The sequence below is a fragment of the Triticum aestivum genome, chromosome 4A (genome assembly GCF_018294505.1).
Source record: "Triticum aestivum cultivar Chinese Spring chromosome 4A, IWGSC CS RefSeq v2.1, whole genome shotgun sequence".
Taxonomy (NCBI): domain Eukaryota; kingdom Viridiplantae; phylum Streptophyta; class Magnoliopsida; order Poales; family Poaceae; genus Triticum; species Triticum aestivum.
Genome location: NC_057803.1, coordinates 511,323,399 through 511,467,577, shown reverse-complemented (window position 1 = coordinate 511,467,577; position 144,179 = coordinate 511,323,399).

Genomic DNA, 144,179 nt, shown 5'->3' with positions numbered 1-144,179 from the left:
TGATGATTATGCTTGTATTCTGTTATGTTTACGTTTGAGTACTTATCCCACTGCTAGTAGTTCTTCGCTAAGGAATTTCCTCACCGGCAAATTCCTTAGTGAAGAATTTTATAAAAATTGCCTATTCACCCCCCTCTAGTCGATATAACGCACTTTCAATTGGTATCAGAGCAAGGTACTCCCTTGTTCTATGTGATTTTGGTTTAACCGCCTGGAGTTTTAGTTATGTCGACCGCAGGTATGATCAAGGTCTCTGCTGGGTGTCCTACCTTCGATGGGACGGACTACCCCTACTGGAAGAATAAGATGCGAATGCATCTTGAGGCAATTGATAACGATCTCTGGTATGTTGTGGAAAATGGTGTTCCCTCAGTCACACCTTCTCTGAATGCTGCTGATGTGAAGAGATTCAAGCAACTCGACTCTCAAGCGAAGAATATCATATGTGGCCATCTGAGCAAAGGACAATATGGCAGAGTGAGTGCTTTGGAGACAGCGAAGCTTATCTGGGACAGGTTGTCCAAAGTGAATGAAGGAGTCTCAACTCAGCGTGACTCTCGAGTTGATGTTCTTCGCAATCTCTTCAACCGCTTCAAAAGACTCGACAATGAAAATGTTCAACAAACCTTCGATCGCCTCACTGACATCTCAAATGAGCTTCAAGCACTTGGTGCCACTGACATCACCGACCATGAGGTGGTGAAGAAATTGCTGAGATCGCTTGATTCCTCATTTGACACTCTGGCATTGATGATACAAGAACGCGCTGATTACAAGTCACTTGATCCCGCTGATATTCTCGAGAGGCTAAATACTCATGAGTTCCAACTTGCTGAAAAAAGAGATCTTTATGGTTCAAGCTATGGCAGATCACGTGCACTAAAGGCCAAGGCAGTATCTGAGTCCGAAGATGAAGACTCTGGTAGCAGCCTTGGTGATCCTGAAGAACTAAGCCATGATCTGGCTCTGCTGGTGAAGAAGTTCCAAAAGTTCTCAAGACGTGGTCGCCTTGGAAGACCCTCAAGGAGCAGTGATTCCTCATCCAGTGACTACAAGAGGAGGCTCTGTCACAAATGCAAGAAACCTGGACATTACATTCAAGATTGTCCTCAATGGGAAAAGGAATCAAAGAAGAAGAATACAAGGATTACAGTTCTGATGATGTGAAGAAAAAGAAGAAATCCACAAAATCTTCATCACCAAAATCCTTAAAGCCTTCATATCACAAGAAGAGCAGCTCCAAGAAGGCCAGGGCATTCATTGGCAAGGAAATGGACTCTGAGGCTGAATCTGAAGAAAATGAGGAAGAGGAGTCATCTGAGGAGTCCGAATCCGGAGTGGCGAGCCTAGCTCTCGCTACTGCATTAGTCAGCAAGTCTGTCTTCAACACTGAAGAAAATGACCTCACCATAAGGCTGATGAAGGCGATGATGACTACCCTCCCACCTATTGTTTCATGGCAAAGGGTGCCAAGGTACTCAAATATACCTCCTCTGAATCAAGTGAGAATGAATCTGATGAAAACCTTAAGCCCAGCTATTCTAAACTTGCTAAGATTGCTGTAAAACAACAAAGGGCTCTTGAAAAGGTTCAAAACATGCTAGACAAAAGTGATGATATGTTGGGTGAAGAAATGGATTGCACTGAAACTTTGACTGAAAATCTTCAGAGACTTTTGTCCAAGCTTGACAATCTTCAAAGTCATCATAACACTCTCTTATCGGATCATGAGAAGCTCTCTTATGAATTTCTTCAAAGAAAGCAAGACCTTGAGAAGCTAAGGGTGAGTTATGAAGATCTTCAGAAGGAGCGCGATTCATTACTTGCTTAACAAATCAGCGCTTCTCAGGAAGAATTTTTTCCTCCATGTCTGAAATGCATTGAACGTGAATCTGCTAATTCTTCACCTGAATGTTCAAATGCTGCTAATGTTTCAAATTCTTCACATGCCTTTGCTATCACTAATTCCTCATCTGAGGACATTGCTAGTATCACTGACGATGCAGGGCTGAAGGAATTGTACATGACAGGCATGTACAAAAGCCTCAAAGGGCATCAGACTCTTTGTGATGTGCTTAAAAAGCAGATCCTCAATAGGAACCCTAGGAAAGAGGGTATTGCCTTTGAGAGGAAACTCAACGCTGATGGTACATATTGGAAGCCTGAGCAGTACCCCAAAACTACATGGGTTGCTGCAAAGGGACCTCCAGTTGATCCATCTAACCTATCTGGATATGCATGTGAATCTCCTCATTCTGATGATGAGTCATTTGACTCCAACTATAAACTGTTCAAAAATCAGAATGGTGAAGTATTTGCTAGATATGTTGGCACTAACTGCAGGAACGGTTCCCCTATGAAGAAAATCTGGGTTCCCAAAAGATGCCTTGAAAATCTTCAGGTGAATGTCATCATGACGTCACCTGTGAAGAATAGGAACCCCAGATCAAATTCTTCATATGGACCAAATTCTTCATATGGATCAAAGTCCTCATATGAACATCATCGTGCTAACCCGTCTGTTTCACAGGGAAGATCTAAGGATTATGGATATGTGCATTATTCTTCAAATCATTATGTCCATAAGTCCTTGAAGAATTTCTCTGCTTACTCTTATGCTTATTCTAACCCTCTTATGTGAAACGAAATGGACTGGCTTCTATGCCATCCTTCTTGTATGGAGCTCGCAGAATGATGAACTCTTTGCCACCCCTTTAGATGTGGGTGGTGAAGAAAAAGAACTAATCTCTTCTGCAGGGTCAGGTCTCTAGACGTATGTAATCGTCTGAAGAATTTGCTGGAGACCTGAGCATGCCTGATAGGACGCAGGCTAATCATGAAGAAATGAGCTCTCATTTCTCATGTCCTCACACTGCTTTATCTGTTCTATTGTTTAATGAAATTGATCTGATGAATTGATGTCATATTCTTCACTGATGAAGTATATGAGTTTGTAAGCTGCACTAATTCATCTCCAGGATGATCAACCCAAAGCCACTGAGTGGGTTCTCGACAGTGGATGTACAAATCACATGACTGGTGACAAGAATCTATTGATGGATGCTCCATTATCTCCGTCACATCTGAAGCATATCATCTTTGCTGACAAAGGCAAAAGTCAGGTATTGGGTCTAGGTAAGGTTGCGATCACAAATGATCAACACATGGACAAAGTCATGCTTGTTGAGTCCCTAGGATACAACCTTATGTCTGTCTCAATGCTTTGTGATCTTGATATGGTTGTTGTCTTTGGCAAGTACCGTTGTGTTGTGCTTATGGAAACTGACAATTTCAAAGTCTTCGAAGGCTTTAGGAGAGGAGAATTGTATATTGTTGATTTTTCTACAGGACCACAACAAGCCATGTGTCTACTTACAAAAGCTTCAGAAGGCTGGCTCTGGCATCGACGACTTGGTCATGCAGGCATGAGGAATTTGCACACGCTTGCGAAGAAGAAGCATGTCATTGGCATCGAGAATGTCAAATTCCTCAAGGATCACCTATGCGGAGCCTGTGAAGCTGGAAAGATGACAAAGGCCAAGCATCCAGTGAAGACTATCATGACCACTACTCGTCCATTTGAATTGCTTCACATGGATCTCTTTGGTCCTAATCATTATTCTGCTGTTTCAAATGAAGCATCTCAATATGGCTTTGTTATTGTTGATGATTACTCTCGTTATACATGGGTACACCTTGTTACTTACAAACATGAAGTGCAGGAAGTCTTCAAACGATTTTCCTCGAGGGCTTCAACCAACTTTGGTGTGAAGATCAAGCACATCAGAAGTGACAATGGCACTGAGTTCAAGAATTCTGGTCTCGATGACTATCTTGATGAACTTGGTATTACTCATGAGTTATCTGCTCCTTATACTCCTCAGCAGAACGGCGTCGTGGAGCGCAAGAACAGGACTCTTGCTGAGATGGCTCGCACTATGCTTGATGAATACAAAACGCCTCATCGTTTCTGGACTGAGGCAATTGATACCGTGTGCCACATCATCAACAGAGTATATCTTCACAAATTCTTCAAGAAGACTGCCTATGAACTCCTCACTGATAAGAAACCCAATGTAAGTTATTTCAAAGTCTTCGGTGCTAAATGTTGGATTAGAGATCCTCATCACAACTCAAAATTTGCACCGAAAGCACATGAAGGGTTTATGCTTGGTTACGGAAAGGACTCGCACACCTACAGAGTCTTCAACAAAGTTCTTCACAAGGTTGTTGAAACTGTAGATTGTGCGGTTCGATGAAACTAATGGCTCGCAAAAAGAGCACCTACCTACTGTGATAGATGAACCAGCACCTGAGGAAACTATCAAGTTCAAGGCTACTAAGGATGCCATTCCTATTGAAGAATCTGCTGAAGAATTCATTCCAGAGCATGAAGAACGTCGAGCTAATGCACCTGAAGAAAATACTGAAGAAAATGGTGCTGAAGAAAATGCTGATCAAATTTTTCAATGACAACCAGCTCATCCTCGCATTGCAAAAGAAGTGCAAGTTGAAAAGATAATCAATGACATCAAAGCGCCAGGTCCTCTCACACGCTCAAAAGCTTCACATTTATCTAACTTTTGTGGGCACTATGCTTTTGTCTCTATTACAGAGCCCACTAAGGTGGATGAAGCATTTCTGGAGCCTGAGTGGATTCAGGCCATGCAAGAAGAATTACATCAGTTCGAGCTCAACAATGTCTGGGAACTGGTCAAACGTCCAGATCCTCGCAAGCACAATATCATTGGCACAAAGTGGATCTACCGCAACAAGCAAGATGAAAATGGCCTTGTGGTAAGGAATAAGGCACGACTTGTAGCTCAAGGCTACACATAGGTTGAAGGAATTGATTTCGATGAAACTTTTGCTCCTGTTGCTAGACTTGAGGCTATTCGCATATTACTTGCTTATGCTAACCATCATGATATCACTTTATATCAAATGGATGTGAAAAGTGCATTCCTCAATGGTAAGCTTGAGGAAGAAGTATATGTTGCTCAACCCCCAGGTTTTGAAGATCCAAAGAATCCTGACAAAGTCTTCAGACTCAACAAGGCCCTCTATGGCCTCAAGCAGGCCCCACGGGCGTGGTATGATACCTTGAAGGAATTCCTCATGACGAAAGGCTTCTAACCCGGTTCACTCGACCCTACTCTTTTCACTAAATATTATGATGGTGAATTGTTTGTGTGCCAAATATATGTTGATGATATTATCTTTGGCTGTACTGACCAACGTTATAATGATGAATTTGCCTATATGATGAGTGAAGAATATCAAATGTCTATGATGGGAGAGTTGAAATTCTTCTTAGGTCTTCAAATTCGTCAACAACGCAATGGCATATTCATATCTCAGGAGAAATACCTCAAGGATGTGCTGAGGAAATTAGGCATGCAAGATTGCAAAGGAGTCAAAATTCCTATGCCCACAAATGGCCATCTGTGCACTGATGAAAATGGTATTGACTTTGATCATAAGGTATACCGCTCCATGATTGGCTCTTTATTGTAATTATGTGCATCTAGGCCAGATATAATGTTTAGTGTTTGCATGTGTGCCCGATTTCAAGCTACACCGAAGGAATCACACCATAAGGCTGTGAAGCATATTCTTCGATATCTAGCTCACACACCAACACTTGGATTATGGTACCCCAAGGGCTCGGCTTTTGATCTCATTGGATACTCTGACTTTGACTATGCTGGTGATCGTGTGGACCGCAAGTCAACATCTGGTACATGTCATTTCCTTGGACGATCTTTGGTCTGTTGGTCCTCGAAGAAACATAACTGCATATCACTATCTACTGCTGAAGCTGAGTACATTGCCGCTGGTTCTTGTTGTGCTCAATTGCTATGGATGAAGCAAACTCTCAAGGACTACGGCGTCAACATGAAGAATGTGCCTCTCTTCTGTGACAATGAGAGTGCCATCAAGATTGCTCACAACCTAGTTCAACACTCGAAGATAAAGCACATTCAGATTCGTCATCATTTTCTTCGTGATCATGTGTTGAAGGGCGGCATTTCTATTGAGCATGTGAAGACTGAAGAACAGCTAGCTGATATCTTCACAAAGCTCTTGGATGAGAAGAGATTTAGCAAGTTGCGGTGTGAGCTAAATATCCTAGAATCTTCGAATGTTCTTTGAAAAGGACACTCATCCTAACACTTATGCAAAATTGATGACTTAGATGTACAACACATGAAGAAACGTTTTTCTTCAATCAATGAAGAATAACACTCTTAGTGTGAAGAAATTAATGAAGAATTTGATTCTCAGAACCCTACGATAATTGTACGCGGTGTCTGAAATCATCATTCTTATACGGTGGGTCACGCCACCACCAAAAGTTGAAATTCCGCAATTGATCATATTCTTCAACTTTGCATTGTCTTCACATTCACTTATTGCTAATTCTTCAAGTTGGTTCTTCTGCTAAGTGAATGTGATCGGACCCTTCCCCCTCTATGCTATACTCAACCTAATCTGTTCACAAATTCTTCATGTGCGTTCTATTTGAAACTCATTCAAAATCTTCACTGTGCCCTTGTCAGCTGAAGAAATTGCGAACGGAACTTTAAAACCTATCTTATCTAAATTTTCGGCTTTGCCGCTCAAACCATTTCGCATCCCACGATACACTTATCCATTCACCCAAGATCACACATGATCTCCACCTCTCAGTACGTAGGTGAAACATGTCATGCAAATGAGAAGGGTCAGGGGCACGTTCGTCCAATTTCTTCGGGCGAGCAATTTTTCACCGTGGCTATAAATACCCCTCTTTCCCTTCCTCACTTCTTTTACTCCGCTCGACCTCTCTCTCTCTCTCTCCAGCTCGAGCTTCTCAAACCCTAGCACCGCCGCTACTTCATCATCACCGATGAGGAAGAGTTTCACTGCCTCGACCTCGTCGCCGACGTACTCACGCCGACCGCGGAAATCTTCACTCCGCCGCCGCCGTAGCCGTCTTCCTCCGCCGAGTTAGGGCGTGGAAGATCTACACGGACGAACTTCATCTCTACACCTCAATGTTCATCGTGTTCTTCGTCCAGGGTAATTAAAAGTTACTTTTACTGCCCTCGTTGATTCGAATGATTATCTACAAAATCTTCAAAGGTGTTTTTCTTCATATCTTCACACACTAAACACCTCACAAGTCATCTGTTCTTGATTCGTTTCTCTAAGCATCATTTTTCTTCAAGATTCCTTAATTGTGTGGATCTTCAACCTATACAACTCTGGAACCTAAGACAAAGAACGTTTAGTGAAATTCTTCAAGACTCATTTGGTCAAATTCCTCAAACTTGTTCTTTTTTGAAAAATCCTCTAAGAACGCATATGACCTCTCCAAATTCCTCGCAACTATACTCTGTTCACAGGTACTCATGTTAGCTGCTGAATCACTAGATTCTCATCAACTTAACTCATTTGCAGTGTTCCTCGAAGAAAAGTTGCATACTTCTTCAGAGAATTCAATTGTCCAAATTCCTCAATTGAAGAAAATGGCTGACGGTAAGAAGCCACAAAAGGGAGGAAAAAGGCCTGAGGTCAATACAACGTTTGAGATCCCTAATGAAATATATGTTGGGTACTGCACACCTACTGAGGAAACCAAGAATGTGCACAAGGTGCGCATTCAGAAGATAGAGAGGAGATGGGCCAGAGAGTGGAGGGTGTACAGATATGTCACTCCTAAGTATATGAAGAAATTCACACTCAATCCTCCATGCCCAAGACCTCCATTGGCACCTGGCCAAATCGCTGATCCCACCAGCCTCAAGCGCGGTGAGGACTATCCTGACGAATGGGCCAAGCGCCAAGCCAAGTTGGCTAAGCAAGCCAGAGAAGCAGTGAGGAAATTCAATGAAGACTCTGCTGCTGCTGCTGCCTCTGCTGAGGCCTCTGCTGTCAAGCCAAAGAAGGCTATGTCAAAGAAGCCTGCGCGCAAGCCAAGTGCTTCACCAACAATGCCCTCAAGGCCAAGTTCCTTAGCAATGCCCTCACGGCCAGAATCCTCAAAGCCCTCATGGCCAATTCCTCATGCTGCTCCTGTTCCTCAAAAGTCCTCAGCTCCTCCGCCAAAGTCTTCGGCAGCTCCGACAAAGTCCTCAGCACCTGTGCATCTTGCCTCGTGCCAAAGGACTGCAAGCATGTCTATTGCTTCAGGTGTCTCAGCTAGTTCCTCAGCTACACCAAGTTCCTCAGCTGGCCCCTCACTGTTGAAGACAAAAGTCAACTGCTGGACGCGGTCCTTGACCAAGTCCTCAAAAGAAGCAAGTCGCTTTCCAAGTGCCGTCTGAAGAAGACGAAGCTGATGATGATGAACTTGCAGAAATCATCAGAGACAGGCAAGCCAGGGCCGCTAGAGCCAAGGGAACAAATGTGCCACTGCTTTTGGATCCCAAGTTGATCCTCGAATACATTGATGTTTGGCACAAGGACCCCAACACTCCCATGCCTGATTTCAAGCTGACTCCTGGTCAAAGTCACATGTTAACTCACTTCATACAAGAAGAGAAATGGAAATTTGAATAGGGGAGGAGAGTGAAGAAAGCGCAGTACAAGAAAGAGCGCTTTCTGAAGCAAAACGTTCTGAAGCTTTCACCTAAAGAACTTGTTGCTCTCCAATCTGAAATCAAGAAACTGAGTGATGAATTTGATCGCTATTATGCTGACTGGCTGGGAGCCAAACTCAGATTTGTAAAGATCACAGAATAGTTCACCTCCACTGTTGCAGCCCCAACGCAATAGGACATTCCTCAGGCTGAAGCATCTGCTCGGCCTACTGAAGAACATGCCAGCATCGCTGATGAAAATCCAGCTACTGAAGAAAATGTGAGTTCCAGGGCTAATGACTGCATTCCAGCCGCTGAAGAAATTGCCAGGGCATCCACTAGTGGTGCGCCTGAAGAAACTAAAGAAACCAGGGCAACCGCATCAGTTGTGCCTGAAGAAAATCAACCAAATTCCTCAGCTGCTCCTGCGCCAACTTCAACTCCAATCCTTCCATCTGCATCAGATGTGAAGAAGACCATGGCTGCAGAGCATGCTGCAGTGAAGAAAAGGAAAGCATCAGCTGCTTCAGATTCTTCAGCTCTGAAGAAGATGAAGCCCTTGACAAGTTCATTTGCTAATCCGATTGATGTTGTTCCCATCTCAACCAGGCCATCAAAGGACCTTGTTTCTTTTGATGAACAATATGTGATCCCCAGCGGATCTGATGAAGAAACTCCTCCTGCTGCTTCGTCTGAGCAGTTGGATGAAGAAATTGAAGTGGATGTGATCCCTTCAACACCTGTCATCTCCTCGCCCATGCCTCAGTTCACAGTTGAAGAGGCTGGCGTTGAAGAAATGGAAGATGAAGATGTGGACGTTGGCTGCTCCACACCCGTAATCAGTGATGAATTCTGGGAAAGTCAGCATCCAAACTCTCCAATGTTCACACTGTTGCAGCAAATACCTCAGTCACCTGCACAAACTGTTCAAATGGGCTCTGAAGAAACTCACCCCACTTCATCTGTGCGTGAAGAAATTCCAGCCACTAGCGCTAAAGAAAATGCTGCTGCTGAACATCTGAAGACGCAGACTGCCACTGAAGAGGAACCAGAAATTCCTCAGCCTGAAGAACCTGCGATTGAGATTCCTGAGGTCGTGATGCAACTCACTGACACTCCTCTACCGAAGCCAAAGGATCCATTCTCACACAAGCAAAAGTTCAAGGCTGATGATTTCTTCGGTGAGCACGTATTCTTCGAAGATTACAACCCATATAACTCTGCTTGCATTAGGAAGAGGCGTTTTTGGACTGCTAGTCAAGCTAATTTCTATTCCTAAGTGTTGTTCAACAAGGAGAAAATCTTCTACATGAGCATATTCCTCACGTGGATATGGAATCTCTGCCGTGCTTTGCACCAGTCCTTAGTGTTCTTCACGACGCTGGACTATTAAACTTTTGCTCTGACATCTGCGATTGGAATGAAGAACTGATTCTTCAATTCTATGCAACGCTGCACATCACAGGAGATTCTGAAGATGTGAATTCATGGGTGCTGGACTGGATGTCTGAAAATACTCACTACACTGCACCAGCCTCTGAATTGCTTCGTGCCTTACCACTCAGTCCTCCCCTTGAAGAAGCTCGTTGTATCTACAGTGAACCTGAGCTTACAAATCATTACATTCAGGTGCTGATGAAACCTTTGAAGCCAGGTCAAGCACCAAGAACCAAATTCCTTGTGAAGGAATTGCTTTACGTGCCTAGAACTGTCTATCGTATTCTTACGAGGACAATGAGTCCTATCAAAGGCCACGACTCATCTGATGAGGAAATTGTTGGCATCATGAAGAATCTGGTATTCAACATCGTTCATGGCATTCCTGTCAATTATCACGATTTCTTCATGAGGACTCTGGCAAATGTTGCACTATCTCCATTTGAGCTAAAGCCTTATGCACCTAGGATTATGAGATTCCTCAGGAAAAGGTCTTCACTCAACTACAAAGCTGATTTTTAGAATCACCTTAGCTACTTGCCCCCAATTGAAGTCCTCAAGCATACTTATTCCTCAGTTGATGGAAAGGGCAAGGCACCAGCTATTATAGATGAAGGCATTCGTCCATTGGATGGTCAGTTTCGCAAAGCTGCTTCTTATTCCACCAATGATGGCTCTGCCACACATGAATCTGCCAATGCACCCAAGTCCACTCCTCAAGCCACTACTCCGCGCGTGATGACTGACCGTGAACTTCTGCTTAGTCTTCACCAGAAGGTGGATCGAAATCATAAATGGGTTAAGCGTCAGTTTGGTTCACTTCTTCACAACATGACTGCTACACACAATGCAGTGAATAAAAACCATTACTACCTCCATCAAGTCTTCGGTCGCACCTGGGCAATCCTGTCACATCTATATGGTGAAGAAGATCTGAAGAAAATGGATCTCAATGAAGATTTTGATTGGTCTGCACCTCCACCGAAGAAATTCAAGAAGGTCAAGATTCCTTCTCTGGTGGCCAGCTCATATTCTTCATCGTGCGACACTGATGAAAATGAAGACTTGGACGACACTGCGGCAGGCCCTTCCACGACAAACGACCCCAACAATGCTGGTGCTTCTTCATCAACTTGATATTCTTCAGGGGCGTTAGTCCTCATATTCGATCCTTTTGGTCATTTGATGATAAAGGGGGAGAATTTTGAGTTAGTCTTCAAGCGGGTCTTTCTATATGGGCGTTTTTTGTTTAAGTTACAACTCTCGTTCTTCTGAGACTTTTATTGGATCGAGATGTAAACTTAAACCCGATGGTGCTCTGATACTCTTGATGCGTTTTTCTGCATGCTTATTCCTCGTTAATATTAATGCACGCATGCTGAATTACATCAGTCACCATATTTCATCATGCATTTCAAATTCTTCATTGTGATATGTCAAATGCGTGTATGAATTACAAGATATAGGGGGAGATCTCCATGATTCTACTCTTCAAGTGTGCAATGCTTCAAAAGCAAATACCTCACTATGCACATATTCACGGGGAGTTCTTCTATATCTTGTAATCAAATTCCTCAATATCAGTATTTACAATTCATATGTTTATCCCCGTTGAAAACTTAACTTATATTGTCATCAATCACCAAAAAGGGGGAGATTGTAAGTGCATCTAGTGCCCCTTAGTGATTTTGGTGTATGGAAGACTTATAGGTTAAGGGACTAATGCATTTGTGAGTGTACACAGGTCTATAAGTATATGAGGAGTTTGATATTTACAAAGAAAGTCGACCCCTAAAAATGAAGTTCTTCGACTGAAGACTTTGGATTTCTGAAGACTTTTTGAAGACTTTGAAAGTGAAGAAATTGGTGTGACCTTGAAGACTTGGTATTCATTCGATGAACATGAAGCATGAAGAATTTTGTTTTCGTAGTTTCATTTTCTCTTTCTTGAGTCATAGGAAACACCATACTGTTAAAGGAGGTCGAGGAAATACTAAGGAAAAATTTCCATGTGATGCTCAACTCAAAATCCTACACCTACCAATCCCTTCGAGTGAAGCCATTGGAAATCTCATACAGTCCAGTCATATTCTTCAATGACAGAGACGAAGTTCTTCTGGTCTGTGAGGAATTTGTTCTGACTGAAGAGTTATGAATTCGCCAGTGCGGATTACCTACACAGTGAGGAACGTGATAGCCCTGAGGATTTTGCTACTCAAAATTCCGACCGTTGTTGTGCTATGAGCCAGCTATCCCAAAATATCTATCCACCTAACGGTCATATCATTGAAGGGCATTTATGTCTTATCATGTCGGGCTGCTCCCTAGGCTATAAATAGCCGCCCCCTACAACCACTAGCTGGTTGGCTGCTCCGAGAGAAACTGACACTTGTCATTTGAGAACAACCCATCCTCCAAGGACTTTGAGTGAAAATCATCAAGTGAGGAAAAACCCAAACCCAAACACCTACAAACCCCAAGTGATTGAGCATCACTGAAGAGATTGATCCTGCATGGATCCGACGCTTGTTACCTTTGAAGATTGTGCTTCTTCCAGACGGTTAGGCGTCATGGTCTAGAGCATCCAAGAGGAATTGTGGATCGCCGAGTGACCGAGTTTGTGAAGGTTTGGAAGTCGCCTGAAGACTTACCACGAGTGATAGGACGAGGTCTGTGTGACCTTAGTTCAAGGAGAATACGGGGAGGACTGGGTGTCCTGAGCTGCATGTTCAGGAATGGGTGTCCGGGACTTTGTGTCCTCGAGTTTAAATACTCAGCCGCTCCAACCAGACGTACAACTGAGACAACAGTTGGAACTGGTCTACCAAATCATTGTCTTCACCAAGCTTACTGGTTCTATTTCCTCAACTCTTTCTTTTCCTCATAACTGTGTTGTGTGCTTGTTCATATCTGTGTTTGAAGACTTTGACTGAAGACTTTCTCAATTTCCTCAGTTCAATTTCTTCAGTCTGTTTGTCTTCATCCTGTGTTATCTTGTGCTTACGCTTCCTGTACTCTATGTCTGTCTTCATTTCATCATGATGACTATGCTTGTATTCTGTTATGTTTACGTTTGAGTACTTATCCCGCTGCTAGTAGTTCTTCGCTAAGGAATTTCCTCACCGGCAAATTCCTTAGTGAAGAATTTCATAAAAATCGCCTATTCACCCCCCTCTAGTCGATATAACGCACTTTCAAGAATTTTGCTTCCCACCCGCCACCCACTTCATAGCCACTGTCGAGGACTTAACCGACAGGCCCGCTTCTGGCTCCGACAACATTGACGGTATAGACGACGATGCCAATAAGGAGCAAGGCCAAGACCCGCCAGCCATCAGGCGTGAGACGACCACCCCTTCATATGACGTGTACATGATCGATACACTTAAAAAGCCTCGCGGCAAAGACAAGGGAGATCCAGTTAAAACTCCTAAGACACAGTCTAAGTTCCGGCGCCCCAAACGCCGCCCCAAGTCACGCCGCAGCAACGATGGCACTGGAGAAAATTGATGCGGGCATGACACCATTCATCGATAATCCTACTGAACCTGAGCCATTTAATGAGTCAAGTCATGAAAAAGTTGCGAAAAATAATGAAAAGTATGTGACCAAATTATGTCAAGGAAACGATGGTCGTGTGCGTCAGTTTTGTCGACCAAAAATTGCTCCTGTATTTGAGAAGGAATTAGTACATGTTGATTCTCATCATACCGTGCATGTACCAAGAAGAATATACAACAAAAGATTCAGATCGTATGCTAATGAGGTACCGAGGCCAGAAGATGTAATTCCTACAGTTCGTACACCTCCAGAGAAGATCAGGATCAACAGCTTCCTTTTTAAACTCCATGCAAGCCAATATATTTGATGCACTACAAAAAAATACACTTCCGTGATGATACATGTTTGTCACAGTAGGTCGCGTTTTCTGTCATGCATGTACATCCATGACAAATTTATGACAGAATCAAGATAGTCATACATGTGCTATCGTAGAAGTGTTCCATGACATTGCCAAAATTATCATCATGGAAGTGTCCACTTCCATGACGATAAATCGCGCATCACAGAAGTGCTTTCGTCAAGGGTGACCGACACGTGGCATCCGCCGTAACGGAACGCCGTTAAGCTATCGGGTTGGATTTTGGATCCGATAACCCATTAACAGCCACGACCAGTGCCGATTTTCCACGTGTAAAATTCTCATTGGCTGACGGATCCAACGGGCGAGATGGGCCTATGATATGTTGACACGTGGACCGGCCCAAAAGTGGCCCATAAAGATTAAATGGACCGGCCCAACCGAAGGCCCATAAGATTTAGCAGACAATAATTGGCCGGCCCAGCTAAAGGCCCACAAAATTTAGCGGACCATAATGGGTCGTCCTAGCTAAAGGCCCACACGATTTTGCAGACCATAATGGGCCGGCCTAGCTAAAGGCCCACAAGATTTTGCGGACCATAATGGGCTGGGCCAGCTAAAGGCCCACAAGATTCTACCGACCATAATGGGCCGACCCAGCTAAAGGCCCAACATTCTCTATCAAATCGGCCCCTCAACGGCCTGTCCTAAACTTGTCATCAACGCGGCCCATGGTCACTTCTGGCCCGTTAACAGTCCGCTAAGTAATTGGGCCGAATTACAGCCCGGTGTATTTCCGGCCTGTTAAAGGTCCGGCTTCATTTGGGCCCATTTACAGGCCATCAAAACTTTCAGCCCATAAATGACCGTGAAGGATTTGGGTCATATTCGGCCATGTCTGACATTCGGCCTGTTAGAGGCCCACTATAGCTTTGGGCCACTTTCGGTCTGTTGTCATTTTCGGCCTGTTAAAGCCGGACGTAAACCATGGGCCATATGTGGCCCAACGTCATGTCGGACCCATTAACGGCCCATATAGAAATGACGATAATCTAGCCCGACCGAAGTTCCGGCCTGTTAAAGGCCCGTGTATTAGGTCGACGCATTTACGGCCCGTTCGAATTTCGGCCTGTTAAAGTCCAGTGGGTTATTTGGCACAATCAGGGCCCAATCTCACTTTCGGTCTATTAAAGGCCCATGTATTTTATGGGCTCGAGATATTTACACCTGTAAACAGCCTATTTTTACTTGAGGGCCCAGATTATGTTTAGGCATGTTAAAGGCCCACTATGGGCACAGGCCTACCAAAAATATATGAAAACTTATGCTAATTTAGGCCCAGATATTTTTAGTGGGCTACATGCCAATTTCAGCCCGTAATCGTTTTTAGCCCAATTGGAATGGGCCCGACGAATGTTGGCTTGTTGGGCTCCTACGAAGCTTTCGGCCGATTACATTACTAAGATAAACCTACACTATACAAAAATAGTGTCGTAATTGCTGCAGCCTGAGGCAGCATCATAAATGTTGTATCACAACAAAATAAATTCCAACATACAACAAAAGGCATGTTGGCATAAAGTTTACAGTCCTTCCAGATAAAAGCACCATCAGATGTATAGAAGCACAAATCATTTGACCTGAGTGCTAATGTTTCAGGCTATAGAATCTGATGGAGCAGCACGATCTCCACCTTTTTCCGCCATTGCTCTTGAACAACGAAGCGAATGTATGATAGTCTAGTTTCAAAACAATTCATATCTTGACGACATTTCTCAACCACTATTCTTGTTTCCGAAACAACATCCATTAGGGATTGGACTTGTGTCTGGAGCACAGATATATCACTCTGTCTAGCAGGAAGATTTTGTTCAATAGGAGATTTGGACGAGGTTACCTTGACAACCAACCCAGAATTACGCAGGAAGGTGCTTTTTGCACTGTTAGTGGAGAGATACTGACGCACTGCAGCAAGAGGTGACATTGTGCCTGTAGTAGCCTCGTCACCTTCAGGTGGTTGTGGCTGTTCAATCATTTGTTCCATAGCTTCCTAAAAGTTTGAACTTGTAGATTAGTGTACCAGATAAGTTACTAATGAGATAAAAACAAACAAAGTAGGTTAAACGTTTATACATAACTTATTTTGGTGAACTACTGTAATACATTAGCATGTATTGTAGTGCCAACTACATAATAAAATCACTTTCGGAACATATGTCCATGTAGCATGCCTACTGTATTGTCTATTTCCTCATATTCGTTGACATCTAAGGATAAAGAGACATGGTTTAAAGTAGGATGAACATAGTATGACATCATTCATATCATGGGCAAACAGATATAAAACAAACAGGCTATTTTATCATTGTGTGCGCACGTGAACATAACAACTAGATTATAGATCAAGACCAAAAGAATATCCTTCATCTCTTTTAAACCATGTAAGGTGAAATGATACGTTAAGACAACTATGAATAAAAGTGAACAAAGTAACTGACATTGGCTGCAAACCAAGTAGTTAAATGAACACATCACAATACCAATCAGTTCAAGGCAACAGGAGTAAGGACTTACAACAGCGGCTTGAACTGGTGTGCTCATGCCCTTCATCTTGCTGGTGTGGCAATCCTTGAAGATTTGCACTGCATTCGGTTCAGGTTCTTTTTGGTCCGCACGGGATTTCCTCTGTATTTGGAACAAGTCAATATAGATACGATAATATGGCACAAAAAAGAAGGAAGTAGCAGCTATTTACAAGAGCCTCGTAGTGTGCAATATAGCTACGAGATCATGTGGTCTGTTGGAATTTCACTTTAGAACGGTTGGTTTTGTTATTCAAACAGTTAGCCTAGAAGAAGATACACTTGTAAGGCACATACATAAATACAAGTTCAATATGTGGTCTGATCAAATACATATAGCCTACCTGATACTTTGGATCAGACCAGTGTTTAACGAGGGCTGTCCAGTCTTCATCTGTAATATATTCCACTGGAGATGTTTGGGCGATTTCATTGTTAGCCTTGCCTTCAAAGTGAGATTTTCTAAGGTGGTACCGATACTGTCGCAGAGCAGACTGAAAAACATGAGTGCATGCTTGTCTAGTTGCATCATCTTTCGGATCCAACTTGAACCTCATCTGTTGAAAAAAGAATGTGAGTCTTATTAGGAGGAAGCTAGAAAGTATGGGACAGAGCAAGACAATATTACTAATTGCGATGAATAACATTACTTACGGATAAATGGTCAAGGAAGGTGTTAAACTGGGTATTGTCTTTCTCATTCCTGTACTGGATCCACGTTGGGAGGATACGTGCATGACACCTAACGGCAACGGCTGCCTCTGATACTAACTTGGCTGACTCTGTAGCATCACGTGGCCTTTTTAAACCTGCCTCAAAATGGATCTCCATTCTTCCTCCTTTAGATTTTGTTAATCTGTCAAGCATTATCCCTGATGTCTGTTTCCGCTTGCGCCGTGGTGCTAGTTCAACAACGAATATGGAAAGTGTTAGTGTACATCAAACTGTGAGAGTACATATAAAGGAGCATGCAACTGCAACTTGACTTGGTCAGGTACCGTCTTGGTGTTGATGCTCATGAGGTTCATATGATCTTGCCAAGTCCTGTTGTGTCAGCAGTGCTTCGGAAGTAGTGTTAGGTGTGAAGGCAGCTTGGGAACTGGCCAGTTCCGGAGCAAACGAACGAGTAACTGGTTGAGATGCTGGTACAGTTGAAGCGGATGCTGCAGCTGGTGGAGCAGGTGATACTGTGTTTGTAGATTTAGCCGGTGGACTTGGACCTTCTATTGCACTATAAGTACCAGCAGAATCTCGACGGTAGAACCTTTTCCGTTTCACCGGACGAGTAACAGCACTCCCTACTATATTATTTTCCTTGCTCTTTTTTGACTTTGCCATGTCAAGCTGTACCCACAACACAAAAGAATAAAATCACTCTTCAGAACTCATTGATGCATGATACAGACAAGCAATACTTTGATGTAAGACAACCGTATGAGGATGGAATATGTAAGAAAAACAGGACGACATGACATATTCACAGCTACGATGTGCAAACTAAGCAGAAGGATTTTCAAGAAAATAGAAGTAATGCAAGCTAGACACCATATGAAAGATGCAACCAATATTACTCTGCCAAGTTAAAAGTGTCTTGTCATAAGTGGCAATTCGAAAAATTAGAAGCAGTACAACGTAGAAATCAATGCAAGATGCAACCACTATCAAACTGCCATGTTAAAAGCGTCCAATCATGAGTGACTGATGCGGGATACACAACATCAGTACTTTGATGTAAGAACATGGTATTATAGATAGACGCAGTGTATTCTAGACATAGAAAGCCATGTCATATGCACATGTATAACGTATAAACTCAGCAGGTGCAATTTAATCAAAATAGAAGAAATACAGGCTAGACAACATATGCAACATGAAACCAATTATCACACTGTCAACTTAGAGCAAGCACCTGCGATGGTGGAGTACGGGAGATGAACTCATCATGTAGACTTGGGACTTCAACTTCATTAGCAGTAGCAGTGGCAAATCTAGAGAGTCTCTGTTTGCGTCGGTGCGGAGGACCACCAACATCCCCTAACTTACTCTTTTCCTTCCTATTTTCTGATATTGCCTTATGAAGTCAAAACCACAAGAAGATGAATAAAATTAGCTCAGCATAACTGGTTGATGCATGATACAGACGAACACTACTTTGATGTAAGGCAAGCGCAGGATAGGAGGATGGAATATATACAAAAAAAGACAGCGTTTCGATAGTGAGGATTGGAATTGTATGAAAAAGCAGTAAGGCGGAAAGGGCATTTAACAAATTTAGAAGAAATGAAGCTAGCACCAATATGAACATGCAACCAATTATCACTCTATCAGGTAAAAAGTGTCTCATCGTAAGATTGCCATTTCAAGAAATTAGAAGCAGTACAAGCTGGAAGACAATTGCCAAAGATGCAACCTACCATTCACAGTCCCCAAGTTAAATGTGGTCCTTATGGGTAAGTGAATCGGTTGCGGGTATTAAGTTGGTAAGCTAGGCAGCATGCAATTCAACATAATCAGAAGCAATACAAACTAGACATCATACGGAAAACGCCAACCACGTATAACTGTTCCAAGTAAGAGCAAGCACCTGTGATTGTGGAGTAGGGAGATGTGCTCATCATGTACACGTATGTTCTAGAAACAGGAACACGTGTCATATTCATAGGCATTATGTGTAAAGTAAGCAGATGCCATTCAAGTTAGAAGCAATACAAGCCTAGACATCATTACGCAACAAGCAACCACATATAATAGTGTCAGGTAGAGCAAGCACCTATGATGGTGGAGTAGGGGATGGCTCATCATCTTACAACAGCTACGTTGACTGTCCAGCCTTGTGTTGTCTGTGAATCTTGTTGGGAGGATGGCGAGTAGAATCTGTAGAGACCCCTGTTTGAGTTGCTCCGAAGGACCACCATCATCCACTGCAGAATAATTCCTTCAGCTGTAATGATTTTGCATTGTGAGTCAAACCGATAAGAAAAATGAATAAAATTTACTCTTCAGAACTCATTCATGCATGATACTGACGAACACTACTCGGATGAAAGGCAAACACGTGATGCGAGGATGGAATATGTATGAAAAACAGGATGGTGTGACATATTCACACCTATGATGTGGTAACTAAGCAGAAGGCATTTCAACAAATTAGAAGCACTGCAAGCTAGACACCATATGAAAGATGCAACCAATATCACTCTGCCAAGTTCAAACTATATGGCGTTTCAACAAATTAGAAGCAGTACATGCTAGAAATCATATGCCAGACACAACCAATATCACACTGGCGACTTAAAGGTGCCTTATCATAAGATATAGTATGTACCAAAAACAGGAAAGCGTGTCATATTCACATGTATCATGTGTAAGCTAAGCAGATGCAGTTTACACTAATTAGGAGCAATACAAGCTAGACCCCAATATGCAACATGCAACCAGATATCACACTGCAAGTTAGAGCAAGCACCTTGGATGGTGGAGTAGGGGAGCGGAGACTTGGACCTTGTAATGCACTATCCGTACAAGGAGAATCGGTACAGATGCTCCGTTTACGTTGCTGCAGAGGACCACCATCATCGCCTTCCTTACTCTTTTCCTTCCTCTTTCTTGATTTTGCCTTGTCAAGTCAAACCCACAAGAAAAAGGAATAAAATTTGCTCTTCAGAACTCATTGATGCATGATACTGACGAACACTACTTTCATGTAAGGCAGCCGCATGATAGGAGGATGGAATATGTATGAAAAACAGAACGGCGTGACATATTGACATGTATGATGTATAAAGTGTAAACTAAGCACAAGGTGCTTGAACTTGTTAGAATCGATGCAAGCTAGAAACCATATGAAAGATGAAACCAATATCACTCTGCCAAATTAAAAGGGTGCCCTAACAAATGTATTTGACCAAATTAGAAGCAATACATGGCAACAGGCTAGAAATAATATGCAATATGCAACGAATAAAGGTGACTCATCGTAAGTGATTGATGCAGGATACAGAAGAGAGGTAGTTTCATGTAAGAACAAGGTTAACACATAGATGTAGTGTGTACCAAAAATAGGAAGGCATGTCATATTCACAGGTATAGTGTGTAAACTAAGCAGATGCAATTTACCCTAATTAGAAGCATTACAAGCTAGACACCGTATGCAACATGCAACCACATATCACACTGCCAAGTAAGAGCAAGCACCTGCGATGGTGGTGTGGGGGAATTGCGGTGATCAACTAGAGAGCTACGTTGACTATCTTCATTTAGCCTTGCTGTTTCTTGAGAATCATGTGGGGAGGATGACACTGCACTCTTTAAACGAGTATGGGGTCTCACAGTAACCCACCCGGGTGACTGTCTCATCATAAGTGATTGACGAAGGATACAAAAGAGCATTAGTTTGATGTACGAACATGGTTAATAGACATATGTAGTATGTATTGAAAACAGGAAGGCATGTCATTATCAAAGGTATAATGTGTAAAGTAAGCAGATGCAATTTAACCAAATTGGAAGCAATACAAGCTAGACACCATATGCAACATGCAACCACATTTGACAGTGCGAAGTTAAAGCAAGCACCTGGGATGGTTGTGTGTGGCAATTGAGATCATCAACTGCAGAGCTACGTTTACTGTCTCCAACTGCTGACATTGCACCCGTTACAGCGCTGGAACGCTTAGTGCTTATCTTCGAATTACACTGGAGCGACTTCTGTCTTTTCTTTTCTGCATTCATCAACACTGCGTCAGAGTCTGAAATACCCATGCATAAAAAAACAATAGTGTGAGTATGGGTGAAGTGTGTGCACAATTAGTACAGTGTAAAGGTAGCAGATAGCAGGTCGGTGAGAAATAAATGACGGGAGACATATGATAGCTCTACAACATGCATGGCACACTAAATTACTACAGGATTCTATGAAAATAACAGTCGACTGAAAGCAAATAGGTCAGTCCATTTTTTCTGCACCGTCCGATGTACAAAGAATGGGCAGATCGCCTTCATCTACCTCCAGCCAGTCAGTGTTGACGATCTTCCTCGAAACGCCAGCGACCACCGGCCCAGTATTCCTCCCCTGCCTGCGCCCTCCCCTCGACCTCACCGCACCGCCGTGCTTGGCACCGCCCCCCGGCCATCCATTCAAGCCCCGCCGACCTCCAGATCGGGCGCAAGCAGCTCCTGCGCCCCACACCCCGCTTCCCCGGGGAGCAGGCGGACTAGGTGCTCCGCGCGCCTAAGCGGGTGCTGCTTCTTTTAATTGCGGTTCGACTGACCCTGAATTGAAATCCAGGCAGGCTACTGACCTCTAGCAAAGGTGAAATAGTAAAAGGGAGGAAACCTTGTGCATTTAGTATCATGAAGAAGATGCAGTAAGAAGCGCTCAACTAGTTTCTTTCGTGGGATGAATATGGTGTGAGCGGAGACGTAAGATTTGCACGAATATGGGAAGAGGAGTACCTCTTTCTGCTGGCAGTGCTGTGTCCTCCTTCTGTTTTTCCGACGATCTTCTTGTTGTTCGCCGGAAACCAGAAGTTGTGGAGGACAGTGCAGCCTTGGACGAACCCATGGCCAAGTTGTTTAGTGTGGTGCGGTGGCCGTCTGTCGGCGGCGGGGAAGCATATCCGAGGTGGCGAACGACGGCGTCACGGGAACAGCTCCAGTGCGGTGGACGGTTGCGACAGTGGAGCCGCAACAGTGAGGCGCAGGACGGCATGGTCAGAGTAGTTCTGGTATGGCGCACGTCGGCGTCGGCGTCGTGGAGGCAGCTCTGCCTCGGCTTCAGCTGCTAAGTCCTTGAGGGCGTTGCAGTTGCGATTGCATTGGACGACGATGTTGGGGTACCGTCTCCAGCGTGATGGAGGAGGGCGGCGGTGGATTGGCCGCTATGGGGTGGAGGATGGAGGAGCTGGGGTTTCGTGGCTTGTGGAGAGGGCGTTTTCGTGCCCATGGAGTATGAATGGGGAAACGGAGGGAGGCGGGGAACTAAGGGGGAACAATGTTTCGGTTTGAGACGCGCTTGTTTGAAATTTGGGGAAAGTTACAAACCTTCCCCCCATCTAAAATTTCGGACATATTGCGGGTTGGGGTAGGACAGTCATGTCAGGTGTCCCAAATGTGGGCGGGATAGATTTCGGCCGAGCGCATGGGTAGGCGCCCACGGCGTATGAATGCTTCTCTGGCGTCTTGGTGAAGTTACAACCTACCCCGGTTTAGACCTTTGGACATCGGGCCGATAGGCTACACGGGCCAGAGTCAGGACAGTAATTTCATACCACCAAAACATTAGTCTTGCGCGGTTTCGGGTGACCAGAGGCCTATTTGGCGCTTCGTTCAATATTTGGGAGCAGAAGCATTAGGCCTCCTTTGGTTTGTAGGATTTTTGTTGGAATTCTATGGGATAGGATTTGCAAAGGAAAAATTCCTTTGAAGCCCTTTGGTTTGTAGGAATGGATTCCTATTCCTATGTAGGATAGGAATCAATCCTTCATGTTTTGGAGGAAAAAAACATTAGCCTAGACTCAATGGAAAAAATCCTATCCTATGCACCAAATGACATCTCTTTCTCTATAGGAATTGACACGCATGTCATCTCACTTCCTATGATTTTCCTATTCCTATAAAATTCCTATCCTATGAACCAAAGAAGGCCTTAACGTTTTCGATTCTCTTGAATTGAACTTTCAGGATTTGTCAAACTTCACAAATCTTTACTCTTGAAAATCCTAAAGCTACGATTATTTTGGAATGGAGGGGGTACATTTGAATATACATTGTACACGAGTATATATTGAAAAATATGCAACTTACCTCACTTCATGCATGGTTCTAGATATAATCTCCTTGGTTGCAAAAAAAAAAGGTAGATATGCGTATGAATATATATAGCATGTTCAAACTCACAACAAAGATTGATGCCCCCTTTTACATCTGATTTACAAATGCCATTATCTCGGGTTCAAATAGATGAATGCACTTCCTATGAATTCGAATCTTCGAAACCCCCTTTATGTTGAATTCGACATGTATTCTATTTCGTAGCTAGCAATTTGGAATGTATCCATGCAAGTGACAAATGTATAAAGTTCTTCACACTAACAACATGGAGTGCACTAATTAATGTTTATATATGAATTGCAAAAGCATCCATTGCCTGTATTTCAAACCGCTCTCACTCTATGGATCGATAATATGAAATAAACACATGCACATGCTAGAATTCAATTGCAGTTGAAGAAAGAGCCTACTCCTGGTACTGTATATTAGTGATAGGGGTGTGTACAAAGTACACGTGAATACCAGGCATTGTGCGTGTGTGGATACTATCGACGAACTAGCCCTCGAGCTTGTATAACATACTAAGGGCCTAGGGTTACAAACCATATATAGTCGGCTTATCACCAGTGGGGATAGAGTCCTCCGTGACTCTGGTAGCTTCGTGTTGTACGCCGAGTCCTCCACATGGGTCTTCGTATAACACGTCTCGGTCCAACCTATATGTGGCGCAGGATAGAACCGACCCATGAGTCTTCATGTTGACCCACCACAACTAGAAATGATGTGCCCACCACACCACACACACAATCAGCCACTAAGAGAATAAGCAAATACAATAGTACAACGGTATCTAGCTCACGATACATCTCCATATTTTGTTGATGACACTGACGGACTTTGCATTTGATGCGTGCTCCGTATTTTGTTGACGACACTTACGGTCATTGTATTTGAAGGGAAAGCACGATATGGTCACCGGACTTCAGAATAAGCTCATCACGGTCACCGCATACATTTTGTCGTGCTAACCAACATGTGGTTGGATTGTTAGAGGACGGTGGTTTCTCAAGCCCACCAAGGTTAAAGTCCCGGTGCTCGCATTTATCTTGTGTTAATTTCAGTATTTTCCGGCGACGTACGTTCAGTGGGAGGAGACGTTCCACTCGACTATGAGGCACCTATGGTGACTTCGTAAAATCTCAAGATCATATATGCTGGCCCACTCTTTCGAAGGTGCTCATAGGGGTCGGGTTTGCGTGTGTGCGCTTATAGCGGTGAGTGCTTGCGCGTATATATGAGCCCTTGTGTCTGTACCGTGTTAAATAAATACATATCATGATTATACGGTCACTGGCTCACCTGTACAACTCCGTATTTTGTTGATGACACAATCAATTGACCAGTCAAACGTTCCACGCGGCGCAACTAGTGTTGCACCATCGGGGCGCGTAACCGTGGGGCCCACCTGTCAGCCCGTATATGAAAGAAAGAAATGGTAGTTTGAGTCTGTACTGTGTTAATAAAATAGGAGTACATTTTAGGGTGATCGTACGGTCACTGGCTCACCATACAACTCCGTAATTTGTTGATAGCATGATCAATTGACCAGTCAAACGGTCCACACTCAGTAGCGCACATTACCATAGGGCCCACCCGCCAGTGCGTATATGAAGGACAGAAATGGTAATAAATTAGTGGTCGGCGGGTATTCGAAGTCGTGAGACCTCTGGTTGGCAGTCACCGGCGGTTGGGGGCGTTCATTGGGCGGTGGGGTGGGGATCCCCGGAGAAAAAGGTCAGCAGGGGGGGGGGGCTAGAGGGATGGCCGGTGCGGCGGCGGACCGGCAGTGGGGAGTGGTTTCGGGGAGGGCGGGCCAGCCGTAGGTGGCGGGGGCTGGCGGTTCGGCCGATGGTGGCTGGCGGCTCTGGGGGGGTGGAGTTTGATGATAAACTGGAGGCCCTTGATTTCATATCCAACAGCTGGAAAATCTAATGACCAGAGATGAAAAAGTCAGTCGACTGACGTGTAGCCTCACCCCGCACGTACACATTCACGCACGCAAGACACGCACGCATGTAGGCATGCAACACTGACACGTACACACGCACGCATGCTGGCGTGCAACACTAACACATACACATGCACTCACGAACACACGCACGTATGCACCCATGCATGCAACACTGAAACGTACCCTTGCACGCACGCAACACTCGCACGCCTGCATGCACACATCACACGACGCAAGACACACGTTCAACCTATACATGCATGCACCCTTTGTTAAGGACATGGATTGTTATGGGTATTAATCAATCTTATCTGTGATAAGCAGAACATTGATGTTTGCAGTGGTATTTATGAATCACAATGTATCGAACGGGCTATCAACATAGTAGGCTTATCTACATGAAAAAGATGACGTCACACTCAATGAACAATCATCGGTTTATGAAATGCCCGCTTCTGACCGCCCTGGCCCACCAAAGGTTCCTCTATTGTGCGCTGCCTGCATTGGGTCACTGACATGCAGGCCATGCACCCAAAGAGCCCACATGTCAGTGGAAGAACGGCGCAGTGTCCTAGGTCAGAGTCGAGGGCGCCACTCATGGCACGCCCGGCTGAACACGCCTCCGTGCCGCATTCAAATGCCTCCATGAAACCCGCCCGTGTGGAAGCCGAGAAACCCACTCTGGACACACGTCCGTTCATGACCGGGCCGTCGTTAAACGCAACACCGGCCGAGCTCCTCCCGTCCGCCGTCTATTTAATATCCTATTTAAACGAGGCCAAACGCCGGCCAAGAATCGCACACCTCCGCCGCTCCCCTATCTCCTCCACCATTTTGTCCACTCTTACAATGGCTTACGAAGAGTAGTTATTCCGCATCCAAGCCGGCTGGGTAGCCCGCCGGATACGAGCTATGCAGCTCGCTGATCCACCTCCCTCCCCTCGCCTGACGGAGCCAGTTGCCGCCCCAAGCCGGCGCGCAGTTCAGCAACTCGCCGCTCCAGGCCAGCTCGATGAGGAGCGGTGCACGGGCGTCGTTGCTGCCGTCCACGCCGCCGCCTCGTACCGCGTCTCCCATTTCTGTGGCCGAGACTCCCATGCCGGCGGCCGCGCCATGCAAGCAACGACAGAATCCAGGTGCGTGGAGAGCGGCGAGTCGGTGGCCAGCGCCTCCGCGTCCGCCGCCATCATCGAGGAGAAGTAGAACACGGGAGGCCACCGCCGCTTGGGTCCCATGAAGGCGACCGCGGAGGCGACGCCGGCGTACACAGCAAGTGTCTTGCCGAATCCTTTTGTTGTGAGGACCTTCGTCGACCCCGCATGGGCTCCATAGAAGAGGGCAATGTTAGGATGAACTCGAGCTGGTGCCGGCCATGGCGAAGTAGTCGCCAATATTTTGGCTACCCCGGGCAAGATCCAAACAGCCCCTCCCAACAGATTCAAATCCCTCGTTCGCCGTGGAATTTTGCCATGTGTTGTTTTCATGGACTAGCAAGATGCCCGTGCATTGCACGGAACATCAAGATGCATTTTTTTACAAACTACCGCATGCATGCAATGGGATAATTAATGTCCTCCTTTGCTAGTACCACGAGGCAAACACCATTAATATTGCATCGATTAGTGTTAGTGGCCTTGTATATCTGCAAATTGTAATTTTGATAGTGGCCCCTTGTATATAAAAATGGAGGGAGAAAGATGAGAGATAAGGCGAGGAGGAGTGGGGCGTGGTGGTGACTGGTGGTTGGACTGGGCGGAGGCATGGGGATGGACGGTGCATTATGTCTAGGTTTGTATCTCTCTCTCTCACACACACCCACGTAGGTGGGGGACGTGCACGAAGAGAAGAGGTGCACGCACGGCGCATGTACTCCCGTCTCTTTCCCAACCACACCCGCACGGGTACACGGTGGAGCTCATTTCTGTACGAAAAAGGCAGCCCACATGGTAATTTGGCACATGTACTGGTTGTCCACTTGGTGGAGGAAGGATCGTCTACCACGGGTGAACAAAGAAATTGCGACTTGACGCGTTATGTTAAATTAAAAAAAGAGGCAAACCATGTGGGGCCTACCTTAGAGGCAAGGCTTTATACACTGGAGTACTTTTGATGTGTCCCGTCAACTTGCAGAACGAGGAGAAGCTTGCTTAGTACACCGTCTCCCCCGCCCACGAGCGCGGTGGCTCGCAGGATGAGGTGAAGCTTGCTTACCACACCTTACGCCCGCTCCCTCGCCCACGCGCGCGGTGGCTCATAGCCCAAGGAGAAAATTTTACTACTCCCTCCGTTTACTCCTTGTCCCTACTACGTACTTTGGTTAGTACTCCCTCCATTTACTTATACAAGGCCACTACAAAAAAATACATTTTGCATCTATACAAGGCCACAAATAGTAATCGAGACAAAAGTTACTACTCCCTCCTTTCCAGTTTATGGCTCAATTTCAAAATCTCTCCAACCAAGGTAGACGGTGAGTGGTCGAATTAATTTCGTAGTTTGCACAAGTAATCAGTACGCTCGTTTTTCTCAAGAAGTTGTGTTTACCGAGGCATTAATTAGAACGAATGCATGAATGACCACTAAATTTCCATGAACTTGTACATGCATTGGTTAGTTTCCTCTTGACACTGCTTGCGTTGGGTGATCTAACGCACCTCGAAATCCAACATGTAATGGTACTACTACTAGTATAGTACTCCCTCTGTCCCAGAATATAAGAACGTTTTTGATACTATGTTAGTGTTAAAAACATTCTTATATTTTGGGACGGAGGGAGTAGAATTGAGACTTATCAAACGGAAAAACGAATGTTTTTTAGATGAGCCCTATAAACCCTAGTGGGTACGTACTCCGTAAAAACAGATTTTTCCAAAACTAAGTCGCTCCCTTTCATGAATTCTGTAGTAGTATACTCCTCCATCGACGCTCCCTTTCATGAATTATGTACTTCCTGTCACCAACATGTGGGACATATAGCAACCGGGTCGACGTGTCAAGCACCAAATAACAGTGCAGAACAGCAGGGGGGACGCACCCCACTCGTACTGGCCCAGTAGTAGTAATGAGGAATGAGACGTCAAATCACAATGCCGCACTTTCCCAGACGGACAAAGCAACCCTTATTTCACACTTCGGTTCGCCATCATCTCAAACCACGTACTAGTATCGCTTCTGCCTCAAGAGGGACATGCGCATCGCCTTGGTACATCATGACACGTGGGACCACATGATAGGCCATGCTCCCCCGCCGATCACTTGGTAAAATCACCTCATTTTTACTATACTTCCTCCGTATCGGTTTACTACATGTCATGGACGTCGTTCTAGGTTAAGAATTTAACTGGCTATATATGTGATGAACAGTACCCTAGCCTTTTAAAAATGTATACTTTTGTACAGTAGTACTATCGATGGATTGCGCCATGGAGCAAAACTTGAAATTAAAAAAAAGATGGTACATATAGAGAGCGCTCGTCGCCAAATTATGCATATAGTACTATTAAAAAAGTTAGTACATGCTTAATTGGGGTGCTAAATTCAATTAAAGAAATACTAGTAGTATGTACATACTGAAGAGTTAAAATAACGAGAAGAAACATAACATAGTTCTACTGGGGGCTCAGCACAACACACCCCTCAAATTAAACTAAGCACACCTGAAATTAAACTATGCAACTAATCCGATAGACACTGCATTAGAAGTTTAGAACCACCATGAGCAACGACACTGCCACCTTACTCGGAGTCCTTGTCCACATCCTCGACTTCGTCCTTGTCCCTATTCCTCTTGGCCGATACTTCTTTGCTTGAACCGCACACTTGGCTGTTGCTCTTCATCCAACCCTTGTAGATATTGAAGCAAAGGTAGCCATCCATTACAGCGTAGTGGATGTGGTCTATATCTAGTACATTCCGCTGCCATGCATGACGATGAAACGTGTATGGAGGTTTCACCAGTTTACCGTACGAAGGATGAACCATGGCTCCTGCCAGGGTCAGCATTGAAGACTGACGAGAGGGCACCAGCCGATTCTTCTGGAGGTCGAAGGGGTTGCCTACAACGAGGCCTATCCGACCCAGGATTTCTTTGTCGTTACCAAAGTCTATAGTAATGAATTTGACTAGGTTGCTCCCGAGGAAGTCCTTAAAATCCTGGCACTCAACGTCGGCATGGCATATGTGGTAGACCAAGCATAAGTCATGCACGCAAACCTGGATCACGGCGGGCTTCTTCCTCTCTTCGTCCTTTAAATCCTTCTCTCATCCCAGGACTGTGGTGTACTCAACATCTAGCCCAGCGACCCACTCATCATATGAGTTTTCGAACATGCGTCTGAAGCGAGAAAGGCATCCTTTCACCGTCGCGGAAGAACGGGTGTAGATGACGTCGAACTCATCGCCGGTGATGGTTCTAACCTTGTACTCACCGCCGATCATGGAGATTTGGGACGCCATGGATTTGGGAGGAGGGTTAGGATTAGTGGAACTACCGTAATGTGAATGGACGGGACGACTAGGAGCGAACCACCATAGTATTGAAGGACGTGCGGGGACGAGTAGGAGCGAACTGCCAGCGTGCGAATGGCAGGGTAGTGGCTTTCCATTCTCCCATGATACGGGCTTCCGAGAGCCCTTGGATCTAAGATCGAACGGTTGCATGGCGTGATTCTAGACCTATGGGTGAATATCCTATCCTGGAGGGTTATTCTGCAAATTTTCAGCAACTTAGCATGCGACCATTTGATCTCAGATCCAAGGGCTGCCAGCAGCCCGTATCATGGTCGCACCTACCACGACCATCGCGTCGCTCGCGCGGTCGCGCCCTTGGAGATTTAACACGGTGCGTTAGGCTATCTGATGTTGGCATGTCATACATAGTCATCACTTAGTCACTCATGCTACAACAAGGTTGGCTATAAGTGTATTTTTTGTTACTCCTCTCTATCTCTTTCTTCGTACTCAAGGAAGAAACGGTGCTAGTAAGCGCGTGTATTTATTGCATTTGCCAAGGAGTGACCTCTTCCAATGAAATGGTGTTGCTAAGTTTGCTTCATTTAATTAGCTATAGACTCAAAATTGCCTTTTCACCTAGGTACACGCGCTTAGCACCGTTTCTTCCTTGGGTCACCAAACTAGTCTCTCTCTTCTTGATTAACTTGCCACATCAGACTTTATGCCTATGTGGCAAGCTTAAGCACCTGTAGGAGCAAGTAAAAGTAAGTACAATAGTGCGCTTTACATGGCATTTTTGCATATGTGGAGGAAAGAGAGGCAAGGAAAAAGTGGAGAAGTGGGCTCTCATGCAAGAGCCAACCTATACTACATGGTGGAGCATTGAGAGAGGCACCTGTATGGAGGTGGTCAGGAATCTGGGAGACTCACGCCGGTCGTAGCGCCGCAGTTAAAATGATAATGGCAAGTCAAATCACGGGGCCCACCTGCCAGTAGTAACTCGCTATCAAATCACACAACCCTACGTTTGCAGCAGCTACTCCCTCGTCTTCTCGCGTCTCTGTCGAACCGACTAGGCGGAACTGCCCCGCCGCCTACCGCGCAGGAAAAGCCCCGCCCTCGACTTTTAAATACAACTACATCCGCTTAAGAATCCAATGATATACTTTTTGTGACATAGTAACTCCTATTTAGTTAGTCAAATGGATGACCTAGAACTACGTGCAGGCCCTATAAACCGAGACGCCTAAAAATAAAAAAAACCGAGACGGAGAGGGTAGTTCAGCACGTATCTTTTTAGATTAATATAGTTGGGATTCACCAAGGAGAAAAACCAAGTGGTAGGCTGCTCCTGTCGTGTTGGCGTAGCAACTCAAGCAGGGTCAGTCTGCACACGAAATGGCGACACACTTAATAGGACCCCTTTGGCCGACATGTGGCTCATCCACCGTCTTGTTCCACGTGCGATGCACCAAATTACAGTTCAGAGCAGCGGTTGGAATTGGAGGCACCCCGGTCGTAGCGCCGCAGTAGTAGAAAATGAGTGACGAGGGGTCAAATCACAAAGCCCCACCTTTCCCGCATTAAGCTGGACGGACGAAGCAACCATCATTTCACTCTAGGGCGCAACAACATAAAGAAAAGAGAAAACAATGATGCGTGCGGCAGCTACCTAGGGCACCCTAGGGTAGGGGTCTCCACTGCAGATCCTTTTTTTGAAAGCGCCTCCACTACAAATCGGCTTCTCCCTCGTCCTCTTGAAGAAAACCGATGATGAGTGCGGCGGTAGGGTTTGTAGGAGTACCACGACGTGCGAGGCCACATCGTAGTAAACGGGTTCGAGCCGACGCCTTAAATATGTGTGGGCCGCTTGGTTTTACGGGAACGAGGCAGCATTTTGGGTTCGGGGATCAGTGGAGATATAGTACGTACAAAAAATTGTGGACGTAGGTTCGACCGAAAGGCAATGATGCATGGGCCCTGCATTTTGATATACCCGGGGCCGCGTGAAATTTGCTACTCTACTCAAAACTACTAGTAAGGTACTCCCTCCGTCCATGAATAAGTGTACTTCTAGCTTTTGTCTTAGGTCAAAGTTTTAAAACATTGACCAAATTTATAGGGAAAAGTAGCAGCATTTATGACACTAAATTAGTATCACTAGATTCGTTTTGAATTGTAATTTCATAATATATCAATTTTATGTCATATATGTTACTACTCTTTTGTATATATTTGGTCAAAATTTTAAAACTTTGACTTAGAACAAAGGCTAGAAGTACACTTATTCGCGGACGAAGGGAGTACACATGTATTGAACGCATGAGATTTCAAAACCAAATTATGAATAAATACACACTATAGCATGTAAAGCTTTGAGTCATATATGCATGTTGTAGATGTTCTTTAGTTCTTATAGTTCATCTCATTCAAAATCAATAAGTTTTATAAAAATGTTAAGATTCATGGGGTTGTGCATTGTACTCCCTCCGTTCCAAAATAGATGACCCAACTTTGCACTAACTTTGAGTTAGTGCAAAGTTAGGTCATCTATTTTGGAACGGAGGGAGTAAATCATAAAGTAAAAAACAAATAATGGCAATTCATTTAGAAAAAATAATCAATTATGATACAGAAGATTCTAGAACAAAGGAGAAGTGCTTGTGTTTTGAGGTTTGTGCATTATGCTTAAGTTCAACCATGGAGTCTTCTAAATTGTACATGTGGCAGATCTGGTGGAATGTTGATGATATCCAACGGCCAGTAGTGCTCGGATTTGCCTATCTCTGCACTGTCGGGTTAGCTTCATCCAACGACCATCTTTCAAAGTTATTGGCACACTATATAGTTCTTGTGCCATAGTTGCATGTTTTGGAAAAAGCTACTAGTGGGTTGTACTATCTATTTAGGAATAGAAGATGTATACATGGAAGTTTTAGGGAAAGAGATGACATGGAGCATCTCAATTCCTATGAGTAGGGATTGGAAAAGAGATGTCATTTGGTTCACATCATAGGAACTTTTCTATTGAATCTGGAGATGACATGTATCTCAATTCCTATGAGGAGGGATTAGAAAAGAGATGTAATTTGGTTCATATCATAGGAACTTTTCTATTGAATATACGCTAATGTTTATTTTCCTTTGAAATTAAGGGAGTATAGGAATCCATTCATATGAACCAAGTGGCTCTAAAGCTATGGAAATGATATCATGTTTATTTCCTTTGAAATGTGGAGTATATGAATAAATTCCTATGAACCAATTGGCTCTAAAGGAAAAAAATCCTATAAAAATCATATCATATAGAGTTCCTATGATATTCCTCAACACTAAGGGCTTGTTCGGTTAATCCTCTCCCCAAGAGGATTGGAGGGGATTGGCTTGTATTTTGACTTACAAGAGGTTTAAATCCCCTTCAAACCCCTTCAATCCACTCGGATTCGCACCCAACCGAACAAGGCCTAAAGGATGCTTGAAATTGCTGCGGGTGATACGATGGTCTTTCTTTGTAGACTCCTCACCCAACTTTATAGTTACCTCTCGAAGATGAATGAAATGACATATACATGGTATTCTACATGTGCAATTTGGTACATGAAAACTCGGTAAAAGTTTGCGAGGTTTGAATTTTCAATAAAGCTATATGCACTGCATTTCGGAACGGATGGAGCATACGGCAGTTGCTAACACTCACGTGGAAGATTTGTGTGTAGGAGGAGTGGCTGTTTTGTTAAATGACATGGCAAAACTGACACTGTCCGATGCCGATCTAACGATTCTTACGGCGTTCGTCAGGAAAAGGCTTGTGGCGAACATTTGTCGGATAATGATTTACGGACACATGCATTGCATTTATACGTGCCCCCCTCTCTCTCACGCACACGCACCCTCACGAGTCACGACTCTCCCGAGTCCTCTCGCAGACTCGCATGTCGCACCCACCGTCTATCTGCAGGTAGACGTCACGCACATATGTGCTCTTCACACCCTACCCTCAGAACTTCTAAAAAATAAAAGACGACGCACACATTTTATTTTAGCTCACACGTCACACACTTGTACTATTACTCTTGCGGCGAACGTTCTTTGGGCATAGTATATTGTACTCTCACGAAGAGAAGCGGTGCACGCACGCACTAGTTCTCTCACACCCACTCGCGGGTACATGTAGGAGCGCATTTTTTTGAAGCTGGTACAACAAAATCACTCCACTATATATAAAAGCAGGAGCCTTAGCGCTTGCTTTACTAGGGTTCCTCTCGTTCACTCTCTCATGCTCTCCAGATCTAAGCAACACATAGGTGGCCACACTCTCTCTCAGCTCACGGCTGGTCACAAATCCGGCCGGACAACCTCGACCGGGGCAGGGGTGTAGGTGCATCGTTCATGCTGTCGTCGGTGGCGAGGGAGGAGACCAACGGCTGCCCGCGCGTCCCGATCGGTGGCCGTGCTGTTCTCTTCAAGAGAGCGCCGACTCAGGAGGGCTGTCGGTGTCAAAACCGGCGGACCTCGGGTAGGGGGTCCCAAACTGTGCGTCTAAGCTGGATGGTAACAGGAGGAAAGGGACACGAAGTTTTACCCAGGTTCGGGCCCTCTCGATGGAGGTAAAACCCTACGTCCTGCTTGATTAATATTGATGATATGGGTAGTACAAGAGTAGATCTACCACGAGATCAGAGAGGCTAAACCCTAGAAGCTAGCCTATGGTATGATTGTTGATGTGTATGTTGTCCTACGGACTAAAACCCTCTGGTTTATATAGACACCGTAGAGGGTTAGGGTTACATAGAGTCGGTTACAATGGTAGGAGATCTGAATATCCGTATCGCCAAGCTTGCCTTCCACGCCAAGGAAAGTCCCTTCCAGACACGGGACGAAGTCTTCAATCTTGTATCTGCATAGTCCAGGAGTCCGACTAAAGGTATAGTCCGGCCATCTGAACACCCCCTAATCCAGGACTCCCTCAGTAGCCCCCGAACCAGACTTCAGTGATGATGAGTCCGACGCGCAGATTGTCTTCGGCATTGCAAGGCGGGTGCTCCTCCAAATTCTGTGTACCTGTTTGAATAAAGTCCGGTTTCTTGTAGATGTTGCGCTCCTTGGCTTCTACGCCCAATAATAGCCGTTTCCCACGTGTCAAACGAATATGAAAAGTCTAAGTGTTTTTACATTCACACCCCTAGCCGCGTAAATGAGCTGCCTTATTTAAGGGGACAAGGATTTAGATCCAGTCCACACCTTCTCCCCTCCATGAGTGTTCATCAGAGCGCATCCGACAAAGGTCCATTCCACCATGGCCAGCCGCCGCAACTCCTTCGCTCGCCCTTCCAGCCCTAAGCCTGGATATTGGGAGAGATGTTCTACCCTGCATAGCGAGTTAGTGATGCTTCAGACCAAGGGATTTCTCCCCCCGGACTATATGGTCCCGGCTCGAGCCGGCCTTGCCGTTTATAACGGCGGAGAGCAAGCAGAGAAGGCCCCCTAATCCATCCAAAGGAGAGCGGGTGTGCCTTGTCCCTTACTTAATAAGGGGGCTCGGATTTCCCATCCACCCATTTCTCCGGGGGCTGCTGGAGTTCTACGGCCTCCAGCTACATCATCTCATGCCCGCCTCAGTATTGCATATCGCGGGCTTTGTAGCCCTCTGCGAGCTGTTCTTGGGTGTAGAAGCTCATTTCGGACTGTGGAAGGAGCTATTTTGCCTCGTGCCCCGCTCCAAGAAAGGGTCCATGTATCAAGTGGGCGGAGCCGAAGTATGGCGCATCGCCGGGACCGGATATCTGTCCGGAACCCCAAAGAAGGCGTCCGAAGATTGGCCCTCGGAATGGTTCTATATAGAAGACGTCCCGCTGCCGGACCCTGTCTGGATCGGCCTCCCAGAATTCGATAATGCTCCCTTAAAGAAGCGCCTAAGCTGGCGTCCACGGAGCCCTCAAAGGGAAAGTGACAGGGACATCGTTTACTTGATGGGCCGAATAAGATTGTTGGCCCATTCCGGACTAACCATGATCGGAGTTATGGCCGAATGCATCATGCGGGGGGTGCAGCCGCTTCAGTATAGAAGCCACTCCATGTGGGATTTCAACGGGGAGGACGACACCACCCGCTACGGCCGTAAAGGGCCAGATTCAGTTGCCGCTCTATTAAAGATCTTGTCCACTTTGTACAAGAGAGAAGAGGAGGAATTTCTCCGCGTCAACCCACAGGGTGGATTCTCTATGCACAATCCCCCAAGCTGGGTAAGTGGTCGCATTTACTTGCTCATCCGTTTCGTGTTCCCATTGTTAAATATTTAGTCTGATGACTTCAATGCAGGAACTGCACCGGGTTGTTAAGGAAATAAACAACCCGCCTCCACAACCCGAGGACCCAGGACGGTCTCTCGACCCGGCCTCTCAAGAGGACCCGGACATATCTGTGGAGCTGATTGATGGAGTGTTCCATCAATTGAGCGAGGACAACGCCTTGGTGGCCATTACGGCCGATTACCCAGGGCTAATCCCGACGCCCCAGGTACCTGAGATCAAAGTCCCAGTACCCCGGATAGGGGTCCGTCCACTCGTGTTCAATTTCCTGATTGCAACCGAACTTTGCAGGGGAGGTTTTTGAGGCGGAAGGCCGCGCCTCCACCAGCCAGGCTCCAAAGCCTGGTCCGAGGGCGGAGGCGAACGCAAGGCGCGTGCTAGACGTTCCTCCGACGGAGGATGCGGACGGGTTGTCTGCCACCAACTCTGAGGTGGAAAGTGCCATGAACCACAGGCGTCGCCGGACAATTCTTTGCGATGCTTGCTTCTCCCAAGAGGCGTTAGATGCCTTCAATTCGGGAGGTGCGCACCTCCGTGCTGCTCAAGATGGTCTAGCCAGAGCCACGGAGAAATATGTAAAAGACATATGGGTAAGAAAATTTTGGTAAATATATATGTAGCACTAGCCCCCGAGACTTGAAACAGTTAGAATAACTGATTTAAGGATCATTTGATATGCAGGTTCTTACAGAAAAGAATTGCCTACTGTCCAAGGAGCTGGAAGGGTGCAAAGCCCAACTAGAGGCCGCACTAGCTGCGGCAGAGGAGCCTAAGGAGACCCCCTCTGGTAATATACATTTCGAAAGATAAGTATTTTGCGAGGCACGACTTTGGTGCGAATCTGACAAATAAAATTGCAGATGGCGCCGGATTGAATCCGGAAAAGCAACACCTCCTACGCCAGCTAAAGGCTGGTGAGAGGGTGCTATTAAAGGTGATGGGGGAGAAGAATGTTCTTCAAGATGCCAACACCCGGCTGGGCGTCGAGCTGAAAGATGTTCGTGCCCAGCTGTCAGACTCTGTGAAGGAGAATCAACGGCTTCGGCGCAACATATTTAGTAAGTGCTTGAGCGAACCTTTTGAAAGAAAGTTCATCGGGGAAGTCGACTAACAGAGTAATGTCTGTAGGTGTGTTAATGGGTCGACCTGTAGAGGAGATGCCCGGTTCTACGGGTAACCTTCTTCCCGAGCTCTTGCAACTGCTCGATCGAGTTTGGCAGGCAATGCAAGGCGTCGCCCAGGCCCTGTGGCCATCCGTCTCCATGCCCGAAGGTCTTGGAGAGCTTGCGGAGAAGCTAAAGGGAGCACGACGGCGCTTCCAATTGTGGAAGATATCGGCCTGCCATCAAGGCGCTAGGGAGGCCTGGGCCATGGTGAAGATGCGGTACTCAAAGGCTGACCCCAACCACATGGCCGAGGTCGGTCCTATAGGGCCCGATGGGAAGGAGATCCCTGTAAGCTTAGTGTACGGCCAAGTAGAGTTGGCCGCAAAGCATTCCCAGCAGGACTGTAAATTAGACAGCCTGTTAGATGGTATTGAAGAGGAATATAATCAGTTAAAATGACTATGTAATTGAATTGACATTCATAATGCCTTCTAGCCGGATTGTAGATCATTTGTCATGGCCAACCTTTTCGCTTCAACCTCGGGACCTGACGGTCCGGAGTGTGTCCGAATTCCCGTGCGGTTATATAGGAACCGGGGAATGTGTGGAGACTAGGCGTAGGGTCATTAGTGCGTGAACAGACAAGTGCCCGACTAGTTATGTTATATTACATGGTTAGTAAGAAACATCTTCCAGGGAGAATAGTTCCGTTAGGGGTTCCTTTCCCTGGGGGGCATGCCCTAAAGTGCATGTCCATGCTGCAAAAAGAAACGCAGGAAAAACACTTGGGAGCACATAGATAAAGAATAAGATCATCTTTAGTTCACCGACTGAATATTCTCTTAAGAGCGCTAGCTTTCGGCTTCACCCAGTCTGAGGTACACGTTCGGCTGACCCGGCAGTAACAATCGTAGAGGTGCTCCCTTTACCACCTAGCCGAACAATCAGGAACGTAGGGGGAAGCACAGGAGCCAGGCAACCCAGCTTGGCCAAAACTTAAGTCATATCGATGCATATAATGGTGAATAAAAGGTACATGCGGAAGTTTGACACATGTGTTGGGCATGAAGCCCGTATTAAATAAGCTTCTGTTTAAAGAAGCCCCCAGGTTTACTGAGCGTGGATAGCGCGTCAATTTATGAGCCTTTAAAGGTTATAAGAGAGAGAAAAAGAGAGAAGGAGAGAAATGTAAGACGGAAAGTATAAAAAATGGGCAGAGTGAGGAGACAAACACAAGATCCGGCGCTAGGCATAGAATCTTCGGAGACGGGCTGCGTTCCATGGGTTCGGCTCAAGTCGGTTATCCGATGCATTTCGCACGCGGTATGCTCCACCAGTCAGGACTTGGTCAATTATGAAGGGACCTTCCCACTTGGGCTTGAGTTTGTCCTTTTTCTTTTCCGGCAGGCGTAGAACTAATTCGCCAACATTGTAATTTTTGGCCCGTACTTCTCTGCTTTGGTATCTTCGAGCTTGTTGTTGATAGAACGCGGAACGGGCTTTCGCCACGTCACGCTCCTCCTCTAATGCGTCCAAACTGTCCTGCCGATCGAGCTCGGCTTCTCTTTCCTCCTACATGCGCACTCGAGGTGAGTCATGGATTATGCCGCAAGGCAAAACTGCCTCTGCACCGTACACCATAAAGAATGGTGTGTATCCGATGGTGCGATTCGGCGTGGTCCGCAGCCCCCAGAGTACAGAGTCGAGCTCCTCTATCCAGTGCATGTTAGATTCCTTGAGGGACCGCACTAATCTGGGTTTAAGGCCGCTCATGATAAGACCGTTTGCGCGTTCGACCTGGCCGTTAGTTTGTGGGTGATAGACGGAAGCATAATCAAGCTTTATGCCCATGTTTTTGCACCAGAGTTTTACCTCGTCGGCCGTAAAGTTCGTGTCATTATCATATGCTGTGGGGGACGACGTAACAGTGTACAACCCCGGATATGAAGTCTATCACAGGTCCGGATTCGGCCGTCTTAACAGGCTTGGCTTCTATCCATTTGGTGAACTTATCCACCATGACCAGTAAGTATTTGTGTTTGTGGGTTCCGCCTTTAAGGGGTCCAACCATATCAAGCCCCTAGACCGCAAAGGGCCAAGTGATGGGGATAGTTTGGAGGGCGGTGGGTGGCATATGGCTTTGGTTTGCAAAGAGCTGGCAACCAGTGCATCATTGGACTAAGTCCTGAGCGTCTGCCCGGGCCGTCGGCCAATAAAAGCCTGTACAGAAGGCCTTGCTTACCAGGGACCAGGCTGCAGCATGATGACCGCCGAGTCCGGCATGGATCTCAGCCAGGATATTCCGCCCCTCCTCTTTGGAGATGCACCTTTGAAGGACTCCGATAGTGCTTTTCTTATAAAGCTCTCCCTCGTGGACTCTGTAGGCTTTGGATCGCCGCACTATGCAGCGTGCCTCATTTTGGTCCTCGGGGAGTTCCTGCCTAGTAAGATAGGCGAGGAATGGTTCTGTCCACGGGGTGATGACGGCCATTATTACGTGGGCTGAAGGTGTTATTTCAATGGCAGAGCCTCCGATTGTGTCAGAATGTTCGGTGTCGGGCAGTGCGGTGGGGTCCGGGCTGTTATTGTTCGGCTCCCCTTCCCATGCCACGGATGGCTTGAACAGCCTTTCCAAGAAGATGTGGGGGGGGGGGGGCTACATCGCGTTTTGCGCCGATGCGTGCCAGGACATCTGCCGCCTGATTATTTTCCCGGGCTATATGGTGAAATTCAAGCCCCTCGAACCGAGCTGACATTTTTAGGACGGCGTTGCGGTAAGCTGCCATTTTTGGATCCTTGGCATCAAAGTCTCCATTTATTTGGGAGATTGCGAGGTTCGAGTCCCCACGCACCTCTAGGCGTTGGATGCCCATGGATACTGCCATCCGGAGACCATGTAGAAGGGCCTCATATTCGGCTGCATTGTTGGAGTCCGTGTACATAATCTGTAGTATGTATTAAACTGTGTCTCCTGTGGGGGACGTCAAAACGACGCCAGCCCCCAGTCCGGCCAACATTTTGGAGCCGTCGAAATGCATGATCCAATTTGAATATGTGCCGTACTCTTTAGGGAGTTCGGCCTCTGTCCATTCTGCGACAAAGTCGGCCAAAACTTGTGACTTGATGGCTCGTCGTGGCTTATAAGTTATGTCGAACGGGAGGAGCTCGATGGCCCATTTCGCAATCCGGCCCGTTGCGTCACGGTTGTTTGTAATATCGTTAAGTGGTACTTCCGAGGCTACTATTATTGAACACTCTTGAAAGTAGTGTCGTAGCTTCCGAGATGCCATGAATACCGCGTACGCAATCTTTTGATAATGTGGGTACTGTGATTTGCAGGGAGTGAGAACAGTGGACACATAATAGACCAGCTTTTGAAGGGGGAATTTGTGTCCGTCCGCTTCTCGTTCGACGACGAGCACTGCGCTTACAACCTGATGTGTTGCTGGATGTACAATAGCATTGGTTCGCCAGTGTTTGGTGCGGCCAGGACCGGGTTTGTTGCCGGTATGGCTTTTATTTCGTCGAGTCCAGCCGTGGCTGCGTCCGTCCATTTGAAGTGTTCGGTGCGTCGAAGGAGGCGGTAAAGGGGAAGGGCCTTTTCTCCCAAGCGGGAGATAAAGCAGCTTAGAGCCGCCACACATCCGGTTAACTTTTGTATTTGTTTGAGGTCCTTTGGGATATCTAGTTGCGATAGAGCTCGGATCTTGGCTGGATTTTCTTCAATTCCTCTACTGGATACAATGAAGCCCAAGAGCTTTGCGGCTGGAATGCCAAAAATGCATTTTTCTGGGTTGAGCTTGATGTCATATGTTCAGAGATTATCAAATGTGAGCCTCAAGTCGTCTACTAGAGATTCAACATGTCTTGTTTTGACGACCACATCATCTACGTATGCCTCCACTGTTTTGCCGATCTGGCTTGCCAGACATGTCTGAATCATGCGCTGATATGTTGCGCCGGCGTTTCTGAGCCCGAAGGGCATCATGTTGAAGCAGAATGGCCCGTATGATGTGATAAATGTCGTTGCGGCTTGGTCTGGTTCTGCCATCTTGATTTGATGGTAGCCAGAATATGCGTCGAGGAAACACAACGAATCGTGTCCTACTGTAGCATCGATAATTTGATCGATGCGGGGGAGGGGGAAGGGATCATTTGGGCAAGCCTTGTTAAGGTCTTTAAAATCAACACACAGGCGCCAGGATTTGTCCTTCTTTCGTACCATCACCAGGTTTGCTAGCCAGTCCGGATGTTTTATATCTCTGATGAATCCGGCCTCCAATAGCTTTGCTAGCTCCTCTCCCATAGCCTGTCTCTTAGGTTCAGAAAAACGCCGAAGAGCCTATTTGATAGGTTTGAATCCTGTTTGGATATTTAAGCTGTGCTCGGCCAACCTGCGCGGGATTCCTGGCATGTCTGAAGGGTGCCAGGCGAAGATGTCCCAGTTCTCTCGTAGGGACTCTCGCAATGCGGCGTCGACATCAGGGTTTAACTATGCCCCGATGGAAGCTGTTTTATTGGGGTCCGTCGGATGGACTTGGAATTTGACTATTTCGTCCGCCGGTTTAAAGGAGGTGGACTTGGATCTTTTGTCGAGTACCACATCATCCCTATTCACCGTAGAGTGCAGCGCAGTCAGCTCCTCAGCCGCTAGGGCTTCGGATAGTGCCTCGAGGGCCAGTGCGGCTGTTTTGTTTTCGGCGCGGAGTGCTATGTCCGGATCACTAGCAAGAGTGATGATCCCGTTGGGCCCGGGCATCTTGAGCTTCATGTACCTGTAATAGGGTATTGCTTGGAAGATTGTAAATGCTTCCCGCCCTAGCAAAGCGTGATAACCACTGCTGAACGGGGCCACATGGAACGTGACCTCTTCGGACCTGTAATTGTCCGGCATGCTGAACACCACATCTAGTGTGATTTTTCCTGTATAGCGCGCTTCCCGACTGGGGATTATTCCTCTAAAGGTTGTGCTGCTTCGCATGATGCGTTTCCAGTCTATTTCCATTTTTTGAAGAGTTTCCTCATAGATGAGGTTCAATCCGCTGCTGCCGTCCATGAGTACCTTGGTAAGACGAAAGCCGTCCACTATTGGACTGAGGACCAATGCAGCTGGTGCTCGGGCTGTTCGGAATTTAGGTTCATCACTGGCGTTAAAGGTAATAGCCGTGTCACTCCATGGGTTTATTGTTGCTACTTGGTAGACTTCGGCAAGGCTGCGGAGTGACCTTTTTCGCATATTATTTGATGCGAAGGTCTCGAAGACTGTTAATACCGTATTGGTGTCTCTGGGGTGGTTTTCTGTGGCCTCCGGAATTAGGAAGTTTTCGCCAATTTTGGCCACCTGCCGGAGTATCCAACATGCTCTAAGGCTGTGAGTTGGTGTGGCGTCCTCTGTACTATGAATTTTATAGGGTCCATTAAGCCATCCTTCCAATACGGTTCCATGCCCTGTAGAGGGTTTTTGCCTTTTGGTTTTTGACCCGGGTGTTTGGCGATGATGCACCCTTTTATTTTGGACTGGGTTTGCCCTAAGGGCCGGATTGTCCCAAAATGTTGTTTCGGTTTTCCGGGCGCTTTCCATCGCACAGTACTTTCATACTATGGATGCCAAGTCAGCGAAGCGTGTAATATCACGGCGACTTATGGCATTGAGTATTCCCTTGTCCGTGCAATTATTGCAGAAGAATGAAATTGCGTCTTCCTCGCGGCAGCCCTTTATCCTGTTCATAACCAGGAGGAATCTAGCCCAGTAATGATGTATTGTTTCTTCGGGCTCTTGCCTGATTTGGGATAAATCGCTAATGTTCGGGTGGGTGGGTGGAATTAAATCCGAAGCCTCACCCCATCTGAGGCTCAGAGGCCGAGGAATTTCCGAACTCGAAAATTTGGATTCTTGGATGTCGTCCAATAAATCCAGTCCGTCGCCTGATTCTAGGTTCAGGTCTTGAGTGATATTCTCCCCTCCGCAGGCATCCGGCTTGGAGGGATCGGGAATCCGGACGTAGCGAGTCCTTAAGATAGATGAGGGGTCGCCGCACTGTCCCTCTACCACGACAACATGATGGGTGGCTTGGGGAGAGTTAATCTCTCTCAGATCGATTTTAGGCCCAATCTGGTCGTAATCCGTAGCGACTCCCAGGGCGGCGAAGCGATCCAAGAGCTCGTTTATGGAGGAAAGCTCTATTGGATCTAACTGCTCGGCAAGTTCCGAGTTGACATGAAGATTGTTTTCGATGGCTCGAGAGGTCATCGTCGGCGCAGAGGCCGAACAGGCAGTCATAAGAAAGCCACCTAACCGGAGGGTTTGGCCGACAGCCAAAGCTCCCTTAGCAATGGTGCCGTCTTTAAAGACGGGGAGAGGCATCCTTCCTGATGGCAACTACACAGAGGAACTCTCAATGAAAGCACCAATGTCGGTGTCAAAACCGGCGGATCTCGGGTAGGGGGTCCCGAACTGTGCGTCTAGGCCGGATGGTAACAGGAGGCAAGGGACACGAAGTTTTACCCAGGTTTGGGCCCTCTCGATGGAGGTAAAACCCTACGTCCTGCTTGATTAATATTGATGATATGGGTAGTACAAGAGTAGATCTACCACGAGATCAGAGAGGCTAAACCCTAGAAGCTAGCCTATGGTATGATTGTTGATGTGTATGTTGTCCTACGGACTAAAACCCTCCGGTTTATATAGACACTGGAGAGGGTTAGGGTTACATAGAGTCGGTTACAATGGTAGGAGATCTGAATATCCGTATCGCCAAGCTTGCCTTCCACGCCAAGGAAAGTCCCTTCCGGACACGGGACGAAGTCTTCAATCTTGTATCTTCATAGTCCAGGAGTCCGGCTGAAGGTATAGTCCGGCTATCCGAACACCCCCTAATCCAGGACTCCCTCAAGGGCCTCCGACCCCTTCTTCCTCCCTGCGGTATTGTGGCCAAGATGCGGCCTCCTGACACCGTCTTTGCGACATGCCGACGACCCTCAGGTATATATTCCTTCGAAACCTGCCTTGCTCTACTGCCCCAGCTCCCTTCGTGTGGATCCTTTTCTACTTCCGTCCGCTGTTCCAAAGCCACCTAGACTTCTACTATTATTAGAAGTAAAGCTATTTCATACAGTCGACTCAAAGCATTGGTTCAAACAGGGAAGAAAGTGGGAAAGCTGTAGCATGAATCTAGGACTTGGTTCTAAGAGGAAACGGGGGAAAGTAGTAATATCTGTCACTGTTTAAATAACCGTAGTTCTTATTTGCGCAAACAGGGATGTCTGTCTCCATATCGTTTCGGGATGTCTGTCTCTATATCGTTTCTATCCGCGCAATCAAAAGCACACACCTCAGTTTTAGTACAACTGCGCAAAATGAGATGGCTATCCCTCGTTGCCGTCGTCTAACCTCCCGTCTTCAAGGTATCCCTACATTGGTAGTAACTAAGGTAGAATGGCCAACGCAATCTAAAAGAAGCTGATTCATACGTTTTACTTCCTGATTGCAGTGCAGGGACGAGTGAAAACAACTACATCCTAGTCCGGAATGCACTTTCTACCAGTTCATCCATGGACCGAGGACTAGCTGGCACGGCTGCACGGCAGGTTTTTGGACACGTGCGCGGACAAGAGGCATTGTGGTCTACTTATTTCTACAAATAGCAGTGCTTAAATTTAGTGGAATGCACAAGAATTTCACCTGGTTAGTACACTGCATGGTTCAGTTCAGCATTCCAGCTGAGACCACAATTATAATTGGTTATTCTGGAATGAGAGAACCTAACCCTGAATGGTGGCAACAAGAAAAAACCAGAGTGAACTCCAGGAAATTTAAGCCTGCCGGGAGGCCCTTTGCTTAGAGAGAAGCCTTGCTTGTTTTTCCTGATTTGTAAACCTTCTCACAACTTTGTCTTTTGCTGTGAACTAGTATATGTTTCATATGTTCTATGAATCATTGACATGTATAAAATTGCTGAACTTATGCTTTTCAAGTTTTTTATGAAGACGAGTTTAATGTGAGTGTTCCACATGAGCGCTGGACTAGCGTGTGAACGTTTGGAATTTATTACATTGTGGCCTCAATTAACTGCATGAACCACTATAACAAGATACATAATTGCTTATATGTGAGACAGCAGATTGTTGATTGTTAGCTGGTCGATAGCCTAGTGTTGAAGCGAGCTGAGCCAATGTGCCGTGTTTTGCACAACTGCTTACAAGTGGGGTAGCACCAATAGTGTTTACAAGTACTTATGTATACGTCGGTGCATGGTTCTCGAACGAGTGCTCTATTTCATCAAAACACACACTGCTCGTATGATAAACCATGACAACTTATGTCTTACCATGCCATATTCATGAAAAAACTAGTGAGGACGCATCTGTTTCGGTAACAATTACGATGGTTCTCACATGATTCACGAGCACACAAAAGTAGCAGCAGTTCCCATAGATGGATTCAAACAGAGTACTAGCCCCAGAGGGGTCGATAACATGCAAGGTTCGGATAATTAGACACAATCCAAACTACTATTAAACACTAGCTGGGGCAACTATTTCATGCCTCGATCTAATTTGGGCTGGACACAAGACGGACCTTGCCATGAACATCATCGAGGACGTCCTGCAGTAGCTCAATCCTGTGAACCTTCATGAAGACAACCTTGTGGCCTTGCCACTGATAAACTTGTTTGTGGAGGCATGCCACATCATCTTCCTGCGTAAGCTTGACAAGAACAGTATTCCTCACAAACGAAGGAGTAGCTTTGAACTTCTTGTGCTTCAGTACACCCTGGACAACACGCCTGACAACAGTGAGGCTGGAATACAACTCTTCATTGGTATAACCGCAAATGGCTTCCAGGATCCAACAGCCTAAGAACTCTATTTTCCCAGTGCGTACATTCAGGTCGTCCGCCTCATAGCGAGTGACATGTACAACCACACAATCCTTGTCTGCATCAGGGCTCTAATTGAAACAGAAACAAATTCTGAATTACTTTTCAGTATAAGAAACACAAGTTATTTAAACCACTATGTATACCATGGCATCGAAGCTAATAAAATTTTGCATTATTAATCACCACATACTTCCTTTTCTAAAAAAATCACCACATACTTAGATGAAAAACCACAATCGAGATCGGCAAAGAAGGAAATCACCTTGGGCAGCTCAGCGGGGGGGGGGGGGACACATCCTCGAAGGGGGAAAACTGCTCCTGAAGTGCCACGGGGGCTGTAACCTCAAATGGGGCGTTGACCATCTCAGTATCTGGGTTCGCCTCGGTGGTTGCCTCCATCTTCTTGGAGCTCTCTGTCTCGTGGGGATCAGCCTCCCGCGTCTGCTCCAATATCGGCAGATCTTTGCCTGGTTCTCCTTGGTCCATCATGAAACTGACGAATACTAGGAGACCACTGAAAGGAAAACACAATCGCAATGATAATGAAACAAAAAAGAGAGTGATGATCGGTTACTGCTTTGCAAAAGTTCTTTTTTTCCTCTGAATGAAAATATACCAACATCACGGATCCGCTTACCTTCCCTTCGTTCGGAGAGAAGAACAGTGGCAGATGCAAGTGTTGCCTTTCTTGAAGACGGTGAGGGAAAAGGAGATTTTGCGAAGAGTGAAATGATGGTTGCTTCGTCCGTCAAACTTAGACTGCGGGGAGGTGGGGTTTTGTGATACGACGGCTCGTTACTGTCGCGCTACGACCGGGGTGACTCTCCGCCTGCATACTGCCTTCTAATTTGGTGGATGGCATTTGGGCCCGCGTGCTGCATGGCCCGCATGTCAGTGAACAAAAGTATAACGACATTCAATAGAGGGAGACGTTTCAATGACCTAGGAGGAGCCAGAAGCGGTAGAGTGTCTCCACTGTACTAGTAGTAATTGTTTTTCTGGGTAGCTGTAGAGTGTCTCCACTGTACTAGTAGTAATTGTTTCTCGGGTCCCAAGATAAAACAGCCCATCCACACTAGTAAATAGTAAAATCAATTCAAAAGCCCATATATTTACAGAATGAGATGCGCTACCCACACCCAGCACACACCCCCCAAAACCTGGGTGCTCTTCTTCCTCCTCGCTCCTACAGAAAACCCCAGCTCCCCTTCTTCCTCACTCCTACAGAAAACCCCCCAACTCCCCTTCTTCTTCGCTCGCACTACAACTAGGCTTGTCATTCGTTACTCTGCTCAAATCCATGAGCACAACGCGAAGCCCTCAAGGAAAATGGAGTTGGCTGACCCCAGTGCCAAGAAGATGAGGCTCTCGCCAGCGGCGACGCCTGTTGTAGATACCGCACCCGGCAGCGCGGGGAGAAGCGGCGACCCCGCCCCCATCGGATCCCAAGAACCCGTAGAATCTCGGGTGGACCGCATCAGCGATCTCCCGGACGCCATCCTTGGGGAGATCATCTCGCTTCTCCCCACCAAGGATTGCTGTCGCACCCAAATCCTCTCAATTCGGTGGCGCCCTCTATGGCGCGCCGTTCCCCTTAATCTCGACTGTCTTCAGCTATCTCTCTTCAATGATTTTGAAATCCCCAGAGCCATCATCTCCTCCCACCAGGGCTCCGTTCAAAGCCTCTGCATCCCGTCATGCTACCCGAGCAAGCATACCATGCCCTGCACGGTGGACGCCTGGCTGGAATCCCCTGAATTCACAGAACTACAGCTGCTTGAGTTCTACTATTCCCCTGGAAATCACATACCACATACCGAACGCCATGAACTTGTGCCCTCAGCACCGATGTCCATCTCGGGGTTTTCGTCCTCTCTCCACACCGCCACCTTTGCGCAGTGCTACCTACCAGACAATCTGGTACTAAACCTTCGACTCCCATTTCTCAAGAAACTTTCACTTGTGCGGGTTCGTATATCGGAGGCCTCATTGCACAACATCATCCACTCCAGTTGCCCTGCGCTGGAGTGCTTGGTGCTTGTTTTCACAGTTAGAATCGGTTGTCTCCAAATAAAGTCGCCTAACCTTGTAAGAATTGGAATTTCTTTTGACGGAAGGCAGCTCATCATCCAAGATGCCCCTTCACTTCAAAGGTTGATCCTTGATTCTAGTTATTCACCGTTGCAAATAACCGTCCTCTCTGCGCCTAAACTGGAGACCTTGGGTGTAATACATGATCTCTGTGCTCATTTCAATATGGTGTTTGGCTCCACAGTTCTTCAGGTACTTTATATTATCATCTACACTTGTAACCATAAGCTGCATTTTAAATTTCTGCGCATAATTTATATATCATCTTGGAGTACACATTTTGTACTAATATTATGTTCTATGCTCAATGAAGAGTTTCTCCATGGATGGCCTATCAATGGTGCTGGATTCTGTCAAGATCTTATATATCCAAATGAATAGTTTTGATCTGAACAAGATTATTGGCTTGCTGCAATGCTTTCCATGTCTGGAGAAGTTGTATATAAAGGTGATAATTTCACGCACATTGGAAGCCCGCATATAGTGTACTAGAATTAACCGTTCAGCTGTTGCTCTTTCGACACTCTTCTTTTAGACCTTAACTGTTTTCAATCTTCATGTCTATTTAGGCAACAGGACGGGTAAGAAAGTTATAACCAATCGGTGGATTCGTAAGCATCGGGATTTTCTCACTTCTCATGAGATTTGATTGAAGACAATAACGCTAGAACGATATGTAGCCAACCGTGCAAACACAAGATTTGTCACATTCTTCCTGCTGAATGCGAGGTTACTATTGTCCATCAGGCTTAAGTTTATCAGCAGCATGGTTTTGACGGATGGGTATGTCGAAGAGCAAAAAAAGGAGTTTCAGGTGGGCAAAAGAGCTTCTGAACGTGTCGGGCTTCTATTTACAACATATTGTGGTCATAATCCAGTAAATTTTACGACCCAGGATGTTCATTCTATGGACCTGACCGATCCATTTGACTGTGACTGCCGAAAACAGTGCTGGAGTTAGATGTTGTTGCCCTTTTCAATCTGGTTTTTTTGTAAACCTGATGAACAATTAACCCTCGTGCTTTTGTACAGTTTGTAAGCTGGAGTTAGATGTTCCTGCCCTTTTCAACTCGGCTGTGACTGTCATATTTTCTTTGAAACAAGGCAAATGGCTTGCCATTCGTTTAATTTAGAGTGAAATATTGTAACAAATCCAAACCAAGGGAAATAACATCACTCTCGCCGGCTGCTTGAGCTCACTGTGCATTACAGAAGCCAAGTGATTAGCCCCCACCAGCACCCACAAACTTATTTCGAACTAGCACATCAAATGGGCTCTAAATTTTCATAGGGAAGGTGGACATCTGGGGCTCACGCCATTGTCAATGTAGTCAATAAACGAGAGAATTACACTACGAGCGGCTGACACCAGGGACCCAGCAAGTCGCGCAGTTTTTTTTGAGGAACAAGCAATTGTTATTTATACTAGTTTTAGCGACGAATCAGGGTAACAACGGGGCTGTGCGGGGGCTGTGGCCCGTCTAGCCAGGGTTTTATTTATGTTTACCACATCATGAGCCCAGTTGTGTTTTTTTCTTGCTGAAAATGGCTAGCCAGTTCTATTTTTTTAAAGAAATACCAAAACAAGGCCTACTTGCTTTATCGGCCCTGCTGGGCTGCAAATCTTTCAAGACGAGGAGAGTTTCATTCGGTTTGCCCAGAAATGGGCTGTACATTTTTAAAACACATCAAACCGGGAATTAGTTTCAATTTTTTTCATTACAAGATCTTAAATTCCATTGATTTTTATGCATGGACAATTATTTGGATTTTATATTTATATAAATTATTTTTCAAAATAGTTTGAATGTGAATCGATATTTCTGGATTAAAAATAGTTGACCACACCGAAATATGCAAAATTTCATATACTTTTTAACCGTGGCCACAATATGGGGTGTGATGCTAACAAAAAGAAGATGGGCTCCAAAAAAATTCTTAAGAATTAGCAAATGGGTTGTACATTATTAGAAATAATGGCAGATGGGTTGTATGCTGTATTCCACAGATTCGAGGCTGACTTGTGCGCCTACTACAGGTTGACGCGTATGCTTTCATAAAAAAAAGGTTGACGCACATGCAACGCCCTGTCAACTTATCAACACACGAGAGCAGTGACTGTTGGATGTCCATCCAACGGCTGTCGTGCTTCTTCAATCTCTGCTCTTCATGCTCAAGCCGCTCAAACAAGCGCCGGCGGGACTGCCTGCTCCCTCCTCCGCGTGGCCGGCTGTGCTGTCGCGCAGGCCTCACCGCCCGACCATACTCCCATCGCTGGCCTAGCCATCCCTCTACTCACCCACACCTACTGTTATTCTCCGGCGACGGCAGACGAACCAGTAAACCCTCGTACAGTCGTACTCCCCTCCGCGTGGGAAACAACTGCCAAGTATTCCCTGACTCCGTGTCGTTCCCTTCCTAGGCCTCGCTGTCGTCCACCGCCCTAGTGCTCTCGGCGCGGCTTGGTCAACGTGGTCAATGAACGACATCCATCGGAAGTGGAATGTACGTGGAGAGGCTGACAGCTGGGTCCACGACCGCACGCAAGGAAATGCCTCCTTATTAGGCACAAAATAATGATTCCTCCACCTGACATCTAGGACCCATAGGAAGGGCCTCTGTATTTCGCGAAAAAAACGTTCCGCCCACTGACAGGTCGGACCCACCAGCTATATCTTCGCACGCAAGGAAGTGCCTCCTTATTATGCCCAAAAAAATGAATACCCCCTGCTAGCTGGGACCCACCATATTGTTGGGCTGACTTGTGGGCCTACTAAGTTGACAGGGACAGAGAGCTTTGTCAACTTATTCAATACTCCAGTGACCGTATGATGTCCATCCAACGGCCATAGTACTTCTTCAACCTCTGGTCTTCTTGCTCCAGCTGCCCAAAGCAGCGCCGGTCGTGCCACCTGCTCCTGCCTCCCGTGGCCGGCTGTGCTACCGCGGAGGCCTCACCGCCCCATACTACTCCCACCACTGGCCAGGCCATCCCCCCACTCACCCACACGCCCTGTTATTCTGCAGCGACGGCAGCCTCACACCGCAGCCGAACCAGTGAATGCTCGTACTTCTCTCTGCATGGGCATCCACTGCCGCGTCTTGCACGGCTCCGCGTCGTCCCCTTCCTAGGCCTCGCCGTCGTCCACCGCCGTGGTGCTCTCGGCGCGGCATGGTCAATGTGGTCAACGACCGACTTCCATCGGAAGAGTACTGTACATGGAGAAGCTGACAGCCGGGTCCACGGCAGCCGCAAGGAAGTGCCTCCTTATTACGCGGAAAATAATTATTCCTCCACCTGACAGCAGGGACCCACCGGACGGGCCACCATTATTTTGTGAAAAAAATCGTTTCCCCCTGACTGCTGGGACCCACCGGACGGGCCACCGTATTTCGCGAAAAAAACATTCCCCCCGCTGTCAGCTCGGACCCACCGGAAGTGCCTCCTTATTACGCATAAAAAATGAATACTACCCCAGCTAGCTAGGACCCACCTTGCTGGGAGGCTGACTTGTGGGCCTACTAAGTTGACGGGGACGAAGGGTTTGTCAACTTAGTCAATATGAACGATTCTAGCTCCAGTGACCGTACGATGTCCATCCAACGGCCGTCGTGCTTCTTCAACCTCTGGTCTTCTTGCTCCAGCCGCCCAAAGTAGCGCCGGTCGTGCCGCATGCTCCTGCCTCCCGTGGCCGGCTGTGCTGCCGCAGAGGCCTCACCGCCCCTACTATTCCCACCGCCGGCCAGGCCCTGCGGCGACGGCAGCCTCACACCGCAGCCGAACCAGTGAACCTTCGTAGTCCTCTCCGCGCGGGCTTCCACTGCCGCGTCATCCCCTTCCTAGGCCTCACCGTCATCCACCGCCGTGGTGCTCTCCGCGCGGCGTGGTCAAGGAACGACTTCCATCGGAAGAGTACTGTACGTGGAGAGGCTGACAGCTGGGTCCACGGCCACAGCCCAGTTTTTTTGTGATTTGCCAAGTAAGTCGCTTTGTCAGGCCTGTTGGGCTGCAAATCTTTCAAGACAAGGAGAGCTTTTATTCGTCTGGCCGAGAAAATGGCCCATCAGTAATGAGAAATGGGTTGTACATTTTTAAAAACGCATCAAACCGGCAATTAGTTTCAAATATCTTTTTTTTCATTTCAAGATTTTAAATGACATTAATTTTTATGCGTGGAGAATTTGTTGGATTTTATATTGATATACATTTATTTTTAAAATCAGTTTGAATGTGAGTTGAAATTTCGGGATTAAAAATAGTTCGAACCGCACCGAAATATGCAAAATTTCGTATAATTTTTTAACCATTGCCACAATATGGGCTGTAATGCTAACAAAAAGAATATGGGCTCCAAAGAAAACCTTAAGAATTAGCAAATGGGCTGTAAATTATTAGAAATAATGGCAGATGGGCTATATGCTGTTTTCCACAGATTTGAGGCTTTCCTAAAAAAAGGTTGACGCACAAGCACTGACTGTTGGATGTCCATCCAACGGCCGTCGTGCTTCTTCAATCTCTGCTCTTTCTGCTCCAGCCGCTCAAACAAGCACCGGCGGGACTGCCTGCTCCCTCCTCCCGCGGCCGGCTGTGCTGCCGCGCAGGCCTCACCGCCCGACCGTACTCCCATCGCTGGCCTAGCCATCCCTCTACTCACCCACACCTGCTGTTATTCTCCGGCGACGACAGACGAACCAGTAAACCCTCGTACAGTCGTACTCCCCTCCGCGTGGGAAACAACTGCCGAGTCGTCCCTGCCTTCGTGTCCTCCCCTTCCTAGGCCTCGCTGTCGTCCACCGCCCGATGCTCTCGGCGCGGTGTGGTCAACGTGGTCAAGGAACGACTTCCATCGGACATGGACTGTACATGGAGAGGCTGACAGCTGGGTCCACGGCAGCAGCAAGTGCCTCCTTATTACGCGGAAAATAATGATTCCTCCACCTGACAGCAGGGGCCCACCGGACGGGCCACCGTATTTTGCAAAAAAAAAAACGTTCCCCCCCTGACTGCTGGGACCCACCAGCTACACCTTCGCACGCAAGGAAGTGCGTCGGGCAAAAAAAACGATTCGCCCCCTGACTGCTGGGACCCACCAGCTACATCTTCGCACGCAAGGAAGTGCATCCGGGAAAAAAAAACCAAAACGATTCGCCCCCTGACTGCTGGGATCCACCAGCCCCCCGACTACTAGGACCCACCAGCTACATCTTCGCACGCAAGGAAGTGCGTCCGGGCAAAAAAAAAATGATTCCCCCCCTGATTGCTGGGACCCACCAGCTACATCTTCGCATGCAAGGAAGTGCATGACAGTCGGAACCCACCTGGTCGAAGCATACGTAGCATTGACATTCTGGTCGCAAACGTGTACGTACATACTGGTCGATGTAGAGGCGCGCACGTGTCTTAGTAGAGGCGCGCATGTGTCGTAGTAGAGGCGCGCACGTAGCATGTACACGTACGTACATCGGCCAGGGTGCAAGAAAGAAAATATGGCCACGTATGTGTACATACGGGCGGGGTCTCGAACGCCTACTCGCGCATACATACGGCGAGGGCTCTTGTACATGACTGGGTCGGAACGGAGAAACAGCGTCGTCGTCGTGTTCATGGGTCGGAACGGAATGCATGGTCGTGTTCATCGGGAGGGCTTGGACGGAAGAGGTGATGAAAACAAGGCCTAGCGTACCGCACAACGGAGGAAACAGACCCCCTACGCTCGAAATAGGGGTCATGTTGATCGGGAGGGGTGTGGCGTACCGCAAAACGGAGGAAACGGACCTCCTACGGTCGAAACGGGGTCCTGTTGATCGGGAGGGGTGTGGCGTACCGCAATATGGAGGAAACAGACCTCCTACGGTCGAAACGGGTGTCCTGTTGATCGGGAGGGGTGTGGCGTACCGCAAAGCGGAGGAAACGGACTTGTGTTGGAGCGCTACGGTCGAAACGGGGGTCCTGTTCATCAGGAGGGGTGTGGCGTACCACAAAACGGGACTCCACGGGATACTGTTCATCTCCACCATCGACCCCCTCCAGCCTCCACGAGCTACTGTTCATCCACTATCGACCTCCTCCAGCCTCCACGGGCTCCTGTTCATCCAGCCTCCACCGCGCGCTACTCCACCGACTACTGTTCAACCACCCCTCCACCGTCTACTGCTCATCTAGCCCTCCACACCACGGGGTCCTGTTCAACCACCCCTCCACGGGCACCCCTCCATCGTCTACTGTTCATCCTGCCCTCCACACCATGGGGTCCTGTTCATCCACCCCTCCACGGGCACCCCTCCACCATCTACTGTTCATCCAGCCCTCCATCACACCACGGGGTCCTGTTCATCCAGAGGCAATGCCACCGCTCACTGTTCATCCAACGCCCCCCGGCAACGCTCACTGTTCATCCCATCGACCGGCTTCAGTTAGCAGCAGTAGCCAAGGAATCGCTCGATCGGGTTCAGTTAACAGCCATCGATTGATCGCTCGGGTTCACTAACGTGTAGCCTGCAGTGCAATCGCTCGGGTTCAGTTAGAGCCCAATGCCTCGCTCGGGTTTAGTTAGAGCCAACGCCTCGCACACACGCGCGTACGTGTATGAGAAAAACGCGCATCGCTCGGCCCCCGACCTCCCACCGTAACCGGGAACTCCCCGAAATTTTCCTCCCCCTCGCTTCTACCACGGTTTTTTCCGTTATGGACGGCCCAAAGAATGTCATGCAGCTGCGTCTCCGGCCCGCCCAGGACGAAACGCCCATTTTCTGTCATGATTTTTTGTCATAGAAGTAAGAGCCCACCACATCTATGATGATACCGGGTTTTGTCATAATTATCGTCATAGAAGTGTCATATGTATGACAGAAATTTTTTTTGTTCAGCCCAAAATGTCACGGATGTGTATTTTTTTATAGTGATGGATCTGTTAAGGATAAGTTTCCATGTTTTATTTAATCAAGTATATTTATCTGTAGAGGCAGGTCACGTGAATTCCATAGACTTGTAGTTTTCCTTGTACGTGGCAGCCGTGAGGGTCAAGTTGTACTACTAGTTACGTACACGTTTTGAGTCAAGGTTAGTTGGAAGGTAATCAATGTGGTCGGATAATTAATTAGTTAAATCCTTAGTTAGTTAGTTATAGAAGAGTCCGTTTCACAAGTTTGCGTCGTCTATAAAAAGGCTCGGCCACGGCCGATGGAGGGATCAGTTTTGAGTTTTATTTTCAAATATGAGATATCTATATCTATACCAATATAAAAAGACCCAAAGGGACAGATCCAACTAATCTCGACCATCAAATCGGGTCAATCCAACGACCTACACTGCTCCAATGCCGAGTGTTCAACATGTTTAACGTGCAATTAATATCATACCAAATATTGCACTAATCATAGAACTATCACACAAATAATAGCATACCTAATATCCACGTGCAATTAATATATTGCCTAAATATTAACGTGCATTGCACGTGCACATTCACTAGTACAGAAAAACGTTCGAGTTACGTGTGGCCATATCTTGTGTATTATCTGTGATTTTTCCATCATGGAAATTTACTAGCGACGGAGGGTTGATCATCACATCGATGCCTACGTGCTGATCCAAGGGGGTCATTATTTTCATTTGTGTATTTTTGTACACAGGTGAAAATTATCTTGAAGGTTGCGAGGAGGAACAAGGGGACAAACTGTGGATCAAAGCATCGCCGTGAAAGATCGGGCCATCTACACGAGCGAATTAGCATCTCGCTAGTCCGCGCCTCATCAAGTGGTATTCAGAGCAAAGGTTAGTCACGGCGACTCCGATTGTAATATCATCTGCGGAGTCAAGCATGAACATGTTGAGCAGGAACATATTGATGGAGGAGCAAGGCATTGGCGAGGTCACTCTTTTTCACACTCGTTGCATCGTGAATGAACGACGTCTCAACCTGACAATCGATGAGAGTACCGCAGTCAATATGGTGAGCATCGAGGTGGTGGAAAAATTGGGGCTGAAGATGGCGCCTCTTGAAAGACCGTACACGCTGAAGTGGTTCAAAGGTGAAATTGATGGGGAACATAGTAATTTCAGAAAATTTCCTACGCACACGCAAGATCATGGTGATGCATAGAAACAAGGGGAGAGTGTGATCTACGTACCCTTGTAGACCGACAGCGGAAGCGTTAGCACAACGCGGTTGATGTAGTCGTACGTCTTCACGACCCGACCGATCAAGCACCGAAACTACGGCATCTCCGAGTTTTAGCACATGTTCAGCTCGATGACGATCCCCGGACTCCGATCCAGCAAAGCGTCGGCGAAGAGTTCCGTCAGAACGACGGCGTGGTGACGATCTTGATGTTCTACCGTCGCAGGGCTTCGCCTAAGCACCGCTACAATATTATCGAGGATTATGGTGGAAGGGGGCACCGCACACGGCTAAGAAAATGATCACGTGGATCAACTTCTGTGTCTAGGGGTGCCCCTGCCCCCGTATATAAAGGAGCAAGGGGAGGAGGCCGGCCGGCCCCTATTGGCGCGCCAGGAGGAGTCCTCCTCCTAGTAGGAGTAGGACTCCTACTAGGAGGGGGAAGGAAGTGGGGAAGGAGAAGGAAAGGGGGGCGCCGCCCCCCCTCTCCTAGTCCAATTCGGACCAAGGGGGGGAGGAGGCGCGCGGCCCACCCTGGCGCCCTTCTCTCTCTCCACTAAGGCCCATATGGCCCATTACTTCTCCCTGTAGGGTTCCGGTAACCCTCCGGCTCTCCGGTTTTCTCCGAAATCACCCGGAACACTTCCGATGTCCGAATATAGCCGTCCAATATATCAATCTTTATGTCTCGACCATTTCGAGACTCCTCGTTATGTCCATGATCACATCCGGGACTCCAAACTAACTTCGGTACATCAAAACTCATAAACTCATAATATAACTGTCATCGAAACCTTAAGCGTGCGGACCCTATGGGTTCGAGAACAATGTAGACATGACCGAGACACGTCTCTGGTCAATAACCAATAGTGGAACCTGGATGCTCATATTGGCTCCTACATATTCTACGAAGATCTTCATCGGTCAGACCGCATAACAACATACGTTGTTCCCTTTGTCATCGGTATGTTACTTGCCCGAGATTCGATCGTCGGTATCTCAATACCTAGTTCAATCTCGTTACCGGCAAGTCTCTTTACTCGTTTCATAATACATCATCTCGCAACTAACTCATTAGTAGCAATTCTTGCAAGGCTTGTGTGATGTGCATTACCGAGAGGGCCCAGAGATACCTCTTCGACAATCGGAGTGACAAATCCTAATCTCGAAATACGCCAACCCAACATTTACCTTTGGAGACACCTGTAGAGCTCCTTTATAATCACCCAGTTACATTGTGACGTTTGGTAGCACACAAAGTGTTCCTCCAGCAAACGGGAGTTGCATAATCTCATAGTCATAGGAACATGTATAAGTCATGAAGAAAGCAATAGCAACATGCTAAACGATCGGATGCTAAGCTAATGGAATGGGTCATGTCAATCGCATCATTCTTCTAATAATGTGATCCCGTTGATCAAATGACAACACATGTCTATGCTTAGGAAACATAACCGTATTTGATTAACGAGCTAGTCAAGTAGAGGCATACTAGTGACGTTTAGTTTGTCTATGTATTCACACAAGTATTATGTTTTCGGATAATACAATTCTAGCATGAATAATAAACATTTATCATGATATAAGGAAATAAAATAATAACATTATTATTGCCTCTAGGGCATATTTTCTTCAGTCTCCCACTTGCACTAGAGTCAATAATCTGGATTACACTGTAATGATTCTAACACCCATGGAGCATTGGTGCTGATCATGTTTTGCTCGTGGAAGAGGCTTAGTCAATGGGTCTGCTACATTCAGATCCGTATGTATCTTGCAAATCTCTATGTCTCCCACCTGGACTAGATCCCGGATGGAACTGAAGCGTCTCTTGATGTGCTTGGTTCTCTTGTGAGATCTGGATTCCTTTGCCAAGGCAATTGCACCAGTATTGTCACAAAAGATTTTCATTGGACCCGATGCACTAGGTATGACACCTAGATCGGATATGAACTCCTTCATCCAGACTCCTTCGTTTGTTGCTTCTGAAGCAGCTATGTACTCCGCTTCACATGTAGATCCTGCCACAACGCTTTGTTTAGAATTGCACCAACTGACAGCTCCACCATTTAATGTAAACACGTATCCGGTTTGCGATTTAGAATCGTCCGGATCAGTGTCAAAGCTTGCATCAACGTAACCATTTACGATGAGCTCTTTGTCACCTCCATATATGAGAAACATATCCTTAGTCCTTTTCAGGTATTTCAGGATGTTCTTGACCGCTATCCAGTGATCCACTCCTGGATTACTTTGGTACCTCCCTGCTAGACTTATAGCAAGACACACATCAGGTCTGGTACACAGCATTGCATACATGATAGAGCCTATGGCTGAAGCATAGGGAACATCTTTCATTTTCTCTCTATCTTTTGCATTGGTCGGGCCTTGAGTCTTACTCAATTTCACACCTTGTAACACAGGCAAGAATCCTTTCTTTGCTTGATCCATTTTGAACTTTTTCAAAACTTTGTCAAGGTATGTGCTTTGTGAAAGTCCAATTAAGCATCTTGATCTGTCTCTATAGATCTTAATGCCCAATATGTAAGCAGCTTCACCGAGGTCTTTCATTGAAAAACTCTTATTCAAGTATCCCTTTATTCTATCCAGAAATCCTATATCATTTCCGATTAGTAATATGCCATCTACATATAATATCAGAAATGCTACAGAGCTCCCACTCACTTTCTTGTAAATACAGGCTTCTCCAAAAGTCTGTACAAAACCAAATGCTTTGATCACACTATCAAAGTGTTTATTCCAACTCCGAGAGGCTTGCACCAGTACATAAATGGATCGCTGGAGCTTGCACACTTTGTTAGCTCCCTTTGGATCGACAAAACCTTCCGGTTGCATCATATACAACTCTTCTTGCAGAAATCCATTCAGGAATGCAGTTTTGACATCCATCTGCCAAATTTCATAATCATAAAATGCGGCAATTGCTAACATGATTCGGACAGACTTAAGCATCGCTACGGGTGAGAAGGTCTCATCGTAGTCAATCCCTTGAACTTGTCGAAAACCTTTTGCGACAAGTCGAGCTTTGTAGACAGTAACATTACCGTCAGCGTCAGTCTTCTTCTTAAAGATCCATTTATTCTCAATTGCTTGCCGATCATTGGGCAAGTCAACCAAAGTCCATACTTTGTTCTCATACATGGATCCCATCTCAGATTTCATGGCTTCAAGCCATTTTGCGCAATCTGGGCTGATCATCGCTTCTCCATAGTTCGTAGGTTCATCATGATCTAGTAGCATGACTTCCAGAACAGGATTGCCGTACCATTCTGGTGCGGATCTTACTTTGGTTGATCTACGAGGTTTGGTAGTATCTTGTTCTGAAGCTTCATGATCATCATCATTAGCTTCCTCACTAATTGGTGTAGGTGTCACAAAAACTGGTTTCTGTGATGTACTACTTTCCAATAAGGGAGCAGGTACAGTTACCTCATCAAGTTCTACTTTCCTCCCACTCACTTCTTTCGAGAGAAACTCCTTCTCTAGAAAGTTTCCGAATTTAGCAACAAAGGTTTTGCCTTCGGATCTGTGATAGAAGGTGTATCCAATAGTTTCCTTTGGATATCCTATGAAGACACATTTCTCCGATTTGGGTTCGAGCTTATCAGGTTGAAGCTTTTTCACATAAGCATCGCAACCCCAAACTTTCAGAAACGACAACTTTGGTTTCTTGCCAAACCACAGTTCATAAGGCGTTGTCTCAACGGATTTTGATGGTGCCCTATTTAATGTGAATGCGGCCGTCTCTAGAGCATAACCCCAAAACGATAGCGGTAAATCAGTAAGAGACATCATAGATCGCACCATATCTAGTAAAGTACGATTACGACGTTCAGACACACCATTACGCTGTGGTGTTTCGGGTGGCGTGAGTTGCGAAACTATTCCGCATTGTTTCAAATGTACACCAAACTCGTAACTCAAATATTCTCCTCCACGATCAGATCGTAGGAATTTTATTTTCTTGTGACGATGATTTTCAACTTCATTCTGAAATTCTTTGAACTTTTCAAATGTTTCAGACTTATGTTTCATTAAGTAGATATACCCATATCTGCTTAAGTCATCTGTGAAGGTGAGAAAATAACGATATCCGCCACGAGCCTCAACATTCATCGGACCACATACATCTGTATGTATGATTTCCAACAAATCTGTTGCTCTCTCCATAGTACCGGAGAACAGTGTTTTTGTCATCTTACCCATAAGGCACGGTTCGCAAGTACCAAGTGATTCATAATCAAGTGGTTCCAAAAGCCCATCAGTATGGAGTTTCTTCATGCGCTTTACACCGATATGACCCAAACGGCAGTGCCACAAATAAGTTGCACTATCATTATCAACTCTGCATCTTTTGGCTCCAACATTATGAATATGTGTGTCACTACTATCGAGATTCAATAAGAATAGACCACTCTTTAAGGGTGCATGACCATAAAAGATATTACTCATATAAATAGAACAACCATTATTCTCTGATTTAAATGAATAACCGTTTTGCATCAAACAAGATCCAGATATAATGTTCATGCTTAACACTGGCACCAAATAACAATTATTTAGGTCTAATACTAATCCCGAAGGTAGATGTAGAGGTAGCGTGCCGACTGCGATCACATCGACTTTGGAACCATTTCCCACGCGCATCGTCACCTTGTCCTTAGCCAATCTTCGCTTAATCCGTAGTCCCTGTTTCGAGTTGCAAATATTAGCAAGCGAACCAGTATCAAATACCAAGGTGCTACTACGAGCATTAGTATGGTACACATCAATAACATGTATATCACATATACCTTTGTTCACCTTGCCATCCTTCTTATCCGCCAAATACTTGGGGTAGTTCCGCTTCCAGTGACTAGTCTGCTTGCAGTAGAAGCACTCAGTTTCAGGCTTAGGTCCAGGTTTGGGTTTCTTCTCTTGAGTAGCAACTTGCTTGGTGTTCCTTTTGAAGTTCCCCTTCTTCTTGCCTTTGCCCTTTTTCTTGAAACTAGTGGTCTTGTTGACCATCAACACTTGATGCTCCTTCTTGATTTCTACCTCCGCAGCTTTCAGCATTGCGAAGAGCTCGGGAATAGTCTTATTCATCCCTTGCATATTATAGTTCATCACAAAGCTCTTGTAGCTTGGTGGCAGTGATTGGAGAATTCTGTCAATGACGCAATCATCTGGAAGATTAACTCCCAATTGAATCAAGTGATTATTATACCCAGACATTTTGAGTATATGCTCACTGACAGAACTGTTCTCCTCCATCTTGCAGCTATAGAACTTATTGGAGACTTCATATCTCTTAATCCGGGCATTTGCTTAAAATATTAACTCCAACTCCTGGAACATCTCATATGCTCCATGACGTTCAAAACGTCGTTGAATTCCCGATTCTAAGCCGTAAAGCATGGCACACTGAACTATCGAGTAGTCATCAGCTTTGCTCTGCCAGACGTTCATAACATCTGGTGTTGCTCCAGCAGCAGGCCTGGCACCCAGCGGTGCTTCCACGACGTAATTCTTCTGTGCATCAATGAGGATAATCCTCAAGTTACGGACCCAGTCCGTGTAATTGCTACCATCATCTTTCAACTTTGCTTTCTCAAGGAACGCATTAAAATTCAACGGAACAACATCATGGGCCATCTATCTACAATCAAACATAAACAAGCAAGATACTATCAGGTACTAAGTTCATGATAAATTTAGGTTCAATTAATCATATTACTAAAGAACTCCCACTTAGATAGACATCCCTCTATTCCTCTAAGTGATTACATGATCCAAATCAACTAAACCATGTCCGATCATCACGTGAGATGGAGTAGTTTCATTGGTGAACATCACTATGTTGATCATATCTACTATATGATTCACGTTCGACCTTTCGGTCTCCGTGTTCCGAGGCCATATCTGTATATGCTTGGCTCGTCAAGTATAACCTGAGTATTCCGCGTGTGCAACTGTTTTACACCCGTTGTATTTGAACGTAGAGCCTATCACACCCGATCATCACGTGGTGTCTCAGCACGAAGAACTTCCGCAACGGTGCATACTCAGGGAGAACACTTCTTGATAATTAGTGAGAGATCATCTTATAATGCTACCGTCAATCAAAGCAAGATAAGATGCATAAAAGATAAACATCACATGCAATCAATATAAGTGATATGATATGGCCATCATCTTCTTGTACTTGTGATCTCCATCTCCGAAGTACCGTCATGATCACCATCGTCACCGGCGCGACACCTTCATCATCATCGTAGCATCGTTGTCGTCTCGCCAATCTTATGCTTCCACGACTATCGCTACCGTTTAGTGATAAAGTAAAGCATTACAGCGCAGTTGCATTGCATACAATAAAGCGACAACCATATGGCTCCTGCCAGTTGCCGATAACTTGGTTACAAAACATGATCATCTCATACAATAAAATTTAGCATCATGTCTTGACCATATCACATCACAACATGCCCTGCAAAAACAAGTTAGACGTCCTCTACTTTGTTGTTGCAAGTTTTATGTGGCTGCTACGGGCTTAAGCAAGAAACAATCTTACCTACGCATCAAAACCACAACGATAGTTTGTCAAGTTGGTGCTGTTTTAACCTTTGCAAGGACCGGGCGTAGCCACACTCGGTTCAACTAAAGTTGGAGAAACTGACACCCGCTAGCCACCTTTGTGCAAAGCACATCGGGAGAACCGGTCTCGCGTAAGCGTACGCGTAATGTCGGTCCGGGCCGCTTCGTCCAACAATACCGCCGAACCAAAGTATGACATGCTGGTAAGCAGTATGACTTATATCGCCCACAACTCACTTGTGTTCTACTCGTGCATATAACATCAACACATAAAACCTAGGCTCTGATACCACTGTTGGGGAACGTAATAATTTCAAAAAAATTCCTACGCACACGCAAGATCATGGTGATGCATAGCAACAAGGGGAGAGTGTGATCTACGTACCCTTGTAGACCGACAGCGGAAGCGTTAGCACAACGCGGTTGATGTAGTCGTACGTCTTCACGGCCCGACCGATCAAGCACCGAAACTACGGCACCTCCGAGTTTTAGCACACGTTCAGCTCGATGACGATCCCCGGACTCCGATCTAGCAAAGCGTCGGGGAAGAGTTCCGTCAGCACGACGGCGTGGTGACGATCTTGATGTTCTACCGTCGCAGGGCTTCTCCTAAGCACCGCTACAATATTATCGAGGATTATGGTGGAAGGGGGCACCGCACACGGCTAAGAAAACGATCACGTGGATCAACTTGTGTGTCTAGGGGTGCCCCATGCCCCCGTATATAAAGGAGCAAGGGGAGGAGGCCAGCCGGCCCCTATTGGCGCTCCAGGAGGAGTCCTCCTCCTAGTAGGAGTAGGACTCCTACTAGGAGGGGGAAGGAAGTGGGGAAGGAGAAGGAAAGGGGGGCGCCGCCCCCCCTCTCCTAGTCCAATTCGGACCAAGGGGGGAGGAGGCGTGCGGCCCACCCTGGCACCCTTCTCTCTCTCCACTAAGGCCCATATGGCCCATTACTTCTCCCGGTAGGGTTCCGGTAACCCTCCGGCTCTCTGGTTTTCTCCGAAATCACCCAGAACACTTCCGATGTCCGAATATAGCTGTCCAATATATCAATCTTTATGTCTCGACCATTTTGAGACTCCTCGTTATGTCCATGATCACATCCGGGACTCCGAACTAACTTCGGTACATCAAAACTCATAAACTCATAATATCACTGTCATCGAAACCTTAAGCGTGCGGACCCTACGGGTTCGAGAACAATGTAGACATGACCGAGACACGTCTCCGGTTAATAACCAATAGCGGAACCTGGATGCTCATATTGGCTCCTACATATTCTATGAAGATCTTTATCGGTCAGACCGCATAACAACATATGTTGTTCCCTTTGTCATCGGTATGTTACTTGCCCGAGATTCGATCGTCGGTATCTCAATACCTAGTTCAATCTCGTTACCGGCAAGTCTCTTTACTCGTTTTGTAATACATCATCTCGCAACTAACTCATTAGTAGCAATGCTTGCAAGGCTTGTGTGATGTGCATTACCGAGAGGCCCAGAGATACCTCTCCGACAATCGGAGTGACAAATCCTAATCTCGAAATACGCCAACCCAACATTTACCTTTGGAGACACCTGTAGAGCTCCTTTATAATCACCCAGTTACGTTGTGACGTTTGGTAGCACACAAAGTGTTCCTCCGGCAAACGGGGGTTGCATAATCTCATAGTCATAGGAACATGTATAAGTCATGAAGAAAGCAATAGCAACATACTAGACGATCGGGTGCTAAGCTAATGGAATGGGTCATGTCAATCACATCATTCTTCTAATAATGTGATCCCGTTGATCAAATGACAACACATGTCTATGCTTAGGAAACATAACCATCTTTGATTAACGAGCTAGTCAAGTAGAGGCATACTAGTGACGTTTAGTTTGTCTATGTATTCACACAAGTATTATGTTTCCGGATAATACAATTCTAGCATGAATAATAAACATTTATCATGATATAAGGAAATAAAATAATAACATTATTATTGCCTCTAGGGCATATTTCCTTCAGAAATCAAAATTACGCATCAGATTTTGCTAATTTTTTATTTGGGAAAATATTGTTGTGCGGAATTTTTTCATGTTTGTCCTGTGTCCATGGTGTCGTGCCATCTGCTACTTGGGGACCCATGGTGCAAGCTTGTTGGGGCTGTTCGGGATGTCAAGAAAAATAGTTATTCTTTATCACGGAAGGGCAAACAAATTTGTTTTATTCCCGTGCCAATGGATGTGTTCGCTGCTGATTGGAAAGATCGTTTGCGAAAAAGAAGAGAAGCGGTAGAAGAAATTGATGCACCGATGAAGGGTCTAAATCTATTAGTGAAGAAGGTGCAGGAGGATGGTGATCCTAAAGGGCAGCGATGGAGTGTTTTTAAAACACAGTGTAAGATCAACAATCATGCTTGCAAGTTGATAATTGATGGTGGTAGCTTTACGAATGTCATTAGCAAAGATCTTGTGCAGGCATTGGGTTTGTCCATGTGGCGACACCCACAACCGCACCATGTAGAGTGGCTATACAACTCCGGAAAATTAAAGATCACACATAAGGTACGTGTGAAGTTTGCAGTTGGAGATTATATTGATAAGGTGGACTATGATGTTGTGCCGATGGATACGTGTCAGCTGTTGTTGGCAAGACCATGGCAGTATGATCATGATGCAGTCCATGCTGGAAGATCCAACACATACACGTTCAAGCATGATGGAAGAAAGCACGTGTTGAAACCAATAGCAGACAGTGCAATCATCATAGAGATGCAAGTTCCAGAAAGGAAGATTGTACAAAAAATAGACTTGAAACCGAGGACGGTTTATCTTCAAGGAAGGGAGGATGATGCGGGCATGACACCATTGATCGATAATCCTACTGAACCTGAGGCACTTAATGAGTCAAGTCATGAAAAAGTTGCGAAAAATAATGAAAAGCATGCGACCAAAGTATGTCAAGGAAATGAAGGTCGTGTGCGTCAGTTTTGTCGACCAAAAATTGCTCCTGTATTTGAGAAGGAATTAGTACATGTTGATTCTCATCATACCGTGCATGTACCAAGAAGAATATACAACAAAAGATTCAGATCGGATGCTAATGAGGTACCGAGGCAAGAAGATGTAATTCCTACATTTCGTACACCTCCAGAGAAGATCAGGATCAGCAGCTTCCTTTTTAAAATCCATGCAAGCCAATATATTTGATGGGATCTGTTAAGGATAAGTTTCCATGTTTTATTTAATCAAGTATATTTATCTATAGAGGCAGGTCACGTGAATTTCATAGACTTGTAGTTTTCCTTGTACGTGGTAGCCGTGAGGGTCAAGTTGTACTACCAGTTACATACACGTTTTGAGTCAAGGTTAGTTGGAAGGTAATCAATGTGACCGGATAATTAATTAGTTAAATCCTTAGTTAGTTGGCTATAGAAGATTTTGTTTCACAAGTTTGCGTTGCCTATAAAAAGGGCTCGGCCACGGCCGATGGAGGGATCAGTTTTGAATTTATTTTCAAGTATGAGATATACAGAAAAATATCCGAGTTACGGGCGATCATATCTTGTGTATTATCTGTGATTTTTCCATGATGGAAATTTACTAGCGACAGAGGGTTGATCATCACATCGATGCCTACGTGCGGATCCGAGGGGGTCATTATTTTCGTTTGTGTATTTTCGTACACAGGTGAAAATTATCTTGAAGGTTGCGAGGAGGAACAAGGGGACAAACTGTGGATCAAAGCATCGTCGTGAAAGATCGGGCCATCTACACGCACGAATTAGCATCTCGCTAGTCCGCGCCTCACAAAAAATAGTACTTCGGACGGCGCCAAAAACAATGAAGACCCTGTGGGAGCAACATCCGAGCAGGAGGCACAGGAAAACGGGCAAGCCAGTCCCGATGAACAGGCCCTGCCCAGCGACGGTTCGGAGGACGACAACTACCTTCCGCTCTCTGAAGATGAGGTAAGCCTCGGCGACAAAGACTTCATCGTACCCGAAGAGCCCCTCGAGCAGGAGCGCTTCAAGTGCAGGCTGATAGCTACGGCAAGGAGCCTGAAAAAGAAGCAGCAGCAGCTTCAAGCTGAACAAGACCTACTCAACGACAGATGGACCGAAGTCCTGGTCGCCGAAGAATACGGCCTTAGTAGCCTAGCCAAAGGCTACCCAAAGCACAGATTGCTATACCAGTCCGATGACGGGGCGTCGGAGCCCATACCATCATCACACAATGCGGCAGGTGAAAGTGCGTTATATCGACTAGAGGGGGGGGTGAATAGGCGATTTTTATGAAATTCTTCACTGAGTAATTTGCCGGTGAGGAAATTCCTTAGCGAAGAACTACTAGCAGTGGAATAAGTACTCAAAAGTAAAGATAACAGAATACAAGCATGGTCATCATGATGAAATGAAGACAGGTACAGAGTACAGGTAGCGTAAGCACATGATGAAGACAAACAGACCAAAGAAATTGAACTGAGGAAATTGAGAAAGTCTTCAGTCAAAGTCTTCAAACATAGATATGAACAAACATACAACATGATTATGAGGAAATGAACAAATTGAGGGAATAGAACCAGTAAGCTTGGTGAAGACAATGATTTGGTAGACCAGTTCCAACTGTTGTCTCAGTTGTACGTCTGGTTGGAGCGGCTGAGTATTTAAACTCGAGGACACACAGTCCCGGACACCCAGTCCTGAGCATGCAGCTCAGGACACCAAGTCCTCACCGTATTCTCCTTGAGCTAAGGTCACACAGACCTCGCCCAATCACTCGTGGTAAGTCTTCAGGTGACTTCCGAACCTTCACAAACTTGGTCACTCGGTGATCCACAATTCCTCTTGGATGCTCTAGACCATGACGCCTAACTGTCTAGAAGAAGCACAGTCTTCAAAGGTAACAAGCGTCGGATCCACGCAGGATCAATCTCTTCAGTGATGCTCAATCACTTGGGGTTTGTAGGTGTTTGGGTTTTGGGTTTTTCCTCACTTGATGATTTTCGCTCAATGTCCTCGGAGGATGGGTTGCTCTCAAATGACAAGTGTCAGTTTCTCTCGGAGCAGCCAACCGGCTAGTGGTTGTAGGGGGCGGCTATTTATAGCCTAGGGAGCAGCCCGACATGATAAGACATAAATGCCCTTCAATGATATGACCGTTAGGTGGATAGATATTTTGGGACAGCTAGCGCATAGCATAGCAACGGTCGGAATTTTGAGTAGCAAAATCCTCAGGGCTATCATGTTTCTCACTGCGTAGGCAATCCGCACTGGCGAATTCCTAACTCCTTAGTCAGAACAAATTCCTCAGAGTCCAGAAGAACTTCGTCTCTGTCACTGAAGAATATGACTAGACTGTATGAGATTTCCAATGGCTTCACTCAAAGGGATTGGTAGGTGTAGGATTTTGAGTTGAGCATCACTTGGAACATTTTCCTTAGTATTTCCTCGACCCCCTTTAACAGTACGGTGTTTCCTATGACTCAAGAAAGAGAAAATGAAACTACGAAAACAAAAGTCTTCACGCTTCATGTTCCTCGAATGAATACCAAGTCTTCAAGGTCACACCAATTTATTCACTTTCAAAGTCTTCAGAATACCAAAGTCTTCAGACGAAGAACTTCATTTTTAGGGGTCGACTTTCTATGTAAATATCAAACTCCTCATAGACTTATAGACCTGTGTATACTCATAAACACATTAGTCCCTTAACCTATAAGTCTTCAATACACCAAAATCACTAAGGGGCACTAGATGCACTTACAGCAGGTCGCCGGCAACTCTGTCCGGATAAAGAGGCAACTCAAGCCGAACACCAGACCGCCCTACCTCACCGTAAAAGCAAGAACAACGCAGGTCACGATTACCCAGATGACCTGCAGAGGGACTTGGACAATAGAGCAGGACATGCAAGACCGATCTACGGATCACGAAAGCATGCTTTGACACGCGACGACGACTACCTATTCGGACGTGTCAAACCTCGCCACGCCCAAGCCGAAAACCGCAAAGGGACTCCTTCAGAGTTACGTCGCAGTGTGGCCTAACATAGAGGCGCCGCACACCCGCTTTGCTTCACTGATGAAGTAATGGATCATGAATTCCCCGAAGGATTCAAACCCGTCAATATTGAATCATACGACGGGGCAACCGATCCCGCGGTATGGATAGAAGATTTCATCATCCACATCCATATGACCCGTGGGGATGACCTCCACGCCATTAAATACCTCCCACTAAAACTAAAAGGGCCAGCTCGGTACTGGTTAAACAGCCTGCCTGAAAATTCCATAGGTAACTGGGAGGACTTGGAAGAGGCCTTCCTCGATAACTTCCAAGGAACATATGTCCGGCCACCGGATGCTGATGACCTAAGTCAAATCGTCCAACAGCCCGGAGAATCAGCCAGGGAGCTCTGGACTCGGTTCTTAGTCAAAAAGAACCAAATCATCGACTGTCCGGACGCGGAAGCCCTTGCGGCTTTCAGACACAGCGTCCGGGACGAATGGCTTGCACGCCATCTCGGCCAAGAAGGATCTAAATCCATGACAACCCTCACTACTCTGATGACCCGCTTTTGCGTCGGAGAAGACAGCTGGCTCGCTCATAGAAGCAATAGCGCCATCAACCAGGGCACCTCCGAAATCTGAGACGGCAACGGCAAGCCACGAGGAAGCAAAAACAACAGTCGCAATGACAACGAAAGATCAGGTGACACAGCGGTCAACGCCGGATTCATCAACCCCAAGCCCGGTCAGCGGAAGAAGCTATTCAAGGCGAATCGAGACAAACCATCCAACCTCAACAGGATATTGGACCGACCCTGCCAGATTCATGGCCACCCCGATAAACCAGCTAATCATACCAACAGAAACTGCTGGGTCTTTAAACAAGCTGGCAAGCTCAACGCCGAACACAGGGGGAGGAGGCCGCCAAGCGATAGGGATGACGAAAGGTTCACCAACAAAACACCGGGGGTCAGAAGCAGTCTCCACCCGAGGATCAACTACTCCTAGAACGGAAATAGCAACCCCGCTTCCGCCGCCCACCCCGTACACCTACAAAGTTTGTGCCGCGCATACATCATTACGCACTCAAGATACCATGGGCATTGGCGGAAGCACAACACGGAAAAGTCTGCAAGCACTCCAGTAACTTTTCTTATTATTATTTATTTTATTTTTATTTCTTCCTTCGCTATCCTTTAAAAACAGGTGACGAACATGATGAACATCGGAAACTGGCTCTATCAGAGTCCGGATCCGTACTCTCACCTAAGGGGCTATTTCCATTAAGGATCCCCCCCACCGAGGACTGGCGGCGCAGACGTGCGATAGGAGGTCCAAAATAACTTTTGTAGACCGCACTCTCTATTTCTCGAGCTTGTACTATGCTTGTTCCTCCGCCTCCAACCCCGTGCATGTCAAATAGCCGAGAGGATGGCTTATATATATAATCATTGGCATATCACTCAGTTCCCATTAAACAATATCCGAACTAATCATCCGCATTGTTTCCCCAACAAATATGGCTCCTACGGTTATTTCACAGAAATACCTTGGCATAACCTGCCAGGGGTTTGGTGTGGGAAGAAATGAGTTGCCAGTAAAAGTCCGAACAGCTCTATAGCATACTTCGGCGTCGCAAGTTTGGCCTTATATGCATCAGCTCCGAATCATTGTCTTGGGTCAATAGTTGGGTTGCCCGGATCCTGTGCTTGCTACCCTACGTTCTGCAATATCGGCTAGGGTAGTAAAGGGAGAACTACTATGATTGTGCCCTGGTCTAAACCGGATGAGCACCTCAGTAGAGAAAGTCGAAAACTGGCTGTCATGATGCGGCGTGAGCTGGTCAACCACTTGACGACTTCTTGGAATCTTTAGCGATTCTCCGTGTCACACGAGGGATCTTTTTCAGATCAAATATGTAAGGCACCATACGCCGCATACATACCAGGGGCTATGTCGTAGCCCCACAATAAAACTCCTATGGCTAAGTGAAAGCGTTAACGCCCTATAGTCCAATTGCCTGCTTCGCCGCATTATCACCTCCTTCATGGACCAAGACGTTGGATAAAGAGTGATTGAATGCTTTTCTTAACACCCCCGTACTTCCTACGAGGGGGCTGATGCCGTCGACTGGAAAACTTTCAGATTATATCAAAACGGACGCATAGGAGGAATTCAAGCTTTCAAGCAAAACATAAATATATTAACTATAAAATTTTCTTTTACAATTTCATACACCTCACTCTAACATTATGTCTTTTGAGCACTGACCCTCTATAAAGCGGGCGGCCTCTAGGACATCTTCAAAATAATGTTCCCATTCCGGACGGTCCTTGCCTTTGGGTGGACCCTTCGTCGTAACATCGATGGCCTTCGTCTTCCCCCAGAACGTCTTGACTCGGGCAAAAGCCATCCGTGCACCCTCAATGCACGTTGACCGCTTCACAGCGTCGATACACGGCACCGCGTCAACAAGCCTTTGCACCAAACCGAAATAGCTATTTGGAACAGGCTCAGTTGGCCACAACCGGATTATGACATTCTTCATGGCAGCGCCGGATATCCTATGAAGTTCGGCCCATTGGGACATTTGTTCATTGAGCAATAGAGGGCGCCTTGATGCGCCAAACTGCGACCAAAAAAGCTTCTCTGTGGCATATCCATCTCGCGCTTGGTAATGCTGCACCGCATCGGCAAAACTCTTCGGCAAGTCCAAGAACTCGTCCGGAGAACTCCATACTTGGTTAAGCTGGGCATACTTCGGGTCACCGAACTTAGTATGCAGCAAAAAGGGCTTTCCAGCTACAATCTCCCTCGCCTGTCGAACCTCCTCATGGGTTGCTCTGCATTCTGACCGGGCTTCTCTCGCCTCTTGTAAGGTCTTGTCCAGATCAATCGTTAAGGCTTTACTCTCCTTCTCCAGAATTCACAGCGGCCGGTAGCATTCTCCAGTTCGAGCGTCATTGTGGATATCTTCTCCTCATCTTGGTGCCGTGCAGCTTGTTCGGCTTTTAATTTAGCCGATGCCTTTTCGGCAGCAGCATTGCTATGCCGGGCCCGCTCCTTGGCTCAGGCCAGCTCCGCTTGAAGAACTTCAACGGCGGAAGCACCATCTGCAGCCATGCATAGTCCAGCATCTAAATCTCAACATCATGCTTATACCACACAAATGTATTAGGATTGCCCCGAATACATACCTTGTGACTTGTCTAGACGCATATTGATTAAAGCAAGATCATCCCCTACTGCATCAAGCTTTCGCTGCAAATCGGCAATCTCCATAGTTCGAGAAGTGGCCAAGGGGGAATCAGCCTGTGTTCCAAGTTCATCAGGTTAGTCCTCAATCGATCCTTTTCGATCCTCTGTTTTCTTCCCAGTGGAAGCCAACCCGAGTATCAGGGGCTACTACCTATACACAGGCGCATCTTTGCAAATGAAACATAGCTGAAAACATTATGTCACAAACCTCGAAGCCCTTCAGTAGGCTCATGAAGGCTTCATTTAATCCGCTCTTTGCGGACGAAATCTTCTCAATCACCGTACCCATCAAGGTACGCTGTTCCCCCGAGACAGATGCTTTCCGCAACATGTACCGCAATATATCCGGGGTCTCCGGGTTTCCGGAAGATGCTCCAGGAGCACAATCATCCTTTGAAGGAATCTGTTCACCCGTCTCCAGAATCACTGTCGGCTGCGAACCAGTCAGTCCGGGGCCTTTGTTATCATCAGCCCCGGAATCCTAGATGGTCGAAGCTCCACCTTCGGGTATTGCCTCTTCTGTCCCATGCGTAACTTGTTGGTCAAAAGGGACCCTCCGCGATGACACTTCAGAGTCATCCGCCTTGTTGGGCGAGGAGGTTGGAGGAGGCGTCTCGCTCTCCATCATCTCTGGGAGGAGACTCCCCGAAGAAGAGGATCGCCCAGAAAAACTCGGTGCCGACCAGTAAAAATACACGAATGCGTTACGTATATCTTCGGTAACAGCAACGGAGTAGGACGTTATCGAAGTACTCCGGATTCTCTTTCGGTTTGGCCGAGGGCTTGTCCCCTTGTTGGAGCTGTTTAACGGCGTCGATTTCCAAACCCAGGCAGCTCGACGGTGGCATCTTGCCCTTCTTGGAAGACCACCCCTACCAATCTTCGGAGGCGGCCCTTTTCCTCCTGCTTGGAGAAGGGATACTGGGTCCTTTTTCGCCTCCGTCTTCGGGCGAGGAAAGGTCGATTTCTCCGGACTCAGTGTCCAACTTACCTCTGGAACCAAGGTTATCTTGGGTCTTCTCGCCCTCCCCTACTGGTGCCTGGTATGGCGCCGAGGCCAGCATCCTTGCTAACACAGGAGTAGCCGAGTCTTCGGGAACGAGAGCCGTACACCTAATACGTTCCACCTTCTTTATCCAGCCCTGCAAAAGGATGATACCGTTGGTATATTGCCACCGGGTATCTGGCTACAAGGTATTCGGTAAACGGGTACTTACCGGGGTATCCGGATGGCTACAGTCTAGGCCAACATCTTCGGTGGTGTCTGGCCATTGCCTTCGTTTCCCAAATAATAATCTCCACATTCCTTCATGCATAGTGTCGAAGAAGTGCTGAAGAGTTCGTGACCCCTCTGGATTGAACTCCCATAGGCGGAGAGGCCGTCGCTGGCACGAGAGGGTCCGACGAACTAGCATTACTTGAACGACGTTGGCTATGTCGATGTCCCTCTCAATGAGGCTTCGGATGCGACTCTGCAGAGTTCGCACATCATTCGTTGATCCCCAATCTAGCCCCTTGTTAATCCACGATGCAAGCTGAGTTGGGGGCTGGATCGAAATGCGGGCGTAGTTGCCCACTTGGAGCTACGGGGCTCGGTAATATAGAACCACCCCTGCTGCCACAGATCGGAAGATTGCTCACTGTAGCGCCGCCGCACTCAGCCTGCTCCCCCTCTACCACTTGCGGCTTCACATCGAAGGTCTTGAGCCACAAGCCAAAGTGCGGAGTAGTTCGGAGGAAGGCTTCGCACATGACGATAAACGCCGGGATAAGAAGAATAGAGTCCGGGGCCAGATCATGAAAATCTAGCCCGTAATAGAACATGAGCCCTTGGACGAAGGGGTTAAGTGCAAACCCTAACCCGCGGAGGAAGTGGGACACGAACAGGACCCTCTCGCCAGATCTGGGGTGGGAATAACCTGCCCCTCGGCAGGAAGCCGGTGATGGATTTCTGCGGTCAGGTACCTCCCCGCCCGAAGCTTTGTGATATCTTCCTCGGTGACAGAACAAGCTACCCGCCGGCCTTGACGACTAGATCCGGACATGATTGGGGCTTGTGGCGACCGAAACCCAGGTGTTGGAACTCGGGGTTGCAGGGGTCGAGGAAGAGGCAAGCATGGAAGAAAAAGACAGGTCTATACCCCTATATAAAGGCTGCAGATATCAAACGTCTCCCCTTGGGCCTCAAAAACTTGCTTGTTTCCAAGGAGTTGTACCCAAGCGACGGTTGGGTTACCCACGTCCGGGTTGACAGGAATCCCTTAAAAAAGGGAGGCATGATCTCCGCTTGGATAAGACACGCCTATAAGGCCACGTCTTAAGACGTGGGGCGACGGGCCGGCTAAAACGGTTCGCAAGTAGTGGCCAGGAAGGCGTGGTGTCATATTACCAAAAAATGGTCGATGGGTTGAACTCGTGAAATATTATGCCCTCTGTGGTTATGTATACTAGTCAGGATACAATCATCACATCTGAAGATCAACTAGAAGTTCAAAAGGGGGAACCCGCCTTGCAATGACGAAGACAATCTGCGCGCCGGACTCCTCTTCATTGAAGCCAGGTTTAGGGGCTACTGAGGGAGTCCTGGACTAAGGGGTCCTCGGGCGTCCGGCCTGTTATCCATGGGCCGGACTGATGGGCTGTGAAGACATGAAGGCCGAAGACTGTACCCGTGTCTGGATTGGACTCTACTTGGCATGGGAGGCAAGCTTGGTGACCGACTATGAAGATTCCTTCTTATGTAACTGACTCTATGTAAACCCTAGATCCCCTCGGTGCCTATATAAACCGGAGGGGTTAGTCCGGAAAAGATATATTGATTACCATAGTCATACAAGCTAGGCTTCTAGGGTTTAGCCATTATGATCTCGTGGTAGATCAACTCTTGTAACACTCATATTCATCAAGATCAATCAAGCAGGACGTAGGGTATTACCTCCATAGAGAGGGCCCGAACCTGGGTAAACATCGTGTCCCCCGTATCCTGTTACCATCGATCCTAGACGCACAGTTCGGGACCCCCTACCCGAGATCCGCCGGTTTTGACACCGACAGCGATCCCTCGCCATCATAGAGGAATCACTCCCAAATTACGCCCAGCCCGGACTAGGGGCTGAGAGCGGGGAATTTCATGTCCCACCCACCACCCACTTCATAGTCACTATCGAAGATTTAACCGACATGCTGGACTACGCCTCCGAAGACATCGACGGTATGGACGACGATGCCGGAGACGAACAAGGCCAAGACCCGCCGTTTACCGGACGTTGGACGGCCAGCTCCACATATGACGTGTATATGGTGGACACACCCAAAGAGGATGACGACGACAGCAGGAAGGATTCGGTTGAGGACAAACCTGCTGAGGCACCTCCAAAGCATCAATGTCAGCGACGCCGCTCAAAATTGCATCGTAGCAAAGACAGTAATACCGGCATCGAAGATGATAACACTCCGGAGGGTGCCAAATACCCCGAAGCCCCCGTCGAGCCCACATCCGAACAAGACAATGTGGAGGAGGGGCGAGTTAACTCCGACGATCTGATCGGGAACGAGGACTCGGAGGACAGTAATTACCTACCGCTCTCCGAGGATGATGTGAGCCCCGATGGCGAAGACTTCATCATGCCAGAGGAACAACTCAAGTAGGAGCGCTTTAAGCGCCAGCTAATCGCCACTACGAGAAGCCTAAAAAAGCAGCAGCAACGTCTCCAAGCCGAACAGGATACGCTCAACGACAGATGGACTCAGGTCCTAGCTGCCGAAGAATATGACCTTCAACGCCCAACAAAAACTTATCCAAAACGCCGGCTACTACCACAATTCGATGAGGAGAACGTCAAGCCAAACCCGTCGAAACATGACCGTGCCGATGAACCAGATCATCCACCACGTGGGCGTGACAAAGCAGCCACCCACGCCGAACACATACCCACACCACCTCGTCGTAAGGGCGGAGAGACAGCGGCTCCAGGATACACCTACGTTCTATGACAAGACCCGAATAATAGATCAGGCCAAACAAGATCAATCTACGGATCAAGGGGGCATTCCCCAACACGAGAAGACGAGCGTCAAGCTTGGCCTGACACGCATAATCTCACCATGGCCGAAAACCGCATACGGACTTCATCCGAATTGCATCGTGACGTCACCCGATACAGAGGCGCCGCACACCCCTTATGCTTCACTGATGAGGTAATGGAGCACCAGTTCCCAGAAGGGTTTAAACCCGTGAACATTGAATCATACGATGGAATGACAGATCCTGCAGTACGGATTGAAGATTTTCTTCTCCACATACACATGGCCCGCGGTGACGATCTTCATGCCATCAAGTACCTCCCGCTTAAACTCAAGGGACCAGCATGACACTAGTTAAACAACCTCCCAGAAAACTCTATTGGTAACTGGGAAGATTTGGAGGATGCCTTTAGAGACAACTTCCAAGGTACCTACATTCAGTCTCCAAACGCCGATGACAGGTTCGGGAACCATGCAGACATGACCGAGACATCTGTCCAGCCAATAACCAACAGCAGGATCTGGAAACCCATGTTGGCTCCCACATGTTCCACGATGATCTCATCGGATGAACCACGATGTCGGGGATTCAATCAATCCCGTATAAAATTCCCTTTGTCCATCGGTATGTTACTTGCCCGAGATTCGATCGTCGGTATCTCTATACCTCGTTCAATCTCGTTACCGGCAAGTCTCTTTACTCGTTCCGTAGCGCATGATCCCGTGGCTAACTCCTTAGTCACATTGAGCTCGTTATGATGATGCATTACCGAGTGGGCCCAGAGATACCTCTCCGTCATACGGAGTGACAAATCCCAGTCTCGATTCGTGCCAACCCAATAGATACTTTCGAAGATACCTATAGTGCACCTCTATAGCCACCCAGTTATGTTGTGACGTTTGGTACACCCAAAGCATTCCTATGGTATCCAGGAGTTGCACAATCTCATGGTCTAAGGAAATGATACTTGACATTAGAAAAGCTTTAGCAAACGAACTACACGATCTTGTGCTACGCTTAGGATTGGGTCTTGTCCATCACTTCATTCTCCTAATGATGTGATCCCGTTATCAATGACATCCAATGTCCATGGTCAGGAAACCATGACCATCTATTAATCAACGAGCTAGTCAACTAGAGGCTTACTATGGACATATTACAATCTATGTATTCACACATGTATTACGGTTTTCGGTTAATACAATTATAGCATGAACAATAGACAATTATCATGAACACGAAAATATAATAATAACCACTTTATTATTGCCTCTAGGGCATATTTCCAACAGTCTCCCACTTGCACTAGAGTCAATAATCTAGTTACATTGTGATGAATCGAACACCCATAGAGTTCTGGTGTTGATCATGTTTTGCTCGCGGAAGAGGTTTAGTCAACGGATCTGCGACATTCAATCCGTATGCACTTTACAAATATCTATGTCTCCATCCTGAATATATTCACGAATGGAGTTGAAGCGACGCTTGATATGCCTGGTCATCTTGTGAAACCTGGGCTCCTTGGCAAGGGCAATAGCTCCAGTGTTGTCACAGAAGAGAGTCATCGGGCCCGACGCATTGGGAATAACTCCTAGGTCGGTGATGAACTCCTTCATCCAGACTGCTTCCTGTGCTGCCTCCGAGGCTGCTATGTACTCCGCTTCACATGTAGATCCCGCCACGACGCTTTGCTTGCAACTACACCAGCTGACTGCCCCACCATTCGAAATGTACACGTACCCGGTTTGTGACTTGGAGTCATCCAGATCTGTGTCGAATAAGGATGGCAATGGGTAGGGTATGGGGCGGGTAGAGCAATACCATACCCATACTCGTGTAGTTAGTGGGTACAAACTTGTACCCATACCCGTACCCATGGGTATGAAACTTTACCCATACCCATACCCGATTGGATACCCAATGGGTAGATCAAATAGTGCACAAGTTATTCATAATTTTATATTCATCCATAGAAAATTAAAAAACATTTATCTAAACTCAATAACAAATCGATGAGTACAAGACAATCTCAATTCATATTGAAAATTGGCGAGAACTTTAACATAGGTTCACAAACTCGCCAAATAACATCCAAGATGTAAAATGTCAGCATAAATGGGTAGGGTATGTGTATATCCATGGGTAGAAGGCTATATCCGTCCCTACCCATGACTTAACGGGTAGAGTATGGGTACTACCCATGGGTGTAAAAATGTGCCCATACCCTGCCCATGCGGGTATGGTATCCGTGGGTACCTGTACCCATGGGTAAAATTGCCACGCTAGCATTGACGTAACCCTTTACGAAGAGCTCTTCGTCACCTCCATAAACGAGAAACATATCCTTAGTCCTTTTCAGGTACTTTAGGATATTCTTGACCGCTGTCCAGTGTTCCATGCCGGGATTACTTTGGTACCTCCCTACCAAACTTACGGCAAGGTTCACATCAGGTCTGGTACACAACATGACATACATAATAGACCCTATGGCTGAGGCATAGGGTATGGCACTCATGTTTTCTCGATCTTCTGCCGAGGTCGGGCATTGAGTCGTGCTCAATTTCACACCTTGTAATACAGATAAGAACCCCTTCTTGGACCAATCCATATTGAACTTCTTCAATATCTTGTCAAGGTATGTGCTTTGTGAAAGATCAATGAGGCGTCTCGATCTATCTCTATAGATCTTGATGCCTAATATGTAAGCAGCTTCTCCAAGGTCCTTCATTGAAAAACACTTATTCAAGCAGGCCTTTATGCTTTCCAAAAATTCTATATCATTTCCCATCAATAGTATGTCATCCACATATAATATGAGAAATTCTACAGAGCTCCCACTCATTTTCTTGTAAACACAGGCTTCTCCATAAGTCTGCGTAAACCCAAACGCTTTGGTCATCTCATCAAAGTGAATGTTCCAACTCAGAGATGCTTGCACCAGCCCATATATTGAGCGCTGGAGCTTGCATACCTTGTCAGCATTCTTAGGATTGACAAAACCTTCCGGCCACATCATATACAATTGTTCCTTAAGGAAACCATTAAGGAACACTGTTTTGACGTCCACCCGCTAGCCACCTTATGCATCAAGTCCATGTCAGTCGGTGGAACCAGTCTCACGTAAGCATACGTGTAAGGTTGGTCCAGGCCGCTTCATCCCACAATGCCGGCGAATCAAGATAAGACTAGTAACTGTAAGCAAATTGAACAAATCATCGCCCACAACTGCTTTGTGTTCTACTCGTGCATAGAATCTACGCATAGACCTAGCTCATGATGCCATTGCTGGGGAACGTAGCAATAATTCAAAAAAATTCCTACGTGTCACCAAGATCAATCTAGGATATGCTAGCAATGAGAGAGAGGGAGTGCATCTTCATACCCTTGAAGATCTCTAAGCAGAAGCATTGCAAGAACGGCTGGTGGAGTCATACACGCAGCGATTCAGATCGTGGTCGATTCTGATCTAAGCGCCGAACAATAGCACCTCCGCGTTCAACGCACGTACAACCCGGGGACGTCTCCTCCTTCTTGATCCAGCAAGGGGAGAGGAGAAGTTGAGGGAGAACTCCAACAGCACGACGGCATGGTGGTGATGAAGCTCGTGGTTCCTTCGGCTGAGCTTCGCCAAGCGCGACGGAGGAGGAGGAGGTGTTGGAGAGGGGGAGGGTTGTGCCAGGGGAAGGGTGCGGCTGCCCTCCCACCCCCACTATATATAGGGGCAAGGGATAGGGGGCCGACCCCCCTAGATGCATTTAGAGGGGGGCGGCGGCCAAGGGGAGGCTTGCCCCCCAAGCCAGGTGGGGGCGCCCCCTCTAGGGTTTCCCCCAACCCTAGGTGCATGGGCCCTAGGGGGAGTTAGCGCCCAGCCCACCTAGGGGCTGGTTCCCCTCTATATTCAGCCCATAGGGCCGTCCGGGGCAGGTGGACTCTCCCGGTGGACCCCCGGAACCCCTTCGATGGTCCCAGTACAATACCGGTAACCCCCAAACACTTCGGGCAACCGAATAAAGACTTCCCATATATAAATCTTCATCTCTGGACCATTCCGAAACTCCTCGTGACATCCGAGATCTCATCCGGGACTCCGAACAACCTTCGGTAACCACATACTATTTCCCATAACAACTCTAGCATCACTGAATCTTAAGTGTGTAGACCCTATGGGTTCGAGAACCATGCAGACATGACCGAGACATCTCTTCGGCCAATAACCAATCGCGGGATCTGGATACCCATGTTGGATCCCACATGTTCCACGATGATCTCATCAGATGAACCACGATGTCGGGGATTCAATCGATCCTGTATACAATTCCCTTTGTCCATCGGTATGTTACTTGCCTAAGATTCGACCATCGGTATCTCTATACCTCGTTCAATCTCGTTACCGGCAAGTCTCTTTACTCGTTCGGTAATGCATGATCTCGTGGCCAACTCCTTAGTCACATTGAGCTCGTTATGATGATGCATTACCGTGTGGGCCCAGAGATACCTCTTCGTCATACAGAGTGACACATCCCAGTCTCGATTCGTGCCAACCCAATAGATACTTCCGGAGATGATACGTCCATTTTGCATCATGCTTTTATATCGATATTTATTGCATTATGGGCTGTTATTACACATTATGTCACAATACTTATGCCTATTCTCTCTTATTTTACAAGGTTTACATAAAGAGGGAGAATGCCGGCAGCTGGGATTCTGGGCTGGAAAAGGAGCAAATATTAGAGACCTATTCTGCACAGCTCCAAAAGTCCTGAAACTTCACGGAAGTCATTTTCAGAATATATAAAAAATACTGAGCGCAAAAAGTTCACCAGGGGGCCACACCCTACCCACGAGGGTGGGGGGCATGCCCTACCCCCTGGGCGCACCCCCTACCTCGTGGGCCCCTAGTGGCCCTCCGATGACCATCTTCTGCTATATGGAGTCTTTCGATGAGGAAAAAATCATAAGCCATCTTTCTGGACGAGACTCCACCGCCACGAGGCGGAACCTTGGCAGAACCAATCTAGGGCTCTCGCGGAGCTATTCTGCCGGGGAAACTTCCCTCCGGGAGGGGGAAATCATCGCCATCGTCATCACCAACGCTCCTCTCATCGGGAGAGGGCAATCTCCATCAACATCTTCACCAGCACCATCTCCTCTCAAACCCTAGTTCATCTCTTATATCCAATTCTTGTCTCCAAGTCCGGGATTGGTACTTGTGGGTTGCTAGTAGTGTTGATTACTCCTTGTAGTTGATGCTAGTTGGTTTACTTGGTGGAAGATCATATGTTCAGATCCTATATGCATATTAATACCCCTCTTATTATGAACATGAATATGCTTTTTGAGTAGTTACGTTTGTTCCTGAGGACATGAGAGAAGTCTTGCTATTAGTAGTCATGTGAATTTGGTATTCATTCGATATTTTGATGAGATGTATGTTGTCTCTCCTCTAGTGGTGTTATGTGAATGTCGACTACATGACACTTCACCATTATTTGGGCCTAGAGGAAGGCATTGGGAAGTAATAAGTAGATGATGAGTTGCTAGAATGACAGAAGCTTAAACCCTAGTTTATGCGTTGCTTCGTAAGGGGCTGATTTGGATCCATATGTTTCATGCTATGGTTAGGTTTACCTTAATACTTTTGTTGTAGTTGCGGATGCTTACAATAGAGGTTAATCATAAGTGGGATGCTTGTCCAAGTAAGGACATCAGCCAAGCACCGGTCCACCCACATACCAAATTATCAAAGTACCGAACATGAATCATATGAACATGATGGAAACTAGCTTGATGATATTCTCATGTGTCCCCGGGAGAGCTTTTATCTATATAAGAGTTTGTCCAGGCTTGTCCTTTGCTATAAAAAGGATTGGGCCACCTTTCTACACTTTATTTACTTTGTTACTTGTTGCTCGTTACCAATTATCTTATCACAAAACTATCTGTTACCTATAATTTCAGTGCTTGCAGAGAATACCTTGCTGAAAACCGATTATCATTTCCTTCTGCTCCTCGTTGGGTTCGACACTTACTTATCAAAAGGACTACGATAGATCCCCTATACTTGTGGGTCATCAAGATTCTTTTCTGCTGCCGTTGCCGGGGAGTGAAGCGCCTTTGGTAAGTGGAATTTGGTAAGGAAAAATTTATATAGTGTGCTAAAATTTACTATCACTTGTTGTATGGAAAGTAATCCTCCGAGGGGCTTGTTCGAGGTATCTTCACCCCGACTAGTAGAGCAAAGAGTTGCTCCTCAACCTACTGAACCAACTGAAAATGAAAATGAAAATGTCTGCTTTGAAATTCCTTCGAGTGTGTTAGAAAAACTGCTAGTTAATTCTTTTGCAGGAGATGGAACAAGGCATCCTGATGAGCACCTAATATATGTGGATGAAGTTTGTGGATTATTTAAGCTTGCAGGTTTACCCGGAGATGTTATTAAGAAGAAGGTCTTCCCTTTATCTTTGAAGGGAGATGCATTGACATGGTATAGGCTATGTGATGATACGGGGTCATGGAACTACAAACGATTGAAATTGGAATTTCATCAGAAGTTTTATCCTATGCATCTTGTTCATCGTGATCGCAATTATATATATATAATTTCTGGCCTCGCGAAGGAGAAAGCATCTCTCAAGCTTGCAGGAGGCTTAAATCAATGTTATATTCATGCCACAATCATGAGCTCTCAAGAGAAATGATTATTCAAAATTTATATGCTCGACTTTCTGATAACAATCGCACCATGCTTGATACTTCTTGTGCTGGCTCTTTTATGATGAAGATTATTGAATTCAAATGGGATTTATTGGAAAGAATTAAACGCAACTCTGAAGATTGGGACCTCGACAAAGGTAAGGAGTCAGGTATGACACCTAAGTATGTTTGTGTTAAATCTTTTATGGATACCGATGTTTTCTGTAAATTTAGCACTAAATATGGACTTGACTCTGAGATAGTAGCTTCTTTCTGTGAATCTTTTGCTACTCATGTTAACCTCCCTAGGGAGAAGTGGTTTAAATATCATCCTCCCATCGAAGTAAAAGTAGCTGCACCTATTAAAGTTGAAGAAAAGACTATCACTTATAATGATCCTATTGTTCCTACTGCTTATGTTGAGAAACTACCTTTTCCTGTTAGGATAAAAGATCATGCTAAAGCTTCAACTGTGGTTCGTAAAAGCAATATTAGAACTTATACACCTCCTGAGCAAATTAAAGTTGAACCTAATATTGCTATTGTTAAAGATCTCTTGGATGATAATATTGATGGGCATGTTATTTATTTCTGTGATGAAACTGCTAGAATTGCTAAACCTTGTGCTAAAGATAAACCTAGATCTTTGGTAGGCATGCCTGTTATTTCTGTTAAAATAGGAGATCATTGTTATCATGGCTTATGCGATATGGGTGTCAGTGCTAGTGCTATACCTCATGACTTATACAAAGAAATTATGCATGATATTGCACCTGCTGAGATAGAAGATATTGATGTCACAATTAAACTTGCCAATAGAGATACTATTTCACCAATTGGAATTGTTAGAGATGTTGAAGTCTTGTGTGGGAAAACTAAATATCTTGTTGATTTTCTTGTTCTTGGTTCACCACAAGATAGCTTTTGTCCCATTATATTTGGTAGACCCTTCTTAAACACTGTTAATGCTAGGATAGACTGCAAAAAGGATGTTGTTACTATTGGTTTAGGTGATATGTCTCATGAATTTAATTTCTCTAAATTTCGTAGACAACACCGTGAAGAGGAATTGCCTAGTAAAGATGAAATTATTGGTCTTGCTTCTATTTCCGTACCTCCTAGTGATCCTTTAGAACAATATTTGCTAGACCATGAAAATGATATGTTTATGAACGAAAGAAGGGAAATAGATGAAGTATTCTTTAAACAGGAACCCATCCTGAAACACAATTTGCCTGTTGAAATCCTAGGGGATCCTCCTCCACCCAAGGGTGATCCTGTGTTTGAGCTTAAACCGTTACCTGATACTCTTAAATATGCTTATCTTGATGAGAAAAAGATATATCATGTTATTATTAGTGCTAATCTTTCAGAGCATGAAGAAGAGAGATTATTGAAAACTCTGAAGAAGCACCGTGATGCTATTGGATATACTCTTGATGATCTGGGCATTAGTCCCACTCTCTGTCAACACTAAATAAATTTCGAGGAAGATGCCAAACCAGTTCGTAATCGTCAACGACGGCTGAATCCTAAGATGAAGGAAGTGGTAAGAAAGGAAATACTAAAGCTTCTTGAGGCAGGTATAATTTATCCCGTTGCTGATAGTCAGTGGGTAAGTCCTGTCCATTGTGTCCCTAAAAAGGGAGGTATCACTGTCGTTCCTAATGATAAAGATGAATTGATTCCGCAAAGAATTATTACAGGTTATAGGATGGTAATTGATTTCCGCAAATTAAATAAGGCTACTAAAAAGATCATTACCCCTTACCTTTTATCGATCAAATGCTAGAAAGATTATCCAAACATACACAATTTTGCTTTCTAGATGGTTATTCTGGTTTCTCTCAAATACCTGTGTCAGCCAATGATCAATCAAAGACTACTTTTACTTGCCCTTTTGGTACTTTTGCTTATAGACGTATGCCTTTTGGTTTATGTAATGCACCTGCTACCTTTCAAAGATGCATGATGGCTATATTCTCTGACTTTTGTGAAAAGATTTGTGAGGTTTTCATGGACAATTTTTCCGTCTATCGATCCTCTTTTGATGATTGCTTAAGCAACCTTGATCGAGTTTTGTAGAGATGTGAAGAAACTAATCTTGTCTTGAATTGGGAAAAGTGCCACTTTATGGTTAATGAAGGTATTGTCTTGGGCATAAAGTTTCTGAAAGAGGTATTGAAGTTGATAAAGCCAAGGTTGATGCTATTGAAAAGATGCCATGTCCCAAGGACATCAAAGGTATAAGAAGTTTCCTTGGTCATGCCGGTTTTTATAGGAGGTTCATTAAGGACTTCTCAAAAATTCCCCGGCCTTTGACTAATTTATTACAAAAAGATATACCATTTGTTTTTGATGATGATTGCGTAGAAGCATTTGAAATACTTAAGAAAGCATTAATCTCTGCACCTATTGTTCAGCCACCTGATTGGAATTTACCCTTTGAAATTATGTGTGATGCTAGTGATTATGTTGTAGGTGCTATTCTAGGGCAAAGAGTTGATAAGAAATTAAATGTTATTCAATATGCTAGTAAAACTCTAGACAATGCTCAGAGAAATTATGCTACTATTGAAAAAGAGTTCTTGGTAGTTGTATTTGCTTGTGATAAGTTCAGACCTTATATTGTTGATTCTAAAGTAACTATTCACACAGATCATGCTGCTATTAAATACCTTATGGAAAAGAAAGATGCTAAACCTAGACTTATTAGATGGGTTCTCTTGCTACAAGAATTTGATTTGCATATTATTGATAGAAAGGGAGCTGAGAACCCCGTTGCAGACAACTTGTCTAGGTTAGAAAATGTGCTTGATGACCCACTACCTATTGATGATAGCTTTCCTGATGAACAATTAGATGTCATAAATGCTTCTCATACTGCTCCATGGTATGCTGATTATGCTAATTATATTGTTGCTAAATTTATACCACCTAGTTTCACATACCAGCAAAAGAAAAAGTTCTTCTATGATTTGAGACATTACTTTTGGGATGACCCACATCTTTATAAAGAAGGAGTAGATGGTGTTATTAGACGTTGTGTACCTGAGCATGAACAGGAACAGATCCTACGCAAGTGTCACTCCGAGGCTTATGGAGGACACCACGCTGGAGATAGAACTGCACATAAGGTATTGCAATCCGGTTTTTATTGGCCTACTCTCTTCAAGGATGCCCGTAAGTTTGTCTTATCTTGTGATGAATGTCAAAGAATTGGTAATATTAGTAGATGTCAAGAAATGCCTATGAATTATTCACTTGTTATTGAACCATTTGATGTTTTGGGGCTTTGATTATATGGGACCTTTTCCTGCCTCTAATGGATATACACATATTTTAGTTGTTGTTGATTACGTTACTAAGTGGGTAAAAGCTATTCCAACTAGTAGTGCTTATCATAACACCTCTATTAAGATGCTTAAAGAAGTTATTTTTCCGGGGTTTGGAGTCCCTAGATACTTAATGACTGATGGTGGTTCTCATTTTATTCATGGTGCTTTCCGTAAAATGCTTTCTAAATATGATGTTAATCATAGAATTGCATCTCCTTATCACCCACAGTCCAGTGGTCAAGTAGAATTGAGTAATAGAGAACTCAAATTAATTTTGCAAAAGACTGTTAATAGATCTATAAAGAATTGGTCCAAGAAACTTGTTGATGCATTATGGGCCTATAGAACTGCATATAAAAATCCTATGGGTATGTCTCCGTATAAAATGGTTTATGGAAAAGCATTTCACTTACCTCTCGAACTAGAACATAAGGCTTATTGGGCCATTAAAGAGCTCAACTATGATTTCAAACTTTCTGGTGAGAAGAGGTTATTTGACATTAGCTCACTTGATGAATGGAGAACCCAAGCCTATGAGAATGCCAAATTATTTAAAGAAAAAGTTAAAAGATGGCATGACAAAAGGATACAAAAGCGTGAGTTTAATGTAGGTGATTATGTATTTCTATACAACTCTCGTTTAAGATTTTTTGCAGGAAAACTTCTCTCTAAGTGGGAAGGTCCTTACGTTATCAAGGAGGTCCATCGTTCCGGTGCCATAAAAATCAACAACTTCGAACAAATCCGAAGGTGGTGAACGGTCAAAGAATTAAACATTATATCTTAGGTAATCCTATAAATGTTGAAACCAATGTTATTGAAACCGTAACCCCGGAGGAATACATAAGGGACACTTTCCGGAACATTTCAGACTCCGAAAAGGAATAGGTATGTGGTACGGTAAGTAAATCGACTCCAAAACAGTTCTAATGGCAATTTTCTTCCGTTTTGGAATATTTAGAAAAATAGAAAAATAAAAAGCAGTCCGGGAAGGACACGAGGCCTCCACGAGGGTGGAGGGCGCGCCCCTACCTCGTGGGCACCTCGTGTGCTCTCCGGACTCCATTTTATTACACGACACGTATTTTGGTCGGTAAAAATTCATTATATAACCTCCCGAAGGTTTTGACCATCGTATCACGCAAAAATCTCGTGTCTTTGTTTCGAGCTGTTTTTCTGATAGATCCAGGTCGTCATGTCGTCTTCAAGTGCCCCCAAGGACCAGTTCTTCGAGAAGGTCATCAACCCCTACCTTGCGGAAGTGCTGCAACACCCTCAAACCATTGAGATGCGTGAGGGGTTGTCGCACATCCGCGATGTTGAGGGACCAAGGAAGACCGGAAGCACGGAGGCAAGGCTCGAGGATTGGAGCAAGAAGTTTTCAAGTGTCAGGAGATGGTGGAGCAGGACTCGATTCCAATCACATTATGATCACAGAGTTCACTAACAACCACAGGCTGGACGTCAAGGACATTGGGGAGGCCATCTTTAAGCTTCATGAGAAAATCGAGCACCTCCAAGCCTAGATCTATGACCTACGAAATCAAAACTGTGAGTATGAATATAGCTTCAAGAGGATGAGTTTGGCTGCAGATTTGAGGTTTCAGGAGACTCTATCATCCTTCTATGATGGCGAGCCTATGCCTTGGAAGAAGGACGACAAGCCTACGCCATCAACAAAACCATCAACTTCTTCACCAACAAAGGAGACATAATCACATGGGTATGGGCACTCCCCTTGGCAACTGCCAAGCTTGCGGGAGTGCCCCGGTATCATATCACCATCACTTCTACCTTTACCGTTTTCTTAGTTCGATCCTTTTGATAATATCTTGATCTAGTAGAATAAAAAAAAATAGTATGTTCTAGTTGTGAGTTTTGCTTTATGATCCTTCTATGTAATCGAGTCCGTGAGCTATATATAATAAAGATTAGTGTTGAGTCAAGGGCTTGATTATTTTGCCATGATATTAAGTGAATAAAAGAAAAGAGAAAGAAAAAAGGGAAACAAAGAGATCATATGGATCTTATGGAGAGTAATGAGCTCACATATAAAGAGTATGATGAATAAAAGTTGTTGAGAGTTGACAAACATAGTTTTGGTCATCGTTGCAATTAATAGGAAGTAATAAAGAAAGAGAGGTCTTCACGTATAAATATACTATCTTGGACATCTTTTATGATTGTGAGCACTCATTAAAATATGACATGCTAAAGAGTTGACATTGGACAAGGAAGACAACGTAATGGGTTATGTTTTCTTACATCTGAGATAAATTATATTGTCATGGATCATCCAACATGATTGAGCTTGCCTTTCCCCCCCCATGCTAGCCAAATTCTTTGCACCAAGTAGAGATACTACCTGTGCTTCCAAACACCCTTAAACCAGTTTTGCCATGAGAGTCCACCATATCTACCTATGGATTGAGTAAGATCCTCCAAGTAAGTTGTCATCGGTGCAAGCAATAAAAATTGCTCTCTAAATATGTATGACTTATTAGTGTGGGAGAAAATAAGCTTTATACGATCGTGTGATATGGAAGAAATAAAAGCGACGGACTGCATAATAAAGGTCCATATCACAAGTGGCAATATAAAGTGACGTTCTTTCGCATTAAGATTTTGTGCATCCAACCATAAAAGCGCATGACAACCTCTGCTTCCCTCTGCGAAGGGCCTATCATTTACCTTTATCTCCTACCTTACATAAGAGTCATGGTGATCTTCACCCTTCCTTTTTACATTTTATCTTTTGGCAAGCACAACATGTTGGAAAGATCCTGGTATATATGGCTAATTGGATGTGAGTTTTCATGAACTATTATTGTTGACATTACCCTTGAGGTAAAACGTTGGGAGGCAAAACTATAAGCCCCTATCTTTCTCTGTGTCCGATTAAAACTCCATACCCATAAGTATTGCGTGAGTGTTAGCAATTGTGAAAGACTATATGATAGTTGAGTATGTGGACTTGCTGAAAAGCTCTTATATTGACTCTTTCCTATGTTATGATAAATTGCAATTTTTCCAATGACTGAGATTATAGTTTGTTAGTTGTCAATGAAGTTTATGATTCATACTTGAAAATTGCGATTGAATTATTACTCTAGCATCAGAGATCATATGACAAGAATTATATAAGTTGATGTTCTAAGAATGATCATGATGTCCTCATGTCCATATTTTATTTTTTATCCACACCTCTATCTCTAAACATGTGGACACATTTTTCGATTTCGGCTTTCGCTTGAGGACAAGCGAGGTCGAAGCTTGGGGGAGTTGATACGTCCATTTTGCATCATGCTTTTATATCGATATTTATTGCATTATGGGCTGTTATTACACATTATGTCACAATAGTTATGCCTATTCTCTCTTATTTTACAAGGTTTACATAAAGAGGGAGAATACCGACAGCTGGGATTCTGGGCTGGAAAAGGAGCAAATATTAGAGACCTATTCTGCACAGCTCCAAAAGTCCTGAAACTTCACGGAAGTCATTTTCAGAATATATAAAAAATACTGAGCACAAGAAGTTCACCCGGGGGCCACACCTCGCCCACGAGAGTGGGGGGCGCGCCCTACCCCCTGGGCGCGCTTCCCTACCTCGTGGGCCCCCTGGTGGCCCTCCGATGCCCATCTTCTGCTATATGGAGTCTTTCGATGAGGAAAAAATCATAAGCCATCTTTCCGGACGAGACTCCGCCGCCACGAGGCGGAACCTTGGCGGAACCAATCTAGGGCTCTGGCGGAGCTGTTCTGCTCGCCATCGTCATCACCAACGCTCCTCTCATCAGGAGAGGGCAATCTCCATCAACATCTTCACCAGCACCATCTCCTCTCAAACCCTAGTTCATCTCTTGTATCCAATTCTTGTCTCCAAGTCCGGGATTGGTACCTGTGGGTTGCTAGTAATGTTGATTACTCCTTGTAGTTGATGCTAGTTGGTTTACTTGGTGGAAGATCATATGTTCAGATCCTATATACATATTAATACCCCTCTGATTATGAACATGGATATGCTTTGTGAGTAGTTATGTTTGTTCCTGAGGACATGGGAGAAGTCTTGCTATTAGTAGTCATGTGAATTTGGTATTCGTTCGATATTTTGATGAGATGTATGTTGTTTCTCCTCTAGTGGTGTTATGTGAACGTCGACTACATGACACTTCACCATTATTTGGGCCTAGAGGAAGGCATTGGGAAGTAATAAGTAGATGATGGGTTGCTAGAGTGACAGAAGCTTAAACCCTAGTTTATGCGTTGCTTCGTAAGGGGCTGATTTGGATCCAGATGTTTCAAGCTATGGTTAGGTTTACCTTAATACTTTTGTTGTAGTTGCGGGTGCTTGCAATAGAGGTTAATCATAAGTGGGATGCTTGTCCAAGTAAGGACAGCACCCAAGCACCGGTCCACCCACATACCAAATTATCAAAGTACCGAATGCGAATCATATGAACTGATGAAAACTAGCTTGATGATATTCCCATGTGTCATCGGGAGCGCTTTTCTCTATATAAGAGTTTGTCCAGGCTTGTCCTTTGCTACAAAAAGGATTGGGCCACCTTGCTGCACTTTATTTACTTTTGTTACTTGTTGCTCATTACCAGTTATCTTATCACAAAACTATCTGTTACCTATAATTTCGGTGCTTGCAGAGAATACCTTGCTGAAAACCGCTTATCATTTCCTTCTGCTCCTCGTTGGGTTCGACACTCTTACTTATCGAAAGGACTACGATAGATCCCCTATACTCGTGGGTCATCCGGAGATACCTGTAGTGCACCTTTATAGCCACCCAGTTACGTTGTGACATTTGGTACACCCAAAGCATTCCTACGGTATCCGGGAGTTACACAATCTCATGGTCTAAGGAAATGATACTTGACATTAGAAAAGCTTTAGCAAACGAACTACACGATCTTGTGCTACGCTTAGGATTGGGTCTTGTCCATCACATCATTCTCCTAATGATGTGATCCCGTTATCAATGACATCCAACGTCCATGGTCAGGAAACCATGACCATCTATTGATCAACGAGCTAGTCAACTAGAGGCTTACTAGGGACATATTACGATCTATGTATTCACACATGTATTACGGTTTCCGGTTAATACAATTATAGCATGAACAATAGACAATTATCATGAACACGGAAATATAATAATAACCACTTTATTATTGCCTCTAGGTCATATTTCCAACACCATCCAGTTTGGATAGAATACTTGATCGGCCTTGCCAGATCCATGGCACCCCTGACAAGCCTGCCAATCACCAGAATAAATGAATGGCGAGAACTGGATTGTTAAGAGGTGCACCGGCATGAGAAAGCATTTGAAACAAGGAAAGGAATGTGATCAACAATGAAGGCTTGAATTTTATCCACCGGAGAAGAAAAAGAACGAAGAATAATTAACTTGAAGCTCCGCTAGTATTTTCCTGAGAATCACCGAATAAGAACATTGACAGAAAAGAATGAAGAGACTTCACATCAATAAGATGGATACTTGATTAAGAAATCTGAGTCCGTGAAGAAAAAGGGTGGGAGGGAGGGAAAAAAAGGCAACTTGGGGACGGATGAAACGAACAACATTGAGAAGAACTGATAATTGATCTAGCAATTGAAAGGGTATGAATAACTTGAAGGGAAGCACACCGGTGGAGAAGGATTGACATGACAATCTCGATGATCAAGAAGGATTAGTACTCCCGTAGAAATATGAGGGCACCTCTTAGGAAAGGTAAGGAATCAACACTTGACATAGAAGCAACTCGAATACCACTACACAAAACAAAACAAAGATTGGCTTGCAGAATAAGCAGGAAACAAACATATGATAGATCCCATATCGTATCATGTGTCTGTTGGAAAGATATTCTAGGAGCTACTTGAATTCCCACCTATAAACTCCCGAAACTTTCTGGTTATGCAATCTGGTGTTGGGGATACAGGGGAAGCATAATATCTCACCCAAACTAACAATCCCTACATCCAGTTGTATCCATCTATCAACACATAACCAAGAAACCTTCAGAAATCATGTACCTCAACCTTCAAAAAGCATCCATTATACGAGTTATGGCAATACTCCCGAACCCCCGCCCCAGTACTGGGTGGCATCGAGGTTATCTCACCAACAACTGCATAAAAGAGATTTTCGATGTCGGCGAACTCAGGTATTCCAGAACTGCAACGATAAAATTGTGATGACAACACCTCGGAGCTCAACTCCCCGGGACACTGCCACAACCCCTAAATGTCAGGAGGCACCAAGAACAATGTTCTCGTCACAAGACTATCGGAACGATTTCAAGATACCCGCGTGATCCTAAAAAAGTTCATGAAATTTGAGGAGAGGGAAGTCAAAACTTCTATGTCAGGAGGCCTCACTAGAGCGGCGAAGGGACTGAGGAGTAAAAAGAATCCTACTTTCCGATATATACGATCCTAAGACTCAAAACATTTTGTTCTAGACTCAACAACATCAGCGATTCGATCATGCAAGGGGCTCCTAAGTCGGGGATGGCTCTGATACCAACTTGTAACACCCACAGTGCGACTATATCTCCCACGTGTCAAGGCACGACTTAGAGGCATAGCCACATGGTAGTTTTGTCGCAAGAGGGGTAATCTTCACACAATCCCATGTACTGATAAGAAAGGGATAAAGAGTTGGCTTACAATCGCCACTTCACACAATACATAAATAATTCATACATCATCCAAATACACTCAAAGACCGGCTACGGTCAAATCCGAATAAAAGGGAAGATAAACCCCAAATGCTAGATCCCCGATCGTCCCAACTGAGCTCCACTACTGATCATCAGGAAACGAAACATAGTAACGACCCAGATCCTCGTCGAACTCCCACTTGAGTTTGGTAGCATCACCTGCACTGGTATCCTCGGCACCTGCAACTGTTTGGAAGTATCCATGAGTCACGAGGACTCAGCAATATCACACCCGCGAGATCAAGACTATTTAAGCTTATGGGTAGGAGAAGGTAGTGAGGTGGAGATGCAGCAAGCACTAAGCATATATGGTGGCTAACATACACAAATAAGAGTGGGAAGAGAAGCAACGCAACGGTCGAGAAGCTAGAAGTGATCAAGAAGTGATCCTGAAACTATTTATGTACAAGCATAACACAAGATCGTGTTCACTTCCCGGACTCCGCCGAAAAGAGACCATCACAGCTACACATGCGGTTGATTCATTTTAATTAAGTCAAGTGTCAAGTTCTCTACAACCGGATATTAACAAATTCCCATCTGCCACATAACCGTGGGCACGGCTCTCGAAGGTTTATACCCTGCAGGGGTGTCCCAACTTAGCCCATCACAAGCTCTCACGGTCAACGAAGGATATTCCTTCTCTCGGAAAGACCCGATCAGTCTCGGAATCCAGGTTACAAGACATTTCGACAATGGTAAAACAAGACCAGCAAAGCCTCCCAATGTGCCGACAAATACCAATAGGAGTCACACGTATCTCATTCTCAGGGCACACCAGATGGGCCAGACGTCGGGTTGGCATAGACCCCGGTTGCCCATGGGGCGCCGAACATCGCCCAGTTTGGACCAACGCTCAGAGGAGCACTGGGCCGGGGGTTTAAAATAAAGATGACCCTTGAGTCCGCGGAACCCAAGGGAAAAAGGCCTAGGTGCAAAATGTTAAAACCCAGGTTGGGCCTTGCTGGAGGAGTTTTATTCAAGGCGAACTGTCAACGGGTTCCCATAACACCCAACCGCGTAAGGAACGCAAAATCAAGGAACATAACACTGGTATGATGGAAACTAAGGCGGAAAGAGTGGAACAAAACACGAGGCAAAAGGCCGAGCCTTCCATCCTTTACCAAGTAAATATATGCATTAAATTAAATAAGAGATATTGTGATATCCCAACATATCCATGTTCCAACATGGAACAAACTTCAACTTCACCTGCAGCTAGCAACGCTATAAGAGGGGTTGAGCAAAAGCGGTAACATAGCCAAACAACGGTTTGCTAGGAAGGTGGGTTAGAGGCTTGACATGGCAATATGGGAGGCATGATATAACAAGTGGTAGGTAGCGCGACATAACGATAGAGCGAGCAACTAGCAAGCAAAGATAGAAGTGATTTCGAGGGTATGGTCATCTTGCCTGCAATGTTCTCAGAGTTGTCGAAAGCTTGATTCTCGTTAGCGTACTCAACAGGTTCCTCGGTCACGTACTCGTCTCCCGGCTCTACACAAGACAAGAACACAAGCAATGGAACAACAATCAATCACGGTGCAATGCACAAGCAACATGATGCAATACATGGCATGATATGTAAGATATGATATGCAATGTGTATGCGTGCTCTGTAAGGGAAATAATGATCAAGGCATCAACTTGGAAACCCAAGTATGCCACTGGAAAGATGACGTGATTTCGGTCGAAATCGATATAAAGATCACCGGAAACGGATGCATGGTTTGCAAATGACAAGCAACACAAGAATGACGCAAAACTGTGATTAACAGCATGATAGGACTTAGAATGCAACAAGAAACTAAGCTACTACACTCCAACATATTAAAAAAAAGCATATGGCAGTGATGGGCAAGAGATGCTTGACAAAACATGAACAATGAGCTACGGCCAATTCATACTAGAACAGGTTCAAACAAGCATGGCAAAAGTGCAAAAGATATCAGCTTCACAGACTTAGTGAAAATACTAACATGTCAAAAACAACATGAGGAAGCACTGTTTAGAGCAAGCAAACAACATGCTATAGGAACATATCATAGCAAACAAAGGCATGGCATGATTCTGATGAATGCATAGAACAAAAGTCCCTTACTGAACATGAGCCAAAAAGGCACAGAAGATATGATGGCACCCATGTAAACATATTAAGTTTTATAAACAGATTCAGACTTAGAAGAAAAACAGAGCATTGTATAAACAGATTTATGATAGCAACTTTGCGAGCTCATGCCGCTCACCACAAAGCATTAAATGACAACATAAGCATACCAACAGAGAGAAGACATGTTCATGAAGCTAGCCATGGCAAGAGCAAGTTAATATGATGCATGGATCACTAGAAACAACCATGGCAATATTGATTAACATGTTAATAATCTGTCAGGAACATTTTATAGCAAAAGCAGAGCAAGAAAATGACATGCTAGAGTGATCCATAATTGTAACCAGGAACATGAATGGATATAGCATAACCACATGTTCAAAACATCCATACTGAAGTATATCAAAATAAGCATGGATCTCATGGTAGCATCAAGTTTACATGGCATCAAAATAACAGCAGGAAAAGGACAGCAAAAACCTGTCCCTGAAAACAGCAACATTACAGAGTGTAGTTTGCATGCTTGTGTTAGTCACCACATAGATCACAAAAATACAAGTCTTGCACCTCTATAAAGATGGCATGATGTAGTTCAAAACACATGCAGACCTCATGCTCATAGAATGCACACATCAAATGCAACAAAAATGACAAATCACCATGATCTGATAAGCACCAGCAGTTAACATTTTATAGCACTCTTGCAACAATGCAAATGGCATCATAATGGATAGTAACATGCATGGAAATGCTGCTAACATTAAGAGCTCAACGAGACGAACATTTAGACATATCATATGCATGATTTGGAGCTACGAGCACCAAGATGTGGCATCATGAAGTAGGCATGAAAATTACAGGGGAACCGGGGACTTAGTGAAATTTCACCTCGCGAAAAGTCAATGCGGGATGAGACGGAGTGGGACAGAGGGATCCGGATCGCGGGACAGCGTTTGGTTGACAGGGGTGGTGGATCTCGTCCCGATCCGGGGGAACCTCGCCGGAGTTGACCGGGGAGGTGGCTGCAGCGGAAGAAGGTGGCCGGGCAGAAGAGGAGGTCGCCGGAGTGGGAGCACCGGCGAGAGGAGCAGAGGAGGCGATGCCGGCAGGGTTCGGTGGCGCACGGGCCGAGGTGGAGGCGGCGGCGGTCGCGGTTGCCGGCGAGGGGCAGCGGAGGCGCGTCGATAGCGGCGGGTGCAGTTGTCGACGAGCGGCAGCGGCGACCGCGGGCTCGCGCGGGCCCGCGATGGGCCTGGCGGGTGCGGCGGTGGGAGACTGCGGGCAGACATGTGGCGCCCTCTCACTGGAGTGGGGCGGCGGCGGGTTTCGTCCGGCGGCGCGCGGACATGTCTGGTGGCGGCGGGGTTTGAATTTTAGGGTTTGGACCCGGATTTTGGAGGGGATGCACATATTTATAGGTAGAGGCAGGTAGGAGTGTCCAAATGGGCTGCGGTTTTTGCTCACACGATCGTGATCCAACGACGGAGAACAAGGAGGTGGTTTAGATGGGTTATTGGGCTGTCTTGGAGGGGTGTTGGGCTACAACACAAAAGAGGCTTTTGCGGTTACCCGGTTAACCATTGGGGCATCAAACGGCCTCCAAATGGAACGAAATTTGACAGGCGGTCTACCAATGGTGTACCAAGGCCACTTGACAAATATCGACCCATTCCGAGAATGTTTTTCTTCTGCTCACGAAAAGAGACAAGAGGGGTGCGCCGGGTGCATGTGGGAGTGTCGGATTGTGAAACGGACAACGGGGAAAATGCTCGGATCCATGAGATGAACACAAATGCAAATGCGATGCACATGATGACATGATATGAAATGCATGACATGAACAAAAAGAAAAACAAAGACAAAAACCCAAACACAAAGGGAATATCATATCGCATCTCCGGAGAAGGCAAGAGTCGAAGTTACAAATATGGAAAGTTACATCCGGGTGTTACAATGAGTTATGTGATTTGGTGACCGAATGTTGTTCGGAGTCCCTGATGAGATCACAGACATGACGAGGAGTATCGAAATGGTCGAGAAGTAAATATTCATATATTGGACGATGATATTCGGACATCGAAAGTGTTCCGGGGTTACCGGGTACATATCGGGTCACCGGAAGGGGTTCCAAGCATCCCCCCGGCAATTACATGGGCCTAATGGGCCAAGAAGGGGACAGACCAGCCCCTAGGGGGCTGGTGCGTGATGACCCACAAGTATAGGGGATCTATCGTAGTCCTTTCAATAAGTAAGAGTGTCGAACCCAACGAGGAGCAGAAGGAAATGATAAGCGGTTTTCAGCAAGGTATTCTCTGCAAGTACTGAAATAAGTGGTAACAGATAGTTTTGTGACAAGATGAATTATAACGAGCAACAAGTAACAAAAGTAAATAAAGTGCAGCAAGGTGGCCCAATCCTTTTTGTAGCAAAGGACAAGCCGGAACAAACTCTTATAATAGGAAAAGCACTCCCGAGGACACATGGGAATATCGTCAAGCTTGTTTTCATCACGTTCATATGATTCATGTTCGATACTTTGATAATTTGATATGTGCGTGGACCGGTGCTTGGGTGCTGTTCTTACTTGAACAAGCATCCCACTTATGATTAACCTCTATTGCAAGCATCCGCAACTACAACAAAAGTATTAAGGTAAACCTAACCATAGCATGAAACATGTGGATCCAAATCGGCCCCTTACGAAGCAACGCATAAACTAGGGTTTAAGCTTTTGTCACTCTAGCAACCCATCATCTACTTATTACTTCCCAATGCCTTCCTCTAGGCTCAAATAATGGTGAAGTGTTATGTAGTCGACATTCACATAACACCACTAGAGGCTAGACAACATACATCTTATCAAAATATCAAAGGAATACCAAATTCACATGACTACTAATAGCAAGACTTCTCCCTTGTCCTCAGGAACAAACGCAATTACTCACAAAGCATATTCATGTTCATAATCAGAGGGGTAATAATATGCATATAGGATCTGAACATATGATCTTCCACCAAATAAACTAACTAGCATCAACTACAAGGAGTAATCAACACTACTAGCAACCTACTAGCACCAATCCCGGACTTTGAGACAAGAATTGGACACAAGAGATGAACTAGGGTTTGGAGATGAGATGGTGTTGGTGAAGATGTTGATGGAGATTGCCCTCTCCCGATGAGAGGAGCATTGGTGATGACGATGGTGATGGTTTCCCCCTCCTGGAGGGAAGTATCCCCGGCAGAACAGCTCTGCCAGAGCTCTAGATTGGTTCTGCCAAGGTTCCACCTCGTGGCGGCGGAGTCTCATCCCGAAAAGTTCCCCCTGATTTTTTCTCATCGAAAGACTTCATATAGGAGAAGATGGACGTCGGAGAGCCACCAGGGGGCCCACGAGGTAGGGGGCGCGCCCTAGGAGGGGGGCGCTGTAACGCCCGAATAATCTTGCTACAGTAATCCCACGCTAATCATGGCACGTCATCCCAATTACTGTTGCTATCCTCGCAATAATTCAAAACCGTTCAAATTCAAAATTCAAATTGATGAAAACAATAAAAGTTTTCAAAATTTAAAATAAAATTGTTCAGTGGTTGACGAATATTACAAGGGTAATTATGATGCAACAAACAAATTTTTATTAAATGCCTAAGTGTTTATAGATAATTAAAAAACATAAAAGAAAATAAATAAAAAGAAAACAGAAAACAATACAAAAAAAAGGAGAAAAGAAACCCCCTGGGCTTCGGCCCAGCTGACCACAGGCCAACTGGGCCACCACAGGGCCCAGCCGGCCACTCCCCCCCCACCTTATCCACTACACCACCCCCGCCCACTCCACCGACACCCCCACAAACCCCCCCCCCAAAATATCTCCCCCTCTCCACGACCTGGATCGGGATCGAGGGAGGAGGCCCTCGCCGCCGCCCGGATCGCCCGTTGCCGGAGCCCTCTCCGCCGGCCTGCTCTCCCTCGCCGGACTCCTCCACTCCGTCGCTCATCCCCGTCGGCCTCCCCAACCTCCCCCGAGCTCGCTCCCGAGACCCTACGCGTCCCTCCCCGTGAGCTCCTCTCCTTCCTTTCCCCTCTGTCGCCGGCGACGTCCGCACCCAGTCGCCGCGCGCCGTCGCCCCGTCTCGACGCGTCTCGCCTGGTCAACCGCCCGCACGGGCGCCCCTCCTCCCTGCCAACCCCCCTCCGTGCCGACTGCGCCATGGCCTCGCGCGCCCCGGCCGTTCTCCCCTCGCCTTGGCCTCGCCTCTCCACGCCGGCCTGCGCGTGGTTTTGGTCGCCGACGCCCGCGGCCGGCCACCACCGCTACCTGCCGGCCTCACCCGCCTGTGCCCCGCCTCCTCTGCACACGGCGCCCGGCCCCGTGACGCCCCTGTTTCCCCCGCTCCGCCCTGTGCGCCGTCGCTGCCGCCGGCGAGCCTGCGCCCCGGCTCGCCGTGCCCCCCCTTCCCCGTTGGCCGCGGACGGGCGCCCGCTGCGCCAGTTCGGGCGGGTGGCCAGCGCCCGCTAACACCGAAACCACTTTGGCCACTTGTGCCAATGACATGGGGGCCCCGCCCCCAGAACGCAAAAAAAAATAAAAAATAAAAAATAATAAATAATAATAATAATAAATAAATAATAAATAATAAAATAAATAAAAAACAATAAATAAAATTAATAAAATTAAAATGATTTAATAAAATTAATTAATTAATTAATTAATTAATTAATTAATTAATTAAGTTAATTAATCCGGTTTAATTAAATTAATTAACTAGTTAAGTTTAATTAAACTGTAATTAGATTAACCTAAACCCTAATTAATTTAAATAGAGAATGACAGGTGGGTCCCACTGGACCCACATGTCAGGGTTGACTCAGTCAACCCCTGTTGACAGCTGACGTCAGCATGACATCATGCTGACGTCATAAATACATTTTTTCGAATTAATTAAATAAATAATTAAATTCCAAAATTGTTAAAATCTTTTAAAAATCATATCTTTTAATCCGTAACTCGGATTAAAATATTTTCAACATGAAAGTTGCTCAGAACGACGAGACGAACCCGGATACGCAGCCCGTTCGTCCACCACACACCTCTAACATACCAAACACGCAACTTTCCCCCTCCGGTTCATCTGTCCGAAAACGCGAAACACCGGGAATACTTTCCCGGATGTTTCCCCCCTTCGTCGGTATCACCTATTACCGCGATTGGGCACACCTAGCATCGTTACCTGTCATGTCGTGCATCGATATGCATTTGTTTGCATTGTATTCATTGTTTCTTCCCCCTCTTCTCTCCGGTAGACTACGAGACCGACGCTGCTGCTGCCCAGTTCGACTACGAAGTTGACGACCCCTCCTTCTTGCCAGAGCAACCAGGCAAGCCCCCCCCTTGATCACCAGATATCGCCTATTCTTCTCTATACTGCTTGCATTAGAGTAGTGTAGCATGTTACTGCTTTCCGTTGATCCTATTCTGATGCATAGCCTGACATTGTTGCTACACCTGTTGATACCTTACCTGCAATCCTAAATGCTTAGTATAGGATGCTAGTTTATCATCATTGGCCCTACATTCTTGTCAGTCTGCCTTGCTATACTATTGGGCCGTGATCACTCGGGAGGTGATCACGGGTATATACTATACATACATACATACTATACAGATGGTGACTAAAGTCGGGTCAGCTCGAAGAGTACCCGCGAGTGATTCACGGATTGGGGGCTGAAAGGACCTTTGTCCCGACGGCCCTCTGTGTGGATCTTTTGTGGCGGAGCGACAGGGCAGGTTGAGACCACCTAGGAGACAGGTGGGCCTGGCCCTGTTCGGCGTTCGCGGATACTTAACACGCTTAACGAGATCTTGGTATTTGATCTGAGTCTGGCTACGAGCCTATACGCACTAACCATCTACGTGGGAGTAGTTATGGGTATCCCGACGTCGTGGTATCAGCCGAAGCACTTCAGACGTCAGCGACGGAGCGGCGCGCGCCGAATTGGACTGGAACGCCACTAGGCTAGGTCTGCTTTCGGCCGCGTACGCAACGTGCAGGTGTGCTATGGGCGATGGGCCCAGACCCCTGTGCGCTTAGGTTTAGACCGGCGTGCTGGCCTCTCTGTTGAGCCTAGGTGGGGCTGCGACGTGTTGATCTTCCGAGGTCGGGCATGACCCAGGAAAGTGTGTCCGGCCAAATGGGATCGAGCGTGTTGGGTTATGTGGTGCACCCCTGCAGGGAAGTTGATCTATTCGAATAGCCGTGATCTTCGGTAACAGGACGACTTGGAGTTGTACCTTGACCTTATGACAACTAGAACCGGATACTTAATAAAACACACCCTTCCAAGTGCCAGATACAACCGGTGGTCGCTCTACCTCAGGGATATGAGGAGGGGATCGCCGGGTAGGATTATGCTATGAGATGCTACTTGGAGATTCTACTTGGAGGACTTCAATCTACTCTCTTCTACTTGATGCAAGACGGTGGCTGCGAGAAGCGTAGTCTTCGACAGGATTAGTTATCCCCCTCTTATTCTGGCATTCTGCAGTTCAATCCACTGATATGGCCCCTTTACACATATACCCATGCATATGTAGTGTAGTTCCTTGCTTGCGAGTACTTTGGATGAGTACTCGCGGTTGCTTTCTCCCCCCTTTTCTCCCCCTTTCCTTTCTTTCTGGTTGTCGCAACCAGATGCTGGAGTCCAGGAGCCAGACGCCACCGTCGACGACGACCCCTACTACACCGGAGGTGCCTACTACTACGTGCTGCCCGCCGACGACGACCTGGAGTAGTTAGGAGGATCCCAGGCAGGAGGCCTGCGCCTCTTTCGATCTGTATCCCAGTTTGTGCTAGCCTTCTTAAGGCAAACTTGTTTAACTTATGTCTGTACTCAGATATTGTTGCTTCCGCTGACTCGTCTATGATCGAGCACTTGTATTCGAGCCCTCGAGGCCCCTGGCTTGTATTATGATGCTTGTATGACTTATTTTATTTGTAGAGTTGTGTTGTGATATCTTCCCGTGAGTCCCTGATCTTGATCGTACACATTTGCGTGCATGATTAGTGTACGATTGAATCGGGGGCGTCACAAGTTGGTATCAGAGTCGACTACCTGTAGGAATCCCCCTTCCACACTCCTTGGCTGAAGTCGAGTCTAGTCACTACAAAACTTTTACTAACATGGCTGTGTGCCTTACGGGCCCACGTCGCCATCGGGTGGTACTAGGATCTTTTACTCCTCGACCTTTGCTCTGGGACTCTGAACTCTTTTCTACTCGGGTTAAACGAATTTACTAACTCTAACATTAGGATCCCGTTACCACGTTCACCCCGAAGTTGGATAAGACATAGTTATTCTGTAGGATAGCATTTTGAATAGTGCCCGTGTTGTCATTTGACTCCATTGAAACATCTTTGTTTTCAGATGGAACCCATAAGGCAGGTCGTGCGCCACACTGCGGCCATTGGTGCCTCAGGATCACCTGCAGTGCTAGCTGATATGATGACCTATCTGGGTTATCGCTGGCACCCTGAGTACACCGTCTACGAGGAGTACCAGGACTTTAACCAGGAGTAGTACCGTGCCATCGTCCACCTCTACACTCGGGAGTATGAGTCCACTACCGTGCTGCACACCGCTCATGGTGTTGGAGTGACCATCGAGATGGCAGTTCACGATGCGGCTCATGCTGCTCTGACACGTCTTCGTGGAGAGTATCAGGCATTGGACACTTCCCCTTTCAGGCACATTCCTATCGCATCTGACGTTGGTGCGGAGGGATACTACACTGCCGCCTACTCCACCGTCACCCGAGAGCCTTTCCACCATCAGCGCCTGGTTCTGCATGCTGATGGGCTGGACCGAGCTAATAGAGCTCTTCGCCACGAGTTGTACACCACTCGTCAGCACCTTTACAGGGCTCTGACGCGGTTGCACCCCTTTGTCCGGTCTGGACAGCTGCCGCGTTCTGCGATCTACCCAGCCAGGACCGTGATGCCCCACGGTGTCGGATGGCCAGAGGTGGGAGGCTACTCTCCCGCACTTGGTCCTCTTCTGCCACCTGAGCGTCGGGTTCTACACCAGAGTATCCGCGGCCCCCAGGCCACTGACGTGGAGGACTATCCGTTGCCTCACTACCAGCTGTCAGGTTACAGCTACCTTCACAGTACCTCCTGGGACTGATGTAGTCTTGTTCATTAGTCTTAGATGCACTCGCGAGCCTGCGTGCCGCCTATGATGACTTAATCTATGTACTGAACTCTGTGTACTGAACTCTATGTCCGACCCCTTTTGTAAGTTATGCCGACTATCTATGTGGTATCTGTCGTGCTCCTTTTATTATGCATGTTTCATCATGAATGACTCTTGTCTATGCAAAATTCTCAATACTGAACTACCCCTGTTATATATTAACAGGATGGTTAGACCAGCTGGTCGTGGTCGTGGTGGCAACTTCCCACCACCGCCTGAGTACATGGCTGGTATGATCCAACAACTTGAGATGAATTGCCAGTTCATGGAAAACATGATGGCTCGGTTTCCTCGCCCCAATATGAACCAGCATCCAAACACAACCACTCTGCAGGATTTCATACGCCTCAACCCAAGTGTGTACCGCAGCTCAACCCAGCCGCTGGATGCTGATGACTGGCTCCGTGACATCACCTATGAGATGGAGTCTGCTGATGTAGCCCCTGCCAGCTATGTCACTTTTGCTTCCTTCTTCCTGAAGGGACCCGCATCTCAATGGTGGGACAGCCATAGGCGTACTCTGCCAGTTGGGACAATCATCTCCTGGCCAGACTTTCAGGCTGCCTTCCGTGCCCGCTTCATTCCTCAGGGAATCATGGACAGGAAGAAGCGTGAGTTTCGCAACCTCACCCAAGGCAACAAGACTGTTGAAGCTTATCAGCGGGAGTTTCTGGACTTATCCCGCTATGCTGAAGAAGACATTGCAACTGATGCTCGCAGACAGGAGAAGTTCCGTGAAGGCCTTCAAGCTGACATCAAGCTCACACTTCTAGTGCATGACTTTGCCGATTTCGCCACCTTGGTGAACAAGGCCATCAATGTCGAGACTGGTCTGCAAGAACACCAGAGCTCTCAAAGGCGCAACCGTGACACGGGCTCATCTTCGGGCCCGCCCTCGTAGAAGCGTAAGATATGGATCCCGAACAGCATGTACCGTCCAACTGCACCTGCCCCAAGGCAGTCTTATGCTGCACCTCGTCTGCCGGCTGCTCCAACTAGGCAGCCGAGGCTTCCAGCTCCACCACCCCAAGCTCCTGTTCCTACCCCCGAGAATGGGTTGTGCTTCAGGTGCGGACAACCAGGGCACCGTGCTAGGGAATGCAACCAGAGACAGAATCAACTGGCCCTTCCAGCAACTGGCCGTGGGAACAACCAGGCCCGCAACAACATTGCCAAGTCTTATGGCCGTGTTCATGCCAACCACATTGATCTGAATGAAGCTCAAGACCAGCCTGCTACTGTGATGGGTACACTCCTCGTAAATTCAGTACCAGCATCCGTTTTATTTGATACAGGTGCATCGCATTCATTCATGTCAGAAGATTTTGCATACAAGCACGATGTTAAATTTGAGCAGATGAACACTTCGGTAGTGGTAAAAACCCCCGCGGGACAATGTCAGACCTCCATGGTTGGCATTGACGTCCCTGTGGAAATCGAAGGGTTGGAGTTTCGTGCCTCGCCCATTATACTGAAATCGTCTAACATTGACCTCATTCTGGGAATGGATTGGTTAAAGGCGCATACTGCTTCTATCGTTTGCGCCACCAAGACCGTCCATGTGCTACACCCTTCTGATGAAATAATTAGCTATGATGCTCATCTGGTTCGGAATGCCGAGGCCAGGCTTTATGCCTTAAACGCATTGAACGTTGCACCACTCAAGGGCATTGAAAACATTCCTGTCGTGCGTGAATTCCTAGACGTCTTTCCTGAAGAACTCCCAGGGATTCCCCCTGCTAGAGCTGTCGAATTCGTCATCAACTTGAAACCAGGCACCACTTCTATAGCCAAGAGACCCTACAAGATGCCGCCGCATGAACTCCTTGAGCTTAAGGAGGAAATCGATAAATCTCTTCAAAGTGGTTTCATTCGCCCAAGTTGCTCTCCTTGGGGAGCACCTTCTCTCTTTGTCAAGAAGAAAGATGGGACAAACCGATTGGTCCAAGACTACCGTCCTATAAATCAAGCTACCATTCAGAATAAGTATCCTCTTCCTCGGATCAATGATTTGTATGATCAATTGGCTGGATCATCAGTGTTCTCTAAACTCGACTTGAGGTTGGGTTACCACCAGATCCGTGTTCGTGAGGAAGATATCCCCAAGACCGCATTCGTGACTCGATACGGATCTTACGAGTACACCGTCATGTCTTTCGGCTTAACCAATGCTCCAGCCACCTTCTCTCGCCTGATGAACTATATATTCATGGATTACCTCCACAAGTTCGTCGTGGTTTATCTGGATGATATTCTGGTATTTTCCAAGAACGAAGAGGAACATGCTGAACATCTTCGCCTCGTGCTGGAAAAGCTACGAGAGCATCAACTTTATGACAAGTTCTCCAAATGTGAATTCTGGCTTCCCGAAGTAACCTATCTCGGGCATGTCATCTCTAAGGATGGTATTGCCGTCAACCCTGAACGAGTTCAGGCTATTCTCGATTGGACTCCTCCGAAGAACGTTAAGCAAGTCAGAAGTTTTCTCGGTCTCGCCAGCTACTGCCGTCGATTCGTCGAGAACTTCTCCAAGATTGCCAGGCCTCTGACTAACCTATTGCATAAGGGCGTTCAAGTTCCAGTGGACAGATAAATGTCAGGAAAGTTTCCAGGCACTCAAGGACAAGTTGACTTCTGCCCCAGTACTAGCTCCTCCTGATACTAAGAAGGACTTCGTCATTTACTGCGATGCTTCCCGTCAAGGACTAGGCTGTGTCCTAATGCAAGAGCGCAAAGTGGTTGCTTATGCCTCTCGGCAATTGTGCCCTCACGAAGAGAACTACCCAGTTCACGACCTCGAACTTGCTGCTGTCATTCATGCGCTAAAACAGTGGCGACATTACCTACTCGGTAATCGTTGCGAGATCTTCACTGACCACCAAAGTCTGAAGTATCTATTTACTCAGCCAGACCTGAACCTCCGTCAGCAGAGATGGATGGAGACTGTTGCAGACTTTGATTTGGGTATTTCCTATACCCCAGGCAAGGCTAATGTAATGGCTGATGCCTTGAGCCGCAAGTCTTACTGCAACCACCTCCAGGTTCACAAAGTTCAGCCCTCACTTGTTGAAGAATTCAGAAAGCTAAACCTCCATATTGTTCCTCCGGGTGCACTCGCTCCCCCTCCCCCGGAGTTCCGCAAGATGAATCTCCGTGTTGTTTCCCAGGGTTCCCTCTATACCCTGGCTGTTGAACCCGATCTCGTGGGCACCATAAAGACAATGCAGGGATTTGACTCTGAAGTCTACAAGATTAAGCAAGACCTCAAAGAAGGAAGTTCCTCATCCTTCACTATTGCTGATGATGGCGCCTTGTACTTCAAAGGCCGCCTAGTGGTGCCGTGTAAGAAGGAAAACCTGAATATGACCCAGGAGGTTATGAAAGAAGCTCATGATACGCCTCTTTGTATCCATCCTGGTAGTACGAAGATGTATCAAGACATCCGCCAGAGATTCTGGTGGTCTAACATGAAGCAAGACATTGCTCGTTATGTTGCTGAATGTGACGTTTGCCGTCGTATCAAAGCAGAACATCAAAGGCCTGCTGGAACTCTGCAACCTATATCTATTCCGGAATGGAAATGGGACCATGTCGAGATGGACTTCGTTACTGGATTCCCCAAATCGCAGAAAGGCAATGATGCTATTCTTGTCGTCATTGACCGACTTTCTAAAGTTGCACATTTTCTGGCTGTCAAGGAAACGATCACTGCTAGTCAGCTGGCAAACCTCTACATGACCAGAATTGTCTCGCTTCACGGTATTCCATTGGTTATCAGTTCAGACCGTGGCAGTTTATTCACTTCAAGATTCTGGGCAAGTTTCCAAGAAGCTATGGGCACTCATCTGTCTTTCAGCACTGCTTTTCATCCTCAGTCACAAGGGCAAGTTGAACGTGTCAACCAAGTTCTCGAAGACATGCTTCGAGCTTGTGTTATTTCCTTCGGCAAGAAATGGGAGGAATCTCTTCCGTATGCTGAGTTCTCTTATAATAATAGCTATCAAGCTAGTCTGAAGATGGCCCCCTTCGAAGTGTTATATGGACGAAAGTGCCGAACCCCTCTGAACTGGTCAGAAACTGGGGAACGTCCACTCTTCGGTCCGGATATTATCCAACATGCCGAAGAACAAGTCCGCATTATTCGCGAGAATCTCAAGACTGCTCAGTCACGTCAGAAGAGTCAGTATGACCGTCATCATAAAGACATGGTCTATCAACCTGGCGAAAAGGCCTATCTTCGCGTTACACCAATGAAGGGTGCTCACCGCTTCGGGATCAAGGGCAAGCTAGCTCCTCGCTATATTGGCCCATTCACTATTCTGGAAAGGCGTGGAAAAGTGGCATATCAACTGGAGCTTCCGTCGAACCTTTCTCAGGTTCACGATGTGTTCCATGTGTCACAACTCCGCCGTTGCTTCAAGGACCCAATCCGAGCTGTGGATCATGAAGTGCTCGAATTGCAACAGGACCTCTCCTATAAAGAGCATCCGGTCCGCATTCTCGACCAAGCTGAACGCCGCACACGCCAGAAGGCGATCAAGTTCCTCAAGGTCCAGTGGTCGAATCACTCTGAAGACGAAGCCACCTGGGAACGCGAGGATCGCCTGCGTGATGAATACCCCGCACTGTTTCCTTCTACCTCCTAAAATCTCGGGACGAGATTTCTTGTAGTGGAGGAGATTTGTAACGCCCGAATAATCTTGCTACAGTAATCCCACGCTAATCATGGCACGTCATCCCGATTACTGTTGCTATCCTCGCAATAATTCGAAACCGTTCAAATTCAAAATTCAAATTGATGAAAACAATAAAAGTTTCAAAATTTAAAATAAAATTGTTCGGTGGTTGACGAATATTACAAGGGTAATTATGATGCAACAAACAAATTTTTATTAAATGCCTAAGTGTTTATAGATAATTAAAAAACATAAAAGAAAATAAATAAAAAGAAAACAGAAAACAATACAAAAAAAAGGAGAAAAGAAACCCCCTGGGCTTCGGCCCAGCTGACCACAGGCCAACTGGGCCACCACAGGGCCCAGCCGGCCACTCCCCCCCACCTTATCCACTACACCACCCCCGCCCACTCCACCGACACCCCCACAAACCCCCCCCCCCCCCAAAATATCTCCCCCTCTCCCCGACCTGGATCCGGATCGAGGGAGGAGGCCCTCGCCGCCGCCCGGATCGCCCGTTGCCGGAGCCCTCTCCGCCGGCCTGCTCTCCCTCGCCGGACTCCTCCACTCCGTCGCTCATCCCCGTCTGCCTCCCCAACCTCCCCCGAGCTCGCTCCCGAGACCCTACGCGTCCCTCCCCGTGAGCTCCTCTCCTTCCTTTCCCCTTTGTCGCCGGCGACGTCCGCACCCAGTCGCCGCGCCCGACGGCGTGCGCCGCGCGCCGTCGCCCCGTCTCGACGCGTCTCGCCTGGTCAACCGCCCGCACGGGCGCCCCTCCTCCCTGCCCCCCCCTCCGTGCCGACTGCGCCATGGCCTCGCGCGCCCCGGCCGTTCTCCCCTCGCCTTGGCCTCGCCTCTCCACGCCGGCCTGCGCGTGGTTTTGGTCGCCGACGCCCGCGGCCGGCCACCACCGCTACCTGCCGGCCTCACCCGCCTGTGCCCCGCCTCCTCTGCACACGGTGCCCGGCCCCGTGACGCCCCTGTTTCCCCCGCTCCGCCCTGTGCGCCGTCGCTGCCGCCGGCGAGCCTGCGCCCCGGCTCGCCGTGCCCCCCCCCTTCCCCGTTGGCCGCGGACGGGCACCCGCTGCGCCAGTTCGGGCGGGTGCCCAGCGCCCGCTAACACCGAAACCACTTTGGCCACTTGTGCCAATGACATGGGGCCCCGCCCCTAGAACGCAAAAAAATAAAAAAATAAATAATAATAATAATAATAAAAATAATAAATAAATAATAAATAATAAAATAAATAAAAAACAATAAATATAATTAATAAAAATAAAATGATTTAATAAAATTATTAATTAATTAATTAATTAAGTTAATTAATCCGGTTTAATTAAATTAATTAACTAGTTAAGTTTAATTAAACTGTAATTAGATTAACCTAAACCCTAATTAATTTAAATAGAGAATGACAGGTGGGTCCCACTGGACCCACATGTCAGGGTTGACTCAGTCAACCCCTGTTGACAGCTGACGTCAGCATGACATCATGCTGACGTCATAAATACATTTTTCGAATTAATTAAATAAATAATTAAATTCCAAAATTGTTAAAATCTTTTAAAAATCATATCTTTTAATCCGTAACTCGGATTAAAATATTTTCAACATGAAAGTTGCTCAGAACGACGAGACGAACCCGGATACGCAGCCCATTCGTCCACCACACACCTCTAACATACCAAACACGCAACTTTCCCCCTCCGGTTCATCTGTCCGAAAACGCGAAACACCGGGAATACTTTCCCGGATGTTTCCCCCCTTCGTCGGTATCACCTATTACCGCGATTGGGCACACCTAGCATCGTTACCTGTCATGTCGTGCATCGATATGCATTTGTTTGCATTGTATTCATTGTTTCTTCCCCCTCTTCTCTCCGGTAGACTACGAGACCGACGCTGCTGCTGCCCAGTTCGACTACGGAGTTGACGACCCCTCCTTCTTGCCAGAGCAACTAGGCAAGCCCCCCCCTTGATCACCAGATATCGCCTATTCTTCTCTATACTGCTTGCATTAGAGTAGTGTAGCATGTTACTGCTTTCCGTTGATCCTATTCTGATGCATAGCCTGACATTGTTGCTACACCTGTTGATACCTTACCTGCAATCCTAAATGCTTAGTATAGGATGCTAGTTTATCATCATTGGCCCTACATTCTTGTCAGTCTGCCTTGCTATACTATTGGGCCGTGATCACTCGGGAGGTGATCACGGGTATATACTATACATACATACATACTATACAGATGGTGACTAAAGTCGGGTCAGCTCGAAGAGTACCCGCGAGTGATTCACGGATTGGGGGCTGAAAGGACCTTTGTCCCGACGGCCCTCTGTGTGGATCTTTTGTGGCGGAGCGACAGGGCAGGTTGAGACCACCTAGGAGACAGGTGGGCCTGGCCCTGTTCGGCGTTCGCGGATACTTAACATGCTTAACGAGATCTTGGTATTTGATCTGAGTCTGGCTACGAGCCTATACGCACTAACCATCTACGTGGGAGTAGTTATGGGTATCCCGACGTCGTGGTATCAGCCGAAGCACTTCAGACGTCAGCGACGGAGCGGCGCGTGCCGAATTGGACTGGAACGCCACTAGGCTAGGTCTGCTTTCGGCCGCGTACGCAACGTGCAGGTGTGCTATGGGCGATGGGCCCAGACCCCTGTGCGCTTAGGTTTAGACCGGCGTGCTGGCCTCTCTGTTGAGCCTAGGTGGGGCTGCGACGTGTTGATCTTCTGAGGCCGGGCATGACCCAGGAAAGTGTGTCCGGCCAAATGGGATCGAGCGTGTTGGGTTATGTGGTGCACCCCTGCAGGGAAGTTGATCTATTCGAATAGCCGTGATCTTCGGTAACAGGACGACTTGGAGTTGTACCTTGACCTTATGACAACTAGAACCGGATACTTAATAAAACACACCCTTCCAAGTGCCAGATACAACCGGTGGTCGCTCTACCTCAGGGATATGAGGAGGGGATCGCCGGGTAGGATTATGCTATGAGATGCTACTTGGAGATTCTACTTGGAGGACTTCAATCTACTCTCTTCTACTTGATGCAAGACGGTGGCTGCGAGAAGCGTAGTCTTCGACAGGATTAGTTATCCCCCTCTTATTCTGGCATTCTGCAGTTTAGTCCACTGATATGGCCCCTTTACACATATACCCATGCATATGTAGTGTAGTTCCTTGCTTGCGAGTACTTTGGATGAGTACTCACGGTTGCTTTCTCCCCCCTTTTCTCCCCCCTTTTCTCCCCCTTTCCTTTCTTTCTGGTTGTCGCAACCAGATGCTGGAGTCCAGGAGCCAGACGCCACCGTCGACGACGACCCCTACTACACCAGAGGTGCCTACTACTACATGCTGCCCGCCGACGACGACCTGGAGTAGTTAGGAGGATCCCAGGCAGGAGGCCTGCGCCTCTTTCGATCTGTATCCCAGTTTGTGCTAGCCTTCTTAAGGCAAACTTGTTTAACTTATGTCTGTACTCAGATATTGTTGCTTCCGCTGACTCGTCTATGATCGAGCACTTGTATTCGAGCCCTCGAGGCCCCTGGCTTGTATTATGATGCTTGTATGACTTATTTTATTTGTAGAGTTGTGTTGTGATATCTTCCCGTGAGTCCCTGATCTTGATCATACACATTTGCGTGCATGATTAGTGTACGATTGAATCGGGGGCGTCACAGGCGCGCCCCCCTCCCTCGTGAGCAGGGTGTGGGTCCCCTGGCCTTCATCTTTGGCAAGGATTTTTCTTTATTTATTTTAAGATGTTCTGTGGAGTTTCAGGACTTTTGGAGTTGCGCGGAATAGGTCTCTAATATTTGCTCCTTTTCCAGCCCAGAATTCCAGCTGCCGGCATTCTCCCTCCTTATGTAAACCTTGTAAAATAAGAGAGAATGGCCATAATAATTGTGACATAAAGTGAAATAACAGTCCATAATGCAATAAATATCGATATAAAAGCATGATGCAAAATGGACGTATCAACTCCCCCAAGCTTAGACCTCGCTTGTCCTCAAGCGAAAAGCCGATAACAATAAATATGTCCTCATGTTTAGAGGTAGAGGCGTCGATAAAAATAAAATATGGACATGAAGGCATCATGATTAATCTCATAATAGCAACATATATAGATTATGTCATATGATTACTTATGTTCAAGTGATGATCTATTCACAATGCAAAAGTATAAATCATAAACCTTATTTGGCTCCGACAAACTATAATCTCAGTCATTGAAGCAATTGCAATTTATCATAACATCGGAAAGAGTCTATGTTAGAGCTAAAAAGCAAGTCCACATACTCAACTATCATTTAGTCCTCCATAATTGCTAATACTCACGCAATACTTGTGGTTACGGAGTTTTAATCGGACACAGAGAAAGATAGGGGCTTATAGTTTTGCCCCACAACCTTTTACCTCAAGGGTAATGTCAACAATAATGGTTCATGCTCCCCTACATCCAATTAGATATATATATATATATCATATTCTTTCCAACATGCTGAGCTTGCCAAAGGATAAAATGAAAAGGAAAAGGTGAAGACCACCATGACTCTTGCATAAGGTAGAAGATAATAATAAAAGATAGGCCATTTGCAGAGGGAAGCAGAGGTTGCCATGGGCTTTTATGGTTGGATGCACAAAATCTCAATGCGAAAGAACATCACTTTATATTGCCCCTTGTGATATGAACCTTTATTATGCAGTCCGTCGCTTTTATTACTTCCACATCACAAGATCGTATAAAGCTTATTTCTCCCACACCAATCAATCATACATATTTAGAGCAATTTTTATTGCTTTGCACCGATGACAACTTACTTGAGGGATCTTACTCAATCCATAGGTAGATATGGTGGACTCTCATGGCAAAACTGGTTTAAGGGTATTTGGAAGGACAAGTAGTATTTCTACTTGGTGCTGAGAATTTGCCTAGCATGAGGGGGAAAGGCAAGCTCAACAAGTTAGAGGATCCATGACAACATACTTTATCTCAGATATAAGAAAGACATAACTCATTACGTTGTCTTCCTTGTCCAACATCAACTCTTTAGCATGTCATATTTTAATGAGTGCTCCCAATCATAAAAGATGTCAATGATAATATATATATATATATATATATATATATATATATATATGTGAAAACCTCTCTTTCCTTATTACTTCCTATTAATTGCAACAATGACCAAAGTTATGTCTGCCAAGTCCCAACAACTTTTAATCATCATACTCTTTCTATGTGAAGTCATTACTCTCAATAAGATCAATATGAACTTTTTGTTTCTTTTTATTCTTTTTCTCTTTTCTTTTATTCACCCAAGATCATGGCAAAATAATCAAGCCCTTGACTCAACACTAATATTTATTATATATATCTCACAGACTCGTTTACAAAGAGAGATCATAAAGCAAACTCAAAACTAGATCATGCCAAAAACTTTATTCTACTAGATCAAGATACTACTAATAGGATCGAACTAAGAAAAACGATAAAGATAGGAGTTGTGATTGTGATACGATACCGGGGCACCTCCCCCAAACTTGGCAGTTGCCAAGGGGAGTGCCCATACCCATGTGATTATATCTCCTTTGTTGGTGAAGAAGGTGGAGGTGACGGATAATCGCACATCGAGCGTAAGAGGTCCTCCAGCTTGCGAATAATGCCCTTGAGTGCGACAATATGCCCCTTCAACAAAATATTTTCTTGTGTGAGATACTTGTTTTGTATACGAGTTAACTCAATCATCTTGAAAGCTTTGATCTCAGTTGGGGTAAGAAGGTTATGATCAAGTTGAAGGATGTCTTTTGCTGCAGGAGCTTGATCCTCCGTGTCCTTCTTGATCCTTTCATCCTTGTTGACCCTCATGGGTTCTTCCCTCTTCAGATCTATCTTCATTAGCCAAGCATCATTGTCACCATTGTTGGAGGAGGGAGACGACATGATGCCTAGCCTGGAAAACCCTGACAGAAAACAGCGCAAAACAAGAACATAGGAGATTTGCGTGATACAGGAGTCAAAACTTTCGGGAGGTTATATAATGAATTTTTACTGACCAAAATACGTAATGTGCAAGAAAATGGAGTCCAGAAGGCACATGAGGTGCTCACGAGGTAGGGGCGCGCCCACAGGGGTAGGGCGCACCCACCACCCTCGTGGGGCCCTCGTGTCCTTCCCGGACTGCTACTTATTTTTCTATTTTTCTAAATATTCCAAAACGGAGAAATGTTGCCTTAAAAATTGTTTTGGGGTCGGTTTACTTACCGTACCACATACCTATTCCTTTTCGGAGTCTGAAACGTTCCCAAAAGTGTCCCTTATGTATTCCTCTGGGGTTACGGTTTCAATAATATTGGTTTCAACATTTATGGGATTACCTGAGATATAATGTTTGATTCTTTGACCATTTACCACCTTCGGATTTGTGCTTTCAAAGTTGTTGATCTTTATGGCACCAGAATGATAGACCTCTTCGATAACATAGGGGCCTTCCCATTTAGAGAGAACTTTGCCTGCAGAAAATCTTAAGCGAGAGTTGTATAGCAATACATAATCACCTACATTAAACTCACACTTTTGTATCCTTTTGTCATGCCATCTTTTAACTTTTTATTTAAACAACTTGGCATTTTCATAAGCTTGGGTTCTCGATTCATCAAGTGAGCTAATATCAAATAACCTCTTCTCACCGGCAAGTTTAAAATCATAGTTGAGCTCTTTAATAGCCCAATACGCCTTATGTTCTAGTTCGAGAGGTAAGTGACATGCTTTTCCATAAACCATTTTATACGGAGACATACCCATATGATTTTTGTATGCAGTTCTATAAGCCCATAATGCATCATCAAGTTTCTTGGACCAATTCTTTCTAGACCTATTAACATTCTTTTACAAAATTAATTTGAGCTCTCTATTGCTCAACTCTACTTGACCACTAAACTGTGGGTAATAAGGAGATGCAATTCTATGATTAACATCATATTTAGCAAGCATTTTACGGAAAGCAACATGAATAAAGTGTGAACCACCATCATTCATTAAATATCTAGGGACTCCAAACCTCGGGAAAATAACTTCCTTAAGCATTTTAATAGAAGTGTTATGATCAACAATACTAGTTGGAATAGCTTCTACCCACTTAGTAACGTAATCAACAGCAACTAAAATATGTGTATATCCATTAGAGGCAGGAAAAGGTCCCATATAATCAAAGCCCCAAACATCAAATGGTTCAATAACAAGTGAATAATTCATAGGTATTTCTTGACGTCTACTAATATTACCAATTCTTTGACATTCATCACAAGACAAGAAAAACTTATGGGCATCCTTGAAGAGAGTAGGCCAATAAAAACCAGATTGCAATACCTTATGTGCAGTTCTATCTCCAGTGTGGTGTCCTCCATAAGACTCGGAGTGACACTTGCGTAGGATCTATTCCTGTTCATGCTCAAGTACACAATGTCTAATAACACCATCTACTCCTTATTTATAAAGATGTGGATCATCCCAAAAGTAATGTCTTAAATCATAGAAAAACTTTTTCTTTTGCTGGTATGTGAAGCTAGGTGGTATAAACTTAGCAACAATATAATTAGCATAATCAGCATACCATGGAGTACTACGAGAAGTACTTATAACATTTAATTGTTCATCAGGAAAGCTATCATTAATAGGTAGTGGGTCATCAAGAACATTCTCTAACCTAGACAAGTTGTCTGCAACGGGGTTCTCAGCTCCCTTTCTATCAACAATATGCAAATCAAATTCTTGTAGCAAGAGAACCCATCTAATAAGTCTAGGTTTAGCATCTTTCTTTTCCATAAGGTATTTAATAGCAGCATGATCAGTGTGAATAGTTACTTTAGAATCAACAATATAAGGTCTGAACTTATCACAAGCAAATACAACTACTAAAAGCTCTTTTTCAGTAGTAGCATAATTTCTTTGAGCATTGTCTAGAGTCTTACTAGCATAATAAATAACATTTAATTTCTTATCAACTCTTTGCCCTAGAACAACACCTACAGCATAATCACTAGCATCACACATAATTTCAAATGGTAAATTCCAATCAGCTGGCTGAACAACAGGTGCAGAGACTAATGCTTTCTTAAGTATTTCAAATGCTTCTTCACAATCATCATCAAAGACAAATGGTATATCTTTTTGCAATAAATTAGTCAGAGGCCGAGAAATTTTTGAGAAGTCCTTAATGAACCTCCTATAAAATCCGGTGTGACCAAGGAAACTTCTTATACCTTTGATGTCCTTGGGACATGGCATCTTTTCAATAGCATCGGCCTTGGCTTTATCAACTTCAATACCTCTTTCAGAAACTTTATGCCCCAAGACAATACCTTCATTAACCATAAAGTGGCACTTTTCCCAATTCAAGACAAGATTAGTTTCTTCACATCTCTACAAAACTCGATCAAGATTGCTCAAGCAATCATCAAAAGAGGAACCATAGACGGAAAAATCGTCCATGAAAACCTCACAAATCTTTTCACAAAAGTAAGAGAATATAGCCATCATGCATCTTTGAAAGGTAGCAGGTGCATTACATAAAGAAAAAGGCATACGTCTATAAGCAAAAGTACCAAAAGGGCATGTAAAAGTAGTCTTTGATTGATCTCTAGCTGACACAGGTATTTGAGAGAAACCAGAATAACCATCTAGAAAGCAATAGTGTGTATGTTTGCATAATATTTCTAGCATTTGATCAATAAAAGGTAAGGGGTAATGATCTTTCTTAGTAGCTTTATTTAATTTGCGGAAATCAATTACCATCCTATAACCTGTAATAATTCTTTGTGGAATCAATTCATCTTTATCATTAGGAACAACAGTAATACCTCCCTTCTTAGGGACACAATGGACAGGACTTACCTACTGACTATCAGCAACGGGATAAATTATACCTGCCTCCAGAAGCTTGAGTATTTCTTTTCTTACCACTTCTTTCATTTTAGGATTCAGACGTCGTTGAGGATCACGAACTGGTTTGGCATCTGCTTCCAAATTTATTTTATGTTGACATAGAGTGGGACTAATGCCCTTAAGATCATCAAGAGTATATCCCATAGCAGCATGATGCTTCCTCAGAGTTTTCAATAATCTTTCTTCTTCATGCTCTGTAAGGTTAGCACTAATAATAACAGGATATATCTTCTTTTCATCAAGATAAGCATATTTAAGATTATCAGGCAACGGTTTAAGCTCGAACACGGGATCACCCTTGGGTGGAGGAAGATCCCCTAAAATTTCAACAGGCAAATTGTGTTGCAGAATAGGTTCCTGTTTAAAGAATACTTCATCTATTTCCCTTCTTTAATTCATGAACATATCATTTTCATGGTCTAGCAAATAGTGTTCTAAAGGATCACTAGGAGGTACGGCAATAGAAGCAAGACCAATAATTTCATCCTTACTAGGTAATTCTTCCTCACGATGTTGTTTACTAAATTTAGAGAAATTAAACTCATGAACCATATCATCCAAGCCAATAGTAACAACATTCTTTTCGTAATCTATCCTAGCATTAACAGTGTTCAAGAAGGGTCTACCAAATATAATGGGACAAAAGCTATCTTGCGGAGAAGTAAGAACAAGAAAAGCAGCAGGATATTTAGTTTTCCCACACAAGACTTCAACATCTTTAACAATTCCAATTGGTGAAATAGTATCTCTATTGGCAAGTTTAATTGTGACATCAATACCTTCTAACTCAGCAGGTGCAATTTCATTCTTAATTTCTTCGTATAAAGTATGTGGTATAACACTAGCACTCGCACCCATATCACATAAGCCATGATAACAATGATCTCCTATTTTAACAGAAATAGCAGGCACGCCTACCACAGGTCTATGTTTATCTTTAGCACAAGGTTTAGCAATTCTAGCAGTTTCACCTTCGAACTGAATAACATGCCCATCAATATTATCAGACAAAGAGATCTTTAACAATAGCAATATTAGGTTCTACTTTAACTTGCTCAGGGGGTGTATAAGTTCTAATATTGCTTTTACGAACAACAGTTGAAGCTTTAGCATGATCCTTTATTCTAACAGGGAAAGGTGGTTTCTCAACATAAGAAGTAGGAACAATAGGATCATTATAAGTGATAGTCTTTTCTTCAACTTTAATAGGTGCAACTACTTTTACTTCTATGGGAGGATGATATTTAAACCACTTCTCCTTAGGGAGATCAACATAAGTAGCAAAAGATTCACAGAAAGAAGCTACTATCTCAGAGTCAAGTCCATATTTAGTGCTAAACTTACGGAAAATATCGGTATCCATAAAAGATTTAACACAATCAAACTTAGGTGTCATACCTGACTCCTTACCTTCGTCGAGGTCCCAATCTTCAGAGTTGCGTTTAATTCTATCCAATAAATTCCATCTGAATTCAATAGTCTTCATCATAAAAGAGCCAACACAAGAAGTATCGATCATGGTTTGATTATTATGAGAAAGACGAGCATAAAAACTTGCATAATTATTTCTCTCGAGAGCTCGTGATTGGGGCATGAATATAATATTGATTTAAGCCTCCCCCAAGCTTGATCGATGCTTTCTCCTTCATGAGGCCAGAAATTATATATATAATTGCGATCACGATGAAAACGATGCATAGGGTAATACTTTTGATGAAATTACAATTTCAATCTTTTATAGTTCCATGATCTCATATCATCACATAGCCTATACCATATCAATGTGTCTCCCTTCAAAGATAAAGGGAAGACCTTCTTCTTAGCAACATCATCGGGTATACCTGCAAGCTTAAATAATCCACAAACTTCATCCACATATATTAAGTGCTCATCAGGATGCTTTGTTCCATCTCCTGTAAAAGGGTTAGCTAGCAGTTTTTCCATCATACCCGAAGGAAAATCAAAAGGAGTTTCATTTTCAATAGGTTTAGTAGGTTGAGGAGCAACTCTTTGCTCTACTAGATGGGGTGAAGATACCCTGAACAAGCCCCTCAGAGAATTACTTTCCATAGTAGCAAGTGATAGTAAATTTCAGCATACTATATAAATTTTCCTTACCAAATTCCACCTACCAAAGGCGCTACACTCCCCGGCAACGGCGCCAGAAAAGAGTCTTGATGACCCACAAGTATAGGGGGTCTATCGTAGTCCTTTCGTTAAGTAAGAGTGTCGAACCCAACGAGGAGCAGAAGGAAATGATAAGAGGTTTTCAGCAAGGTATTCTCTGCAAGTACTGAAATAAGTGGTAACATATAGTTTTGTGACAAGATGAATTGTAACGAGCAACAAGTAACAAAAGTAAATAAAGTGCAGCAAGGTGGCCCAATCCTTTTTGTAGCAAAGGACAAGCCGGAACAAACTCTTATAATAGGAAAAGCGCTCCCGAGGACACATGGGAATATCGTCAAGCTAGTTTTCATCATGTTCATATGATTCGCGTTCGATACTTTGATAATTTGATATGTGGGTGGACCGGTTCTTGGGTGCTGTTCTTACTTGAACAAGCATCCCACTTATGATTAACCTCTATTGCAAGCATCCGCAACTACAACAAAAGTATTAAGGTAAACCTAACCATAGCATGAAACATGTGGATCCAAATCAGCCCCTTACGAAGCAACGCATAAACTAGGGTTTAAGCTTCTGTCACTCTAGCAACCCATCATCTACTTATTACTTCCCAATGCCTTCCTCTAGGCCCAAATAATGGTGAAGTGTTATGTAGTCGACGTTCACATAACACCACTAGAGGCTAGACAACATACATCTTATCAAAATATCAAAGGAATACCAAATTCACATGACTACTAATAGCAAGACTTCTCCCTTGTCCTCAGGAACAAACGTAATTACTCACAAAGCATATTCATGTTCATAATCAGAGGGGTAATAATATGCATATAGGATCTGAACATATGATATTCCACCAAATAAACCAACTAGCATCAACTACAAGGAGTAATCAACACTACTAGCAACCTACTAGCACCAATCCCGGACTTTGAGACAAGAATTGGATACAAGAGATGAACTAGGGTTTGGAGATGAGATGGTGCTGGTGAAGATGTTGATGGAGATTGCCCTCCCCCGATGAGAGGAGCGTTGGTGATGACGATGGTGATGATTCCCCCTCCCGGAGGGAAGTATCCCCGGCAGAACAGCTCTGCCGGAGCTCTAGATTGGTTTCGCCTTGTGGCGGCGGAGTCTCGCCCCGAAAAGTTCCCCCTGATTTTTTTCTCATCGAAATACTTCATATAGGAGAAGATGGATGTCGGAGAGCCGCCAGGGGGGCCACGAGGTAGGGGCGCGCCCTAGGAGGGGGGGCGCGCCCCCACCCTCGTGAGTAGGGTGTGGGCCCCCTGGCCTTCATCTTTGGCGAGGACTTTTCTTTATTTATTTTAAGATGTTCCATGGAGTTTCAGGACTTTTGGAGTTGCGCAGAATAGGTCTCTAATATTTGCTCCTTTTCCAGCCCAGAATTCCAGCTGCCGGCATTCTCCCTCCTTATGTAAACCTTGTAAAATAAGAGAGAATAGCCATAAGTATTGTGACATAAAGTGAAATAACAGTCCATAATGCAATAAATATCGATATAAAAGCATGATGCAAAATGGACGTATCAGTGCGCCCCATGTAGGCCGAAATAAAGGGGGAAGGAAAGAGGGGAGAGAGAAAGGAAGGGGAGTAATTCAGCCTCCCCCTTCCTTCTCTCCTCCCTCCTCCTTCCTTTCCCCTCCGGATGAATATGGATGGGGGAGGCCGAATTGGGAGGTGCCCAAGTAGGATTCCTCCTACTTGGGGCGCCCCCTTGGCTGCCTCTCCTCCCCTCCAACCTATATATATGAGGGGGGCACCGCTAGAACACACATCAATAGTTGTTAGCCGTGTGCGGCGCCCCCCTCCATAGTTTACGCCTCCGGTCATATTCACGTAGTGCTTTGGCGAAGCCCTGCGTGGATCACTTCATTATCACTGTCACCACGCCCTCGTGCTGACAGAACTCGCCCTCAACACTTTGCTGGATCAAGAGTTCGAGGGACGTCATCGAGCTGAACGTGTGCAGAACTCCGAGGTGTCGTATGTTCAGTGCTTGATCGGTCGGAACGAGAAGAAGTTTGAGTACATCAGCCGCATTGTCAAACGCTGCCGCTTTCGGTCTACGAGGGTATGTAGACACACTCTCACCCTCTCGTTGCTATGCATCTCCTAGATAGATCTTGCGTGAGCGTAGGAATTTTTTTGAAATTGCATTCTATGTACGTTTCCCAACAGTGGCATCCGAGCCAGGTCTATGCTTAGATGATATGCACGAGTAAAACACAAAGAGTTGTGTGCGGTGATCGTCATACTGCTTACCACCAATGTCTTATTTTGATTCGGCGGTATTGTTGGATGAAGCGGCCCGAACCAACCTTACTAGACCACGATCATGAGACCGGTTCCACCGATAGACATGCAACTAGTTTTGCATAAATGTGGCTGGCGGGTGTCTGTTTCTCCTACTTTAGTTGAATCAAATTTGACTGCGGCCGGTCCTTGTTGAAGGTTAAAACAACAAACTTGATAAATCACCGTTGTGGTTTTGATGTGTAGGTAAGAACGGTTCTTGCTAGAAGCCCATAGCATCCACGTAAAACTTGCAACAAAAAAGTAGAGGACGTCTAACTGTTTTTTGCAGGGCATGTTGTGATGTGATGTGGTCAAGACATGATGTGATATACGTTATTGTATGAGATGCTCATGTTTTGTAAAAGTCACTGGCAACCGGCAGGAACCTTATGGTTGTCTCTTTATTATATGAAATGTAAACGCCATGTAATTGATTTACTTTATCACTATGTGTTAGCGATAGTTGTAGAAGCAATAGTTGGCAAGACAACCACGACGCTACGATGGAGATCAAGGTGTCAAGCCGGTGACGATGGAGATCATGATGGTTCTTTGGAGATGGAGATCAAAGGCACAAGATGATGATGGCCATATCATGTCACATATTTTGATTGCATGTGATGTTTATCTTTTATGCATCTTATTTTGCTTAGTACGGCGGTAGCATTATAAGATGATCCCTCACTAAAATTTCAAGTTATAAGTGTTCTCCATGAGTATGCACTGTTGCAACAGTTCGCCGTGCTGAGACACCATGTGATGATCGGGTGTGATAGGCTCTACGTTCACATACAATGGGTGCAAGACAGTTTTGCACATGCAGAATACTCGGGTTGAACTTGACGAGCCTAGCATGTACAGACATGGCCTCGGAATACTAGAGACCGAAAGGTCTAACATGAATCATATAGTAGATATGATCAACATAGAGATGTTCGCCATTGATGACTACTCCATCTCACATGATGATCGGACATGGTTTAGTTGATTTGGATCACGTAATCATTTAGATTGCTCAAGGGATGTCTATCTAAGTGGGAGTTCTTAAGTAATATGATTAATTGAACTTAATTTATCATGAACTTAGTCTTGATAGTATTTGCATATCTATGTTGTAGATCAATAGCTCGCGTTGTAGCTCCCCTATGTTTTTGATATGTTCCTAGAGAAAACTAAGTTGAAATATGATAGTAGCATTGATACAGACTGGGTCCGTGATCTGAGGATTATCCTCATTATTGCGCAGAATAATTATGTCCTTGATGCACTGCTAGGTGATGAACCTATTGCAGGAGCAGATGCAGACGTTATGAACGTTTGACAAGCTCGGTATGATGACTACTTGATAGTTTAGTGCACCATGCTTTATGACTTAGAACCGGGACTTCAAAAATGTTTTGAACACCACGGAGCATATAAGATGTTCCAAGAGTTGAAATTGGTATTTCAGACTCATGCCCATGTCGAGAGGTATGAGACCTCTGACAAGTACTTTGCCTACAAGATGGAGGAGAATGGCTCATCTAGTAAGCATGTACTCAGAATGTCTAAGTAGTACAATCGCTTGAATCAAGTGGGAGTTAATCTTCCAGATAAGATAGTGATTGACAGAGTTCTCTAGTCAATATCACCAAGCTACTTGAACTTTGTGATGAACTATAATATGCAAGGGATGACGAAAACGATTCCCGAGCTCTTCGGGATGCTGAAATCAGCGAAGATAGAAATCAAGAAAAGCATCAAGTGTTGATGGTTGACAAGATCACTAGTTTCAAGAAAAAGGGCAAAGGAAAAGAAAGGGAACTTCAAGAAGAATGACAAGCAAGTTTCCACTCCCGTGAAGAAGCCCAAAGTTAGGCCTAAGCCTGAAACTAAGTGCTTCTACTGCAAAGGGAATGGTCACTAGAAGCAGAACTACCCCAAATACTTGGCGGATAAGAAGGATGGTAAAGTGAACAAAGATATATTTGATATACATGTTATTGATAAGTACTTTACTAGTGTTCATAGTAACCCCAGGGTATTTGATACCAGTTCAGTTGCTAAGATTAGTAACTCAAAACAGGAGTTGCAAAATGAATAAAGACTAGTTAAGGGCCAGGTGACGATGTGTGTTGGAAGTGATTCCAAGGTTGATAAGATCACCATCGTACACTATCTCTACCTTAGGGGTTAGTGATGCTACTGAAAATTATTATGACGGGGGAACTTATGCTTTTAGTAATTGCAATAATATCAAGTTTCCTCTCTATGTGTTGGAAGTTTTGAAGTTATGCTTGTTTTGCCTTCCTATGCTAGTTGATTCTTGTTCCCATAAGTTGTTTGCTCACAAAATCCCTACGCATAGGAAGTGGGTTAGACTTAAATGTACTAGTCATATGCTTCATTATGCTCTCTTTGTGTTTCAATTCTTATCTTTTATGTGAGCATCATTGAAATCATCATGCCTAGCTTAAAAGGCATTAAAGAAAGGTGCTTGTTGGGAGACAACCCAAGATTTACCCCTACTATTTTTGTGTGTTCACATGATTAGGATACTGTAGTAATCATGTTTTATTGTTTTTGTTTCAATAAAGTGCCAAGTAGACCTTTGGGATGGCTTACGGTGATAGTTGATTTGATCTTGCTGGAAAACAGAAACTTTTGCGCTCAGGAAAACAATTCTAATTTTTAATAGAAGCATGATAAAATGTTGATTCTTTTTTCTTAAGATTAATAGACAAATTTCCCAGGTTTTCATAATTTTTCAGAATTTTTGGAGTAGCAGAAATGTGGTTGGAGTACAGATTACTACAGAATGTTCTGTTTTTGACAGATTCTGTTTTTAATGCATAATTTGCTTGTTTTCTAGTTTCTATGGCTTATATTGCTCAATATAGATTGTGGAAATGATATGCTACAGTAGGCATTGTGTGAGAACAATTATGAATCTTGTCTTTGACAGTACCAAAGTAAAATGATTTGCTCTCTATCATACTAACCTATCTCACGAAGTTCCGTTAAGTTTTGTGTGATTGAAGTTTTCAAGTTTTGGGTGAGATGTCGATATGAGGAGAATAAGGAGTGACAAGACCCTAAGCTTGGTGATGCCCAAGGCACCCCAAGGTAATAGTAAAGGAAGATCCAAGCAACTAAGCTTGGGGACACCCCCGAAGGCATCCCCTCTTTCGTCTCCAACATTATCGCTAATCTCACTTGGAGCTATGTTTCCATTCGTCACCTGATATGTGTTTTGCTTGGAGCATCAATTTATTTTGTTAATATTTTCTTGCTGTTATTTATAATAATGTTTTGCATCTTTTATTTCAATAAAAGTGGCAATGATAGCCTTTGCCATGCTTATTTTGCAAGTATACATGTTTCTGTTTGAAAACAGAAAGTTTATCGTTGTTGAAAAAATTCCCTAGAAAAGTCAGAATGTGATAAAATGTTGAAACTTTTTGCAAAATGAGCTTTGATAAATTTTCTACAGTTTGGTAAATTTTCATAACTTTTGGAGTTTTTTAAGTATTAATACTCTTGCATTCTTTACAGATTGTACTATTTTGATATATTGCTGTTATGTTTGCATTGTTTGCATATGTTTGCTTGTTTAATGATCCTATTTGAGGATATGAGTATTAAATATGCAGAGGAATTTAGTATTCAATGTTTAATAATAATTTTAGCGATTTGCTACAGTAGAGAATGATAAGATCTTTGCATTGGTTTATACTAACTTATCTCACGAGTTCTTGTTGAGTTTTGTGTGGATGGAGCTTTTGAGATTTAGGAAAACTGTGATATGAGAGGAATTAAGGAGACACAAAAGCTCAAGCGTGGGGATGCCCAAGGCATCCCAAGATAATATTTAAAGAAGTCTCAAGCATCTAAGCTTGGGGATGCCCCGATAGGCATCCCACCTTTCTTCTTCAACAATTATCGGTTAGTATCGGTTGAGCCTAAGTTTTTGCTTCTTCACATGATATGTGCTATTCTTGGAATGTCATTTTATTTTCATTTTGCTTGTTGTTTTAATAAAATACATAGATCTAAAAGTTTTTAAATAAAATCGAGTCCTCAAATAGTTGTTAGGGAGGCTAGGTAAGCCGCACTTACATCCCGTCAACGAAACTCTTTTCTATAGAATTGCTCTAGTGCTTCACTTATATCTTTTTGAGCATGGTGTGCTTTACTATTTTTGAAGAAATTCTCTCTTGCTTCACTTAAATTAATTTGAAGAAAGAAATATTATGTTCAAGATCTTCACTTATATTTGTTTGAGCTTATCAAAAGCAACACATGTAAATTAGTTCCACAGTGATAGATATCCAAGAAGGATATAATAAAAACTTTCATGAAGATCATTGGAAAAAATAAACTTGATTCCTTGTAATATTTTTGAGATATGATGATGTGATATGTGAGTCATGTTGATGAGTAATTATGCTTTAGTAAGAATATTGGTGTTAAGGTTTGAGATTCCCTATGCAAGCACGTAAGTCAATAGTTGTGCAATGAAATTACATCCTAGTTGTGGTGCATTATTCGGTGTTAATTATGCTCAATGCTCGCTTATGAGATTATTCGTATCTTGGTTGGTCACTTCTCAATCTTTTGTTAGCCTTCATTTTGCACTAAGTATGATCACTACTTGTGCATCCAAAATCCTTTAAACCAGTTTTGCCACATGATTCCACTATACCTACCTATATGCAGTATTCTTTTGCCGTTCTAAGCAAATTTGTATGTGCCATCTCTAATTTTCAAAATAAATTTCTCTTTTGTGTGCTCATACCGCTCACGAGGCGGTGAGGGGTGGCCAATATTTGCCATGCTAGATGTCTTATTCTCACGATGAGTGTTTATTCACTTGTCATTGCACGAGAGTAAGGCAAAGGTATTAGGGATGCCCGGTCCCAAAATGAAAAATGATTTTACTTTATGTTGTCAAATAATAAATGCCTTGGAAAGTATTGGTATGGAGGGCACCCGTGGATACGGTTAGCCATGAAAAGTGAAAGTATGGTGGAAAAAGGAATAAACTTTATTTTCTATTTGGGAACCGCCTATGATATATCTAGCATGGGAAGTGTTGGGAGCTCCAAGTCATTTTCGTTGGTGGGAAAAGTATGCCACCCAAAATGTTTTTATCTCTCAATTTTCGCTTTGAGCTCTGGCACCTCTACAAATCCCTAGTCCCCCCCACGAAGGGCCTTTCTTTTACTTTATGCATTTTTTTAATTTGAGTCTCCATCTTCTCTTATAAAGCACAAACTAGGGGGCACTATGATCGTACTTGAGCATTGGGTGTAGTAAATTTATGAGTGTGTTTCACAAATGGATCAATGATTGAGCATGATGGGCTAGGGATAACTTATTTTAGCATTGATATTTTGAAAGACATGGTTGCTTGTTGGTATGCTTGAGTATTAAAGTCCTCATGTCAAAACTAGACTATTGCTTTGAACCATATAAAAGTCCAAATGTCCATGCTACAAAGAAAAAAAATATGAGATGACATGTTAGGCAGCATTCCACATCAAAAATTATGTTTTTATCATTTACCTACTCGAGGACGAGCAGGAATTAAGCTTGGGGATGCTGATACGTCTCCAACGTATCTATAATTTTTGATTGCTCCATGCTATTATATTATCATTCTTGGATGTATTATTATCATTTTATATCATTTTTTGGTACTGTCTTATTGACATAGTGTCAAGTGTCTGTTGCTGTTTTTTGCATGTTTTTTACATCGTAGGAAATCAATATCAAACGAAGTCCAAACACTGCGAAACTTTTTGTGGATTTTTTATGGACCAGAAGACCACCAATGGGCCAGAGCAGCACATGGGGGTGCCCGCACCCAGGTGGGTTGTGCCCACCTTGGTGTCCTTCTGCACCCCATCTTTGCCCTATAAATTCCCAAATATTTTGAATACCCTCGAGGTGAACCTAAATCAGAAGTTCTGCCGCCGCAAGGTTTGTAGCCACCCGAAACCAATCTAGACCCCGTTTCGACACCCTGCCGGAGGGGGGAATCATCTCCGGTGGCCATCTTCATCATCCCGGTGGGCACCACGATGAGGAGGGAGTAGTCCACCCTTGGGGCTGAGGGTTTGTACTAGTAGCTATGTGTTTAATCTCTCTCTCTCTCTCCCTCTTGTGTTCTTGAATGTCATGATCTTGATGTATCGCCGGCTTTGTTAATATAGTCGGATCATATGGTGTTTTCCCCTCTCTATCTTGTGATGAACTGAGTTTTCCCTTTGAGTTTTCGTTGTTATCGGATTGAATACTTTTATGGATTTGAGAACACTTGATATATGCCTTGCAATTGAATACTCGTGGTGACAATGGGGTATCGTATTGATTCACTTGATATATGTTTTGGCACTCAACTCGCGGATTCCGAGGTGACATTGGGGTAATCTATGCATAGGGGTTGATGCACGTTCTTGTCTTTATTTCTCTGGTAGAAATCTTGGGGCACTCTTTGAAGTTCTTTGTGTTGCATTGAATATTATGAATCTGAATTTGCTTTGGTGTGATTTTAGTATGAACTCTTGGTTAGATCGATCGGAAAGAATAGCTTCGTGTTATTTTAGTACAAACTCTAGGATAGATTGATCGGGAAGAATAGCTTTGAGGTGGTTTCGTACCCTATAAACAATTTCGTCTTATGTGCTCCGCTAGATAGGAACTTTGGAGTGATTCTTCGTTGCACGTTGAGGGGCGGTTATATGATCCAATTATATTAGCATTGTTGAGAGATTGCACTAGCGAAAGTATGACCCCTAGGCCTCATTTTCAAGCATTGCAATACCGTTTTTGTGCCCGTTTACTATTTGCTACCTTGCTGTTCTTATTTATTCAAATTAGAAAAAAATATTTCTACCATCAATATTACACCTTTATCACCATCTCTTCGCCGAACTAGTGCACCTATACAAATTACCATTGTATTTGGTGTGTTGGGGACACAAAAGACTTTTTATATTTTGGTTGTAGGGTTGTTTGAGAGAGACCATATTCATCCCACACCTCCCACAGATTGATAAGCCTCAGGTCATCCACTTGAGGGAAAATTGCTACTGTCCTATAAAACTCTGCGCTTGGAGGCCCAACACGTGTCTACAAGAATAAAGTTGCATAGTAGACATCACAAACCCTACGGGTTCGAGAACTATGTAGACATGAACGAGACACCTCTCCGGTCAATAATCAATAGAGGAACCTGGACGCCCATATTGGCTCCTACATATTCTACGAAGATCTTTATCGGTCAAACCTTATGACAACATACGTAATTTCTTTTGTCCATCGGTATGTTACTTGCCTGGGATTCGATCGTCGGTATCTTCATACCTAGTTCAATCTCGTTACCGGCAAGTCTCTTTACTCGTTCCGTAATACATCATCTTGAAGCTAACTCCTTTGTCACTTTGCTTGCAAGGCTTCTTATGATGTGTATTATCGACAGGGCCCAAAGATACCTCTCCGATACTCGGAGTGACAAATCCTAATCTCGATCAATGCCAACTTAGCAAACACTTTTGGAGATACCTGTAGAGCATCTTTATGATCACTCAGTTACGTTGTGACATTTGATAACACTAACAATGAATTGAATGATCAATATGCTAAGCTAACAGATGGTCCTTGTCCATCACATCATTCTCCTAATGATTTGATCCCGTTATGAAATGACAACACATGTCTATGGTTAGGAAAACGTAACCATCTTTGATTAACAAGCTAGTCTAGTAGAGGCTTACTAGGGACACGATATTTATTTATGTATTCACACATGTATTTAAGTTTCGGATCAATACAATTCTAGCATGAATAATAAACCTTTATCACGAATAAGGAAATATAAAATAATAACAACTTTATTATTGCCTCCAGGGCATATTTCCATCAACCATCTCCTTGAAGCCATGCCCTTACACATCTTGATGGCCATGGCCTCACGCCACCAATTTCAAGGCAGCTCAACCGCCTCATCCTTTCCTTCCTTTGGCACCAGCAGAAGGAGGCCAATGGCGGGCATTGTGTCCACGGTTTGTCGTCCTATCTTCTGGGTGGCCTCGGCATCTCAGACTTCCAGCGTGTAGGTTCCATGAGGACTCGATGGTTGTGGCTTCAGTCCACCGGTTCCTCGCGGTTGTGGCATCACCTGCACATACCAAGTTGCCCCAATGTCCAGGCAATCTTCCGGGCATCCACTGCCTGGACCCTTGGGGATGGTCATACTTGCAGATTCTAGTTCAATCACTGTCTCAATGGCAAGTCCATTGCGGAGATAGCCCCGCTGATTTTCGAGAAGGTTCCTCGGCACCGGCGCAAGCTCACCGAGGCCTATCCATCCGCTCTTGGGCACGAGACATTAACAGTTCGCCACGAATGAGCCGTCCACTTGGAGTTATCGAACTCCAGGCGTGCAAAAAAAACCTATAAGCGCCGGTCGGACTCCAAGTGCAGCCGCCACGCAATAGCGAGAGCTCCTATTTGCCGCACGCGGGCAGGCTAATTGTCGAGCCTCCGTTGAAGGCAGTCGCGGATGGGCCGGCCCACTTGGAGCTATCAAACTCCAGGCACGCAAAAAAACCTGCAAACCGCTACGCGAGCGAGGCTCTCCCGACCCCCGCTCTCATCAACGAGTGTAACTGACCGATCAAACTAGCGAGTTCAAGTAATATATGTGCGGCGCTATAGTTAAAGCATCGAGCTTCACTTGAAAAAATTCGAAAAATACACACAGAACATTTTGTAGTAATGCATGGCAAAAAATTTAAATTAAAGAACGAACTTTAAAAAAATATGATGTCGATTTTTTTAAGATGCACCGGGCATTTTTTTATATACGTTGAACAATTTTTAAATACACATTGAGCATTTGTGTAATATACACTGAACAAATTTCAAAAATGCGGTCAAAATTTTATATTCGTTGAATAATTTCTAATATATGATGAATATTTTTATAATTCATGATGAACTTTTTGTAATATACATATATGATGAACATTTTGGTAACACGCAATGAACTTTGTATAATATAGGAAAGAAGAAAAAATAAAAAGAATAAAGAAATGATAAAAAATAAAAGAACAGAAACAGAAATAAAAAAATCTAAAATAAAACAGAAATAGGAACCAGAAAAGGAAAACCGAAAATAAAAACAAACGAAAAAATGAAGCAGCAACGCTCAGCACGCGCTGCCATGAAATGGGCTGACCCACCTGCGGGCCCTGTGGCATTCCCTCCAACATTTGCCGCCCGTGGGCGGTAAATATAAATTGCAGACCCTATTTGACGTCCGGAGGCACGGCCAAACGAAATAATAAGTGTTTTCTTTATTATTCCTTCCGCGAGAGGCACGTATCTGCTTCCGTGAGAGGCATGGTTTTGCGGCCGTGCCTCTCATGGACGAAATAAAACACGTTTTTATTTATTTTTCCACGAGAGGCACGAATCTGCTTCCGCGAGAGGCACGGTTTTGCTTCCACGAGAGGCATGCCCGTGTCTTTCGGAAATGAAAAAAAAACCGTGTTTTTTCTTCTTTCATGAGAGGCACAGATTAGCTTGTGCAAGAGACGGACGTGCCTTTCGGGAGGCACTCTTTTTCGTGTATATTACACAAAGTTCATTGTTTGTTTACATACAAAATGTTCATTGTATATTTAAGGAAATGTCCATCCTATATTAATAAAATGTTCAACATTTTTAAAAATGTTCAGCGTGTATCACAAAATGTTCAATGTGTATTTAAACTTTGTTAAAAAAATTGTCCACCTTTTTGAGAATTGTTCGTGTTTTAAAGTTTTTTCCAAGTTTGAATTTTGTTCACATTGTCAGACATGATTCGGTTTTTCTTTAATAATTTTTTAAATTTTTTCCAAGATATGTTGAATGTTTTCGAAACAAAAATGAATCTGCCGTTGTAGCTATTACTTACTCCATCCGTTCCTAAATATTTGTCTTTCTAGAGATTTCAACAAATGACTACATACGAAGCAAAATGAGTGAATATATATGCTAAAATATGTGTATATATATCCGTATGTGGTAGTCCATTTGAAATCTCTAAAAAGACAAATATTTAAAAACGGAGGGAATAGAAGTTAGCTGTGCATTTTAGCTAGGTCCATTTCTCAGCTCGACTGGCTGCCGTCGTTGCTTTTTAGCGTGAGGTTTGTGGTTCGACTCCATGTGTCCGCATTTATTTTTCGTGAAATTTTACATTGGACGCCTTTGAATGGGCTGGCCCATTTGCGCCCTCTTTGGCGAAAGCTTAACTATTGGGTGCATGCGGGCGTCCAATAGGAGACCGAGAGGAAATCAACAGTCGAAAACATACAAAACTTAAAGAAAACGGCGCCAAGAATGCTAGTGATCTGAGATGGTTGGAAGGTTGCACAGTTATAAAATGCGGGTAAGAGAGTGGAATTGGATAGTGAATGGTATACACCTCTACTAAAATGGCACCTAACCACCTTCGCGGGATACCGGGACATACCAATTGTGAATGGGAACACCTGGTGTGGCAGCCATGGGCGCCCCTAAAGTTCAAGTTCTTCGTTTGGCTAGTGATGTGCGATCGTCCCTAGACATGTGACAGGTTGGCCAAGCGAGGCTTGCCACACCAGGCAGTTTGTCCCCTGTGTTGTGCTACCAGTCAGATGAGACAATTGCAGACCTACTGCTGCAAATCCATTTTCGCGCGTGAGGTATGGGTTCGTACCCTCTAGTGGATTGGGTTCGGGCGCCTCACACCTTCTGCGTACCCTGACATTCTCGAATGGTGGTCTACCTTGTTGCATATATGTCATATCTTCCATTACAAACTAAAAGACAAGGTACAAATCTATAGTATCTTAGGTATGGATTTACAACAAATAGACATACCTACGTAGCTGCCGGTCCGCCTCATTTTTGTTGGCCTTAGGGTCATGGCGCTGCGGTGGATCCCGGCCCTTACCGGCAGGAGGACTCTATTTTTAGACATTCCTTTGAGTTTTGTAAGGAATTGTGTCCTACTCAGAAAGACGAGACGGCGGCGTCTCTCTGAAGATGGAATAAGATTCTCCCCGCCTAGCCCCCGTTCTGTTGGTGTGTCTAGCATCGTCCGTGGGTGTGTGGAGGTGTGTCTTCGGTGGATCTGTCCTTGGTGGATTTGCTTGGATCTAGTTGTAGTTCATCTACGTTTGTATTTTTTCAGGTTGGATCATTTCGATCTACGCTACTTTTCCTCGGCGGTTGTTATTTTGCTGCGCTGGTCCTATGCGGCCTTAACACGACGACTTCCCGACTGTCTACTACTAAAAAAATTGTCCGGCTCCGGCCAGGGAGAGGCGATGGCGGCGGCGCACCTTCGGACCGCTTAAGTGCTTGTAGTCGTTGCTAGGTGGTCTACGAATCTATTTCTGATGTTCGTTGTATTACCATGATTGAAAATGAATAAACTGTAAGTTTTCTCGTAAAAATAGAGATACCTTGCCTACTAGACTCAATATGAGCTTTTTGATGTTTGACTACATGCAGAAACCTTTATTAACTCTATGGTTACACCAAACTGACAAGGTGCTAAACAATGGTAAAAAAATCATAGTGTAATTATAGGGAGCAACTATCCCCAGCGGTACCACGCTATTTCCCTTTTTTTATATAATGTTAGAAGGGTCTATTACACCTTGCAGGAAGTAGATTGGCACTTGGCACACTATGTTTTACATGTGCTTTCACCTTGCACAAGGTCCTGCAAAAAACATGCATGTAACCCAAAAATTCAAAAGAAATCATATTTGTGTTAGTATAATGAAATATACACATTAATTTTTTGGGGTTAAAAATAGGATCATTCTAGTTTAAAAATTAAAGTCACACATGTCTGAAAAAGCAGGATGAATTTGTTTTGAATGGGTGGCATCTAAGAGCATCTCTAGTAGACCCCGCATAATGCCGCGACCAGCAAAATAACCGCCAAAATACGGGTCGGCGCAGAAAATCCTGCCTGACCAGACACCGCAAACGCGTCCGGCCCGTAAAGTTTTCGCGGGGCACGATAAAAGATCTCCCCCGACTCTAGATTCACGGGGTGGGAAGCCGACCCGAGCTCGGCCCCTATCCGCAGCGAGATTTGGCACGAGGGAAATTTCCGTGCGGCCGTTCCCGCCCCCCCACGCCCCGCCACCATTGCCCCCGCTACCGCCCGCTCTGGTGCATCTTCCCCGGTAGCCCTTCGCCGCCATGGATGACTTCCTGCCATCCCCCATCACCGTCGAGGTCGCGCACATTCAATCCCCTCCGACGGATCTCGTCGCCGGCCATGTTGGCTCCGCTGTCGCCCAAGGCACCACTGCGCCTGCCCGCAAGTGGCAGGGCAACGTGGTCGTGCAGGGTGGGAATCCGGCTAGCCCCGCCGAGAAGGCCCGCGCTATGGGCGCCAGCGCCGCTACGCGATCCTGGCTGGCGGCGAAGAAGGTCGGCAAGGTCTCAGGCGTAAAGCGGAAGAGGATTCCGCCTACAAAGACTTCGGCTCCTTCATCCACTCCCTCCGCCCCGGGAAGAGGTTCCACGGTGATGCCGTTCAACGACACTGCTTCCACCGCTAGCGAGGTGTTTGATGAAATGGACGGAAGGTATGCCTCTTCGGTCCCTTCAATTTTCTTTGCTTTTCGCCATTTCGGTAGCTCGTGACTTGTTGTTGTTCACTATAGTGGTGGTTCGAACAATGGCACTGCCGAGTTCGTGAACTTGTTGGACACGAACGCCGTTGACATCGATCAAGCCCCGTTCGCTGCATTCGATTACAATGAAATGGAGGGCGGCGTGGATGATCACGGTGGTGAAGAAGAAGTGGAGGAGATAGATGAGGGGGCGTATGAGCAATCGCAAACAAGAAAAAGCTAGAGATCGAAGAACTACATGATCTTGGAAGATCAAATCTTGATCAAGGCCTGGAGTGCGGTGTCTCTTGATGCTTGCACGGGTACTTCTCAAACCGCCAAGAGGTATTGGCAAAGGATCGAAGATCAATACTTCTGCATGATGGCAAAGTATCCCAATAGGACTCCATGCACCTTTTAGTCACTTCAAGGTCGTTCGGATGAGATCAAGCCGATTTCTAGACATTGGGCTGCTTGCTTGGAACAAGTTCGCAATGCCCCCCCCCCTCGAGTGGAACCGTGGAATCCGACTATGTGAGTTCATGTTCCAAGTGATGCAAATCATTTGTAGCATTTAAAGTGATTGCATAATTTGACATTGTTTTAATTGTGTAGGACAAAATTGCCCAACAAAGATACAAAGATATGGAAGCTTCGGAAGGCAAATTCTTTAAACTAGAGCATTCTTGGGACTTGCTCAAAGAGTGCGAGAAGTGGAAGTTGATTGATAAAGAATCCCCACCGAAGAGAGGTTCACTTACAAACATGGATGAAGATGAGGATGACGATGGCCCAAGAAACTTGAATAAACCCGATGGCGACAAGAAGACTAAGGAGAAGACGAACAGAGAGCACGAAGCGTCGAGCTTGCGGGACAAGATTGATGCCATAGTGCAATCAAATGAGTTGATGTTAGCGAAGACGTTGGAGATTAAAAAAGAGTTGGCCGAAAAGAAGGCAGGGAGACGTAAAAAAATAGCAATTGCTCAAGGACGAGAGGCTGCGCAAAGCGACCATTGAGGAGAGAAGAGCACGTGCCGCTGAAAACAAAGCCATGTCCAAATTGCTTGCCGAAGAGAATAAGATCATGACATTGAACCGCAATGACATGAACGACCTCACCAAAGAATGGCATGATATGGCAAGAAGAGAAATCTTGAAGAGGAGAATAGTTGCGTCGACCAGTGTGTGTTACAGTGCCGGAGATGTTTTCTCAACGGGGTTTGGAACCAATGTCGTCGATGCGTTCAGTGCACCATCCGATGATTTCGGTGCGGGAATTGGAACAAGCGCCGGAGGTGGACTCGGTGGTTCCGATGACCTCCATGGACTCGACGACGCGGAGTGAAGATCGGCCAAGATGATGCCGGACGTGGTCATTACTTTTGCAAGACCCCCTTTTGCGTTTGTCCTACAAAACTAAGCTTTTTTGTGTGTGAACTGTGTTCTATTGTTTGAATTTGAACTCATTTATCGGAATCGGTGTCAAATTCGATAATTGAGTGTCTTTGGTTTGCGGGTCGACGCGGAGGTGCCCGAGTAGACCCCGCGTAGCCGACCTGTAAAAAAGCATATTCACCGAATATCCTTTTTTACGGATCCGTTTTGCGGTGTCTGAGTCTGACCTCGCCCGCGCCGGCCCGCATATACCCTTTTCCGCGAACTGCAAAAGCCTTTTGCGGGTCGGCGTTTTACGGGGTCTGCTAGAGTTGCTTTAAGAGACCCAATTTAAAGTGAAACTGATTCCTATTGAATTCTTCAGCTCCATCCTTTGGAAGAAGGATGAAAGGACAACATGGAACTGATTTCTATTGAATTATTCAGTTCCAAAGGCTCTACTTGCTCCATGAGTTTACACCGGAGGCAAAAGGGCAGAGTAGTTCGTAGACATAAGTGGGAGGTCCCATTTCCATGGGCGAAATCTTAGCTGATGATGGGCTGGGCATACCAACAAGTGCAGAACGGGGTGGCCAGTTGCATAAAGGTTATTGACTTCTGATGAAAGCACACACGGGATAGGTGAAAAGCAGTGGGCTAACGCTTGCGCAATAAGAATGTTGCCAAGATCCTGCTTTGTTATATTGCAGATGCATGATACGATGGATACATACATTTGCTTGAAAAAGGACGGTAGAATTAAAAGAGAAGCACCCCGTCCACAAGATCTGTTAAAAGTGGCCAAGGTGATCTAGACTCTTGAACAAAGAATGCAACGCTGGGGCAAGAAGCTCTCCTGGGCGGAAATAAAAACGGACTTCAGCTTGGCTGCACCACCACCAGCACGTCGGTGCCCCATGAGCCATCGATTGAACCTTCCCGTTCAAATCCTAACCTCAACAATGTACTTTCGTTGGCTCGTTGCTGTTATAACGTTCTCCGGGAGGGGGGCGTACATGGACCTTATACTTATTCTGATCTGACAAGTTTCTTTTTTCTTTTAAGTTATGTGATCATCCATAAATCCTGTAACTATGAGTGCCAATGGTCGTTCAGAAGTGCGCGAAGAAAAGTACACCAGTATTTTCAGAAATTTTCAAATTTTATTCATTATATGTTGGTGATGTACATTTGACGTGCACCGTTTTAGAAAGGTGGAGACTGGAAAACTTGGGCAAAAGAAACGCTTATTTGTTGGCCTAGAGACTACTTCTTTCGTTCACAGATATAGGATGTTTTAGATATTTCGAAATGAAATATATACGTATTGAAATGAGTGGACAAGCAAAAAGTTGGAACATCTTATATTTATAAACCAAAAATCGTAAGTGTACTCAGTTTATTGTTTTGTAGATACAGTTTCTTTTTTTAAAAAAAGACTATCTCCGGCCTATGCACCAGAGTGATGAATTTAATTTTTACAGATACAGTTACGAGTAGGTATATTTTCACCTACAATCTGCAGATGCATATATCATCATTTAGCTATAAACTCAGGACGTTAGTTAGGCTTGCTCATGCTACGGCTGGTGAGTCTACCCGGTCTAGGTCGTTCAGCTCTGACATTTTTCCGTGAACAATGGAATGGACTTTCTCTCGATTTCAGCTACGACTTTCAAAGTTGAAAAGGGGAGAAGAAGGATCAGAACCACACCTTGGCACCCATCAAAATGCATGGTGCTAATCGTTGCGTGGACTAAGTAGGAATAGATGAAAGTCAGTGGATTTGATTTATCGCCAGCTGTACGTTTCAGTGTCATCTTCGCTGTAGCAAAAGAAAAGGAAAATACTTGGGGCATTCATGTTTGTCCAATTAAAACCATTAAGCTACGCGTGAAGGGCGGCCAACCAGCTATGCCATGTGGCGCAAGCTGATTGGCCGCAGTGGGAAATTTTTTGCAAATTTTTTAGATGAAGCTGTGGATTATTTTTAAATGTATTCTTTTTTAGATGGAGATGGGGACCTCTGATATTTTTTAAATGCAGGTTATGCAAAAGTGGCACTCGCTGATAGGTTGGTTTGGTAAATTTTTATTTTTTACTTCTTTTTTAGATGAAGGTGAGAATTTTTTTAGACGGAGGCAAAGACTCTATGTATTTTTTTTAATGGAAACATGCACACAGCTTCCTCTCAAGCGGCGCCACAGGGTGGCGCCCCAAGCACTAGTCCAAATGCAGATGCGCATCACATGCCACCGCACAGGTGTTTGGAGGCCCTGTTTTTTCGAAAAGGATTTGGAGGCCATGTACTGTTTGCCACGTTGCAGCTGTGTTCCCATTTTCAAACTAGAGATCAGCCAGGCTGTCACGGTCGCTTTCTTGAAAGTGATGTGCGTGCACATCACACCTTGCATAACCTTTTAAGAAATTTTGTCCCAACCTCTTCAATCAACCAACGACATATATGATGAATCAAGTACAAAAATAATAGTAGGAGGATTTAATGACCTCAATTACCTAATGATTCCAGGCAGCAACAAAAAACTTAGCAAAACAGTATCACATGATTCGTTCCGCATTTTTGGAAACCACAAATATTTTCAAGTTTCTATGAGTTTGAGTATTTTAAACCAAGTCCCAAACAATAAAGCATATGCATTTCAAAGTGCACCGCTGAAAAAGGTAGATGCCCATGATAGTACCAGCAACAAATCCCGAGAGCACATTCGAAGAGTTTTTGCTTTGCTAAGAGCATCTCTAGCAGACCCCGCATCCTGCCCGACCCATAAAATAACCGCCAAAATGCGGGTCGGGGCAGGAAAACCTGCCTGATCTGACCCCGTATCCCGCCCCGGCCCGCAATTTTTTTTACGGAGCACGGCAAAACATCTCCCCCCACCTCTAGATTCACCGGCTAGAAGGACGACCCGAGCTCAGCCCCTATACGCAGCGAGATTTGGCGGGAGGGACATTTCCGCGTGGCCGTTCCCGCTCCCCCACCCTCCGCCACCATTGCCCCGCCACTGCACGCTCCGGTGCATCTTCCTCGGCCGTCCTTCGCCGCCATGGATGACTCCCTGCTGTCCCCCGTCACCGTCGAGGTCATGCATGCTCCTTCCCCTCGAACGGATCTCGTCTCCGGCCATGTTGGCCCCGCCGTCGCCCAAGGTAACGCTGCGCCTGCCCGCAAGCGGCAGGGCAACATGGTCGTGCAAGGCGGGAATCCGGCAGCCCGTGCTCCGGGCGCCAACGCCGCTGTGTGATCTCGGCCGACGGCGGAGAAGGTCGCCAAGGCCGGCGGCGGCAAGAGGAGGGGGATTCCGACTACAAAAAAGCCGCCTCCTTCATCCGCTCACTCCGCCCTGGAAAGAGGTGCCCCGACGATGCCGCTCAGCGGTGCTGCTCCCCCTGCAAGCGAGGTGTTTGACGAAATGGCCGGAAGGTATGCGTCTTCGATCATGACAATTTTCTTTGCTTTTCGTCATTTTGCAATAGCTCGTGACTTGTTGTCGTTCACTATAGCAGTGGTTCGAACAATGCAACTGCCGAGTTCGTGTACTTGTTGGACGCCAACGCCGTTGACATTGATCAAGCCCCGTTTGCTGCATTCGACTACAATGAAACGGAGCGCGGTGTGGACGATGAGGATGATGATGGCCCAAGAAATTTGAACAAGCTCGATGGCGACAAGAAGACTAAGAAGAAGATCAAGAGAGAGCAAGAAGCATCGAGCTTGAGGGAGAAGATTGATGCCATGGTGCAATCAAATGAGTTGGTGTTGTTGAAGTCGTTGGAGATCAATAAAGAGTTGGCCGAGAAGAAGGCAAAGGAGAATCAAGAAAAGTGGCAATTGCTCAAGGAAGAGGGGCTGCGCAAAGCGGCCATTGAGGAGAGAAGGGCACGTGCTGCTGAAAACAAAGCCATGTCCAAGTTGCTCGCCGAAGAGAACAAGATCATGACAATGAACCGCAATGACATGGATGACCTCATCAAAGAATGGCATGATATGGCAAGGAGAAAAATCTTTAAAAGGAGAATGGTTGCGTCGGCCGGTGCGTGTTACAATGCCAGAGATGTTTTCTCTGCTCCCAGGGCCGGTCCAGAGATTTTGGGGGCCCGGGGCGAAACTAAAACTCGGGACCCCTTAGAGTATAATTATCGTAACAATAATAATCAATATCTTTACGGTATCTGCCATCCTCCATTTCTGACCATCCGAAATGTGAGGTAGATTATGGTAATGCAAAAAAGATCGGATCCACAATTTGCAGAAATATCCCTTATTCTCTCCAAGCCAGCTACAACCCTTCCCCATATCATACAAACAAATAAAGGGAATATACACTGGGTGAAACCTAACATATTTTTAGTAATATCTAACAAAACTAGGGGGAATCTTTTTAAGTTTTTGAACAAGTATCAGTCAAATTTGGATCCATAGCAATACACAGGACACTTTTCTAGCACATGTATATATATAGATTTTATTCCATCCAAAGCCAATTCATATGAAATAATTTACACCCACAAATACATGTAATGGTGAAAATAAAAATACATCATACGTTGAGCAGTGCGCAATCTAGGCATCATGTATGCAAAGATAAATTACTTAATTAGCTGATAGGGAAAAATAATTAAAACCTGGGATCTGTCGGAGGATGCGGTCTGGATTGGATGTACATCTACGCTTGGCGACGACGGATGACATCTCCAGTGGAGATTAGGGAGCGGAGGTCGCCGATAAAACGGAGACTCGCGATTAGGATCACTCGCGATCAGATCTGACCATCTTGAAAGGGAATAATTAGGCATCCGAACAGGCGTGCGTTCAAAACTACAACTACGAGCTACTACATCGGATGAGGAGTCGAGGAACGAGCTGCTGTGTGCTAGGCTAGACACAGCCTGCGTCTCCATGTTCAGCCCATGTCCCAGTGCGTAGTGGGCTTAGCCTAGCTGGCTAATGTATACGTACCCTAGGGTGGGGGCCCCTGCATCCTGGGGGCCCGGGGCGGCCGCCCCCTCTGCCCCCCCCTCAGGGCCGGCCCTGTCTGCTCCATATGGTGGCAATGTCGATGATTTCGGTGCGGGAGTTGGAACAAGCGCCGGAGGTGGATTCGGTGGTGGCGATGAACTTCAAGATGGACTAGATCGATCAAGATGATGCCGAACGTGGTTGTCACTTTTGCAAGACCCTCTTTTGCGTTTGTCGTACTAAACTGAAGCTTTTATTTACGTGTAAACTGTGTTATGTTGTTTGAATTTGAACTTATTTGTGGGAACCTATGTCAAATTTGAGAATTTGACGTTTCTGTTTGCGGGTCAACGCGGCGGTGCCTGAGCAAACCCCGCAAAAGCCAACCCGCAAAAAAGTATATTCCGTAAATATTTTTTTTAACGGTTCGTTTGGAGGGGTCTGTATCTGCGGCCGCCCGAACAAGCGCGTAAAGGCCGTTTTCCATGAACTGCAGACGCGTTTTGCGGACCGGCCGGATATGGGGTCTGCTAAAGTTGCTTTAATTAAAACGCGTTGGTTCGACAGGGATGGAGCTACCACATAAAGTCATTGCCGTAAAAAGAAGGCCATTGGTGTCAAATGACATCAACGGTTTGGGACTAATACTATTACGTAGAAGTAACAAAGTGCTCTTACACGCGACACGTGTACTTAGGAGAATGGCATTGACAGTTACAAATTATTTTGCTGGCTTCACCCTTTCCTTTGGTATGTTGTACCACCACGTCACTTATTTTGAGTCAGATGAAGTAATAAATTTCTGTAAAATACATGAAATAAAGACCCTTTCGCATCGAAATCTGATAATGAATCTGAAGACACGACGGGACAAACAATGAGAAATCCTCAGGCAGGCTGCTACTTATTTTTATCAGATTTCCATCTAGAGGGTCAGAGCGAGCTGGGGTACAAATTTCCGTACAATGCACGTGTGCAAGGTGATCACAGTACATATTTTGCCCTAGATTATGTGAATGCACATGTAATGAAATCGAAACTGCGGCGGAATGACAGAGCAACGTACGTAGACACGACTTGATCAAGTCGACTGATGTCACAGATTTCACGTGATATCTGGCTTTGATTTGATTCTCACCTGTGCACGTACACGAGTCCAGACGGGAACATGCGTTGATTTCTTTATAATCCACCACACCGCAACGATTTTCTCACTGAAACACTGGCTAATCGATGCACGTCAAACCTCGTGCGTCTCTAAAGGGCAACAGGAAGCCAGCTGTATTCACACAGTATTTCTCCTTTTGTTAACCCTAACCGATGCCGCACAAGATGAAAACCAAGATGAATGTACTAACTCGAAATAATCTAAACCAAATAGATTTTTTTCAATCATGTCATGCGTTAACTCAATCAAATTAACTCAGTCTTACCAAAATCTCAATTAAGTCAAAACTTTGTTTGTCTTCTCCTACCCATACTGAAATCAAATTAAAGGTTATCAAAATTTAGAATACGGTGAATATAAAGTACTTCCTTCGTTCTATAATATAAGAACATTTTTGAAGCCACTCAGCATGGGCTTCTTGCTAGTGTTGCTAGAGAAAGCCTGTCCTAAAGCGCGATCACATGGAAGATTAATCCAGCTAAGTCCTTGCTCAAGAAAACAAAAACTAACCAAGTACATGCATGTTTCTAGAGTAGGTGATGACACCAAAAGACAACACCAACAGATTGCAGGTTTTCACCTAGCCAGCTTCGCCGGCGGCCACTCCGGCCCCGACGACCACCTCCCCCGCGCCTCGTGCCCCCTTGCCACCGCTCGGCATGGCCGCTCTCGCGAACTCCGGTGGTTGGACGGCAGCCTGACCAACTTGTCATGCCCCCTATCGCCTGGGCATGGCCCCGTCGTCGTGGTCCCTCGCCCCGGGCCACGCTCGGAGATCCACTGCGTCCACCAGGCCGCGGACCCCCTGGCGGTGCCACCCGAGCCCGCGTGGACCACCGTCCGAGGTCGCCATGAGCGGTGCCCTCGCCCCCTCCTGCGCCGTCGTCGCCGTGACCAGGCCCCGCCGCGCTCCCCCTCGCCTCTGGAGCGCGTGGATGAATGCCCGCGCTCCGAGTGCCGCCGCGACATCTGCTGTCGGTGTTGCCTCTTCTTCGGCCACATCGCACGGTACTGCACCGCCCCGCGCTCCCCTCGGTCATCCAACTCTCCTCCGACGAAGCGTCCCCGCCATCGCTCCCCGAGGTCTTCCAGTGCGAACATTGCCGGACCAAGCGGTCCCGCGTCTTCCAGGGCCGGGTCCGTGCCCTCCTCGCCCTCCCGGCCGTCGTCTTCCCACCTCAAGTTGTCTCAGCCAGCGTCCACCTCCCTGGCACCTTCTCCTCTGGGCTCCGGGTCTTCTTCGGCGAGATCCCCCCTCTCCGACCACCCCTCCCTCCGCCCATCTGGGGTCGTGTGCTACCTGCCACGCTCCGCGGAATTGGAGGCATCTGAGGAGACACTATAGTCCCTGTCCTTCCTGGCAACTCTTGCCGGCAACTGCAGGGGCGCCTTCGTCGACGAGATCTCCTCTGCGCAACAGGCGCGCTTTGACCTCTGCCCTAGCAAGTTCTCTATCCACCGCCACCATCACCCGGCCGATGTCCTCATCCGCTTCCGCTCCCGCGACTCTAGAGCCTGTGTCGCCGCCTCGAGTTTGAGCTCCCCGCGGTTCCGGCTCCGCTTCACCCCCTGGAGTCCCATCGCCAGCGGTGAGCCGGTGTCTGTTCGCATGCGGCTTCTCATCGAGATGTGCGGTATCCCGGACCACGCCTGGAGTCGTGCCTCAGCTGACACCTTGTTGGCACCGTTCTGCCTCATCGAGGACCTCGCCCCCGAGACGTGCTCCGGCCAGGACATGTCTGTGTTCCGCCTATCTGCCTGGACGACGAAACCCGACGGCATTCCTCGCTCCTTCGAGCTCCTTCTGCCGCCTCGCGACGATGCCGTGCTGCCGGACGCTGATCCCAATCGCGTGATGCTTTTTGCGTGCTCCCTGCTCCGCTTTCCGGTGGCGATTCACGTCATGGAGACCCAGGACTTCCACCTCCCGTGCCCCCGCCGCCTCCTCCGGGTCCGGGTGCCGAGGATGACGGCCCTGATCGTGGTTCCCCGCCTGTTCCGGGCCTATGGCCTCACCGCCGTGAGTTTCCCCCAGGCCGCTAGTACCGGCGTGGCCTAGGCCGCTCCTTCCGGTGCTCTCCGGGTAGCTCCAATGGCGCCGGTGCGCGCAACACTCATCGCTGGCCTCTCCCACCTCGGGGTTGGCAGGGCATGCTTGGCCCGCATGCCGATGCTGCACCCCTCACCCCCGGTGCCTCGGATCCCTGCCGCCCAGCGCCTTGGCCCCACCCTGCTTTTGGAAAGCAATGGGCCAACGCCGCCATCACCCCGTGTTGCCGCCACTGCCCTGACAGTCTTCCAGGCCCAGGTGGGGTCGTGCGACCGCCCCGTCCCAGTTCAAACTCCTAGCCCCTCCCGCAAGGAACTGCATGAGGCATCCATCCCGGACTCGTCGCGTGGCACTCCCAGCCGCCCCGAGGAGACACTAGAACCTTCCCCGCCGTCTTGTCCGCGCCTGATTGGTGCTGCCACTTGATTACCCACAAGTATAGGGGATCGCAACAGTTTACGAGGGTAGAGTATTCAACCCAAATTTATAGATTCGACACAAAGGGAGCCAAAGAATATTTGTAAGTATTAGCAACTGAGTTGTCAATTTAGTAACACCTGGAGATTAATTATCTGCAGCAAAGTGATCAGTAGCACAGTAATATGATAGTTTGATAGTAGTAGCAGTAGCAATAGCAACGGTAACAGTGATAGCAGTGATTTTGTAGCAAGTGCA